This window comes from Rattus rattus, chromosome 9 (assembly GCF_011064425.1).
Source record: "Rattus rattus isolate New Zealand chromosome 9, Rrattus_CSIRO_v1, whole genome shotgun sequence".
In the NCBI taxonomy this organism is placed as follows: Eukaryota; Metazoa; Chordata; class Mammalia; order Rodentia; family Muridae; genus Rattus; species Rattus rattus.
The window spans coordinates 5,360,829-5,473,102 of NC_046162.1; the positions used below are offsets into that span (position 1 = coordinate 5,360,829).

The following is a 112,274-nucleotide window of genomic DNA, read 5'->3' on the forward strand; positions in this document are numbered from 1 at the left end:
CTGTTGGACTCTTTATGGCCTTTGGGTTTCTTAAAGGGCCTTCCCATTACAAAGGATACCAGCCTCATTTAATTTTCTTTCACTACTTCATTCATTGTTATCTGGAGCTTATATGTGTATGGAAAGGTTAGAATAGACTGTGGCCCCTTTTCTTGAAGCTACTTGATAATTTTCCTCCATCTTTTCCATGGTTAGGGAAAGGTAGCCTTCTTAGCAAATGGGCATCACTCAGCTGGTCTGATCCTGTGTATTTTTCTTAGACAGGGAATTCAGTTCATAGCCTCTTTGGAAATGGCTAGTATCCTATGACTGCCATTGGGGTCTCTTGTGATAAGATGTTAGACTGTCATCTCTAGTTCTGTTGGAAGAGCCTGAGCGACTTGTCAGAGGTTTGACACAGTTGATTTGGCCTTGCTTAGTCTGAAGTGTGAGGCCTAGAATGGGGAGAACCCATGAGAACCAAGCACTAGGGGAAGAAGTGACTGCTTTGCTTAGCTAATGCCCCGTCAAAGTTCCTTCTAGCAGACAGTGTATGGAAGAATCTGCCTATCAACCTGGGCTGGAACCTTTACCAGGCCAGAGTCACTCATAGTCTCCACTTGCCCCTCCCCATAGCCTGTGTTCTAGAAGACTCATGTGACTAGGAACTTGTATGCAGTATGATACAGTAGGAAAACTGCAGACTCGGACTGGAGAGATGGCTCAGAGGTTAAGAGCACTGACCGCTCTTCCAGAGGTCCTGAGTTCAAATCCCAGCAACCACATGGTGGCTCACAACCATCTGCAATGAGATCTGATGCCCTCTTCTGGTGTGTCTGAAGACAGCTACAGTGTACTTATATATACTAAATAAATAAGTAAATCCTGATAAACACAGGATGGAGGCCAGGACCTCACACATGTCAGACTTACTGCTGAACTACACTCCAGACCCTATGTACTCGTTTTTAAAATTTTTTTAAGTCACTAGGATAAAAAAAACGAGCTGGAGAGATGGCTCAGTTAAAAGCTTGTTCTTGGGGCTGGAGAGATGGCTTAGCAGTGAAGAGCACTGACTGCTCTTACAGAGGTCCTGAGTTCAATTCCCAGCAACCACATGGTGGCTCACAACCATCTGTAATGGGTCCAATACCCTCTTCTGGTGTGTCTGAAGACAGCTACAGGGTACTCACACATAAATAAATAAATCTTAAAAAAAAAAAACAAAAAAAAAAAAATTTTTAAAAAAGTGGGAAAAAAGAAAAAAACAAAGCAACGAAAAAAAAAAAAAAAAAAAAAAAAAAAAAAAAAAAAGCTCTTGTTCTTGCAGAGGACCCGGGTTTGATGCCCAGCACCAGCATGGCAGTTCACAACTCTCCCTAACTCTTTTCAATGCCCTTTTCTGACCCCTGAGGGCAGCCTGCATTCACATGGTATGCGGTCATATATACTTAAGCAAGCAAATTACTCAAGCACATAAAATAAGTCTAAAACTTTCTAAAGCAAAGTAAGCCCAGATTGGGTTATTTTCTTTGTATTCTTAGTCCCAACACAGTATCAGTTGACTGGTTTGTTTGAATTTTAGTTTTTACACAGAATCTCATTTATAAATTACATAACCCCTGGGGTTGGGGATTTGGCTCAGTGGTAGAGCGCTTGCCTAGGAAGCGCAAGGTCCTGGGTTCGGTCCCCAGCCCCGGAAAAAAAAAAAAAAAAATTACATAACCCCTGACTCCCTTCTAGAACTACTAGGGAGTTTTGTGTCTTGAGACAGTCTTACTACAAAGCTTAAGATGCCCTCCTAATCCCTGCCTCAGCAAACCACTGACCTTTCAGAAGCCTCCAGTTCATGAAGATGCTTTGAAAAGGAATGTTTTAAAATTTGATGGGATGTCAAGATAGCCTAGCAGGTACAGGCATTTGTCCCAAAGCCTAACAAAGTTTGATCTCTGTAACAAAGGAAGGATCAGAATCAACTGGCAAGCTGTCCTCTGACCTCCACATGTGGGTTATAAGACACCCTGAGTCTTTCCAAAGAAATCTGGTGTTCTGTTCATTATACCTTTACAGTGCCCCCTGACTCCCATGGGAGAAATGACAAGTTAACCATCTACTCTCTTGAGCCCTCCCACCCCCACCCTCACCCCCACCCCCATTCTCCGTAAAGTGCTGTATCTGCTCTGGGAGCCATTATCCTTTGTTTAGCTCAAGACCATCTGGGAGGAGAGACCTCTGAAGTGTCTTCCTGAAGAATCACACCTAGACCCTAAAGGTGCCCCCTGACAGAAGCCATTTAGCCTCAAAAGAGAACCAACACTAGCAGTAAGTTCAGTGGTGAGGCCCTTGGGCTTGGCCGGTCTCTGTCATTTTTTTCACTTTGGAGTGCCAGCCTGCAAAAGCCTAGTGTCCCTGTCTACCTGGCACAGACACTGTAGTAACCACAGACCGTTAATGTTGGAAGGGCGTGGGGACCGCTAAGGTTGCTTGCAATTTCCCTAAAGCAATGTCTTTATCTGTATAGAAGGGATTGAAATGACCAGTTCTACCTTGAGTTTGGCTTTTCCTGGTTCCCTTCTCACTGTGGTACCATGGTAAGAAGCAGCTACTGCCAGTTGCATTAATATTGCTCACAAACTTGTTAGCTGAGTCCCTGTTTGGGAATGAGGCTTTACAGTAACTGGGTTTCATGATTCCCAGTTTGACTTGCAGAGAAGGGTCTTGGGTGAGCCGAATCTTCATACATTGGTGGCATAACCAGGTTTAACTATGCTGTTGAGTAGCAGATCAATGGTATTGGGAACCCTCCAAGTCTCTGCTTGTCTTGAGGTCCTAGGTAAAATAGTAAGGCCTAGGGGCTGGGGAGGTGGCTCAGCACTGACTGCTCTTCCAGGGACCCTGAGTTCAATTCCCAGCAACCACATGGTGGCTCAGTGGAATCCAACGCCCTCTTCTGGTGTGTCTGAAGACAGCTACAGTGTACTCAGACATAAAATAATTCTTTTTAAAAAAATACAAAGGCCTAGGTAACTGTCACCTGGATAGCCTGCCATTATAAACTTTCTAATGCCAAGATTGATTACGTATTTGAAAATATGTACATTTATACTTTGAAAATAAGTACATTTAGTACTTCCTGCACCTGTGTATATGCTTTTATGGTATTTGCCTTTAGAAGCTGCCCCTGGGATGGACCCCAACTTAAGAGAGACACCTGCATCTATTTAAAATAAGACTTCCATTTTGAATAGGGGGTCTAGTAAAGTTTCCAAGACCTTCCTGGGAACTGACATCCTACTTGGCAGAAAGAAAGACGTGTACATGGGTAACTGACATCCTGGTTAACAAGACATGAATGTTAGACAAGTATATGACAAGTATATCCTGGTATATGACGAGAAGAATAGAATATTAGACGAGACAAGTCCCCTGCCACAGTTGAACACCCCAACCAATGGAAACAGGATAAATGTACAACAAAGACATGTTCCTAAGGAAATCCCCTATCCCTAAACCCTGATTGGTGGAATAACTTTAGAACAGATGTTTGTGGGTTTGGGGCTTAAAAACCCTGTAGGGTCTTAACTCAGGGTCATGGTTCAGTTCCTGAATCCTGACCATGGCCCTGGTTGACCAGTCTTGGGGTGTATGCTCAATAAACTATCCCTGTCTGACTAAGATTGGAGTTTGGGTTGTTTATGAGGCGGTTCCAAAACCCCCAACAATAAACCATCTGTGTTTCTTCAGCCTTCAGCCATGTTCCTCAGAGACTTGGGAGTGAGAGCTGTAGAAATTAACACTAAACAGCATTTTTGGCCAATTGAATTGCTAGCTTAAAATGTAAAGAGAAGGGGCTTGAGACCCCATACGAACAACAATGCCAAGCAACCAGAGCTTCCAGGGACTAAGCCACTACCCAAAGACTATACATGGACTGACCCTGGGCTCCAACTGCATAGGTAGCAATGAATAGCCTAGTAAGAGCACCAGTGGAAGGGGAAGCCCTTGGTCCTGCTAAGACTGAACCCCAGTGAACGGGATTGTTGGGGGGAGGGCAGTAATGGGGGGAGGATTGGGAGGGGAACACCCATATAGAAGGAGATGGGGAGGGGTTAGGGGGATGTTGGCATAGAAACTGAGAAAGGGAATAACATTTGAAATGTAGATAAGAAATACACAATTTGATAAAGATGGGGAAAAAATACAAAAATTAAGGAAAAGAAACTTTCTCCAAATAGCAAAAAAAAAAAAAAAAAAAAAGTTAAGAGAAGCTGGAAGCTGGAGCGATGGCTCAGTGGTTAAGAGCACTGACTGCTCTTCCAGAGGACCTGAGTTCAATTCCCAGAAACCACATGGTGACTCATAACCATCTGTAATGGGATTCAATGCCCTCTGCTGGTGTCTGAAGACAGCTACAGTGTACTCATATATATAAAATAAATCTTAAAAAAAAAAAAAGTAAAGAGAAATCTGGCTTGGTGGAACATGCCTGATCCCAGTATCTAACATATAGGTTCTGATGCAGGAATATCACAGGGCAGAGGCTAGCCTGGGCTACATAGTGGGACCCTGTATCAACAAAATAACCTCCCCAAACACAACCAAAACACAGCCAGCCACAAGTCCCATGGGCTCAGACCCCAGGCTGTGAGTACAGGCAGCTTTAACTGACCTTGAGTCTGAATCCTGATCCTAACTAACCTGTGAGGCAGGTGTTTGGATAAGTTTCTTAATTTCTCTGGGCCTTGGTTTTCTCTTTTATAAACAAAATAGCTCCACATAGTTGGCAGGGTTCAGAGCAAAAGTTGTGAGTCAATCATGAGCTCGCTTGAGGGCGACTGCATTGGGGGTTTGGGATCCTGGTGTGGCATGGAGCCTTTCTCAGGGAACACAGAGCCTGAGCTGGAACTGTGGCGTCCACTCCTGCAGTTCCAGTTAACCCATGCTGGGGCCGATCAGTCTGGGCTGCAGTCTCAAAGGAACATGGTTTCAAAGAAAAAAGAAAGAAGCAGCTTCCGTGTCCTTTAAGTCAACTTGCCTTGTTGCCATTGGCCAACCTGAGTCTTCTGGCATCCAGGCGTGCTCAGCCTGAAGAAATAAGTTTCATAGATACAAGAAACAAAGCTGTAAGAACAAGGTCCTGGGAATACAGGAGCGAGGTCTTGGTGGTCAGAGTGACCAGGCTTAATGGAAACCAGCCAAAACAAAACAACTGTTCTCTCTACCCCTCCCTGTAGATGTCATCCTGACCTTGCGGGACCACCCAGTTCCTTCCCGCTTCTGAGGAACTTTCCAACTTAGCCCTTTCCCAGTGATTCTCCAAGGCCAAGTGTAGGACTGGATGAGGAAAGTGACCGACTAGGCCAAGAACAGCCCCTTGAGCAGGCCAGCCAATACCTGACAAGATCCTTTGTCCTGTGTACCACCAATGAGAATGAGCCAGCTAACCCTGTTGCTGGTCTGCCCTCTGTAAAGAGTAAAAGTTGTGTGCTTTTTGAGTTCCGGGTTGCCTCTCCCTTCGAGGATGAGCAACCCCACATACATAGATCATTAAACCTCTTGCCATTGCAGCGCTCTCTTTGTCAAGTTGTGTTCTGTGGGTTGCTCTCCTGAGGTAAGGCCACTTGTCTTACAACAAGCCTAGAAATGATCCCAAGAATGGTGAGCCCTTGATGAAGAGGAAGAAAAGGCCTCTTTGTTTTAACGGCTGGGCTCTAGAGCCATCAGGTCTCTGTGAGCACAGCCTGCTAAAAAGCAGAAGAAAAGCAGAATGGCTGCTTGGGGCTGAAAGTGTAGCTCAGGTATAGACACCCACTTTGATAGCTGGGTAGGAAAAGAAGACACCTTATAATTCCAGCACTTGGGAATTGGAGGCAAGAGCCCTAGGTGAACTTCAACCATAAAGTAAGTTTGAAACCAGCTTGGGCTACATAAGACTCAGAATCAAAAAAATAAATTAAAAAATACTCAGGGCTGGAGAGATGGCTCAGCGGTTAAGAGCACTGGCTGCTCTTCCAGAGGTCCTGGGTTCAATTCCCAGCAACCACATGGTGGCTCACAACCATCTGTAATGGGATCTGATGTCCCCTTCTGCTGTGTCTGAAGACAGCTACAGTGTACTTATATAATAGATAGATAGATAGATATCTAGATAGATAGATAGATAGATAGATAGATAGATAGATAGATAAATCTTAAAATACTGAGTTTGAATGGAACACACCTTTAATCTTAGGTTCTCAGGAGGAGAACATCTGTGAGTCTGATGCCAGCCTGATCCTGAGTCGAATAAATAAAACAGACAGACAGACAGACATGTGCTTCAGTGCTCTACTTCACTGTGGCCATGTTAACTTTAATTAGTCATGCTCACTTCTGTGTCACAGGAGACTCCTGTGGCTTAACACGGATGAATACAACTTCTTGAGATGAAGATACTTCTCTTTATCTTTCCTTTTGTCTTTTTCTTTCTCTCTCACTTCCTCTCTTTCTTTCCTCCTTTTCTTTCTGTCTATGGATTTGTCCGTGCAGAAGATTGTGTACAGCTTAAATTCCTTGTAATTGAGTAGCTGTTATTGTGTAGAGGAGGAAAATGTTACAAAGTTTAGTAAGGTGGTAATTGTATGGCACTCTAGATGCTTGCAGACTTAGAGGTATAGGAATTGGGGCAGTTATGGGCTGAGAGGGGTCCAGGAACAGTCAGACCGTGGGAGCAGGGTCACTTTGTCAGGTTTCCGTAGCAGCCACCACTTGCTTCCCTTTACAAAGACAGAAGTGACCATCCTCCCAGAGCCTTTTTAGAATTCTTCTCACTTGGTTCTAGCCTAGAATTTCTTCCTTTCTGTTTATTCAAATCTATAAGCACTTGCCTGGCCCCTTTAGGGTACCTCCTCCAAACCTCTCTAATGTGTGTTCACACTACATGATAGGAAATTTAGTCAAGCCTTTCTCTGCCAGGCAGGGCCCGTTGGCCTTGAGTCCCTTCCCAGTCCCAGTCTGTTGCCAGACAGATCCACATCTTCCCCACCACTGGTGCAGGACATGGCCCTCTGCCCCACGATTCCTGAAGCTCCACTTACTCGGTCACCTGTGATGTCAAAATCATGGAAAAGGTCTCGGAGTTCCTGCTTTTTAATATTGAAGAGAAACCTGTAGTTTTGGAAATTGGTCACACCTATATTCAACTCCCCGTCCAAATCAAGCAGATCGAAAACAGGCCGGGAATGGCGGTACATAAAGTGATCTTCCAGATGGTTCTATTTTGAGAGAAATGTGTGAGAATATTGGTGCTACCTGTAGGGTGTTACATCAAGGTGTGTATGGTCACAAGGCATTTCCTAGAGAGCTCCGAGCAAAGGGCAAACTCCCAAACACGGGGAAAGGGCTGTATGAAGAGGGCCAAGGGCCAAGAGAAACTTGGAAGTGATCAATTGTGCTTAATTAACAACCCAAGCTGCCACCTTGCATCGTCTATCTCTCAAAGCCTTGACCTTGGTACTTGGGCAAGATCCCTGTGTTCAAGGAGCACAAGGTAGTGTCTCTTGGTGAGGTGAAACACGGAGAACACACCTCTTCCTTTTAGCATCAGCAGAAAAGTCTCTGAGTCAAAGGACCAGGGCAGGAGTGAGTGAGGTATTTGGGAATGCTTTGAAGCCTGTTGGAGGACAAGCAGGCCAAGAAAGGTGGGCAGGAACAACATTTTCCTTACAAGTTTATACAGGATGGGAGGGCTGAAGATGGTGGCCACTGCTTCGAGAAGCGGGTAAGGTGTCGGAAAGTGCAGGCAGATACTAGTCAGGAACTAAAACTGAATTTGTCATTTCTTTTTCCTTCCACCCATCTGTAGTGGTAAAAAGGCATCCCACTGTGCTTTCTCCTCAGTGTCTGGCTTTGTCAGAGGAGCAGGAAGCCCAGCCCCTTCTCACCTGCCCAGGCCAGCCCTGGTACTTGCCTGATGTGCCAGCAGTATGCAAACCAGCACGTAGAACTGGTCAAAACCGATCTCTCCTACAGCCGTCCAGTCTAGGAGGTCGAATATCATCTTGATCTGTGAGCTTCTCAGGTTAGTCACGTGGCGGAGGAAATGAAAGAACAACACATCTGGAGCAGAGGGGAACGAGTCGGAGTGTTTTAGCTTTTTTTTTTTTTTTTTTAAGTTCTTTTTTTCGGGGCTGGGGATCGAACCCAGGACCTTGCGCTTCCTAGGCAAGCGCTCTACCACTGAGCCAAATCCCCAACTCCGAGTCGGAGTGTTTTAGAACAGTCCCAAAATACTTAAAGCAGGAGCCACATAAGACGGCGGGTGTGCCGGGAGCTCCCTGTATACAGGAAGAACCTTCCCTAACGCCACAAGCCTTTAGTTGCCTTTGCTGTGGGAAAGCAGTGTGCCAAGTTCTGAAAGCTGGGTGACAGTTGACTTACATGCCCAGATATCATGGGACTGGTCAGTGCTTGGCTCCTGACCCCAGGCACAGATGGTGACTTTGCAGTCACCAATGACAGGCAGGGTGCTGATTAGTGACAGAGTGCTCTTTGGAAGAGGAGAGAAGGCATCATTCTTCCTTTGCTAAAGATGTCGACAAGGGGTTGGGGATTTAGCTCAGTGGTAGAGCGCTTGCCTAGCAAGCGCAAGGCCCTGGGTTCGGTCCCCAGCTCCGAAAAAAAAAGAAAAGAAAAGAAAAAAAAGATGTCAACAAATGGGCCAGAGAGATGGCTCTGCCAGGAAAGACACTTGTCATGCAAACCTGGAGACCAGAGCTTGATTCTCAGAACCCACATAAAAGTGGAAGGGAGAGAACAAACTCCCGAAAGTTGTCCTCTGACCTTCCAGTGCAAAGAGGTGCCACACCCATCATGCACATGCACATACAGACACAGACACAAGATAAGTGCTTAAGGATGCTAATGTTTACCTCAGCTTTTCCCGGGGTTCTTTGAATCCAAATAGGAAAATCTGAAAAGGTGGGACATGCTCTCCTATGAGTCCCTAGAGTTTCTGTGCTTACTCAGAGCAAAGGCTTCTGGGTATGGAGGGAGAGAGCCTTCCTGTGCTCTAAGCACTTTCGATTGCCACCTCTCAGCAAGCCCTGAGAACCTGATGAGGAAGGCTGTAGCACACCCAGTTGTAAGCCTGTCGAGCCACTCAGGGGTCAAACTACAGCCTCCACTTCAGGAAGTGTGAGATGGGCAGCGTCTGCGCTGCTCCCAGCTCTAGTGGGATGTGACTGCTGCCGTTGGTCTGTGTGTTTCAGTGGCAGAGCTGGGGCTCATCCATGAGTCAGCCTGGTGGGCTGTGCACTATTGAAATGAAGCAGCCTTTTCTGTGCATTAGTTAACACATATTCAAACAGATACATATCTGAGGAAAGTAACTTAAAGAACAGGATTTTTCCTTTCTTTTCTTTTCATTTGTTTTTGCTTTTTTTGTTGTTGTTGTTTTTGTTTTGTTTTGTTTTTGAGACAGTTTCTCTGTGTAGCCCTGGCTGTCCTGGAACTCACTCTGTAGACCATGCTGGCCTTGAACTCAGAGATCTGCCTGCCTCTGCCTCCTGAGAGCTGGGATTAAAGTCGTGTGCTGCCACTGCCCGGCTTCAGGATTTTCAAGTGTGACTTTCCGTGTGGTTTCTCCTCTATCCTTTCGTGTAGTTTTGCTTTGTTTCGTTGTTGATACAGAGTCTCATTGACAGCTGGCCTGGAGCTCACTAAGTGAAGCCTTGGTTGGCCTCAAAAGTGTAGCCATCCCGCCCATCTTCTCACCTCTTCATTACTAAAGCTATCTGGAGACCTGGGTGCCACAGCTCCTGACAAAAATCTCAGCACTCAAGAGGCTGAGGCAGAAGGATTGCCATTAGCACAAGCCCAGCTTGGCTTATAGAGTCAGACTCTGTCCTTTTTGTGGCCTCCATGGGTCCCAGGCACAAAAGTGGTATACAGATATACATGCGGCCAAACAGACACATAAAATACCTTTGAAAATATTTTAAAGAAAACAACAACACCACCAAAAATTACCTCTGGGCCCCACTGAGTATGTAAAATACGAACGTCCTCTCTGCCATTTGCTCAAGGCAGGCAGGAGCACGGTGAGTCTGTGGTCACAATGTCAGCTTTGGTCTGATGGCCACTTGGCCTTTCCTCCTGTGTGGCCCACTGGGTGTTAACACTCAAAGCAACATACGGTATACACACGGGTGGCAGGGTGCTCCTGGAGACGTGTCCTGGGGGGACCTTGTAGCCATGGAGCCAGTACTGCTTTGCAGTAAGATGACTCTGGTCACCCCAAACCCCAAGGCCTGGAGCTGCTCTCCCAGGAAGCAAAGCGTAAAGCTGTGTCCTCTCTCAGGTCACTGTCCCTAACCTTGGTAATCGGATAGCAGGTGTGGACCTCCTGGATATTGTGTCACTGGGGAATTATGTGGTTACTAGGGAGATGAGACTCTGTTGCACAAATGCCCTAAGGAGACAGCTCTCTGAGGGACAGCTTGGTGCCTGAAGTTGTCTTCTCTGGGAAGGAGCGGTCTCACATCTCATGCCAAGTGTACACACAGAGGAAAGCAGGCTCCACCTGTGGAACAAAAGTGTCTTCCATTCAGTGTTTCTTCCATTCTTGTCAGTGCTGGGGCCTGGGCCCAAGCTAAACCTGTCAACTGCTGAGGTTCAGCCGCTCCCCTGTTACTGACCGAATGGCTTCAAAAGCCTTCACGGAGGGAGGGCTTGGGTGTGGTACGCACACCTTTTAACCTTAACTCTCAGGAGGCAGAGGCAGGTGGATCTCTGTGAGTTCCAAGCTAGGCCAATAGGCCAGGCTACATAGTGAGACCTGCCTGTCTCAAAAAGAATCAATCAATCAATCAATCAATCAATCTCACAGGTGCTCTTGCTCATTCTTCACTGTGACATTTTCCTCTATGAGGTGACAGTGATGGTTGGATTGATCAAAAAAACAAACAAACAAACAAACAAAAACCCTTATTTAAATCGAGGCTCAAAAAGGACCAGGGTGTTTCAACCTGGCCTTCTGTTAGTGTATGGACTCAGAGCTGAGGGGGCAATATTTTTGGTAACTCCAATAGCAAAGAAGAATCTGGTTAAAAATCAGTGAGTCTCAGGTTGGGGATTTAGCTCAGTGGTAGAGCACTTGCCTAGCAAGCGCAAGGCCCTGGGTTCGGTCCCCAGCTCCGAAAAAAAGAAAAGAAAAAAAATCAGTGAGTCTCAAAAACAAACAAACAAATGACATGAATGTGGGAAGGAGGGGAATGTGAGGTGGGAAAGACACGAGAGAGTAGGATAAGAAATTGGGTCTGGAGATGACATGTTCATTGAATCACCAAGAAACTGTGGGTAGAGCCCAGCCTGACCCCACAGCCTGGGGTCCCATTCTCTGCACTGAACTGTCATCTGTCCCCTTCAGCAGTTTCTCTACAGGCTTCCTCCACAAGATGAAGTCAATGTTAAGGAGATCGTTCTGGGTTCTGTGTGAGGCGGGTGGGGGTGGGGTGGGGTGGGGTGGGGGCGGGGCTGGGGGACTGACCATTCAAGGTGTTCCTGTGGTGCACGTCTAGAAGGTGAAAGTATTCCATCAAAGCCTTCACGTTTCTCAACGACAGCAAACAGTAGATTTTGTCCATGTAAAGGTACCACAGAAAAGACCCCTGAGTCAGTTTCATGGCTGCAGCTTTCGGCCAGAGGCTCTGGCAACCTGACACGGAATGGAGAATTCCGTCTCAGAACTAGAATGTTGGACAGGGTCCCCAAGATGACCTGGCAGAACTGGAGGGGACAATAAGAGGGAATGAAATGGCTTTGTCACGGCTCTCCAGCTTCGCCGTGGGTCTTTCCTGACTTCTTGTGGCCTTTTTCTTTGACCCTAAAACAGCCATTCTAATTGCAGGCTGTTCAGACAGGAAGGGCCACCTGAGCCAAGTACCACAGCAGCTCAGGGAGCCCTGATAGATGGTGTGCCCAGTAGGAAATAAAATGGAGACTCATGTGGGTGGAAAGATCCTCAAACAAGTATACTAATAAAAAGCCAAAGAGAAAAAAATGCATGTTTGTATATATGTTTAAATTACACACACACACACACACACACACACACACACACACACACACACACACACACACATCAGTATATTTGTTCCCTATATAGGACTATATATGTATGTGGAGAGAGACTGTCTCAATATCAAAATCTTGGCTCACTGGTAACTCACTCTGTAGACCAGGCTGGCCTTGAACTCACAAAGATCTGCCTGCCTCTGCCTCCCAGGTACTGGGACTAAAGGCAGATGCATCTATGCTTGGCTCAAGAAGGAATTTTTACTTTTTTAAAAAGATTTATTTATTTATTATTTATATGAGCACACTGTAGCTGTCTTCAGACACACCAGAAGAGGGCACTGGATCCCATTACAGATGGTCGTGAGCCACCATGTGGTTGCTGGGATTTGAACTCAGGACCTCTGGGAAGAGCAGTCAGTGCTCTTAACCACCGAGCCATCTCTCCAGCCCCCTCATAAGCCATTTCATGTTTCAAACTTGTACGTTTCTTTTTCTTAGAGTTTGTGTCTTAAAACTTTCTTGGTGATGGTGTGAAGGTGTATACACAGGTATGTGCACTATGGCCCTGAGCCTTCTCCAGCCCACAACACTCTATTCATATACGGTTATCTGTCTGTATGCGTACATATTTGGATAGATGTATATGTATTTACGATGGACACATAGACGTGTGCATGCACAGTTCTAACTTTATAAATCATGGGACCCTCGGATGTTATCACGGATTGGTTAAAATCCCAGACAACACCCTGGATTTATGACTGGTGTGTGCTAAGGGTAGAGTAGTCTTGTCAGATGGATCCCTTCACCTTGGGGTCTATGCTAACTCCCAGTTTCAGAATTGAGCTGACTTGTAGGATACCCCCAGCAGTATCTACAGAGAGTTGCTTGATGTGGCAATATTTCCACATGTTTTTCGTTTGTTATTGGTTTACGGAATTTTATTTGTTGGTTCTTGAGACGGGGTCTTGTTTTGTCTCAGGCCGCCTACAGCTTTCTGTGTGGTTCAGGTTTTGCTGTCTGGATGCTGGGATTACAGGTGAGCACTGTTACGATTTCCTTTTAGGTTGTATGTGGGTGGGAGCGTTCATAAGGGGATGCAGACCCAAGGAAATAGGTGTATTTGTGTGACGTTTAGGCTCAGTGAAGAATGGAAAGTCATGTGTAGCAAAGTGTGGTGGGAGGTCAGAAAGGATTACGTCATGGTTGTAAGGGTCAGTTCGGTCCATTCTCAGCATCTCTGGGCCCTCACCTTCATTCAGGACAGGGAGGGACAAAGTGACTTATTTTGAGGTCAGATGCCATCATTTCCATGCAAAGACTCTGATGTGTGCTTGCATCAGCTTTATTCATAGTAACGTGGTGGATAAAACCCAACCCCGGCTCTCCCTCAATGGTTGACAGACAGTGTATTAGTGACTGTGGTATATCCATACAGTGGAATATGAGTGAGCCATGAGCACAGGCAACATGGTGAATCTCAGAACTGTGCTGAGTTAAAAGAAGCTAAATGCAAGCCACTGTGTGGTTTGTGACTGAGCGCTTGCCTCGCTCGAGCAAGGGTCTGTCTGGCTTTAATCTCCAGCGCTGGAAAGATAAATTTGAAAGAAGCAGGGATGAAGAGGCAACGGAGACGTCTCGCCTCTGACTGTGAGACAGCCCAGTCCTGGCAAAACTCCTTTAGCAGTGAACCTTAAGGGAGAGCATTCCTGGGATTGGGGAGTTAGCTTGTGTTGCCCTAGCAAGCACAAGGCCCTGGGTTGGTCCCCAGCTCCGAAAAAAAAAAAAAAAAAAAAAAAAAAAAGGAGAGCATTCCTGTTGGTATAAATGAAACCTCAAAGAACTTGATTCTTGTTCTTCTGAGACAGGGTTTCACTATGTAACTCTGGCTGGTCTAGAAGTTGATATACAGTCCAGGCTGGCTTTGAACTCAGAGAGAGCCTTTTGCCTCTGACTCCTGAATGTGGGGATTAAAGATGTGCATCACTGTGCCTGCCCTAAACAGATTTTTTTTTCCTTTAAATGTTACTGATGTTTTGCCTCCATGTATGTCTGTGCACTGCCCCCACGCAGTGCCTGGGAAGGTCAGAAGAGGGCGTCAGGTCACATGAAACTGGTGTGACAGATGACCATGCACAGCCACCCGGGTGCTGGGAATTGAATCTTCCTCTGGAAGAACAGCCATTGAGGAGACATCACTCCAGCACCTTAAGTTGATTTCTCTTTTTAATGAGTCACTGTTTCTCTGTGTAGCTCTAGCTGGCCTAGAACTAACTTGTAGACCAGGCTGGCCTCGAACTTGGAGATACACCTGTTGGGACTAAAGGTGAGCACCACCACCATTCAGCTAAATTGAATTTTTTTTTTTTAAGTTAAAAATTTTGGCTCTCCATGGGGCTGGAGTTCCTTCACAGAGCATGCTTCCTATGTACAAGAACCTGGGGTCAGCCGTCAGTAGCAGGGAAATACCATACTCATACGAACATAAAAGCAGCCCAGATCATATCAATATTCCACATACTTACTTGTTCAGCAGAAGATACCATGGGGAAGTTAACAGATGGATGAAAGGTTGGCAGAAACCATTTTCAATATCTAAACACAACAAGATAATATGTTTACAAAGTGAGATGGCTCAGGAGAGCCAGGGGGGCCTGAGTTAATCCTCAGGACCCACAGGGTGGGAGAGAGAACCAATTCCTGCAAGTGGCTCTCTGACCTCCGCATGTGAACGCATGCACTGGAAAACACACCCACATGAATGCGCGCGCGCACACACACACATATATATATATATACACACACACACACACAAATGCACACACAAATAAACAATAAAATTCCTAGACTCAAAAAGACAGGAAATCCAATTTTTTTAATGGACAAGGAAAGAACAGAACGGTAAGATGCTGTAGGGCCCCAATTTGACCTTTAATTCCCAGCATTCGGGAGGCAGAGGCAGGAGGAGTTCTGTGAGGCCAGCCTCAAGTAACAGGGCAGCCAGGGCTACATTGAGCAACCCCCTTTCAAACGAAACACCCCCAACCCTCCCATGTGCTCCAAATTCAACAAAACAAAAATGGCAGAGGACAGGGGCCAGCAACTCAAAGGAACTGAAAGGCTCTAATAAAACTGTGCGAACTCAGACTCATTTATTGAGATAAGCACAGCAAAAGCACTATTAATCGAACTTACTAATTTCTATTTTAAGTTGTTTCAGAAAGTAGTGTGGGGGAAGGGCACAGCCCTTCATTCACTAGATCGGTGTGAAGCCCTGTACCAGAGACAGTGGAGGAATAAAACCCTGATTTAACATGTTTCAAAGCAGCTTAGGTTCTGTTGAGCCTCTTTTTTACTCTCCAGTGTGGTTTCCTACATAAGTTACATCTCCGCCCCCGCTCCCTCTCCCCCTCCCCCCGGCCCGCCGCCCCAAACACCTTACAAAACAAAAGTAACTCGTGATTTGGGGCAAGTTTCCGGAGTTACAGAACTGTCCCTGTAGTTCTCCTCCGCTGCCACCACCCGACATTTTCATCACCCCTTTGAGTTTCCAGTAAGTCCCTGAAGCCAACCCTTAACCGGCTTCTCCACAGCGTTGCCTTTTCTGGACCGGTCATAAAAATGCAGTCATACCTCGTGCGGTCTTTGCGTCTGGCTTCTTTCACGTAACATGACATCTTTTAACGGACCTTTCCATTTTTATCCTTACTTTGTTTTCTTCTGGAGCTCCCGGGACTGGTTAGCTCATTCTGAGCCTCTGTCCACCCGGTAGAGCGGCAGACTTCAGCAGGTCCCACTCGACAAAGTGGCAGATGTACACTTTGGCTGGTCCGCAGGCTGACTCAACGAGAAAAGTGTTGCATGACACTTCCTTCTTTTAATTATAAAAATTCCCCGCACTTATTCAGTGGTGGAGACAATTGGAACTGGAGCAACCTTTATTGGGGCGCCCTTTGCACACACACCCCCTCTCCGCGCACCGCATTCACTCTCCATCCGGCTTTCCAAGTAAGAAACAGCCCTTGGCGCTAGCGCGCGGCTCAAGGGATATTTTCGAAGGAGAGCAACAACTTAAACGCTTTTTCGAGCTAAGTGTGAGACGCTCTTGTTCAGGAGGTGAGGGTCACCATCAAAGACTCAGTAGCTGCCCAACCCCTAGCACAGTCACTAGAACCCACGTTTTGATACCAGGGAAAGACGCTGTGCAATCTGCAGGACGCCCGCAGCTAAGGTAGAGGGATGAGGGTCTCTCCGCCAGGTTAGAGGAAGAAGTCTCCGAGATGACACCGGGTTTATCGCTAACGGTTTTTTTTTTCTTTTTAATTCGCAAAATAATTTGAAAGTTTTACTTAATAAGGAATATATTTGCTAACCCACCATGAAGCCTAATAGGTCCTAAAGGGACTCTTGTTTCTTGTCCAGAGTCCTGGCCGTTCGTGGCTGGCGGGGGCGGGGAACGCCCGGATTCGGGGACGCGTAGCCGCGGGGCTCTGCTTTCTGCGCGGCTCAGAGGCATCACGAGACCCGCGTAGGAAGTGTGGCGAAGGCCATCTGGGACTGAGTGAACTTTGGGGCAAAGAGCACGGAAGACCCGGGTGAACCCCGGGGAGAGGGGCGCGGGCGTCTCTCGCGGGAAGCTGGCGAGCCAGGCCGCCGAGGGCGCATTTTGTGCGCGGCTGCAGCAGCTCTACACCGACGGCCGTTGCGAGACACCAGCTGAACCCCGGGGGTTTGGGGTTCCGGGACGCGCAACGGGCCCAGGGGCCGGCCACTGGGCGGACTACAGTCTCCAGAGTGCCCCGCGGCGCGGGCGGAGCCGCGAGCTCCCGCAGCCAATTGAGGGGTCTCGGGGCGCCGCGGAGCAGGTGGAGCCGGCGGGGACAGGCGCGCTCGCGGGTGCCGGCGTCCTGCGGGCGGGTCCAGGAGGGGGCGGGGCGGGGCGGGCGGGCCGCGGTTCCGGCAGCTCCCCTGCCGCCACGGGCGCACTCGGCCGGTGCTGCGCTGGGGGAGGGTGGCTCTCCGAAGCCGCGCGTCCTGTCGTCGCGCTCCGGATCCACCATGGCTTTCGCCAATTTTCGCCGCATCTTGCGGTTATCCACCTTCGAGAAGAGAAAGTCCCGTGAATACGAGCATGTCCGCAGGGACCTGGACCCCAACGACGTATGGGAGATCGTGGGCGAGCTGGGAGACGGCGCCTTCGGCAAAGTCTACAAGGTGAGGGTCCCAATTGCTGAACCTGCCAGGTCCTGCGAGCCTCTGACCCCCCGCGCAGCTGCTTCTGAGCACTTCCTGTGTGCCCCGCACAGGACACAAAGGGACATTTGTAGGACTGAGGCATCCCAGGGGGGCTACCCCAGGCATCTCCCGGAACACGGTGATAGGGACACATCTAAGAGGGGCTACACCGACGTTGTGGGAATGTTCAGACTCTGGGCTGTGTCTGAGAGGGTTGGGAGTTGAGGACACTCTTGAAGATGAGCCTACGACCGACCGGTACTCACTACGGGAGGGCAGAGGGGCCCTGGAGTGAGGGAAGACAGGCTTGGTATTAGAGGGCTCAACGGAAAGCGAGGACAGGGTCCTGTGACTGCAGCTGCAGGGCACAGATTTGGCTTCTGGACGCCTGAGTCACCAGAGGCTCCCTGTCTGCAGTTACCTCTTCCCTGGAGGAAGACCGGCTGAGGATGAGTGGGTGGGGCAGAGAGATGATTCCTTATAGACACGTGTGCACGCGGACAGCTCCTGGGGTTTGGTCCTCTGAGCCAATTCTGAGTGCCTGGGTTGTTGTTCAAAGTACCTAACTCATCTTGACTCCACCCTTTCTCATTTCCTCCCTTTCCAGGAAAAAAGTCTTTCCTCCTCCCAACCCCCCAGCCCCCCAAAACCCCTTCCTCATGGAGTCTTGTTGCTCAGGCTGGTCTCCCAACTCAAGATCTGCTTGCCTCAATCTCTGGAGCAGCTTGGACTGTAGGCTTGGCTACTACAGCCTGGCATTCCCTAGTCCTTTTGGGAGACTCCCATAGTTCAGCTGCCTAACTGCCCTCCTAAACCATATGTCACTGTCCTTGGGGCTTCTGTAGTTGGAGGCCTCACTGACCCTTTCAGGATGTTGGACCCCAGAAAGGGCTTTTCCAGCTCCTCAAGTTGGGGCTTGCTCACTCTGACTTGAAGTCGGTATGCTAGAGTTGGTCTGCTTCTTGTCCCAGAAGTGCGCATCCTAGGAGAGAGGTGATAGCATCTTTGGGAAGCTCGTTAGAAACTGAGTCTCAGCTGGGCATGGTGGTGTACACCTTCAATCCCAGCAGAGGCAGGCAGGTCTGAGTCTGAGGCTAGCCTGGTCTACGGAGTGAGTTCCAGGACAGCCAGGGGCTACACGGGGAAACCCTGTCTCTGGATAACAAAAACAAAACAACAAAACAAACAAACAACAACAACAAAAAACCAGAAGCTAAGACTCAGGCCCTACTCAGCACTCAGATTGCAGTGCTCCAGGGCTTGGAGCAGTGGCAGTTTGAGGCCAGTCAGACCCTTGGAGACCTCCTCTCTCAGTTGCACTTCCTGTGGGAGGTCTGAGGAACCCCTGCTAGGGCAAAGTTCTCCATTGGGAGAGTCAAGCAGAGGTCACCTGCATTCCAACTGGATGGAACACTTTGGCTAAGGGGTTTGCCCACATTTGAGGGCAGGGGCCAGTCTCCCCTCTCATCCGTCCTCCAGGCCTTGCTCCTCTGCTGCATTCTCCTAGTGATGTCTGGAAATGGTCCGCAGCCTCTCAGCTCTCTCTGATGCTGCCTGCTCCTGCAAAAGTGTCCTGACCACTGTGAGGGCCTCTGGCCTGACTCACTGTCTCTAATGTTCAGCTGTTTGTCTGTGCATGCGCTTGTCTCTCTGTGTTCCTTTTTCTCTGTTAGGGACTTTGAATCACCTTCTTGTGAACTCTCAATTGTTACTTCAGATCCTTTCCCACCCTTTGCAAGTTTCCTGTAAAGCATTCTGCTAGGCTGCAGGACCTCATCTGTCTCTAGTTTGCCCGTTCGTCCCCAGGTGTCCTGTTCTGGCTTTCTATGGCTCATTTTTCTTTAAACTTGCACATAGAACTTTGCTTTCTAAAGGGTAAGCATCTCCGTAGTCGTTGCTGCTTGCTGGGTAAAATTCCTCTGTTCTCAGGTAGTTTTGAGGAAGGGAGCTCTCCAGTAACCCACTATTTTGCTGGTTCCCATTCCCCAAAGCATACAGACCCCTTTGAAGAGTGTCCCTAGTTCCCAAAACTGGAAAGTGGCTCTGAAGCAAGACCAGGGAAAGGGAGACCCCCGAGGATCACGTGACAGCTGATACTCTTGGATAGTTTGTCAGGGTCGGTGATGGGTTGCCCAAAGATGGACCCCTATAAAGGGACAGAGACACCTCTGTTGCTCAGTGCTGTGCCCTCTTGCATGCAACGCATTCCTCGGGTGTTTGTCACCTCAGTGCTCGCATCACCTGTGTAGAAATGTGACGTGTGGGGCGGCTTGGGGCGCAGGATGCTCAACGAGGATGACAGGTGACTGTCACTGTTGTGTGACTACTAGGAGATGCTTCCTCTTGTTATTCTAGAACACATTTGAACGTTTTGAAGTTTCCCACAGAGCGTCCTGTTAGGCTGACAGGAGCTCAATCTGTCTTCAGTTTGCCCTCTCTCTTGGTTAAGTATCTTTTCATTTTGGGATGAAGGGTTTTGTTTTGTTTGTTTTGCTTTGTTTTCTTAAGACAGGATTTTTCTGTGTGGTCTTGGCTATCCTGGAGCTCACTCTGTAGGGGAGGCTGGCCTTGAACTCAGAGATCTCTGCCTGCCTTTCCCTCCCAAGTGCTGGGATTAAAAGCATGTGCCATCACCACCTGGCAAGTTTTTGTTTGGTTTGGTTCTGTTTGGTATTCGTGTACCATAAGTGAGCAGGTACCCATGCACGTGTGTGCATGTGTGTGAAGGGTCGAGGCTGACATTGGGATTCTTCCTGATTCACTCCCCCCAGTATTTTTCTGAGACAGGGTCTGAGTCTGGAGCTCACAGATTGAGCCAGACTACCTGGTCAGAGAGCCCCCGGGATCTTCTTCCTGCCTCTGCCTCCATGGCTTTGGGATTACAGGTTTTGTATTGACACGCCTGGTATTGGGATCTGAACTCAGCTTGTGAGGCAAGCTCTTATCGTATCAATGGAGTCGTCTTCCCAGCCCCGAATTTTGTGCTGCTTTCTTCACATGGCTCTGGTAGCAATAGGTTAATACCACGCGTATGTGATCTCTGCCTAAACACTGTGGAGCCCTGGTCATCTAGGATTGTGTCAGTACACGCTATCCCTCCTGTGACGACAGAATCACCTGATGCGTTTGTCAGATGTCCCCCACTACTGAATGACATAAGTCTGTGTTATCACCTTGACCTCAGCATGTGTCATGCTGTTTTAGCCGAAGTTCATTCCTGCAGTCCTCAGGCCCTCCTGGAGGACTTCAGTAGGCTAAAACTAAGACCTCTCAAATCAAAGGCCATGACCTCTATCTGCCGTCTGGTTCATAGACCTGGATTCTCTGTGTGGTCCTGGCTGTCCTGGAACTCTGTAGAGGAGGCTGGCCTCGAACTCAGATATTCACCTGCCTCTGCCTCCTGAGTGCTGGGATTAGAGGTATGCACCCTGGACTCACCACCCCTGGTCCCCCCGCTCCCCTCTGCTTTCTGACAAGTCCTTCTTTGTCTGTCAGCCTCAGCCTGGAGAGAAGGGGACTGATTTAGTCCAGCCACCCTCACCCCATTGTTGTGTGATGGAAAATTGGTTCTGAAAGAAAATTATTTCTGGTTCATTGCTCGAATTCAAAATGAGGCTCATGGGTGACATGTTTTCAGAGGTCTTGTCATGAGCAATCGTCTTCTCTGAGGTGGGGCAGGGGGGAGAGGAAGTGTTTAGTCTCTACAGTGGAAAAGCACTGTCCCCAGCACAGCCTAGTGCAGAGGTGCTGGCCAGTCACCCGTTCCAGTGCTTGAGGGGCCACAGAGGATAAAATGAAACAGACCAGGCTGGTGGGAGGTGATGTCTTTGCCCTCTGGAGCTTGCTTAGGCTCTGTAAACTTTTTTAAAAGGTCAATTTGTAAAAGCAACATGGTGGTGGGGGAGGTGAAAGGACTAAAAAGAAAAAGTCTCCTTAAGTTGATAGGTTACTATGTTTATACTCCTCAGCGCTGAATCAGAGTCCTTTTGTAGACTAGGCAAACATCCTACCACAGGTCTTTCTCCCAGCCTGGGTTTTTGTGTCTGTTCTTGGTTCTTTTGAAAGAGGGTCTTTCTGCGTTCCTTAGGCTGACCTCAAGCATCTGGCCTTAGGCAGTCTTCCTTAGTCCCCTATGTGGCTGGTGAGCAGCCACGGGCCACTGGGCCTGGCTGGCTCTTTTTCTTTTTCTTTTTCTTTTTTTTTTTTCCCCAGAGCTGGGGACCGAACCCAGGGCTTTGCGCTTGCTAGGCAAGCGCTCTACCACTGAGCTAAATCCCCAACCCCGGCTCTTTTTCATTTTGTTTTTTAAACTACTAACAAATGAAGATTGATCAATAGTTTCACCCCTTTCATCTCAGCACTGGCAGGGAGGCAGGGCAGGAGCACTCAGGCAGGTGGATTTCTGAGGTCAGCCTGGTGGGTTTCACAACAGCCAGGACTACACAGAGAAACCCTGTCTTGAAAAAAGCCAAACTAACTAACCAAGTACATAAAATTAATTAATTAATTAATCAATTAATTAAATAGAATTGATTGATTCTCGTCCTGTCAGGGAGTATAGTTGTCGCTTTACGTATCCTGTAATGTAAGACACATCTTGAAGGAAAGTTATAGGTAGAGAATGGTGCAGGGAGGGTGGCCCGCTGTGTGTGCCTCTATGTGTTTGTGTCTTTGCAACTCCTTAGATTTGCTCTGACCAGTCGTCATCCACCATTTTTCTGCCTTATACGACGACATCAAGGTGACTTCAGCTCCCTGGCAACCAAACAGCACTTTCAAAGTTAGCACAGCGGCAGAGTTCACTAGAGGGTGATTTTGAAAATACAGTGAGATACATTTATGGATGGCCTTTTGCTGCTCTCTCTTGGCAGCAGCCAACCAGAGTCCTTGTGGGTCCCCAGAGAGTGAGGGGACTTTGGCAGCTGTGTCTAGATATCAGGTGCCCTCGGGTCTGGTGGCTTTGGAGGCCAGGCTCATAGTGCTGGAAGCCTCTATCCCTCCAGGCCAACCCCGCCCACCCCCAGTGTTGGAAAGCCAGGGTTTCCGCCTGGCTCCCCTGGGGCTACCCGAGGCCTCCTGTATCCCTCCTCCTCTTCTTCCTCCTCCTCTTTCTCCTCCCCTACTGGTCCCTTCTATTCCTACTCCGGAAAGGGATCTGCCCCTAGGCAGTAACCTTGTTTCCTCTCAGCCTAGTATTTTTAAACTCAAGTCCAAGCCATTGTGAGCAGTTCCTCACTCATCAGAAAGGCTCCCGATGTCCCTCGAGGGCACCTGGCAAGGGTCTGCTTCTGCTCACTCGCCGGCATCGCAGCTGGCTTTGGTCAGCTCCTGACACACTGGACACTTTCCAGCAATCTCAAAGTAGGCGTGGGTAGGAATGGGTGTGGCTAGATGGAGGAGGGCTAATGCTCACCCCATCTCTTGAGGTCACCTAGATGGGGAAGAAAAGCCCAGGGCCATCCTCTGCGGGGTACCCTAGGGCAGCTGCTATGGAGGACAGTAGGATCTGTGTTCCACTGTGACCCCATTTATTTCTTAAGCCAGTGGCTTCCTCTTAGCTGAGGCAATGTCTCTGAGGAGGTGTCCACAGTGCAGGAGAAGCGTCCACAGAGAAGAGTGAGTGGCTTTACCCCTGGTCCCTTCCCTGGCAGAGCCAGGACTATTTATGATTGTTGACACTCTGGGTGGTGCTTCTGAGAAGGTCTTGGCTTGCCACTGTCACTTATCTGGGACAAGGCGGAAAGACTTGCAGCTCAACTGTGGCACCTGGGCTTCGAGCCTGGGCACCGTTGATTGACATGGGTGTCATGTTCCCGCCTCAGAGGGAACAAGCAACCCTGGGACCAAATGTGAACGCTGGTGCCCAGGACACAGACCCAGGTTTTTCCGTGCTCACCCATGGAAGCGGTCACATGAGATTTTTATTAGTCACAGAGCAAAATGAGTTATAATGAATGTATTGGTGGGGACATGGGTAGGTGGGTCGCAACCACGTGGGGAAACTCTGCTGTAGTCTTCAGATGCTTTTGAGACGTGTCTGGCTTTGGGGTTGGTGCAATCTGGCAGTCAGCTGAGAACACATTTTAAAGTCTCGGAAGTTGCAGGGATGTTTAGGTTAGACACAGGGATGAACTGTGGAGAGTTCTCAAAGGGACTGAAAATGGCCCAAGATAATTTGTCTTTTGTCTGGCAACATTTTAATTCTCCCTAATCTTCCAGTTTAGCCCTTTGGCCTTGCAGAATTGTTAACACAGACACAGCCTGCCCCTCCCTCCCGCTCCCCCCATCCCCTCTCCTGGAATTTCAATTTACAGTTGTGGACCTGCCTTATGCCTTGTAGATATTCTCAACATACCGGTTTGTGTCCAGTCTCCTCCAGATGTCAGAACTCCCGCCGCCGCCGCCACCACCACCAGCATCACCAAAGCTGTGGCTGCCAAGACTGACCTGAACATTGTCACATGCTCTGGGGCATGAGGGGGAGGCAGAGTCCTCCAGTTAAATAGATGAGCATATCTGTAATATAGTTCATCTGGCTGTTCAGCACAAATGCAGATAACAAAAAAAAATGTTTCTCAGCCAGGGTTGGATGTGGAAGCCACAGATTTCACATGTGTTACATGAGAAACCTTGGTGTCAGAGGTGAGAGTTCAAACCTTGGCTGCCCCACTTCACAACGGTGTGATGGGGGAGGTGGGTGAGTGGTTTGCCTCTGAGCTTCAGTTTTCTCATGTGTGAGTGGAACTGAGAAGCTAGCCCTCCTCAGAGCTGTCGTGAGAGTTAGGCTGCACCACAGAGCAGTGTGGGTATGGTGGGTGGGGGGCGTTTGAGCAGCTGCGTGGAGGACAGCAGTCTTCAACAGTCGCCGACAACTGGGGGCTGCCTGTCAGGAGAGCTTGAACAGGGGACCACAGAGCCGTAGAGTGGGAAGCTGACTGTGGGTTGGGCAGCCAGATGGTAATGAGAAGGCAGAGAATGAGTCTGGTCTGATGAGTGGGTAGACATGTAGAACCAGGTTTGGCCACAGCTGGCTTTTGAGCTTGGTGACCTGAGGTTGGGTTTGTGTGACCTTCCCTGGCCTAAATCTGATGCTACTTGACCTCTGCATTTGAAACCAGGAAATTGCTCATAGAAGACCAGTGGCGGGTCTCCTCTGGAAGCATCCTCATTGACTGATAGCTTTTAGTGTTCCTGCTGGGCCGCATCTGTAGGAGCAGGGGAGCCTGGCTGCTGTCCCCAGAATGACCCACAGACCACAGGAGCCACACAGGGGTATTTGAAACAGTGACTGGGTAGTACAATGGTCATTTTAGCGTCTGACAAACATCGGCAGAGAGATGTTCGGTTTTCTTCTGAAGTCCCTACATGAGGCAAACTTGGGTCTGTACAGACCCACATGATTTCTGGTGCTCAGCCCTGCACCTCTGGCCCACTGTGTCCCCCCTGTCTTCCCAGTGGCCAGTGGGTTTGAGCATTTGAAGTAGGTATTCCGGAGTGCTGTCACGGCAAGGCTACGTCTGATAGTCCCTTGGTCTGCATGGCTGTATACTGTAGCTCTATAAAATGTGTACAGTTGTGATCACAGTGCTGGAGGCTGGGAAGGCCAGGATAAATAAAGGCTCTTAAAGATTTGGTGTTTGGCAAACCTCCTCCCGGTGCGCTCATGTGGTGGAGGGGCGAGCCAGTGCCCTCAAGTCTACTTCTCCTATCAAGTCTCTGATCCTATTTACAAAGGCCTGCCCTTTAATCTAGTCACCGGGTCAAAGGCCCAGACTTTTAATGCTGTCATCCTAGAGTCAGGATTTCCATATATGGATTTCTGAGGGGGACGTAGAACATTCAGGTCATAGTGGGAACTCAGTCAAGAGGGCCCTGAGTGACAAACTAGGGAGTTAAATGTGGCAGTTTTGGCCTCAGATAATGTCCTTTCTGTCATCAGCCTCCAAATCAGAAGGATTTGGGAGAAAAGGGACAAGGTCATGACCAGAAAGGGGCAGTGACTTATCTGAGGACACAGCCAGCTCTCCTATGACCCAACTGTGGGAGCTTATGAAGAATGAAGGCTGAGTCAGACTGGCCAGTGGATGGAGACTGGAGCAGCCTGCTGGGATAGAGGAATGAGGTGTGGTTGGGGCCTAGGTCAGAGTCTGGAACTGGCAAATGCCTAGTGCAGGGGCCACCAGTTTACAAAGGAGATGTGGGCTGAGGGAGAGTGAGAGGGGGGTCTTGGGTGGGAGTGGGACTTTTGCCAGGGATTGAGGCTGGATGGAGAGTACCTGACTCTGCTGGTCCTGGGTTGCATGAGGCAGAGAAAGTGGACTGCCTCTGCCTGATTTTCATTCACTGCAAAGGCTGCAGGAATGATGTAACTAGACAGGGTCCTTGAAGGATGTGACAGCCTGTGATCAGTCACTAGCATCCGGGACACTGAGAGCTCAAGTGTTAGCTCATTGAATAGTTCTTGACCGTTTTTCACGTTTCAAGCCTTGCAGGTCTCCTCTGGAGGATTCACTATTAGTTAATGTCCGCCATTTTTTCTTCTTCTCTTATCCTCCAGAGAGGCAGGGGATAGTCGATCCCCTCACTCTATACCTGGTAGGGCAGAGGCCCAGAGATGGCCAGGGACTTTTTTAGAGTCACAGTCTTTCCATGGCAGGACTGAGACTTAATGCAGGTCTTTCTGGCCCGGGCTCGGCACCTTTTTCCCTGCAGATAACAGAAGGAAAGCCACAGGTCATGTTAGGCAGAGGAGGTTGCTCTCCTGTGCTAGTGGCTCATTGGCCTTGTGGGTTCTGTGTCTAGAAACATGACCTTCTTTCTGAGCCTTCTTCAAGTGGATGTTGATGGTGGCCTCCCTGCAGAGGAAGTGGTAATGGGCAGGGCTGCAGAGGAAGTGGCTGGGGGCCTCCAGAGGGCAGAAGATGAAGAAGGTTCTTGTCACCCTCCTGGGCCCTAGTGGGTGGGTGGGGTAGCTGGGAGGCAGGACCTGTCATGGGGAGATACACCCCAAGGGGCCTCCTGCCTTCCCCCCTTAGACACCTCCCACTCGTGTCCCTTCCCTTTTCGCTTCTGCTTTCCCAAGTCGCAGGGTTGTTGTTGTTTTTTTTTTTTTCTTCCTTCCTCCATAGCTTACTGATTCTTTTGTGTAAACCAGCATGGTTCTTATCAGAGTCAGAATTAAGAGGGAGGGGAAGAGCTGGGGCTTTGAGCCTCGATCAGACTGGTAACTAGAGGGTTAACTCTGCCAGGCCTGACAGAGGAGGTGTCTGGTGGAAGAAATGGGGGACTCTCCAGCCCCTAAAAAGTGCTGAAGGAAGGCAGTGCTTTGCACAATGACCCTTGCAGGGGGTGCCCCTGTTATGCCACAGCCTTGGATTCTCTGGCAACCAGCTACCCCCATGCTCTGTTTTAACTCACTCAGAGCGGCTGCCCCTGCTTACCCTCCTCACCTCAGTCAGCGCTCTCCCCTTCACAGGACCACACGCACATGCTCACTGTACAGGGCTCCCTGTGTTCCTTTGCCCTCTCCTGCGGATGTAACAGAATAGGTTGTGCTGGAGAGAGGGCTGTTAACTGGATAGGAAGCAGTTGAGTAGAAGGAATGGCTTCTTTGTTTTTGCTGATGTTGTTTTGTTTCTTGTTTGTTTGGTTTTGTTTTTTTAGAGATAGGGTTTCTCAGTGTAGTCCTGACTGTCCTGGAACTTGCTCTGTAGACCAGGCCTGCACCCTGGGTTCAAAGGCACAGAGATCTGCCTGTCTCTGCCTCCTGAGATCAAAGGTGTGCGCTACCACCGACCTGGTAAAGAAAAATGACTCGTAATGGCTGAAGCTCAGCAGGCTGGGCACAGTAGCTACTGTTACTAGTATATTTCAGAACCGTTAGTAAAGACGCTTTAGATGTCACACACACACACACACACACACACACACACACACACATACACACACCACACACCCACACACACACATACACACACACACACACACACACACACACACACACTCACACACACATATACACACACATACACATACATACACATTCACACACACACATACACACACTCACACACACACATACACACACACTCATACACACACACTCGCACACACTCACACACACACTACACACACACTACACACACATACACACACACACTCGCTCACGCTCACACGCACACACACACTCTCTTCCACACACTGTTCAGATATAACAGCTATGAATGAACAAGTGCCACACAGTGGATTCAGGACTCAGCTCTTAGCTTTTCCCTACTGTGTTTGTGACCCTGGATAAGCCACCTCACCCTCGGCCTGTGTTTAAGTTGATTGTTATTATTTAAAACATTTAAAATCGTATTTACTTTTTATGTGTGTGAGTGTTTTGCCTGCCTGCACGAATGTGCATCATCTGTGTACCTGTTGGATCCCCCGGAACTGGGCTTATGAGAGACTGTGGAGCACCAAGGGGGGCTGGGAACTGAACCCAGGGCTTCTGCAAGAGCAACGAATGCTCTTCATCACGGAAAAGTCTCTCCAGTCTTTGTGTTTTTATTATTTTTTAAATTGTGTGCATGTATGTGTGTGTGTGTGTGTGTGTGTGTGTGTGTGTGTGTGTGTGATATGTGTATGTGCACATAGATATGTGCACATGAGTGCAGGTGCCTCTGGAGGCCAGGATACTGCATCCCCTGGCGCTGGAGTTACCTGTGGGTGCTGAGAACTACCCTGCCATCCTGCAAGGGCAGCACATGCTCTTAACCCTTGCGCTGTCTTCACAGCCCTTCCGCCTCAGTGTTCTGAGCTGTGAACTATGAATCAGAGCAGGCCTTGGCTCTGTTTGTGGCCTGATGGGCTGGCCCACGGTGCAGAGAAAGCCCAGCACTGAGAAAACCAGGTAGACAACTGTTGTTGCTAGGTCCTGAGTCTGGGGCTAACTTCAGATGATGATGGATACTTGGGGAGTGACAGACACGTTCCCCGGATGTCCCTAATTGCTTGTGCTGAGGCCGCTCTGGCTAGATGCCTGGGGGTGGTTCCTAGGGTCAGCCTGTGTTTACTGCTCTATGGTATGAAGATAAACATGATTTGTTGGAGATAAGGAAGGCCACCCTGGGTCTGGCTTGTGCATGAGGCCTAAGCTTCCATCCTCAGTACACCAAACAACCCAAACCAGAAGGCCACCTTGGGGGTGCCAAGGCCCCCAACTGTGACTGCCCCATGGTATGGGGTTTAGGGTGGCACCCTGGATATCAGAGAGGCAGCTAGCTAGACTGTCCTGGAAGGAGGAAGCAGTGTTGGGTTTTGCTTGTTTCTGTTTTCCTTTCTGGAAAGCACTGCCTGGTCTGGCAGCCCAAACCCATACCTGGCCTTTTAAGGTGGGTGCCACTGTCCAGGCTGGTACGCTTATGACATGGTGGCCCCTCTGTACTGGCGTACCTCCATGTTTGTCCTCAGGAGTCTTCCTACCTTTGTTCTGATTCTTTGGCTCTTTTTGAAGGATTCCAGGGCCCCCCCTTAACCTTCAAAGGCAACAGGAAATCCAAGGGCGCCAAGGACATGGCTGGGGGCCACTGTTAGTGAGGAGCCTAGAGGCCTAGGTGCCAGCATTGGCCTAGTTCTGAGTCTGGTCTAGCTAGCAGCCGCTGGAGAGAGGATGGGAGTGGTTTGTGCTCCGAGGCCATTGGTGACTTAACACATACAGCATAGAGGACTTGATCTCAGATGAGAGGGAGGGATGGTGCTTACCTGTGCTTGGGGGCCTGGGAGCTTTCCTCAACAGAGAGGATGCCTGATGGGTGTAGAGAGAGGCTATATAGGAGAACTAGCTTGTAATGCTTTAGTGGGGCTATGGTGGAGGTGCATTCATGTGTGTGCATGTACACGAGCGTGTGTGTGTGTGTGTGTGTGTGTGTGTGTGTGTGTGTGTGCGCGCGCGTGCGTGCTCTAGGTTTAAAGGTGTATATGCATCCTAGTTTTGCTGTATTTGCTTGCTGCTTGCGCGGTGTGGGGAGTACAGGCAGCATCCCACTTGGCTGTACATTTTAAAGTAGTCATACAGATTTTTGGTTTGTCTGTCTGTGTCTGTTTATTTATTTATTTTTGGCAAAGTTTAACTTTTTAGTCCTTGGCTGTCCTGAAACTTTCTATGTATACCTGACTGGCTTTGAACTCAGAGATCCACCTACCTCTCTGCCTTCCGGGTTCCAGACTTAAAGGTGCGCGCTGCCACACTAGCTCAGCAGAGGCCTTTTGAACGTTGCTAACACACAGCAGTGATCAGTGGATGAAGTGACTGTCACGCAGACCCCGGGATTGTCACATACTTCGCATGTGTTGAGCGGTCTCCCTGAACCCTATGAATATATAAATTTATATATAAAATATATAAATATATTTATATATATTATATTATATATAAATATATATTTTAATTATTATATTTATATATATTATATATATAAAATATATAAATATATATTTTAAATTAGAATGTGAAGACATTCAAATGTAGAGACATTAGAGCGCACTATTTAATCCTTTTTTTGTTAATCAGCTGGGCCTGTTCTAAGTGCTGTTCTCAAGTTCCCTCAGCAGACAGACCGTCTCGGACAGGAGTCCTCAGTGTAGAAAGGTAGGCAGACAGGAACGCAGTCACCTGCAGTCACCAGTCACACAGTGGAGAGTGCCAGCCTGGGCTGGCTGTGCTGCCCGTGGAGGCATGTGGAAAGCCAATCATACAGAACGCAGAAAGCAGTGTCTGAGATTCTTTTGATTTTTCTTTTTTTGTGCTATTCTAGTATTACGATTTTTTTTTCTGTGAACTTGTGTTATTTTTAGAATAATAAAAAAACAACACGGAAAGTTTGTACTGTGGGTTAAAAAAACTAAAACAAAATAAAAAGACAACAGCAGCTGGGAAGTGGTGGCACATGCCTTTAATCCCAGCACACCGGAGGCAGAGAGGTTGGTGGATCTCTGTGAGTTCGAAACCAGCCTGGTCTAGAGAGTGAGTTCCAGGACAGCCAGAGCTGCATGGAGAGATACCCTGTCTTGAAAAACCAAACCAAACCAAATCAAGTCAACAGTGATTTACTTGCTGTCTATAACTCTGAGATGGGAAACTGAGATGGGCCAAAGGATCCCTAAGTTGTAGGGATTAAGGGATGCTATTATAAACTGCAGTACCCCCTCCCCCCGTGTTCTCTCTGAGGGCAAGAAGCAGCCTGTCAAAGCTGGAGCTTTGCCTCCCAGGATGCAGAGCCAGCTCATGGCCACCTTCCTCTCCATTCCCAATGATATCTTGGGGCTGGACTCCTCACCGTGTTTGAAAAGCTGGGACCCAAAGGTTCCCACATGCCTGGCCAAGTCGGACCGGTTGCCAGGCTCCTCGGCCAAGGCCACGACTCCGTATCTTTGAGGCCGATCCTGTTTGGGTTTGGTCCCAAGCCAAAAGGGCTTGGAGGCTTAGCATTTTCTGGCTGGCCCGGGATGGCCCAGCAGGCATCTCCTCCTGGGAGTGCTGAATGCACGTCTGTGGGTCTGTGGGTCTGTCACTTCTCCGCTTTTGTGCCACAGAGTCTTTGCTGTCCTCAAGTGTCACTTCTGAAACTTGGCTGGCTCGTTTGTCAGCAAGTCAAAGCTTCACTGGGAAGTGGCTCTCTCTGCTTGGCAGGACTCGTTAGCTGTGTATGTCCTGGCCCAGCCAGGGCCTTTGGCTCCTGTCAGGCAAACAGGTGGCATCTTCCAGAACTAGAACAGGACCCCTGGAGAGCCCAGAGGAAACGGACTCTTGTAACTTCCCAGTCTTCTCCTGTTCTGTAGGAGTGCCGACTGGGCCTTCCTCCTCCTCTGTGTCTACCCATCCGCTGTCTGCCCATCCCTCCTGCTGGCCACCAGCTACTCTCCTATTGCTACGAAGAGACCCATCTTTCCGAGGCCACTTGTAGAAGAAAGAATGTATCCGAGGCTTACAGTTCCAGAGGGTTAAAGCCAGTGACCATCATGGTGGGGAGCATGGCAACCATGACGCAAGCAATCAGGTGCAGGAGCAATGGTTGAGAGCTCACAACCTGATCAACAAGCGTGAGGCAGGGATAGAAGGAGCGCCAACCGGGGATGGCATGGGCTTTTGAAATCTCAACGCCCACCCCTGTGACACACCTCTTCCAACACGGCCACATGTTGAATCCTTCCTGAACAGCTGCATCAGCTGAGGACCAGGCATTCAAAGCCTATAGGGGCCGTTCTCACTCAAAGCACCACACCACTCATTTGCATCCATCCCCTCATGCCCCCATCCTCCTCCCACCCAACCATCCATCTCCCCACCCACCACCCATTCCCCCCACAGACCCATCCATCCCCCCACCCACTCGCTCATCCATCTTCCCACCCAACCATTCATCCTCCCACCCATCCATCCTCTCACTCCTCCATCCTCCCTCCCACCCACCCACCTATCCATCCATCCATCCTCCGTCATGTCTGTCTTTAAGGCTTTTCTTCCCTGTTCTCCCCACCCCAATCCCCGGCCATTCTGTGCCAGGCTCTATAGGGGTGTAGGCTGAGAGGAATCAGACATGGGCTTGGCCTTTCATAGCTCACAGCCAGCTCAGATCTGAGTTGCACGTGACCGTAGCACCAGCAGCCTGTGTGGAAGGGCTCACAAGGGCTCGGGCGGGGGCCAGGGAGCACAGGCTGTGCCTAGCCAGCTTTAGGAAGCCGCTCAGTGCTGTGCATGTAGATAGTGGAGCGAGAGGTGGTCAGGGAGGGCTGGGACCCAGTGCTTTTGGTCTGGAGACCCGAGGTGATTGGCTTAAGGCAAAGAAAGACCTGGGCTATGAGCCAGACTTGCCTGAGTTCAAGTCCTGACGGTTGCTTTCTGGCGTGTGACCTGGGACAGGTCTCTTCTCTCTCTGGGCCTTCTTTTTCTTTTCCACAGAAGGAGGTGATGTACATCTCCATTCCTTCTGAGCCTGTGCTGGGTCGAGGCCAGTGCTCAGTGTCCTGCCTCCAGAATGCCTGCTGGAAGTCTTTCTTACCCTGCCTCCTCCTGCGTGCTGGCCTTACCAGCCTTTGATTTCCAACTCCTGCACACCAGGCTCTGAGTCTGTTGCCCCCAGTCCCCTTCTTGAATGGATATTGGTCTTTGCCTCTCAATAACCAGTTCTTCTGTGGCCTGGTTCCCCCCCAGAGCTGATTCCCACTCCCTATTCCCTGAACGAAAGCCCCCCTATGATTGGTGACATTCCTTACCATTCCCTACGACACAGATTGAGACCCGCTGCTTCCAGGGTCCTGAACCTCTTTTGATGCATGCCCAGCACAGCTGTCAACATCCAGAGACAGGAAAGTAGAAACCTTTAACTTTGCCTGCTCCAGACTTCAGCTGTTGGCCGGCACGTGGACACTCATGGACAAGTCAGCTGGAACTGTTTCCTCACACCTGAGCCGTAGCCAGGTTGCTAGGAGACCTCGACAACAGCTGTGTGTCTAGGGGCAGGAGTATCTGTACAACCCTCATGCCTCCCTCTCAGTCTCTCTCTCTCTCTCTCTCTCTCTCTCTCTCTCTCTCTCTCTCAATCTCTCAATCTCTCTCAACCCCCCCCCCTCTCTCTCTCTCACATATTTCTCTGTGTATCCTGGAACTTGCTCTGTAGACCAGGCTAACTCACAAGAACTCAGAGATCTACCTGCCTCTGCCTCCCAAGTCCTGTGACTAAAGGTGTGTGTCACCACTGCCTAGCTTCAACTCCTTTTTCAGTTTCTGGAAGACAGACAGACAGACAAACAAACAAACAAAACTCTTCTGGAGCCTGGGACTTTGAAGATTCTCTCCTCTGAGGACATGTTCTACTACAGAGGGCTAGGGGTTAATGCCTGAGTGTGGTATCCGCTGGAACGTTCTGCAGGCGTGAGGGTGCTTTGTGTGTCTGCTGTGTTCAGTACACCAGCCACCTCTTCTTGGTCAGGAAGCATTTGCCACATGGCAGTGCCACCAGCTGAGGTACTCAGGTTTCACTTCATTATATTCTCATTCATTTATGCCTCCCTGGGTAGCTAGCAGCAGCCATCTGGACGGCGGGGCTCGGGCTGCCTGCCTCTGCCAGCCTGTAAGAACTTGTAAGGCCAGGTCTGGGGAAGTACTCACCTTCTGTCCAGGAGACTCCTTTACACTCCCTACCCTCACTGGGACTCATGTGCGTAATCGCCAGCTGGCATCCGTGAAAGGCACTTGTCTTCCGTGGCCTGTCCTCAGCTCCTCTCTGTCTGTAGGAATGCTCTCTTCCCCAAGGGTAATTTCTTTATCCTGTTTTGTTAGGATTACAGTTTAGCTGGTTTCCCTTGTCGCTAGACCGTCCACTTGCAGTGTTAAAGGGTTGTTAATGTCCCATTCAAGCAATTCAGCCATCTCGAGTTAAGCATTTAGGCCACTCCTTCCTCATTTCAGTAGTTATGGGCTGTAAGCTTGATCCTGTACCTTTCTTTTGTTGTCTTTCTTGAATTATTTCTTGGCTCTGAAGTCCCAGAAATGAGGGCTAATAGGCTTAAAAGGTATTTCAAACCTGTCTCAAAAAACCAAACCAAAACAAACCCAGAACCGCTCTGGCCAGTTGTTTCCTTTGGAAGACTGAAGCCGTTTAAATTCTCCCCTGCAATGAGGGCCTCTATTTTACCACCTCGTCCCAGTGTCTGGTCACTATTGCTGTTTTTGTTAACTTATTAAGTGCACAGCAATCTGTTCCTTTTCCTCTCTTTTCCTTTTTAAGAGAGTCTTTTGACAGGATAGCTCTGTGGTTCCGGCTTGCCTGTAGTCGTACTTTCAGAGTCGGTCCCCAGATCTCAAGTTATTTTTCCTGGGCATCTTGTGAATGTCCCTCTGTGGTCAGTGTGGGACTGGAGACGGCCCTATGTGTGGCCAGTGCTAAAACACTTCCATACATGCCTGCTCTCTGTGGGAGCATCCCCAGATGGGAGACTCATTTCCTTTTTGGTAGCAAATGACACGAGTCCCCCAGGGAGTTTATTGCCCTGCATAACCAGTAAGAGACCAGTAGCGCTACTGGGGGCAACTGGCCCCAAATGCTCTGTGGTCCTCAGCACTCTGGGTCCCCCCCTCCCATGGGCATTGCTTCTATCTTGTCTTCACTCTCTGGCTGACTGAAGAAGAGACAAGATGGACTGCCCTGCACAAGGGTGGAGCTCGGTGGTAGGATGCTCGCCAGCGTGCGTGAGGCCTTGGTTTCAAGCCACAGCACCACTAAACGGTAACAGCAACCACAACTCAGGGCTGGGGAGATGGCTCAGTGTGATCACTCGCTGTGTAACCTTGAGGACCAGAGTTCGGATACACAGCACTGCCGTCAAAGCCAGTAATCCCAGTCCATGGGAGCTGGCGCCAGGCAGTCTCCTGGGGCAGACTGGCCAGAACCGTGAGCGATGTAGAAAGACACCCAACTTCAGATCTTCACATGCATGCATAAAAAACACGTGTCCACATACATGTGAACACACGCACACACACCATACATGCCAAAACAAAAAACAAAAAACCCAAACCCATCTTAGACTTGTTAAAATGCAGGACTAGGGATATAATTCAGTGGTAGAGCCCTTGCTGAGTGTGCATGAGCCTTAGATCTAAGCCCTAGCACACCAGCACAGGAGCCGGGGAGGTGGAGGTGGGACCCACAGTTCCCCACCCTTCCAGTCCGCCAGTTTAGCCACCCGAGAGAAAGCCACTTTTCTGGTAACTTCAGGGAAATGGAAAAAACCCTCCAAACAGACAAGAAAGCATTCAGGGACAGTTTGCCCACCTTGGCTCACATGTCCAAGTAGCTGAACCAGCAGCTCTGACAAGGTTGGCTGTGACCTGTGGCTCTGACTGGTTGGGCCTGCATGTGTACCTGGACCAGGGTGGGAATCAGCCCCTCTGGATCTCGGACTGAGAAAGAGACACAGTAGAGTTTTATAAGTACAGTGCAGAATGGTGTGCTCCAGGATTCATTTCCAGACAGCTGCAGAGGCTACGAGGCCCTAGACTTCTGCACCCCGTTCTCCTTCAGTCGTAGTGCTCAGGCTTGGGTCTCCGCTTTTTTTTTTTTTTTTTTTTTTGGACTCTGTTTCTCCATCTGGAGAATGGGAATCAGGAACTTAGAGTTTAAGAACTGTGGCTGAAGGCCTTGCTGAAGGGAGAGGACCAAGTGGTCAGCTGGCCATCAAAAAAGGGACGTGTCTGGGGCCTGTCCCAGGTCTCAGTAATCCCCCAGCTTCAGAACTGGCTTGCTGAACCCCTGGGATAGGGCAGGGTTCCTGGCAGGGCTGGGTGAGTGGCCCCACCTCCTCTAGGCAGGGCCCCAGGCTGTCACAACAGGGAGGATTGTTCCCACCGAGTGTCTGGGCCAGAAAACACAAGTGGCCACTGTCTCTGCTTTCAAGGGTGTGGGCTCTGAGGTTAGAGACCGCCAGCGAACAGCAGGACTGGGGATCCCCCTCGTCCCCCGCCTTCCTTGCCATGAGCTGGTGGAGATGGATTTTTGAAACCTTAATGTTGTATGGTCATGGGAGTTCTGCCTGCTCACTTCTGCCTGCACCTCATTTGTTCAGACCCTCACCCCCTTTCTCCAGGGTCTCCCCGTAGCACACAGAGAGCTTGGGCATAGTACTCCACCCTGTAACTGTACAGAGGGAATCCCGAGGCCCAGACAGGATTTGTGCTGACTGAATAGACAACTCTGGGAAGCAGTTAAGTTTCAAGGACTTTGAAACCCCAGGGGCCCAAGTCCTGTTCATTAGAGCTGGACGGCCCTGGACGGTGATTTCCACCCCTCTCAACATATGGCTTCTCTTCATATGGAGACGGGTTCTCACTCTGTTAGCCAGGCTGGGCTTGAGCTCCTAGGGTCAAGTGATGCTCCTGCCTCTGCCTTCCAAGGAGTTGGTTCAACAGCCACACACCTGACTGTCCATCTGGCTATCTTCTCGTACAGAAAGCAGAAGCCGGGGACAGGCGGCAAGCGATCAAGCAACGGCCCTAGAAAGCATAGTGTTCTCTTTGAACCCTAGCTCCAGGTCAAGACCACACGGCTCTAGACTCCATACTCCCCTCTCCAGGCCTCAGTCTGGGGAGTAGGCATGTGGCCAGTGCTTGTCTCAGTGTCTGTGGGAGGCTCAGTGCCTGCGGCTGTCAAGGCCCCTTGGTGCGAGCGGTTGGTTCTGGCTGTGCTCGTCATTAGTCTTTACCTCACGGCCGTTGAACCTTCTGGATGTGATTTGGTGCTCTGAGCAGTCAGGCTCGGGACAGGTCTGGCCTTCAAAGCTCGCACTCCTATCTGAATCTCAGCTTCCTCTGTTGACTGAGAATGGTGTTTGCCTTCCTGGTCTGGGCGGCACTGGTCAGCACTGGCTGGTTGTGTGTGTGTGTGTGTGTGTGTGTGTGTGTGTGTGTGTGTGTGTGTTCATCCACTGTTGCAACATCCTCTGCTGCCTTTTGGGATTGGATTGCTGTCTCAGCCAGGATCTTAAGGAATTTGGTTTTGGCAAGCCACTGCATGGCCCCTCCCTGGGCCATGGCACTGGGCACCGTCTGAGGAGTCCTGGTGTTGATACTGGCTCCTTGCTGGAGGCCCGGCCCTTTGGTCAATGTTGCTCTTACAGCGTAAGGCAAAGCGGGTTCTGTGTGCTCCTGGAAAACAGTGGTTGTTCCTCCACATTTACAGGAAAATATCTTTTTTGAGGGAGCTCTGGAAAAGGTGTCATGCAGCCTCGGCAGCCACAGTAGTGATGAATAGATGGCCTTTGCCTAGTTCATGGTGGCTGAGAAGGTGCTGTGGTCACCTGACCCTCCATCTGCCACCCCCAAAGGCCCACCCTTCCTCTCTGCCTCTCCAAAGGAAGTGAGGAGACTTTAGCTGCTTATCTCGTGTGTGTGTGTGTGTGTGTGTGTGTGTGTGTGTGTGTGTGAACTCACTCTGTAGTCTAGTCTCCAACTCAGGGATCTACCTGCCTCTGCCCCCCCTGGTGCTGGGATTAAAGGCATACGGCAATAACACTCACCACATCTCTAAATAATTCTTAATCTGTTCTGAACAAGCACTGAAAATCGAGTTGAGGGGAAAAGAACCCCCTAACCCCACACACAACTTGCTGATCAGAGCTCCTGGGCTGTGTTCTGTACTCCGAGAAGAACTTTGGCAGGGGAGGACTGGTCACCACTGAGTGCAGGCTTCGCAGGACTGACAGCAGCACTCGCTGTGGAGGGTGGTTGAGATGGTAATTGACCTAACACACTAAGAAGTATCAACAGAGGGAGGGGAGCAGACTCTGTCTGCCATAAACAGGAGCTGTCCTCATCCCTGCAGGGCGTTTGGAGCTCTTAGCAGCTTTGATGGAAGACTTGAGCTGAGAACAGACAGGAAAATGCTGGTTGTAGGCTTTACACCATTTCCTTCTTGAAGGCCGCCACGCCCATCATAAGCAGCCACCTGGTCCCTCTCAGCAGGATAGGTGACCTCTCCATGCAGATGTACACCTCTCCATGCAGATCTTTAATTCCTGAGGCCAGGTAGCTGTCTGAGTGCGTGGTCATCCTAAATGGACATTGCCTGAGGCATTGCAAAGTCATCCGTTTGTAGAGGCTTCTCCACGCTGGGGATTGGATGGACCTGTAGAGTGTGGAACAGCGGTTCCCAACCTGTGGGTCATGACCCTTTCACAGGGGTTGTCCAAGACCATGGGAAAACACAGACATTTCATTTATGATTCAGATCACCAGCAAATTTACAGTTATGGAGTAACAGTGAGGTAATTTTACGTTGGGGTCACCATGACATGTTAACTGTGTTAACGGTTGGCGGCGTTAGGAAGGTTGAGGATAGGTAGTCTGGAGACCGTAGAGAAGCTGCGACGGTAGGTGACGACCCAGGTGCAGATCCCAGGCGTGTGTCTCCTCTCTGAACTTGGACTTGCTTATTAGTCTTGGGCTGCAGAACTTGACTGCTGACTTGATCCTGTGAGGGCACACGCGCTGTCACTCAGGGGCTGCAGAGGCACAGAAAGGGCTGTCCTGCTGTGTGTACAGTTGTCACGAGAGGTCACAGTGGGCGTGAGGCCCCACCCCCGAGGAAGGCAGAGGTGGAGGATCCACCAGCCCTGTGCTCGGTGACAAGCAGCTGCTGGCTTCTAGGGCCCCGTCCACACTGTGAACTCTGCCCTTGTGAGCACTGAAGTGGAGAGGTCGAAGGTCGTAGCAGCATCTTTGGCAGCTTGGGCGATACTGAGGGAGTTGTGAGTCTCGTGTCCGGTTTCTGGGGTCCCCTTGTGCGGTGGAGTGGTGGCAGGCCTCCGCTATTCACACGCTTATGCCTCTCTTTTGGGGAATTTAAGTCCACAAGTCTTGGAGTCTTCACTACTGTCCGTTTCAAGGTTTGTTATTTTATTTTATTTATTTTATTTTAAGACACTGTCTCACTATGTAGTCCTGGCTGGCCTGAGCTCACAGCGTAAGCCCACCTGGCTTCCAGTTTGCAGAGATCCTCCTGCCTCTGCATCCTGAGTACTGAGATAGGTTTGTGGCCTGGGTCACCATGCCCGACCCAAGGTTTTTTTTATTTGTTTTTAAATCATCTCCAATAAATTCTGGATCCACTAGGCGGCCACCCCAACTCCACACGGCCCCTGGTAGACTCTGAGTTTCTGTCTCTGTCACCGACGGTTCGGTGGAATCATACAGATTTAGGTTTCGGGCCTGGCTTTTCTCATTTAGATTAGAGACCAGCGTTTATAAAGCTCGTTTGTCACTGTTTCGGCGTTTTGAGGTGGAACAACAGCCATTGCATGTGTGTGTCAGCCTCTTTGGTGTCCCTTAGGTGGGTCCCACCCATGGTTGCGGCATGCACAAGCCAGAATCCCTGCGTTGGGCTCCCTTGGCTCTGGTGGGACCGCAGCTTCTGCGTTGGCTGCTGGAGAAGGGAACTCTGGTGGTGGCCATCCAGTGCCCTGTTCCACTCCCAAACCCTCAGCCGCTCCTGTTAAGTCTGTCTCTTGACCAAGTCATCCTAGCTGGCAAAAGTTTTCACTGCCTTTTTCATCAGATAAGAAGCAGTGTTCTGGGCTGGAGAGGTGGCTCAGTGGTTAAGAACACTAGCTGCTCTTCCAGAGGTCCTGAGTTCAATACCCAGCACCCACACGGCAGCTCACAACTGTCTGTAACTCCAGTTCCAGAGGATCTGGCACCTTCACCCAGACATACATGCAGATAAAAGTAAATAAATGCACATAAAAGTAAATAAATTTTAAAGAAGAAGAGGTGTTCTGCCTAGGTGACATGTGGCCAGGAGGCAGTTTTACTATGATACATGCCTGCTACACACACACATGTACACGCACACGCACATGCACAACAAGAACATTAAGTGGTTCAGGCTGACAGTGCTCATGAGTCCTCATTTTAGGCTTTTCCTGGCCAGCTGTCAGGAAGTGTTTTCCTCAGAGTTTTTATTTTTCTTTTCGTTTTCATATTATAAATATTTAATTTTTACGTATGTGCATGTCTGCTTTGGCCCAGTCTTGTATTTACGGTATGGTTATATCTTACTTCCTTATTAGACACATAGAATGTTCTCTCTGGTGACACCACGTGTGCCCCGGCCATTGTTGGGAGTGTCTGTGTCCCCTCGGATGTCCGCCTCTGTGTTCACACTTGCGTGGGGGCCTGGGAAGCCTCCCAGGTGTCTCCTGCCCGACCTGCCTTGTAACCCTCCTGTCTCACCTTTGCAGGCCAAAAACAAGGAGACCGGCGCCCTGGCGGCAGCCAAAGTCATTGAGACTAAGAGTGAGGAGGAACTGGAGGACTACATCGTGGAGATCGAGATCCTTGCCACCTGCGACCACCCATATATCGTGAAGCTCCTGGGGGCCTACTACTATGATGGAAAACTATGGGTAAGAGCATCTGCTGTGTGGGCCAGGGTTGCAGCAGGGAGAAGGTGAAGTGGGCTGCTCTGAGTCCTTGGCCTCTCTTCCCACCCCCACCCCCACTTCCCACACAGCAAAGTGCTGTGGCGTCTGACCCGAGAAGGCTGGGCACGTCTGTAGCCATGTGCGAGTGGAGGAGTGTGTTCCTAGTGAGAAGTCTAGAACAGTACGAGGGGTATTGGTGCTCAAAATTTCTGATCTCAGACTGTCAGTTGTGCGGACTTAGGGAGGTTCCCCTGGTAAAGCCGTTGTGTGTGGTTGAGGTCTGACATCCTCTCAAGCCTGAACGTGCCACCCCATGAAGAATTCTCACCTCGTGGTGTCTTGGACATGGAGCACTCCAAGGTTAAGCGAGTCAATTCTGGATGGGTGCCCAGAGGCCTGGCATGGACAGGGCAGCGCTTGAGTGCTGATCTGGTGTCGTTTGCAGGAGTCACAGATCTCCTGGCTTCTGTGCTCTCTCACCCTGAGCCCTGGGCTCCTGCAGGGGCCATGGGACCCCACTGCCTTCATGGGCTGAGGTTGCCCTGCAGTTACCCCTGTCACCAGCCTGTCTCATCTGACACTTCTCAGCTGACAAAACCCAGATGCCTCAGAGTGGGCATCTTGGAGAACTTGTGTTTTGCCGACTTTCTTTCTGTCTTTCTGTCTCTGTCTGTCTGTCTGTCTGTCTCTCTCTCTCTCCCTCGTGTGTGTGTGTATGTGTCTGTGTGTATGTGTGTGTGTGTGTCTGTGTGTGTGTTTCCAATGGTGAGGACTGAATCCAGGGCCTTGTTTATGCTAGCCAAGTACTCTACCATGGAGCTACATTCCAGCCTGATAGACTATATATAGAGACTACATACATACATGACATACCCACACATATGTAAATAAACCCCTCCCAACTCTAAGCACCCAGGAAGCAAAGTGATGTGCGTGCAGGAAATATCTCAAGTAAACTCTGGGTACAGCTAGCACTGCCAGAATCCTGCAGATGTTCGGAGTCATGGCTAAGGGACCTCAGGCCCTCAGGCACCTCTGCCCTCACTGGGGCTGTGTGAGCCCAGGTCTTGCCACTGTTGGTGGGAGGGGTGGTTCAGAAACGTGCATTGATCAGAAAGGTGTGGGACACTGGGAACTTGCTATTGACTTGAGGTGGTTCGTCATTTTTCATGCCTGGTGGGAAGCAAGAGTCTTAGCTTTTAATGGTGGAGTGCCTGACTTACTTTTGCTAAGTGGAGAAAGAGATCTTGCTGCTTAGGAAAAGAGAAAGTTCACAAGGTCCCGTGATTTCTCACATCCCAGGCAGGGATGGAGCGGGGAAGAGGAAGTCTGGCCCAGGGACGGGGAGTCAGTCCTCTCAGCTGGTGTTAGAGTAGTACCCATAGCCATAGGGTGCCTGAGGAGGGACTTTAAAACACAAGACATTTAGCTGGCACATAGCTTTGGAGGTTCAGGGCCATGGTGACAGGGTTGGCTGGGCTCTCTGCATGGACTCGGGTCTGTTGGAATCCAGAGAGCTTTGTTGTTCACATGATGATGCCCGGAGCCAGAGAGCTCCTCAGGTCCCAGTAAGAACCTCAACACTCCTCAGTCCCTTCAGCAGGCAGTCTCTGTGACTTCATGACGAGTCCCCACTCTGCCAACATCACTACAGGGGGTAACAGGCTTCCAGTGCCTGAACTCTTGGGGGACTGAGGTAGTTATTGGAGAAAAGCACAAAGTGAAAACTCCTCGATGTTTTTTGTTAGAGGACCCACTGGTGACATTCAAAGAGTATTTTTTAGATAGTTCATGCATAGTTTTAAAGTAGGCCAGCCTGCCTTGGCGTCTTTGCCGTTTTAGTTGAGGGCTGGTTTCGTCCTGTCATAGCATCCTCTATATCCAGAAGAGCGGCACTCTCCTGTGGCCCTGGGAAGGCATCGCAGTGGTTTTCCCTTCTTGCTTGGGAATCTTTGTGAGAATTTTTTTAGATTTTTCAATGTCTGTTTCCAAACTGGCATCACAGAGCTATTTCCTGTGTGAGCTGAAGTCTCCTGGCCTGCTCATTTGTTTACCATCATTTCATCAGTCTCTCCTTCTACCGCCTGTCCACCTGCACCGCACCCACTCCTCCCCCTCCCCACCATCACTGCACTCACCCCTCCCCCTCCCCACCACCACTGCACCAGCCCCTCCCCACCATCACTGTACCAGCCCCTCCCCTCCCCACCATCATTGCACCAGCCCCTCCCCTCCCCACCACCACTGCACCAGTCCCTCCCCTCCCCACCACCACTGCACCAGCCCCTCCCCCTCCCCCCCATCACTGTACCAGCCCCTCCCCCTCCCCACCATCACTGTACCAGCCCCTCCCCTCCCCCACCATCACTGTACCAGCCCCTCCCCTCCTCACCACCACTGCACCAGTCCCCCCCCTCACCACCACCACTGCACCAGCCCCTCCCCCTCCCCACCACCACTGCACCAGCCTCTCTCCCTCCTCACCACCACTGCACCAGTCCCTCCCCCTCACCACCACCACTGCATCTGCCCCTCCCCCTCCACCACTACCACTGCATTTGCCCCTTTACCCTCATCATCACTGCATCCATCCCTCCCCTCCTCACCATCACCGCCCATACCCCTCCCATATCCACCATCTACACATTGGTGCAGACATCAGGTAGGCAATTACAGTGAACTGGGGAAATCTCCTCTAGGCCTCAGATGTTGTCTGACAACATTCTTAGCTTTGGGTTCATGGAAGCTGGGGACCTGTTTACGTGTTCCAAAAGGATACCATCCAAAAGGTTGCATAGTAGTCACAGGATATTAGGTCACACGCACAGGTGAGCGATGAATGGCTCTTTAAGAAGGCCAAGATAACCTAAGGCAGTTTGGCTCTGGAGCTGCAAAATTCAAACTACTCCCCATTCATTGACGTTAAAGTCAGCAGGTCAGCTTTTGTTGAACAAGCAGTGCAGGTGTGGCTTCCTTTGAGGACTTCCTAGGGTCAAAGCGGCTCTTGGACTGGGTCAACCCCTGGGGAGAGGTGCAGCTGGCACAATAATTGGAGGCCATCTTGGGCAAGGCCTGGATGCCAAAGTGAAGACTTTGTAGCTGCCCTTAACAGAGGTCAGCAACCTCAGCATCTCCTGGGATACTCATATCAGCGATGGGGCCCACCTGGTCCTCCCAGATCATAAGCTGCCCAGCAGCCGATAGCTTTAAGAACCTTCTAGGTGAGTCATGATGGTTTAAGTTTGAAAACATCTATTTTGGGCCTTGGCAACTCAGTTACATTTTGCTTAGGGGAAGTACATTCTGTGCTGTATTAAAAAAAAAAAAAAAAAAAAGGTCAGATTTGGGGCCAAGAGGTAAAGCCTTGAGTCTGGTCAGTTCAGACCCCACCCAGTGCCTGAGGATGTGGCATGGGACGTGGACCAGCTTCAGGGGGAAGGAGCACCTGAACTGTGTCTTGCAGGATGCACAGGAGTTGGAAAGGTTGGAAAGTTTGGCTAAGTCCAGGCTGTGTGGAAGTGAGGAGCCATGGGCTGCTGAAATTGAAGGCTGGAGGCCACACTGGCTGTTTTCTGTGGGGTGGCTTGAGGCCCAGGCTTCCTGCGTGCTCCCAGGAGCCATGACGCCCATGTACGTGTGTAACAGAGCTAGTCAAGGCTGCTCCTGGGGATAGGGGTTAAGGAGCTGACCGCTAGCCAAGCGCCTGCCTGCACCCCACACAGGCAGGAGGGACCTTCCACCAAGCCATGTAACTCCGCTACCTGCCGTCTTGCATCCCACAAAGTGAGGTGACTTTCCCCCAGAATTGACAATCATAGCAAAATCTTTCTAGAGGACTCCCATCTCCACTTCTGCTTTCAAATATGAAATGGTACGAGTGGTTGGGAAGTCCCCTCTCATGCCTTGGAGGGCTGCAGCCCCGTGAGAGCCGTGGGCACTCTGTTTCTGGTGGTATCACCAGTTCTGATAGCTGTGTTTGAAGGGCCAAAAGGCAGGTGGTGTTGGGGAGAGCCCGCCTTAGGTAAGAATGTGTGCACAAGAGGTCATCTTGACCTATGACCAATGGAGAAGTTATTATTGAGACATCATACTTTTTTATTCTGTCTTTACAAATCCCGTGTGTGTCCTGCCCTTACAGCCATAAGGGTTTTTTTGTTTGTTTGTTTGTTTGTTTGTTTGTTTGTTTGAGACAGGGTTTCTCTGTATGGCCTTGGATGTCCTACAACTTGTTCTGTAGCCCAGGCTGGCCTCCAGCTCACAGAGAACCATGTGCCTCTGTCTCCGGAGTATTGGGATTAAAGGCCCGTACCACCATTGCCTGGGTATTACAGCACTTTTTTAAAAATGACTTTTTTTTTTCTTATTTTATGCGTACTGGCATTTTGCCTGCATGTATGTCTGTGTGAGGGTGTTGGATCCCCTGGACATGGAATTACAGACAGTTGGGAGTTGCCTTGTGGGTGCTGGGAATTGAACCTGGGTCCTCTGGAAGAACAGTCAGTGCTCTTAACCATGGAACCACCTCTCCAGCCCCATTTACAGCACAGTTTTTAAAACTTAAACACACCTGAACTTTTACTGGAAGCTGTTTATCTAGTCAGGTGTTACGAAATTCCCATAAGATTCACATCCCCAAGTGTCCTTGCATTCTCCCGTGTGCTCAGTGGCTGAGCTGAGTGGATTTGAGCATTTAGCTTAGCTCAGAGTACAATGGCTGACAGTCAGTTTCCTCCCTGAGTGGCTACTGTATTGACAGGCCTCCCAGTTCATCTACCCTGGGCTGACCCCATGTAGCCTTGGCCTCGTGATTGTCCCATGTCACTTCACCCCTAACCGAGATGGCAGTCTGTGAGGAACTAGGTCTCTTCCAACATGCCCAGAATACTGGGAAGGAAACTGTGTTTTAGGATGCCCACAGAGGCTCTCAGAAGGGAAGACTCTGGCTTCTAACTAATGCCCACTCCTGTTGTGTAAATGTTCCCACTACAGGTCAGTATCAGGGGCTAACACAATCTGGCAAGTCCCTGGTCTCCCTGAGCTCAGAGTCTGTGAGCAGAAGCACACTCCAGACACAGGCGTGTGTGGGGAAACCAGAGCAAGTGGGAAGCCAACTTTAGCAAATCTAGTGGAGAAGTGCTGCAGCCAGCCCTTCTGGGGTGGGGTCAGGAGCCGGGGCCTGGCATAGAACCGGAGGGATCCTCCCTCGGGCGAGGGGCTGGGACATTTAGACTGATCCCAGGAAGGCTAGATGGAGGCAGACCTCTGCAAATTTGGTGGCAAAACTGAAGCAGAAGGAAGTTCAAAGGCGCTGAGGCAGGAGCTGGAGAGGCAGGTAGCTGGGGTCTAGCAGAGACTGAAATGAAATGGGACTAAGCTATCCACAAGCGCCTGGGAATTCAGCTGTGACCCGGGCAGCCTTGTGGCAGGAAGGACAGTTACTAAGTAGGCAGCCCCATTCATTCCACAGTACACAACTGCGTCATCATGGAGGCCAGAGGTCAATATTGTGTATCTTCCTGAAGCAAGACTTTTGAGGTGACTTTTTTGCACGGAATCTGAATTTCATTGATACAATTGGGCTAACCTCTGAGCTACAGGGGTCACACACACACACACACACACACACACACACACACACACACACCCGACCCCACCCCAGGTTTTTCTGAGTGCCAGCATGCCCTTAAGCTTGCAAGACAGACACCTTAATCTTTCCAGTACAAATGCCTGCAACTTAAAAAAAAAAAAAGATATCTCATGTTTTAGACACTAAATACACTTATTTAAAAAGAAGAGAGTGTGGTGGCACACATCTATAATCCCGGCACTTGGGAGGCAGAGGCAGTAGGTCTTTGTGAGTTCGAGGCCACAGAGATCCACTACAGAGAGAGTTAGCCAGGGATACACAGAAAAACCCTCTCTCGACACCCCCCCTAAAAAAAAAAAGAAGCTGCATCAGCATCTCAAGTGGAAACTGCATCTGTTGCCGTAGAAACAAAACAAAGATGGTCCCTTGTGGCCGGGTGCTTTGCCCTTATGAAGCCTTGGTCTGAGTCCTGCCTCAGGAAGGTCCCCTGGGAGGACAAGCAAACACTGAGGAAGGAAGGACCCTGTGAAGTCAGTGCAAGGTGACATTTCCACCCATGTGGGCTGGTCTTTGTGGAAAGGACGTTAGGCCAGATCAAGCAAGCCGCACCAGATCTGTAGAGCTTCTCTCTTTCTGTGGGACGGTGAAGGACCAGAGTGACCTGCCGGTGTCACCGTGGGGTGGACAGACAGAGCTCGAGCATGGTACTGTCTACCAACCTGGAGCCCACTTCTCAGTGCTCATTATAGATGGACGCTGCGGAGTCCCCTCATGATGAAGCTTCCACAGACATCACATGTGTGGGTGCCTTCCCACAGCATTGGGACTATTGGGAGCACATGAGCCTTGCTGGGCTGTCCTGATTATGTCATCCCTCACCTCTGTCCAGCAGTCCTGGGACACCTTCCATCTACGGTACAGCACCCCATGTTGCCTCTAGTGTCTCTGGACAGATGACCCTGGCCGAGAGCCAGCAGTCCTCCTACCCACGGTCCATTGCTGCTGTGGTAGGGACAACACCTCTTTGTGGTAGCCTCAGGCTATGTGGGCCATAGACACCTGTAGCTTGGCCTCGGGCCTGAGATGTGCTCTAGATTAGCCACCGACCTCAGGACCCCTCTGTGTGCTCTGGTTCTAAAGCTGAGGCTGTTTCTACACAGATTCTTGTAGGGTGGAACGGGGAGGAAACGAAATATTTTTCATCCCACATTTTTTTTTCATCAAAGCCAAGGTGCATAAAGATGACTAAAAGAACACATTTCCAGACGAGGATGTCAGGAGCCATTTCCTCCCACGGGACTTGTTCCTCGGGCCTGTATGCACGGGAGGCCTGCCTCAGGGAGTCCCAACTGGGCTGTGGGTAGCCCCATGGGCTTTCTGAGCATGTTAGGTGTCCACATGTTGGAGATGCGTGTGTGTGTGTGTGTGTGTGTGTGTGTATCTGCACGCTGTTCAGAGTCACTAGTAGAGGACTTCAGATGTTCTAAACACGGAATGGTAACTGTCTGGTAACTGTCTGAAGTGTGGTGACCTAGAATATCTTAGTGTAGCCCCCAAGATGAAGTGAAGTAAGTCAACTAAAGAGAAAGATGTTCGATATGACCCAAGGCATGCTGGGTAGGAATCAGGAGAGCCGGTACTCAGGCCTATTTACAAACACCCCCTACTCTAACTCCCCTTGCCCCTAACTCCTAGCCTCAATGACCTGGTAAGGAGTGACTCCCCTTCCCCTGCCCACCACCTCCAGATGAACTCTCAGAGCAGCTGGGGCTACCCCTTTGAGCCTACCCCTTTTCTTACTGAATGAGCCTGTCCCTCCTATTACTATAAATCAGGGTTTTTTTTTCCTTAGTTTTCTCTATGGAGCTTGGGATCTGTTTTTTAAGACAGGGTCTCACTATGTAGCCCTGAATGACCTGGAACTCACTCTGTAGACCAGGTTGGCCTTGAACTCACACAGATCCACCTGCCTCTACCTCTTGAGGGCCAAGGTTAAAGGTGTGTGTCACCACCACCCGGCTCTCTTATTGTAATTCTTAATTCTGGATCCCTAGTCATCTGAATGGCACGGGTAGTCCTTCTCAGGGGTGTATGGCCCTGGGCATGGGCTCTGAGGGTTCCCTGATAGTCGCTAACTTCTGCTTACCACTCAGGTCTGTCTAAACACACACACACACACACACACACACACACACACACACACACACTGTGCCAGCCCCATTTTATACAGGGGACCCAAGAGGCTCTGGGAGGGTGCTATGGTTTGGATTAGGATTTGTCCCCTGAGGACTCACATGCTGGGATTTCATCCGAAGGGAAACACTGCAAAAGACTGGAGAAGCTCAAACGGGCGAGGCACAGCGAAAGATGAGTGGGGCCCTTGTGCACCTTGCCGTTGCCCCTGCTTTCTAGAAGGATTATGTTGACTTTGGAGTGTGTAACTTCCCACTAGAAGAGTGAGCCTAGCTGTCCCACCTCTCTGAATTAGCATGAACCTTCCCAAGGCAGCACCTCATTACTTGGCTCTAGCCCTCCCCTCCCAGCAGATCTGCCCTTAGTCCACCAGGGTTCCTGGTGGCCCTGACAAGGACTCATAATTACAGCCCAAAGCAGGAAGCCAGGCAGTTGATTCTGCTCTCTTGTGTTTTGGGGCTTCCCCTTTTTGCTAGCCACTCCCCTACTGCCCTCTCAGGAGGACTCAACAAGGGTTGTCCCAGAGACAACCCTTACCCTGTGACTCTTGTGACCTCTGCCCCATTGTAAAACTGCTTGTGCGGTTAGGCATTCCATACGCCAGTCTCATGGGATTGACGCTCACCCCCCCTGGAGCAGGAGGGGCTGTTATTCATTCAGCGGTCATTCGTTCATACACAGACTCAGCCACAGCATGCCAGGGAGTTTTAGATGTTGGGACACAGGCTTGGAGCTGTCCCAGTTTCTCAAGTGTCCTGTGAAGATGCCACTCGGGTGTTACTAGCTGTATCTGTGTTTGGTACATTTACCAAATCCTAGTCCCATGGGTCACCTATGTGACTGTGACCTGGAGGCAGGCTCTGCAGTTCCCCAACCTTGATGGATGAAGTCGCAGTTTCTGAGATGAGCTAGTGGCAGACTGGCACGCTCCACCCGGAGGCCCGGGCATAGCCTGGCCAAGGAGATGTTTAGGCTCCATGAGAACTGCTGTGGGAGGGACGGTAACCCTGGGGATGTGGAAAGGCTGTGTCCTCTCCTTGTTCACTGGTGGGACATAGGACCTGACACTGTCTACCTCTCTGGCTCTGTGAGCTGGTAAGTGTTATCTCTTTGTTACACCCACTGTCCAATCTCACCATCCAATCTCTGGTTCCAACCCTGCCTGCCTCTCAGGGACTCAGTGCTACGAAGCTTTCAGTAAGTTATGTGGTAGGGAATACCAGCTCCGAGGAGGAGCCTCCATGATGTGGCTCATGTCCTATGTGCCCTGTCTAAAGGGTTCCAAGTCCTCATCCTGAGTCCCTGGTGGCCATGGCTGGAAACAACCCTGATTTATTCCTTTCTGGGCTCAGTACTGTTCCTGGCTAGTCTTATGAGATTGGTAGCTAGCCCGCCAGCCAGCCAGCCTGAGTCTTCCCTCTCAAAAAGGGGTGTCTTTGATTCTCTCTAGAGAGCCTGAGCTGAGCTCTGACTTAACATTTCCTGCACAGTGGCCAGGAATGCAGCTCAGGGGACTCTGAGCCTGAAGCCCGGACCTCGAGCCTCTGGGATAGACAGCCTAGGAGTGGAGTCACCTCAGTCCCATCTGAGTGATGCCTTGGGGCCTGGGCAAGCACCTTTGGGTATGGACATGGGGTGGGAGTGGTTGAGGGCAGAGCGGCAATCCCAGAACTGCCACCTCCACCCCTGCATGCATTCAAGAACCCAGGTTACTGCCTGTGACTCAGGCCTCATTCCAAAGCTGCCGGGGACCGGGGAAAGCTGGATTCCTGACCCAGGCTTGCTGCAAGGTAGTGGGCGGAACTGGCTCTGAGGAACAAGGCTGGTCCTAGGAGGCATCATGGGTGTGGGCGCCCCACTCAATGGCCGAGTTGTTTGGCTGATACTCAGAGGTGGGGAGGTTCTGGGACTCCACCTACAGGGGCAGGCAGCTGACGAACTAGGCCGGGTTTATGTTGACTCTTGCTTTTTTTTTTTTTTGAAGGCTGCCTTCATGGCTTCCTCTTTCAGGCTTTGGGTGACTAACCAGAAGCTTCTGTCTTCTGCCCTGTGTTAGAGAGCTTGGAGGCCCCCAGCTCTTGACCTGGGGACGAGCAGCAATCACTATCCCTGCTTCCTCAGAGAAATGAATCCAGAGCAGAAAGGTGGCCGGCCGCAGGGTTCCGCCATCCCTAGGCATGGCCAAACTTGAGTTTATTCCTTCTTCTTCAGTTCTGTGCTGAATAGCCTTGGGGTAGCCCCTTACCCTGTCAAGCCTCTGCATTCTCATCTGTACGGTAGGCTGCTTGTGGCTTAAGGGATGTTTACAGAATGCTTGCTTAGCACAGCCCCGGGTCAGTGAATCTGCCCTAATTTCTGAGCATCTCAAAGCCATTCAGCAAACACTTGTGAGTTACGTGCAGCTAGAGTCCTCAGTGCCTGTGGGGTTCAACGTCACCGGTACCGAGCACACAGAGACCTCTCTCCTTGTCAGTGTTGCCTAAATGATACAAGAGAGCAAGCATTCGCCTAGCATTCCTACTGAGTTAGCCTCTGTTGCTCTTCTAGAATCTTCTGGACATGTGGGAGGATGTGTGGGTTCTGGGTGGACACGATGCTGTTCAGTCAGGGACTCTGGCATTGGTAGATGTCTATCTGTCGGGCCCTGGCCAGATTCCCAGACTGATGGACAACTGTATGAGGCCTAGACTTTGACCACCAACCTTTCGCAAACACAAACTGCTTACTCTGTGAAAAGGTGATTACAGTCACACCAAGACCTAAAATGTTGATGCCACAAAAGGTCATACAGATTTTGAGAACCTCATTTTCCAGATGGGGAGACAGAGGCCCAGGTAGGGAAAGGGATAGGGTAGCCTGTGATGGGAACAGTGGCCCTTTGTGGGGCCGTGCTCAGGAGTCTCACATGTCTGGGTCACCTGAGTTCCTGCTCCTGGTCAGTATATGGTAGTGACCTCAGGAAAGGCCAGGCGTGGAGAACTGAGGCTAGAGTCCTGAAGGTCAGTGGGGTGGTGGCTCACCTCTGGACTGCGTGTGACTCAGTTGTCTCTGGGGGGGATGGTTAGGGTTCTGGCATTGCCTGGTGGAGCTGTCTGGGGGCTGTAAAAGTTAATGTCTAAGCCCTGGGGTGGCCATGCTTATCTGGGCTGGGACATCCTGGCCCCTTATCTCCGGGTGAGCAGCCTGCTTAGTCCATGTGTGAAATGGAAGGGCCCAAGGGTTAGAGCCAGGAGACCGAGGGGCCATTCTCACTGACCCAGGGGCCTGCCTGTGACTCAAGCTTCCTGTGGCTTCCTCTGTGAGAGGGGATGGGGATGGGTGCTCTCCACACTCTCACAGAACCCCCCTCACCCAATCCTGGTTCTAGCTCTACCACTCTCTATTGCCTGGCCTGACTCTGACACTCAGGTCCCCGTGTCTAAGTGGGAATAAAATATCACCTAATCCCCATCGCACCCCGTGGCGTTCATCAGCACGTACCCACCGCATATCGGGCATGTGTTCTGGGTCCATGAGCACCACCCCCGACTGAGGTGCCAGCATCTTTCAGAGTTTCTCCTGGAGAGCAAGTGTGACGGTCCATGCCGAGACTTTGCTTGGGGGGTGGCATCCGAGAAGCACTCCGGCTGTGTTAGGTGTCATGGAAGGGAAAACTGACTAGCCAGCCTGGATGCTGGGATGGAGCGACATCTCCCGTGGAAGGCCTGCACACTTGGAACTGGCTGCTACCACTTAGCTGAACACGTCTCCGGGGTCAGCATTGAGGTGGGAAACAGGAGCAAGGTGGAGACATGAGGGCTTCCATTTCTGGGTCCCTCAGGCCTACACAGTTACTAGCTTGGTTCTTCACGTGCACAGTTGGCTCATGGGCAACAGAGAAGATGCTGTCTTGGAAAGCAGGGTGTCTTTTCAGAGTGACCTCTGGGTGCTAGGATATTGTGCCAGTGATGAGATTGCCCCCAGAATGCCCATGGCAGTGAGGCAGGGATGACTCCTCACTGCTCTGTTTCTGTTCTGTCACAGGGCCTGAAACGGTGCCTGATACAGGGCCCCAATGGGATGAATCTCCATTCCACTCACAAATGGTCAGAGCAGTGGAGCCCAGAGGCTCAGGAGCCTGGCCACAAGACAGCTGCTTAGTCTAGGCCAAGGCGTTGTAGTCCACAGTGGTCTCCAGGTTCCTTGGCTTTCAGCCCAGGAAGGAAGCCAGTGACTTCAGGCTGCTGTCACATCCTCCATCAGGTGACCCCAAGCAAGGTCCCCAAGGAAACAGGGAATCTCCTAGATACTGAGGAAGGAGACCAGCTGTGCTAGGGACAAGCCTCCAGCCAGAAGGGTTAGGGACAGCAAGGGTGGGCCCCCCACCTGCATCCCTGTGTGGGGAGGCCCACCTTTGTTTTGTTTGGCTTCACTTTCTTGGTATATATGTAAGTGTGCATTTATGCTTTATGAAGGTCAAAGGTCAACCTCAGGTATCTTCCTTGACCCTGCCCCTGACTCACACACCTCAGCTTTTGAAGTCTTTCCTGAACAGGGAGCTCACTGCATCTTCTAGACTGATTAGACAGCAAGCCCTGGGATCCTCCTGCTCCTTCTCCCCAGTGCTGGGGTCCTGGCTGTTGGTCACTCTATTCACTTTTTATATGGGTTCTGTGGATCTGAAGCTCAGTTCCCACCCCATTGCTTGCACAGCAGACACTTTACTGACTGAACCATCTCTCCAGCCCGCCTTGGTGTTGTCGCTATTGTTGTTTTTAAACATTCGTTTGTTTGTCTGTTTCCTGGAGGAAGAGGCATCACGTGAGACCCGCCCCCGTAACAAAATTTTAAGTGTAGAATGCATTATCATTGATTAGTATTACACTGTGGACAACAGGCTCCAGAGCTGACTGGGCTTGAGGAAGTGGGGCGTTGAGCCCACTGATTAGCAGCACTCTCTCCAAGGCTGCTCTGGGGTCTGTGTTTGTCGGTGCCTGGTCCCTGGCAGTCCCGGGTCCCTGTCATAAATGTGTCTCCAATCTTTCTGCTTCTGACGTCTCTCCCTCAGGGTAGCATCCTGAGGGCTCGTGCTTGTCCTCTGTCACCCTGCAGACTTTTTCCTCTTTGGAAGCCAGCAGTTTTGGTGGCTGGCACACTCCATGTGTGTCACCACCCGTCACGGATGCATGGCTTGCATCCACACCTTGTCTTTTATGAACTGTGCGTGAGTGAGCATGGGAGTGCCGACAGCTCTTTGCAGCCCTGGTTCTAATCCTTTTGGATAAATACCCAGATGTCGGGTAGCTGGATCCTGTGTTCCGTTTTGGATTTCTTGAGAAACCCTAGGATGGCCTTGAACTCACAATCTAACTGCCTCTGCCTCCTGAATTCCAGCCACCACACAACTCCATGCTGTGTTCTGTAGCAGCCTTGCCACTTTGTGTACCTGCTGGCAGTGAGCCAAGGCTTCCTTTGTGTCCCCTGGACAGCACCTGGTGGCACTTTGTCTGACGACAGCAGTCTGACAAGGTTCTCCCAGTGTTTATGACATGTTTGCTGGTACACTTGTTTGTCTCTGGAGGCACGTCCGTTTCATCCTAGCCGCTCTTGGTTGGGATCCTGGAGTTTCCTTTGTAATCTGGGAATGAGCCCGTTAGGAAGTGGTGGTGACTGGCAGGTGTGTCCCTGGGCTACAGGCTGCTCGCTGTGTCCTCTGTTCCACAGAAGCATTTGCGTTGGACAGGCCTGCTTGCTTCTGGTCACAGGGCCCACGTATTATCTGATGTCATATCTACCAAGTCACTGCCAAGAGCAGCGTCATGAAACTGTCCCTGCTGGATTCTCTCGGGCCTTTTACAGTCTGCACTATGTCCGGCCTTTCGTCCGCCTTGCATTTATGTTTGTGTGAAGTAAGAGTCTGGCTTCTTTCCCATCCTGCGAGTGTCTGGCTTTATAAACTCCATTTGTTGAGCAAACTGTGCGCCCCAACTCTGACACCTTTGCTGAAAGACACTGGAAGGGAGGTTCCTTCAGCCCGTCTTCGTGTTTGTTTTGTGCCATTACTAGACTGCATTTGGACCAGTTTTGTAGCTTTGCAATGTGTTTGTTTTTTTTTTTTTTTTTTTTTTCGAGCTGGGACGAACCCAGGGCCTTGCATGCATGCTAGGCAAGCGCTCACCATTGAGCTAAATCCCCAACTCCTGCAATGTGTTTTAAAAGCATAAGACTTCTGGATCCCCAGCCTTTTAGTGGAGATCAAGTTCAGAAAGTGTAAGACCTTTTCCAAAGGTTGCTGGGGGCTCCTTGACAATTCCTGTGAATTTGAGGCTGAGTTTTTTCGTTTTTATAAAAGCTATTGCTGGGATTTGGTGGAGATTTCCGATCCTGTGTTGGCATTGGGTGGTGAGCCTATAGACAGCACTGGGTGGTGAGCCTGTGTTGGCACTGGGTGGTGAGGATGTAGACAGCACTGGGTGGTGAGGATGTAGACAGCTCTGAGTGTTGAGCCTGTGTTGGCACTGGGTGGTGAGCCTGTGTTGGCACTGGGTGGTGAGCCTGTGTTGGCACTGGGTGGTGAGCCTGTAGATGGCACTGGGTGGTGAGGATGTAGATGGCACTGGGTGGTGAGCCTGTGTTGGCACTGGGTGGTGAGCCTGTAGATGGCACTGGGTGGTGAGCTTGTGTTGGCACTGGGTGGTGAGCCTGTGTTGGCACTGGGTGGTGAGCCTGTGTTGGCACTGGGTGGTGAGCCTGTAGATGGCACTGGGTGGTGAGCCTGTGTTGGCACTGGGTGGTGAGCCTGTAGATGGCACTGGGTGGTGAGCCTGTGTTGGCACTGAGTGGTGAGCCTGTGTTGGCACTGGGTGGTGAGCCTGTGTTGGCACTGGGTGGTGAGCCTGTGTTGGCACTGGGTGGTGAGCCTGTGTTAGCAATGGGTGGTGGTAACGTCTCATCAAGTTTAGGTTCCTGTTAGTAAACCTGGATGCCTTTCCATGTCTCTGTGTCATCTTCCCTTTCTTTTAGCAACATTCTGTGGTTTTCACATGATTTTTATACCCTACATCTTTGAGTTTTCAGCTGTGAATTTTGTGGTGCTGACTCAGCATTCCCCTCCTTCCTGTTCCCCCTTTGGCCTCCAGCACAGGGTCATGTGTGGCCCCCCACCACAGGGTCACTCTGAATTGACATCCTTGATGAAGACATGTTCTGCACCATGCACATCAAATGTCTCTCACAAAGCTGTCCGATCTTACGAGAACCTTTGGTGCATCATTGAATCAACTCTGTGTTATTCCTCCCTGCAGTTCATTAATATGATACAGTACATTAATAGTTGTGTGTTTAAGTTGAACCATCCTTGCATTCCTAGGGTAAATCCTGCTTGGCTAAGGTTTTGTTTGTTTTTGTTTTTGCTAGATCTTGTTAAGTTTGATCTGTGGTGGTATATTTGTACATAACCTACTGTCTCATAAACCCCAACACTGCAGATGCTGGGTTGTTACGACGTATTAGTTAGGGAACCATGATAAGAAAAATGACCATGGGGCTGGAGAGATGGCTCAGAGGTTAAGCACACTGGCTGCTCCTCCAGAGGTCCTGAGTTCAATTCCCAGCAACTGCAGGGTGGCTCACAACCATCTGTAGTGAGATCTGGTGCCATCTTGTGGTGTGTGGGCATATATGTAGGCAGAACACTACATACATAGTAAATCTAAAAAAAAAGAAAGCACAGGGCGTGGCAGTGCACACCTTTAGTTCCAGCACTCAGGAAGCAGGGGCAGTTGGATCTCTGAGTTTCAGGCCAGCCTGGTCTACAAAGCCAGTCCAGGACAACCAGAGTCTGTTACACAGAGAAACCCTGTCTTGAAAAACAAACAATCAAAAAGAAAAGAAAAATGACATTACAGACATGGTTTTTCCTCATATTTTCAACCCAAAGCTTGGCCGACTCCACGAATGCCAGCCAGTAGATTAGGGGCAAACTTTATTTGTTACTGTTGATTTCTCTTTTCTAATTAAACCCCACGCAGCTGTGTGAAAGCCCAGAGGAACTGATAATCCAAGCCCCTGCAACCCAGTGCTGACAAGTTGAAGGGTGATCCCTAAATTCCTAAAGGCTAAAAAGCCAAGTAAGGCGTGAGACCAGAGCTGGAGCCTTAGCTCTAGTCTGGGCCTGACCTCACGCTGAGCTTCCCAGCAGCCAAAGCAAACTACAGATAAAGGGGAAGCATAGGAGGGAGTCCACAGTTCCATAAGTGGAGAAGAGGAAGGAAATCAGACTCTCAGAGCACCCTGCTTCCCAGGGCTGACCTCAGAAGGCTGAGTGTGTGTGGAACCTTGTGTACCAGTGTTGTGCAAGGGGTGTTGCAGTTGAAGGCACAGGGCCCGCCTAGGCCTGGCCACTTCTCACACCAGCTTGTGATAATCGTGAGGGTGTGCCAATAGCTGGTGGTTCTGGGAGAACCCATGTTTATGGGCAGCCATTGTCCCCAGGGACACTTGCCGATTTCGTTCACTAGAGATGCCACGGAAGTAGATCAGAAGTGCGCCAGCCAGGGGTTGCTTTAGTGTTCCTGGTGATGTTGGGGGCAGAGCTCAGCGCCATTTTGCAGTTGAGGAAATGGACTGGGGGAGGTTCCCAGTGTCACCATCTCTTAAGTGGAATATCAGAAGGGACCGCTACCTTTTCTTTTTGGATGGTACCTGGTAGCTGAGAGGCGTGTCTGGCCCTGTTGTGTGCACCGCAGGGCCGACCCCTTCAATCCTTGAGATAAATCTAGAAGTGGACCGTTGCCTGTGTTACTGGGACTGGCTAGTGGCTTCCGGCTTCTGGGGGTGTTGGGAGTCGGCCTGACTGCTGGCAGACGTTGCCTAGGAAGAAGAAAGAGGATGGCGTCCTGGTTTTGTTTCCTGTTGCTGCTGTGGTAACGGCCTGGCAAAAGCAACTCAGAGGAGACGGGTTTATTTCAGCTCACGGCTCCAGGTTCCACTTCAAGGTTGTAGGGAAGCTAAAGCAGCAGGGAGTCGAAGCAGCCGGTCACGCCTACGGTCAGGAGCAGAGGAAGGGCACATGCATGCTTGTGCTCTGCTTGCCTTTCCCACTGTCCTCCGGGGCAGGGACCAGACCAACAGGATGGTGCCGCCCACGGTGAGCAGTCAAGACAGTCCTCCACAGGCCGCCTGATCGCCCTAGTCCCTCACTGAGACCCTTTTCCATGTGATTCCAATGTGATTGTGTCAAGCCAACCAGGATCTCAAAAACAAAGGGCCGAGCTAGGTGGCACTCGCCTTTAATCCTGCTACCCGGGAGGCTGAGGCAGACTGATCTATCTTTGTGAGTGCGAGGCCAGCCTGGGCTACTTAGTGAGTTCCAAGTCAGCCAGAGGTACATAGTGAGACCCTGTCTGAAAACAATAAAAGAGACCCCAAGCTCCATAGATACGTCAGGGTAGCAGCGTATATTGGCTGAGCCCCAACCTGGACGGTCAACGTGATGTTCCTGAGAGGGGTAAGGTGTGCCATTCACCTGACTTATCACTTATGGTCCCTTGGGGATGACTAGGGCTTGTGTATTTCCCTCGGCCGTGCTCTATGGCTGATTTCACAGTGACTGACAGGAGCGCCTGGGTGTCTTGATGCTGGGTAGGATTGCAGGCTGGGTGCTGTGAGGTGCTGAGAAGTCCGCCTGCAGCTCTCTGATGCCTAGGAGGACAGCGAGTGGTGGGTGGGTGGGTGGTTGATGCTGGGTTTTCTTCCCTGCTATACGGGTTCTACAAATGAATACTTCCTTGAGAGGTTATTGTCAGATTGGAGAGAAGCCTCAGAGATGCTGAGGTCGGTTTGCCGCTGATGAACAGGCAGAATGACTGACGTAGCTGTCTCAGAGGCAAATCCTCCCTTCCTGTGGGCAGTGGTGTGCAAGCAGACAAGTGCCCTTTCTCCATGGCAACTTTCTTATGGCATGGCCTGTGGTGGGGCTGGCAGGTCAGGACTGTCCACTCCTCCTAAAACCTGGTAGCTCTCTTGTTGCTGGCCCAGATCACAGCCCCACTGGGCATCTAGATCTGCTTACTGTTCGATGCAGCCTGGCCCTATTTACCTTCTGTGGTTCCCAGCGTGACTTCTCTCTCCATACAACAGTTGTGGACCAGAACCACAGCAGTCCCTTTTAGAGTTGAGGTGGGTCCAGATGGCCGAAGGCACCCCAAGGAGATGTGGGCCAGGGTGTGGGACCAGCTGTGGCTGCCTCTAAAGCTCTTTGCATTTTATCTTCATCTTTATATTACCCAGAAGCCTCTGGAATGTTGGCTCACAGTCTGTGGGTCGTGCCCCTTTGGGGTTTGAAAGACCCTTTCACAAGGGTGTCACCTAAGACCATTGGAAAACACAGATATTTGCATTAAAATTTATAACAAAAGTTACAGTTATGAAGTAGCAATAATATTATGGTTGGGGGTCATCACAACATGAGTCGCAGCATTAGAACAGTTGAGAACCACCACTCTAGAAGGAATGACTAGGGGCCCATCGTATAGCCCTGCAGTGTCTTCTCCCTTTGTGTTGGAGAGTTAGTGTATGGCTGAATGTGTCCTTCCTGTTTAGAGAGTCCTAGCTTCATTGTCAGCCCATGGTGCTGACTCTGCCCCTACTGAGTTGTATCGTGGGAGTGGAGCTGGAAACTGGGAGGGGGCTCTAGAGTAGTCATGATGTTGGTGTCTCAGCTCGGGGCAGATGACAAAGATCTGCTTAGAGTGCCCTGGGAGGAGCAGGGATGAGGGTGCTCCAGGAGGAGTGGGATGACAGTGCTTCAGGAGGAGCAGGGATGAGAGTGCTCCAGGAGGAGCAGGATGAGGATGCTCCAGGAGGAGCAGGGATGAGGGTGCTCCAGGAGGAGCAGGATGAGGATGCTCCAGGAGGAGCAGGGATGAGGGTGCTCCAGGAGGAGCAGGGGATGAGAGTGCTCCAGGAGGAGCAGGATGAGGGTGCCCCAGGAGGAGCAGGGATGAGGGTGCCCCAGGAGGAGCAGGGATGAGAGTGCTCCAGGAGGAGCAGGGATGAGAGTGCCTCAGGAGGAGCAGGGATGAGGGTGCTCCAGGAGGAGCAGGGATGAGGGTGCTTCAGGAGAAGCAGGGATGAGAGTGCTCCAGGAGGAGTGGGATAAGGGTGCTCCAGGAGGAGCAGGATGAGGATGCTCCAGGAGGAGCAGGATGAGGGTGATCCAGGAGGAGCAGGATGAGGGTGATCCAGGAGGAGCAGGATGAGGATGGACCAGGAAGAAACCATCTGTATTGTTCTCTGGTTCCCTGTACTAGCTGCTGCTGGTTTTCTTCAGATCTATGACCTGTTAGGTGTGTGCTTAGGTCTCTGTGTTGACTGGCTGGCTGGCTGGACAAATATCAGAAAACCTGCTCTCCAGTCTGCATGCCCTTGATAGGACACACTTTCTGGGCCTCTGGCTGTTTTTCTGAGCTTAGCTCACCCACCCCCCTCCCCAGCCCACCCCACTCGCCTGTTAATCTGAAGGCCTGAGTCAGCTGCAGCAGGGCTCTGGCAGGTGGCGTTAGCATAGGGTTCTGTGAGGTATGGCCTCCCTGGATTTGGTAAGGAGATTGTGTGAGGCCCTGCGACTTAGAGCCTAGGGTACAGGGTTGACTCTGGGCAGGCTGGAGGGATGTGTGTGGCACTGGGCCTGGCTGTAGAAGCCATGACTGAAGCTTGAGGGTGGCGAGTTGGTTTCTTTCTTTTCTGGAATGATGAAGTGCCCATGGCATCTTTCGTGGGTGTCAGAGGCTCTGTGGATTTGCGAATGGTACGGAGGAAGTGGGCAGATGGACACGCCCCCAGCAGGAAGGGTGGTTGGAGCCCGCACTGAAGTGCATGGCATGGCCCTGGCTCATTGTTCTGGTTTGTGTTTCCTACAGATCATGATTGAGTTCTGCCCTGGGGGAGCAGTGGATGCCATCATGCTGGGTAAGTTTCCCTTCGGCTGCTGGGGAGGCGGGACTTCCCCCTGAGCTCCGCATTACGCTTCCTGCGGGCTCTGACTGGTCCCTTTGTGGTGGTTTGAGTATGCATGCCCTGTGGGAAGTGGCACGATTAGGAGGCGTGGCCTTCTTAGAATAGGTGTGGCCTTGTCGGAGGAAGTGTATCACCGTGGGGGTGGAGCTTTGAGGGCTCCTAGTACTCAAGCTCCGCCCAGTGCAGGAGAGACCCTCCTCCCGGATGCCTTTAGATCAAGATGTAGAACTCTCAGCTCCTTCTCCAGCACCATGCCTGCCTGGATGCTGCCACGCTTCCCATGATGATGATAATGGACTGAACCTGTGAAACTGTAAGCCAGCCCCAGTGAAATGTTTGCCTTTATAAGAGTTGCCTTAGTCGTGGCTTCTCTTCACAGCAGTGGAAACCCTAATTAAGACACCCTCCCTGGCTCTTTGTGGGATGTGGAGAGAACACTGGCCTCTTTCACTGGAAGACTGGCACCTTCTGTTCAAGATACCGTGTGTCTTTATATCGACCACTCCCCCTTTTGAGCCCTCTTGACCATGATGCCCTCCCCATGGCACTGAGTGAGACATCAAAGTGTCTTATCTTAGCCTGTTACTGCCGCTCTCACAGAACACCTGCAGCTGGGTGAGTTACAAAGAACAGATTAGATTTGGCTCACGGTTCCGAGGCTGGGAAGTCCAAAAGCAAGACACACTGAAGGCAGAAGGAAGCTCTTGAGGGAGAGAAACAGACAAAAGGCATCACCAGGAGCCCACCTCTGTGAGAACAAACGAGCCCCCACAACAGCTTTAGCCTGTTAGGGAAGAGGTGATGATCTCGCAGCACCTCCACACTGGGGCTTTCAGGGACTCGTGCGTGACAGCATCCACCCATTCTGTAAACTCTCAGTGTGGGGTGTGTGTGTGTGTGTGTGTGTGTGGGGTGTGTGTGTGTGTGGAGAGGGCCTGCTATGTCTTGATGTCCTTGGCAAAGATTCATTGATATCAATGCTAAGAAAATATTGTGTCTTAGTCTTTTCCTACTGGTCCCCACAAAATACCCGAGGCTGGGTACTTTTAAAGAAGAAAGGCTTTTAAAGCTTTGTTTTGGAAGCTGCGAGTTCACCATGGGGTGGCTTCTAAGGGCCGTGTGATGGCTGGTGTTACAATGGGATTGAGCATGCAGAAAGACATGAAGAATAAGGCAGGAAGTCAGAGAGCTTAGTGGGGTAGCCTTGCTCGTTCTCCTGGTCTGTCTGTCTGTCTGTCTGTCTGCCTGTCAAGACATGGTCTCACTATGTAACTGGCCAGGACCTCACTAGGTTGGCTTTGGCCTCACAGAGATCCTCCTGCCCTCTGCCTTGGGAGCCCTAGGATTGTAACGTGTGTACCTCCGTGGCCAGTGTCCTACTCTTTTTATAACTTTTGGCTCCTGCAAGAACTGACACCAGGCTTATTTCTTCCGAGGGTGGGGCTCTTTATCTAATCATCTAGACTTAGCTCCCTCACCTGCACACTCCCACACTAGACACCAGAATGTGAACCACTTGGGGGACAACCTCTAGCCTTACCCAAAGCCAGAACGATTTGTGATCAGTGCCTGCCCAGGATGTATCTCATTAATCTTTGGTTATAGATCTGGAAAGACTATCTGTTTATTCTTGTGCATGTGTGTGCACAGGCAGGTGGAGCGGTGGGTGTGTGCGTGTGTGCTGGCCTCTTAACTCCGTGGAGCTGAGGAAGACCTTGAACCTCTTAACTCCCTATGGAGCTGAGGAAGACCTCGGATGCTCCTGGTTCCACCTTCCAATCTGGAACTACATTTGTGTACCACATCTCCAGCCCCTAGAGGGATGCTTTTAAGAGCAAACTCCCAATTGCATGCCTGGCTACCCAGATGCACTTCATATTGGATTTCATATTAAATTTCCAGTTGCATGCAGCCACCACAGAAAAGACATACAGTGCTGTTCCATCATACCGTGTCTTCCGCATAGCCTTTCCCTTTTCGAGAATGGTTTTCCTGTCCCCCACCAGCTCGGGTCTACGAATCTTGACCTCAGAGGAGGGCTATGTCTCCAAACAAATGCTCTATGGTTGCGGAGACTCTCCAGACAGCATCTACAAGGCTCTGGGTGAGCTGGTGGCTCTCTGGTCCACCGCTACGTTTCCTGATACCACTGCCAAGCCTTTGTTTCTGCTGGCTCTGTGACCTGGGCTGCCTGTGCTCTGAGGTCAAGCACTCTGTGCCTCTGCAACTCATTCATTCAGATGGGATTGCTGTGTGTCCTGGCCTGTCTGTGCACATCCCTTCCCTGTCCCCACCCGGTCCCCACCTGGTCCTAAGCACCACTCTGCTGTGACCCTAACCCATTAGAAGCACTCATTGTGTTGTAGCTTGAGTGTGTCCTTCAAAAGCTCATATGCTGCAAACTTAACCCTCAGATTCACCCTCAAACAGAGTTTGCAGGTGGGTCTCTGGGGGAAAATTAGAGTTAGATAAGGTCGTGAGGCAGCCCCATGGTGACATCAGTGACCCACTAGCACACTTGCTATCTCACCACGTGCACACAGCACAAGGACCTTTGTGGGTGATGCCATGCTGTTGAGACTTCTAGACTATAAAACCAGAACCCTTTCTGTGTCAGTTACCACAGCAAAATGGACCAAGGCGCCCCAAATCCTCCCACAGGTGCCCTGCATTTCAGTGGGCCATTTGTGAACTCTGAAGCCTTGAATCTCTAAAGCGACCTTCAGCAAGTAGTCCTCTGAGCCTTGGTGGCCACATCTGTGTGCCAGGGCGAACAGCTCTGTCGGCCCTGTGGTTGTATTGTGGGGACAGAGTTGGTCTGTATGCCCACAGGGCTCTGCAGATGCTCCCTAACGCTGGCCTAGAGAAGGTCTGGTGCAGATCTGGCAAGAGCCTGGTGCTGACACTGTGTAGGGTCAGGTGTCAACCAGGAAATGGTTTGGTGCTGGCCCCTCGAGGGCTATTCAGTGACGACAGCGTTCCTCTTTTCCAGAGCTGGATCGAGGCCTCACTGAGCCCCAGATTCAGGTCGTTTGCCGCCAGATGTTGGAGGCTCTCAACTTCCTGCACGGCAAGAGAATCATCCACCGTGACCTGAAAGCTGGCAACGTGCTTATGACCCTGGAGGGGGACATCAGGCTGGGTAAGAAGGGCTCGAGGGACAAACACTGTCTGAGTTCAGGTGTCCTGGCTGACGGTGCCACCTGGCCAGTGCAGCTCAAGGGGGCAGGACTTGGGCCTGTAAGTGAGTGTGGGGTCCTCACACACACAGCCACCCCTACCAAGGTACCAACAGTTCTCCCTGAGTCCTTGGACCACAAGCTACTCTAGTGCTTTTCAACCAGCGTCAGGGGACATTTGGCAGCATGGAGACACCTGGGGGTGAAGGTGTCGCTTGAATCTTGTGAGTAGAGGCCAGGGGTGCTGACCAGCATCATGTGGAATACACAACAGCCATGATGCCAGAGCCTGATTCGAGTGAGCTTCCAGTTTGACAGACTCCAATGGGAGAGATCTGTACCCAAGCGCTTTTACCCACTGAGCCATCTTGCTGTCCCCTTCTACCCCCGAATTTTTTTCAATACACAATTGATGGAACCCACAGATAAACCCATGAGTGTGATCAAAGGTAGACTGAGCATCAAAATTGATTTTTTTTAATCTCCTTTTTCTTTGTATTCTTTGTAAGATTCTAGCTAGTCACCACATGTGTTCTCTCCTGCTGTTTCCCACTGTCATTCTCCAGAGGTGTGGCTCTGAGAGCCTCTCATCTTTCTTTCTGCACCATTAAGTAACATGCCTGTAATTCTGCCATTTGATGGGCAGCACATGCGTATGTCATACAACCCACATGTGTATATCATACAATCCACATGTGTATATCATACAGCCCACATATGCATATCATACAATCTACATGTGTATATCATACAAACCACATATGCATATCATACAACTCACATATGCATATCATACAACCAACGTGCATATATCATACAATCCATATGTGTATATCATACAACCCACAGGCGTATGTCATACAATCCATATGTGTATATCATACAACCCACATGCATATGTCATACAACCCACATATGCATATCATACAACCCACATGCGTATATCATACAATCCACATGTGTATATCATACCATCCACAAGCACAGGAGGGGTTAAGGGAGAGAGCTGGAAGGACCTCCGGCTTCTTTATGTGGACACGTCCACCACATTGGTCCCCAGTGCCCCTCAGTGTTGAGTGTGCTGGGCTCAGGGAGCAGGAGGGTGGAGAGAGCTCATGCAGCAGGGGACGGCACCCTGGTTCCCACTCACTTGATAGCATTCAGCTCCACTGCCCAGTAATGTCTGATACCAGTTCACTGCAGCGTTCGCCACGCCCCTCCAACATAGAAGTGTTGGCCTTTTTACTTCCTCCAGTGGGCGCCTTGGTTTTAGGGACATGGGAGAAGCTGTAACCATAGAACCTCCATGAGAACTGCAGGGGTGACGTGAGGGTGGAGGCAGAAAGGGCACAGTCAGTCAGAGGAGTCCAGAGAGGGCTCAGAGAGGACTAGGGCCAGCTCTCCCTAACTCATGCCCACAGGGCCAGATCTGCTGTGCTGTCCAAGTGAGGTGCAGGGCCTGCTCTCCTGTGCTGCTGATGGCAAGGGGGTGAGACCAGCTCCCCTGTTCTCATGACCTAGTAGCAAGCTCCCCCGACTGCAGCGGATGGCGAGAGTGAGGGGCAAAGGGAATCACCACTCCCACAGAGGCCACCTGATGTAGAGCCGGGTCTTGTTTTCTCAACTGAAGTTGACTTCCTTTCTGGCTTGTATGAAGTTGTCATAAAACCGGCCTCTCCGCCCCTCCCCCTCCCCCAGAGCAAGGTTGATAATGTTTTGGACTGACATGAATAACAATCGGAAACCACTAAACTAAAAGCTGAATTGCAGTTATGCCGTACAGCCGCAGCTGCACTGTGGGCCAGTGTTGAATACTTGGGCGCTCACGTCAGCCTCAAAGGTCACCGACTGCATTTTGCAGAGGAGGACTTTGTAGCCCATAGAGGTTAATTCTTTCACCCAGTATCACACAGCTAGCAAGAGGAGCAACTGGGGTTCAGACCAAAATCATCTGGCTGCAGAGCTGATGTGCAAGCCACTCCACTCTTGTAGACGCCTGGAGGCTCGTAGTAAACAAACCCCACCTCCTGTGTGTCCAGTCAGGGAATGCTCATCTCTTAGAACCAAAGTGGGGAGAAGAGGCAGCTAGGAGTATGTGGTTGGTTAGAGCCACACAGAGCACTGCTTGGCCTCCCTAACCTCTGCCTTTCTAGAGAACCCCAGTCTCAAAAAGATTCTGATAAGATCAAGTTCTACATTTCCTTACGTGGACCCGTAAGATATACTAGAAACCATTGGAGGCCGCGCTGTCAGTAATGCCAGCGAAGGCCTCTGATTGGCTCAGCCTGGCTCAGCGTGCTGTGATTGGCCCAGCTTGTAGATCGCTGGCATGGAGGGAGGAGCTGGGGCTCGGTGCGGAAGTCCTCCTTCCTTTTTGTGTTAGTGGGCAGGAGGTGGGCAAGATGGCCTTTTCAGAGGAAGAGAGGATTAGGCCAGAGAAACAAGTCATTGTTCTTAGCCTGTGACTAAGGGGGTGGGGGGTGGGGCGCAGGAAGCCAGCTCAGAAGACTGCTTTTGTAGTTGAGGTTTGGGGTGATGTAGGGAGAAGAGAAGCAATCAATCGATCGATCAATCAATCAACAGATGCAGCGATAAGAAGCTGAAGATAGCGGGGAGCCCCTGAGCAAACAGGCTCTGCTAATAGGATATATATAGTTACCCCAAATCTACAGAAAATACAATAGAAAGCTTGTCTGGGTAAGGGTGGTCCTTCCAGTTTCATGACTGGATTACAAGGACTTGAGGAAACTGAGGCCCGAGGAGTGGAGCGGTGTGATCATCACGTTAGCATCCTGTCCCCTCCCTGCCTGCTGCTGTTGCGGCTGTGACACCCTCAGGGAGGGCAGATCATCCTGTAATTAGGAGAAGCCTCTTGCTAGCGAGTCCAGCTGAGCCACTGGCTGCTGCTACCCTATCAGGGATCCCCAGGAAGGTGGCCCCTGGGAGCCCTGGGGAGGGCTGGAACCTCTACTCCTCTCCTCCCACCCTGGTCCAGCAGGTCACAGCCCTTTCTAGACCTGCTTTCCTGTGGACCCATGAGGGGCCTGGCTACTGTTGTATGGCGTTTGGATGGGTTCCAGGTGACTGAGCGGGGTTGTTATGGGGGCACCCACATCCCTACCCAGCACCCAATCCTCTTCATACTCCCTGGCTTCTGGGGGGAAGCTGTTGTGTCTTGTGCCTGTGTTGATCACCTGGGGGCACAGGAACAGAACTTGCCGTGTATCTTCAAACATTTCAACTTAGGTTTGTGTGGGGGATGCTTTTAATCCTCCAGAAAAGATTTTTATACATGTATAAAATGTACTTTGAGTGTCTGGGAGCAGTTCTACTTGTCTTTACTCCCAGACAGAGTTAGAGGCTAGCTTGGTCTACATAGAAAGTTAGAGGCCAACCAGGGCCGTGTAGTGAGGTTTCTAAGAAAGAGATGGGGCGGGGCCAGGGTAGAGTTTGTGTGCATGAACTTCAAGGTATTCATTGGTAGTGAAGTCAGAAAGATGCATGTGTGAATCCAGGGAAAAGTAGTATTTTGTTGAGTTTTATTTTTGTGTGGTGCTGGGACTCAAGCCCAGAGCATGCTGGGTAGAGGAAAGTACTTTCAGTCAACTGTAGCCCTTGCTACTAGACTCTCTTTCTAAATGTGTGTATATTTTTTATTTTTAATGGAAACACAAGAAGTATGCACATTTATGGGGTGCAGGGTGACGTGATCAGACCTTGCGGCTGTTGTGGCCATGCCCTTGGCCGCTTGCTGTTTCTTAGAAGAACATTTAAAATGGGTTTGATTTCGAGGCAGTCAGTCATTGTTCCCGCCTTAAAACAAAGGCTTTACCTTGCACCCACCCTCATCCCTCCTGGTCCTCCCAGCTCCCCCAACTCCAGCCTACTCATCTATCCATCCTAGCTCCCTGTCTCCCCTCCCCGCTCCCCCCACTCACCCCTTCTCCCTCCCCACCTCCCTCACCCTACTTCTGGAAGATTCTCAGATAAGTTGCAGATTTTTGTCTTTCTGTGCTCGTCTGCCTTTTAAAATCGAACCTTATCTGCCTGTTTCCCCACATCCGTGAGTGCTGCTCACGGCCACCGTTATTTCATACACATGCAAAACAGGTTACCTGTTAGCTCTGGGCTGGGTATTAAGTGTGTCAGATCATGTTGCCAGCCAGCCAGCCACTCCAGGAGTGTGCCAGCTTCTGGCTCCTGGAGCCTCCTCTGGGAGTTGCTGGGCCGTGGGGTCTCACTTAGCTCACACTTTCCTCAGCCCCTCCTTTCTACTCCCAGCACGTATACCTCTCAGCAGATTGCAAAGTCTTCCTTTACCACATCCTGTGTTTTACATAAGAGAGAGAGGGAAAGAGAGAAAAGTAAACCCCAATAGCATTGCTGGAGGTGTTTCTGTTTTCTAAACCGCGAAAACGGTGCACTCCATCGAAAATGGTTTAAAGAATAAAATCGTGCAAAGGAAAAAGAATAAATAGACCAAGGGCCTCTGTGCCTGTCCCCACCAAAACCCCACACCTGGGGAGCTGACCACTGAGCTTTTGGGTGCAGCTGAGTTTGGGTACATGCAGTATGCAGAGGTTGGATTTTAAATGCGGCTGGGATGATGCTACATGTGCTTTCTGTCTCGGAGTGTTACTTCTGGTTAGGTCTGACACACTTGTTCCTTTTTTAGGGCTGCATGCTATTTCGTAGCCAAGGAGAAGCATAGCTTAACCATCTGCCTCTGAGCTCCAGCAGTGAGTTCAGTGGCTTCCAGTTTGACATTCTTCTGAATGCTGCTTCCGGAAGCCTCTGTCTGTTTTCTAGATCTGTTTGTAGACATCTGCAGCCAGGACCAGGGTTACTGCTGACAGCATACAGTGGGGCAGCTGCTGCCTGCCTATCCTGGTGGCCTGAGTTTGATCCCCAGGGCCTACATGGTGGAAAGGAGAGAACCGACTTCTGCAAGTTTGTCCTCTGACCTCCACATGCAGAATATGATACTTGCCCCCTCCCCAGTAAGATAAAAATAATAAAATGTAATAGAGAATGTGGGGCAGGAGAGATGGCTCAGCGGTTAAGAACAAACATTTACTAGTCTTGCAGAAGTCTGATTGAATTCTCAGTTCCCACTTAGTGGCTCCCACATGCCTGTAACTCTAGTCCCAGTGGGTCCCCTTCTCACTCCATAGGCACCGGGCATGCAGGGTACTCAAACATACATGCAGGAAATCACTCATAAATAAAATAAAACAAAAGGGCAAGTATCCAGTAGTCCTTGCTTATCCATAGCGACACAGTCCACGGCCCACAGCGGGTACCTGACAGTACTGGTGGTTCAGAGCCCTCTACATAGTATCCATACATACTAGTGGCAAAGTTTAGTTTCTAAGCTAGGCACATAAGAGATTAGCAACATTTGGTGGTAAAATAGAACTATAGCAATATACTATAGTGGGTGTTATTTAAGATTTATGACTTACTTCTAGAACATCCCATGGAATAATTCCAGACTGGAGCTGACAGCAAATAACCAAAACTAGGGAAAGCCAAGCCATGAGGTGGGGCTGGGCTGTGTGAGCAAAGACTTTTCAGCAAAGTCTCTATGCTCTCTTAACTGTGGCTGTGCTCCCTAACCTGTATTCCCTTAGCTGTGACTGTGCTCCCTTAGATGTGACTGTGCTCCCTTAGCTCTGACTGTGCTCCCTTAGCTGAGACTGTGCTCCCTTAGCTCTGACTGTGCTCCCTTAGCTCTGACTGTGCTCCCTTAGCTGAGACTGTGCTCCCTTAGCTCTGACTGTGCTCCCTTAGCTGAGACTGTGCACCCTTAGCTGTGACTGTGCTCCCTTAACTCTGACTGTGCTCCCTTAGCTGAGACTGTGCTCCCTTAGCTGAGACTGTGCTCCCTTAGATGTGACTCTGAGAACATTCCCTCAACTAACTGGTTGGGTTTCTTGCTCCAGGAGTGTTGTCCGGGCTAGAGCTGTGGGTCGAGCAAAAGGTGTTTCAACAGAAGTCCCAGTCTATAAGGGAGAGTCCCTTGAGCCCACTGCCCTGTTTCTAACTTATTCTGAAGTAGAGAAACGGAATCATACTTTTATGAGAAGAGGTTGGTAAAGATGCCTTGAGATGGCTGCCCACCCTCGCAGAGGATGCTCTCATGAGCTCTAACACAGGTTACCCCAGTGAACGTCCACGGAATGCCTGAGGTCCTGGGCTGCTGGGAGGAGCCACCCCACCCTCCACACTGGGAAGAAGTAACAGCTCCCCTAAAAGTTCACTTGGTGCCTGCTTCCGGGGTGGCCCTGGGACCAGTTATCATTGTGGAAGTTGGTGGTTTCCCATTTCCCCTTTCCTTTTACAGAAGGTATAGCAAAGCCAGGGGGGTGGGGTGGGGGTGGGATGGCCAACATCTGGAAGAGTCACCCTAAGATCTCAGCCAGCATTTTCCCAGGAGACAGGAATAGTGTCCTGCCCATGGTGTTTGTGGGGAATCGGGCTCCCAGGTATCCTGGCTGACCTAGCAGGAAGGAAAGCCTAACCCTCATTCTTACCAGGAGCCCTTGAGGTGCCACCCTCCAAGTAGGCTTGGGGGATCCCCTGTGTCTGAACCTCACCTTTAGCAGTTCTGGTCCTGCCCCCTCTCTCGGGTCAAAACACACACACACAAACACACACACACACACACACACACACACACACACACACACACACACACGAACGTACGAGCGTGCGCCCAAGAACCTATGTGTGACCAATCTTCAACTCTCCGGCCTAGAGAGGCTGCTTCATGGCCACTCCCAGGAGAGGCTTGTTCACCACAGTCTCTTGAGGCCTTAGGTTCTCAGGGTGAGCCTGCTCTTGGGAGTAGCAAGGTGCTCCTGTATGGAGACTCATGATGACCTAAGCTGAAAGTGGAGCCATTTTGTAAATGTAAATTTGATCCTCGGGACAACCCCTAAATGAGCTCTAAAGGACCAAGGGTCAGCATCCCTGTGTCACAGAGGGGAAAGCATCACTGGGTGTCTCAGTGCTTGTGGCTCTCCCCCTAGCTTATTCCACCCTGACCCCCAACTATCCTCTGTGTCGTTAGCTTCCTGTGCCCGGACGGACGCACAGCTCTTGCCATGACCCTTGATTGCTTGGAGCGCCCCCTAGACTTTTAGGGAGCTCCATCCAGGACAAACTGGGGGTTGTGGATTTAGTGATGAAAAGGATGTCAGGACCGACCCACGTCCTCAGTGGAGTCTGATTTTATAAAGATAGTTTGGAGTGGAATCAGCATGCAAGGTGAGAGAAAGAAGATGCACAGGAGAGGAAGTTGGGCCGTAGGGACGGCTCCTTCCATTGGTAAAGGCCCTTGCTGCCACGCCTAGCACCCCAAGCTTCATTCCTGGAAATCACATGGTGGAAAAAGAGAACTGGCTCCCATGAGTTGTCCTCTGACCTCTGTATGTGCAAGCCGTAGGTAGCATAGGCATCGTGTCTTAGCTCAGTACTGAACAAGCAAGAAAGGGGGTGACCACCATGTCGAGTTGTAAAGACAGAGCAGGAAGCAATCGGGTGTGACCCCCCAGGCCCCCAGCTCCTCACTTGATTAGCTCAGCTGTGAGATTCTGTGCTCAGGGACTGCGTGAAGACCCACACCTTCCTCGAGAGGGAAGGGGAAGCAGGTCATGTGCACAGAAGGGGGTCTGTGGTGCACATGAATAATTTAAAAGTGCCCTACAGACTTCCCTGCAGTCAGTCTCCAGGGAGGCGTTCTTCTTCAATTGAGGTCCCCCTTTCTGAGATGACTCTAGCTTGTGTCAAGTTGACATGAGACTAGCCGGCCAGCACGTGTAGGTGGCTCTGGCCGTGCCTCGGATGGGACTGGAACCTGACCAGGTGAAACTAGGAGCCACCAAAAAGAAAGAAAAAGACAGAGCCAAGCGATTACATATAATACCTTTAAAAATGTTTGTTTTTAAATGACAGTAATATAATTCTGTTTACAACAGTGTGAGTATTTGAACAGCACACTGATGGGTGTCACTGTTTGTACTTGGTGTTATTTCACAGATTCATAGTTGGATTCAAAAGTGCCTGGCCTTTTTTTTTTTTTTTTTTTTTTAAGACAGGGTCTCACAAAAAAAAAAAAAAAAAAAAAAAAAAAAAAAAAATCCCCAAGTCTGGTTGCCTCATCCCTGAGTCCAGCAAGTGCATTCCGGAGTCCACACCTAGGACTTCACCCCAAGGGTGTGGGTGGAGGAGAATCCCTCAGCGGTGATTTTATCTGAGGTTTTTGTGTTGCAGCTGATTTCGGAGTGTCTGCCAAGAATCTGAAAACTCTGCAAAAGCGAGATTCCTTCATAGGAACGCCTTACTGGTGAGTCTCGGGGCCTCTGAGCAGCTGATTAGCAGGCTAGCCTAGCAAGCCCAGCACCCCGCGGTTACCTCTGGGTGGATTGCGTGGTGCCCGTTCAGAGCCCCTGAATCAGCCATTCAAAGTGTGTGCGTGCGTCCAGCGTCTGCTTCTCTCCTGGGTACTCCAGTGCCTAGCACAAGTGACTTAGCTTCCCCACGCCTCACCCATAAACTGGGGTCCCAGTGGAAAGCACCCCACTAATAAACTAAACCGAGTCCCTGAAAAGGCGCTTCGGCTCCTGGTTCGTCTAACGCACGTACTGAGTTTGGGTGCTGTCTCTGGGTGAGGACGTGAGAGCCATGCAAATTCACCTCCTGTCCTTGTGAGGAATCTCCTCTCTCGCCAGAACTATAACTTAAAATAAAAACACCTAAGAAGAGACAGCTCTCTGGCAGAGGAAGACACCTGAAGGAGCTCTGGCCCCGGCCTGCACCCTCCCACGCATGCAGGGCATCCAGGCAACACCCCAAGCCCAAGCTCTCACTCAATTTCACACCTGATTACTTTGTGTTCTGTTTTTACAACTGGCCACGGTGTCAGCCCCTTCCTCGCTTGCTTACTACTCTTAACTCTTTCTCTCCCACCCCTCCCGTTATTCCTCTCTCTTCTCTCCCACCCCCCTTTCTCTCTGTGCTGTCCTGTACTGTCTACCCCCACTGTCCTACCTTGTTGTTTTATTGCTGGAACCTTCCCCCTTCTGCCCTCACCCGCCTGCCCCTTCCCCAGGACTCTGTTCTGGATTGCTGCTGCCATCTTGTGGCAGGCTCCAGGAACTGCAGCGGGCCGAGACCCTTGAGGAAGACAATGGGATGCCAGTAATTCAAATCATGGCTTCAAATACTGCCAACCTCCAGTGTGGTGCTGGTGGTGTCCGAGACCCCGAGGCTACAAGCAGCACCCGCAGGGGCCCAATTCTTAGCCCTTATTGTTCCTTGGTTGGCTCAGGATGGCCCCTGAGGTGGTGCTGTGTGAAACCATGAAGGACGCCCCCTATGACTACAAGGCTGACATCTGGTCCCTGGGCATCACGCTGATCGAGATGGCACAGATTGAGCCCCCACACCATGAGCTCAACCCCATGCGGGTCCTGCTCAAGATCGCCAAGTCGGACCCTCCCACCCTGCTCACACCCTCCAAGTGGTAAGGAGGGTCTGTGTAATTATGGAGGGTCTGAAGCCACTCCAAAGTCAGGTGGATGTCGGAGGTGGGGGCGGGGCATCTCCAGGCCTTTGCGAACTGCCTGCCTGAACTATACAAAACAGCACAAAACATTAGGTGTGAGAGCAAGACCAGTTAGCCAGGGGGAGATTCTGTTATGTCCCGGGACATAGGGAACTGGAACAGAGCCCAGGCAGCCACACGGCTCGGGGATGGGGACTTGGGTTCAGATTCTGACACTGCCATGCTCGTTCCCTAGCTAATCTATGTTCCTCTTAGACGTCTATGTCCTGGGCAGTCATGTGCATTATAAGAAGGATGTCCTGGGGACCCTGTCTTGGAACACCCAACCCTGGGCACAGAGTGCCCGGGCTATGGCTCACTCCTCACTTACGCCTGTCCCCCAGGTCCACGGAGTTCCGAGACTTTCTGAAGGTAGCCTTGGATAAGAACCCAGAAACTCGGCCCACAGCTGCGCAGCTGCTGCAGGTGAGTGTGGATTTGTTACATTGTTCCTCAAAGGCACCTGGTGAGGCTAAAACAACAAGCAGTGGAATGCTTAGCTTGGCCTGAGGTACTGCGCCCAAGGAGTGCTCCCCGTGTCCAGTGTATTATTAGATGTGGTGGTTCACACCTCTAAGTCCGAGCAGAGGCAGGAGAACCACTGCAAGCCCCAGACCTGGTCTACAGAGCAAGTTCCAGGGCAGCCAGAGCTACATAGAGGAGCAGACCCTTTCTCAAAAAGAAAATGAAACAAAACAGAAGTGTGCCTATCCGCTGGGAGATCCTGACTTTCCTTTCATACTTCTGGTTCAAAATCAAATGTGCCTCCTCAAGGCCCACTTCCAGCATGGTGTGTTTGCTTGAGGGATGGGGCTGCCGTTGCTGTCAGATGCAAAGGCCCCAAGCCACTCGGGACCAGTTGCTTCCTGTAAATGGCACCTCCCATGCTGGGGCATCCGTCCTGCCTGACATTGTCAGGGCAGAGACCAGCTGTCGCCTGGAGCCTTGGCAGGAGCTAGGAATTCCACTTCCTAGCTGAAGCAGTGCCTGCCAGGGGATTCTCAGCGTGCAGCAGAAGAGCACAGAGCAGAGGGGAGAGTAGCAGAGGGAAGACGCTCTGCCTCAGTTTACCCAGATGCCCTCAGACCTGCTGGGGCCTCTCCAGTACCTGTTAAAGTGCAGGGTGGGAGGGATACAGTGTTCTGCTAGACCTGAGGACACTGGGCTCAAAGGAGAAGTCCCTGCCCGAGGTCACCTGGTTGGAATGTCAGCACTGGGGCAGCTCTTGTCTGTTACTCCTAGGGTGCTGCTACTCCCTGTCCTTTTGTGTCCCTTGTGGCTAAGCCACCCAAGCTCCCCAGGACTGATGGCTCAGTCTTTCATCTGCACAAATGTCCCTGACTAGTGTCCTGCAGCAGTTGGTGACCTGGATCTGAAATTAGGGTTGTGAGGAGTTCCCTCCGAGCCTCCGTTTCTCCCTTGGTCACATAGCTGGCAGTGATGACTAATGTCCTCATTCTAGTGACTTGGCTCTGAAGTCTGTGCTCTTGGCCACTCTGGGGAGCTGCTTCTAATGAGTGGAGGGGAAAAAAAGTCTAAAGAAGGGGTGGAGAATTGGTTCCGTGGTTAAGAGCACTGGCCACTGGTCCAGAGGACCCAGGTTCAGTTCCCAGCGCTCACATAGCAGCTCACAACTGTCTGTAACTCCAGTCCTGTAGGATCCTGCATATGCATGGTGAACAGACACCCATGCAGGCAAAACGCCTGTGCACATAGAATAAAAGTAAAGTTTTTTTGGTTTTTTTTGTGTGTTTTTTGTTTCGTTTTGTTTTTTAATTAAAAAACAAAACGAAACAAAAAAAGACAGAAACAAAGAGAAAGGGTGCAGGCAGCAGGTGAGGGGAGCATACTTTGATCTGAGCATTGCCCCCTAGTGGCTTCTCGGTGCATAGAGAGAAAATAAGCTCACTCGGACGGGACATCTGTTTCAGTGACAGCAGAGATCCTGGCCAGAGAGAGGTGCCAGTTGGCAAACGATAAGCTGCCTCCTCCATGCTGGCAGCTTGGAGCCATCAACCGAGCTGGCTCTGAGCAGCTATCCTTCTTCCTGGAGGGGTAGACAGTGAGGCCAGCTCTGATCTGCTCTTGTGCAGGATCCGTCATGAATGCCTGGGTAGCCTGCCTGGTGCAGCATGGGGAGTGTTTGCCCGGTGTTTGGCCGTTCTGGGAGGTGCCTGGATCCAGCTCTCTGAGGGGCCTCAGCATTTGAGTCAGGCAGAAAGGTTTTTCTACAGCCCTGACTAGAGGTGGTGGGCTGATGCTGCACCCTTCCCATTCCTTGTCTCTCGGAGCTTAAACACAAATCAAGGCCAGTCAGCCACCTGCCCTGGGCCCCTTGCAGGGAGCTGCCCTGCTTAACTGGACCCCTGTGAAAGGCTGCGTTCCCTCCCCGCTTCCTCCCAGGGACCTGGGGCTCCAGGCAGGCAAAGCAGATGGTTCTCTTCAAGAGCTACTAATTTGGTCAATATGTACAGCGCCCTGGTGAAAGCCTTGTACTCTGAGCAGGCTGGGCCCACGCTGCTGGTTCTTGCCCCGTCTGCCTTAGCTCCCTCGTAGAGGTGTCCTGTGGTGTCCTGCATGGGTCGCGTGTTCCGGACTCCAGGATAGTGATTGTGATGATGGGGTTGTGGTGGTGGTGATGGTAGTAGTGATGCCATTTTGAACACCCACTATATAGCATGTAGAACAGCCAAACTTTTATCCCTACTCCTCAGCACGTAGAACAGCCAAACTTTTATCCCTACTCCTCAGACAAGCAAACTAAGGCACAGAGAGGGTCTCTTGACTTGCTCAGGTGGGCAGTGAGGGCTGGATTTTATCCCAGGTGGCTTGGCTCCCATCACCTAGTCAGCACACTTAACCCTGCACGTCCTGGTGACCCATTGGTTAGTTCTGTGGAAAGCCCACTTGGGACCACCGGAAATGTGTAGCAGCCACAGTGACGAGGTCCTGGGTAGCAGAGCTGAGAGTAACCTGGGAATGAATGAATGAATGAATGAATGAATGAATGAATGAATGACTTTCCATTGCCTGAGGCTGTGCATGCTGCCCAGGCTCCCTCCTGGCTCCCTTTGCCTGAGTACCAGGCACAGGCTCCAGTCTCCAGACCCAAGCCTAGCTCAGGGTCTTCAGAGGCCGTACCTTTACCTAAAACTCTGTACTTGGAGTTTTCCCTAACTTTGCCCACACATCTCCTGGGTCCCAGCTTGAATGTGACACCTCCCCTCTCAGGAAGGCCCCAGCGAGACTCTGAAATGTCCACCAGCCTCCAGTCGGTCAGTCTGTGGTGGGCCTTCTGACTCCCCTTGGTGAAAGGCCTGACCTGGCCTGGCACATGAGGTCACGTCCCAGAGTCGCTGTGTACCTACCTATGCAGGAAAATTCAGTTCTTCACAGCTCCACTAGATTAGATGAACTGAGGTCAGGCTGGTGCAAGAAAACATGAACACAGCTCTTTAAAGATGTGGCATATGTAGCTTCAGGGGGAATGGGTAGGGAGTGGCCTGCTGCCTGTCTGCCGGTGCCGGGGCCTGAACTCAGAACCTCACACACGTTAGACAAGCACTCTACTCCTGCTCTACACCCAGACACAAAGGAAACTTTTATTTAATTTTGTTTTCCGTGTGTATTAGTCAGGGCACGCATGCGCCATGGCATAGGGTGGAGATGGGAGGAGAGCTTGTGGGAGTCAGTTCCCTCCTTCCATCATGTGGGACACGAGGCTCAAACCCAGGTCTTTACGCTTGCCTGTAGATGCCTTTACCTACTGAGCTGTCTCACCAGCCCCAGGAACATTTAAACATACAAACAGAAAGGAATAACTCCTCATGGATTCTTCCAGGTCTGAGTATGGTTTTTTTTAACATTTTACTTTGTGTCCGTGGGTGTTTGGCCCGCATGTAGGTCTGTGTGCATGTGTACAGCACCCATGGAGGCCACAGGAGGGTGCCAGCTCCCCTGGGTCTGGAGTTTCAGATGGTTGTGAGCCACCATGTGGTTGCTGGGAATTGACCCTGGGTCCTCTGGAAGAGAAGTCAGTGCTTATGACTGCTGGGCCACCTCTCCAGCCCCGAGTATGTTCTTAAGGTGTCAGAGATGTCGTTTTTAGTTATTGATAGAATGCTCCAACATTTTGGTTGACACTATTCGTCCCAAAATAAGATTTCTGATGACAGCGGTGGGTTTTGGCAGAGCAAATTCCAACCCAGTGATGCCCCTAAACCCCCAGCATTCCTTCCCCTCTGCCCCTCATGACAAAGGGGGCTGACAGGACATACTTGCATCCTCGCTCTCCAGGGCACTTTAGGCTGACCAAACATCCCCAGACCTTTTGCTTTGGGGTTTTATAAGGTCTATAAAAAGCACGCCCTCGGGGTTGGGGATTTAGCTCAGGGGTAGGGCGCTTGCCTAGGAAGCGCAAGGCCCTGGGTTCGATCCCCAGCTCCGAAAAAAAGAACCGGAAAAAAAAAAAAAAAAAAAAAAAGCACGCCCTCTTAAAGAGTGCCATTTGTGTAAAAGCCTAGAGAAGAGTTCGGTCACTGTCAGGAAACTCTACATCACCTTTCTCAAAACCAAATAGATATTTCTGCCCGTGTCCCCAGCACCGAGGAGCATGTGACCTTGCAGTGACCTCTGCTCAGTGCAGTGGATGGATCCTCACAGCTGCCGCAGAAAAGAACTCTGGATGCTGGAGCAACGTTGGGGGTGTAGTTTGTGTAGGTGGATACTAGCCTCGCGTGCTCCATTGGGCGCAAGCCCTGGCATTGCATAAACTTGCTATATCGGTGCCTGCCTGTGATCCTAGCACCAGAGGGGTAGAGGCTCAGAGTATGAGACCAGCTTCCTGGGCTACATGAAAACCTATCCTAAAAGAAAAAAAATCAAGATAAGTCATAATAAAGCTTACTGATTAAGCAGGAAGAGGATGTCTGCCTAGACAGAGTTATGGGACTGTAAGAGGCACATTACTTGAGACCCCCAGCGGTAGCCGCACGTACAATTTGAAGCAAGTTAACTCCATATCCACAGAATTCTGTCTTGAAGAGAATTCGTAGGTACATGGTGTGGAAGAATATCTTAGTTACTCTTCCATTGTAGGGATAAGACACCATGACCAAAGCAACTTATGTAAGAGCGGGTTTCTTGGGGGCTTACAGTTTCAGAGGGTTCGGGTTCATAACCATCCATTAGGGAAGCATGGCAGTGGTCTGAGTTCAATTCCCAGCACCTACATGGTGGCTCAGCCAACCATCTATAACTGTAGTCTCATAGGATCTGATGCTCTCTTCTGGTGTGCAAGCATACGTACAGACAAAACACTCAGATACATAAAGTACAAAAATAAATAAATTAAAAAAAAAGAAAGAAACGTAACTCCAAAGCTTCAGTGACACACCTCCTCCAGTGAGGCCACACCCCCTAATCCTTCCCAAACAGTTCCACCAACAGGGGACCAAGTATTCAAACGTGAGCCAATGGGGGCCATTCTCACTCAGAGCGCCACATTCTACTCCCCGGCCTCCATAGGCTCATGGCCATATCAGAACACAAACCACATTTAGACTGTATATTAGTCAGGGTTCTCTAAAGCAACAGAATTGGATGGAATGAAGCAGCTGAATGGGGGGAGGGCTAGCATGGGTTAAAAAGAAAGTAAACACACAGATGACATCGTCCCAAGAAAGAACGTGGGCTGGCCTCGGACTTTGCAAGGCACTTTCACATGAACTGCCTCATTGCATCTTCATGATTTCCCTTGGCTTCAGCATGATTGTCTGTCTGTCCTTCGGAGATGGTTCAGAGAGCAGGAGTGGCATGCTCAGGGTCACACAGCTTGAGTCGCAGAGTCGGGTGTTTCCCTCTACATGCAGGGCTTCTGAGTTCCCCTTCCAACTCCAAGTCCACGTGTTGTCTTGGGACCAGAGTTGGTCCTCGTTGCTCCAGGATGAAGTCCTGCAGCCATTCCAGCCCCACAAGTGGCTCGAGATGGCTCTAACACAGCTGTCTCTTCTCCTCAGCATCCCTTCGTCAGCACAGTCACCAGTAATAAGGCCCTTCGGGAGCTGGTGGCCGAGGCGAAGGCCGAGGTGATGGAGGAGATCGAGGACGGCAGGGAGGACGGCAGGGAGGACGGCAGGGAGGACGGCAGGGAGGACGGAGAAGAGGAGGATGGAGACGAGAAGGATGCCGTGAGTGCTGTTCCGGTAAGCCTGAGAAACATGGGGCTGAGGAGGGTGGGCCCCAGCCGCCCCTGGGGGTGAGACTGGTGAAGGATTCCTTTCTTCCTCTTGGGGCCAACTGGCTGGGAGCCCCAAACTCCCCAGGGTGCCCAGGGCGAGGCTGAGCAAACTTTAGCCAGATCCAGGTTCTGGAGCATGCAGACCTGGACTTGTCCAAGGTCCTGGTCTCTCAGTTCAATCCTGGGTTCTTAGGGGGATTGCTCTCCCTATAGAGAGTCCCCAGTAAACATGGACTGAGTTGTCACAGAGCTGAAACCCTCCACCCCCCATGTATAGCCTTCGCTGGCCTGGAACTCACTATGTAGACCAGGCTGACCTTGAACTCTGAGGCCTTCGTGCCTCTGCCTCCTGAGCACCGAGATTAAGGGTAGGTGTGTACTCCTGTGCCTGGCTCATTAAATTTCTAACTTAACATTTTTAACTTAGAATTAGGCTTCATTGTAAACATTTAAAATAAAAATCTAGGGCTGGAGAGATGACTCAGCGGTTAAGAGCACTGACTGCTCTTCCAGAGGTCCTGAGTTCAATTCCCAGCAACCACATGGTGGCTCACAACCATCTGTAATGGTATCTGATGCCCGCTTCTGGTGTGTCTGAAGACAGCGACAGTGTACTCACATGCATAAAATAAATAAATTTAAAAAAATAAAAATCTAGTTTTGGTTGTCACTCAGACAGAAGAGGTCATGGGTCCCCACCCCACACTGCGTTGTAACCCCCGTAGCCTTCTTTCCACCTTCCTGCCACAAATGGACATTTGTTTATTTGTTTATGTAAAGGCTTTATTTGTTTATTTTATGTGAGTACACTGTCACTGTCTTCAGACACACCCAAAGAAGGCTTTGGATCCCATTACAGATGGTTGTGAGCCACCATGTGGTTGCTGGGAATTGAACTCAGGACCTCTGGAAGAGCAGTCAGTGCTCTCAACCACTGAGCCATCTCTCCAGCTCCAGACGTTTTGTTTTTGATCCATAGGTATCGGTATTGGGTTTCATCATAGCAAAGTTTCCAGAACTCTCCACCCCACAAAAAGGAAAATACAACGGGCAGGCAGCTTGAAAACAGCCCAAGGTAGATTGATTGGCACTCTATGTAATTTTTTAATGTGACCTAGTTGCCAACTAGAAATCAACGGATATCATGTGAAAATTCAGATTACTGAAATGGCCGTGTGGCTCAGTTGGTAGAATGCTGGCCCAACATGCCCAATACCCTGGTCAATCTCAGCACCCTATAATACTGGCGTGGTGGTACACACCTGTGATCCCAGCACTCAGGAGCTAGAGATAGGAGGGACAGAAGTTCATGGTCATTCTTGGCTACACAGCAGGTCAGAAGGCAGCCTGAACTACCTGAGACCCTGTCTCATAAAACAACAAGAGAAAATCAGACTGCCAGTATGTGTCGAAATTGCGAGAGCTGGCCTTGAGTGAGAAAGGGGAATTCCTCCGCACTGTGACAATTGTCTGGGCCTCTCTACAGCTGGCTGTAGTCTGTTTTCCTCATGAGACAGGAGAAGCTACTGGGTGAAATTACAACTAGAGAGAGGAGCGGAGTCTTTGTCCTGGTGGTAGCCTGTTTTAGAAAGGCTATGGGGTGTGGTGGAGACTAGGCTCAGTGGTCCCTGCTCTGCTCTGCTGCTGGCCTGTCACCTCTGGGGCCAAACCACCACTGTGGAGCCCCAGCAACTCAGCCTTGACTCTTTTCTAGCCCCTAGTCAACCACACTCAGGACTCCTCCGCCAATGGAACTCAGCCAAGCCTCAACTCTGACAAGCTTCTCCAGGATTCTTCCACCCCACTGCCTCCCAGCCAGCCTCAGGAGCCTGTGAACGGGCCCTGTAACCAACCCTCAGGGGATGGATCCCCCCAGAACACCAGCCCTGCAGATGAGGTCTCCAAGAGTGACAATGGCTTAAAGGTACCTGTTCCCCTCCGGAAGTCCCGGCCACTGTCCGTGGATGCCAGAATTCAGGTGACTGAAGAGAAACAAATCACTGACCAGGCTGAGAACCCCAGTTCTGCAGCCAGCAAACCCCCGAAGGTCAACCAGAGCCGACCTAACAGCAGCGCCCTGGAGACTTTGGGTGTCGAGACTCTGGCCAATGGTGGCCTGGAGCTCCCCGGCTCTGTAACTCCAAACCATTCTAAGAGGGCGTCGGACTGTAGCAACCTGTCTACCTCAGAGAGCATGGACTACAGCACCTCCTTGTCTGCTGACCTGTCATTGAACAAAGAGACAGGCTCATTGTCTCTCAAGGTAATGTCACCTGTCACCCTGGGGACCAGGGCAGCCATGTTGATCAGTGGGCCATGCTCAGGTTCCTTTCCCAAAAGCAGGCAGAAGCCAAAAAAGGCAATTGTATTTGATTTGTGCATTTGTGAGAGGGGCTAGGAATGCACCAGACCTTGTGACATGTTTAGCAGTACGTGCACATGCACGCACACACATGCACGCACACACATGCACGCACACATATATAACAGCCTCTTATTTTAAATGCTTCATGAGTTTGGCTCTTTAAGATTTTGGCTCACCTCATAGCTTAGCACCCCACATTGAGTCAGTGTAAGACAGTACTGTTACACAGTTAGTTTGGGTTCAGATTTTAAAGTTTGGTTAATAAAACTGGGGGAAGAACATTCTATGAGTGGAGGTTCGCTGGCTCAGGGCCAGCTCTGTGATTCAGTGAGGGTACCATCACTCTCCTCTCTGGCCTCCTGACTGTCAATGGGTGACAATAAGTGCTGTAGCCACCTTGTGTAAGGTGCTTTAAACAGAATCGAAAGGCTGCTTCCACCCAGTTTCCCAATGGGCAGCGGAGACTCAAAGAAGTTGGCAGCTGGCACAAGGCTGTGTGGGTGAAGGCATGGCGGCAGTCACATCTGGCCTTGTGTGCCTTTAGCCCTCTCCTCGTCCAGCAGCTAGGAGGCCAACCTCCTTCCTTGTCTGCCTCCAGCAGTTCTCCTAAACTTACTGTTCGCCACCTGAACCCCCAAACAAGGCTGATATAGGGGATCTGGCGGGGGGAGAGTGGCCCTGCACAATTCTCTATTACCTTCCAAGATTTACTCAATATAAAACACACGGTAGAAAGTCACACATCGGTTAAGTGCAAGCCAGGACGGTGGGAACGGCCAACAGCCCCACAGTAGCAGCTGGAGCAGAGAGAAGCTCCATCAAGCAGGAGCATCCGAGGAAGCTTCTCGTTTTGTTTCTTCAGAACTGACACAAGAGTCATGAACTGTTGTTTCCCAACTGTGGCCAGTGGCTTTTACACAGAAGTGTCATCTTATTTAGGGCAGCCAGGGCCTTGTACTTCTTAGGTTGGAGATATGAACCAATGGTAGAATGCTTGTGTTACATACATGAAACGACCTGGGTTCAGTGTTCAGTCCCTAGAACCATTTAAAAGGAAAAGGCAGTAAGTGTCCGGAGCCCAGGTGAGGTAAGCTGGGCAGAAGCATACCGAGCAAGGAGCCAAATCAGCCTCTGGCATGGAAGGGGCTGGAAGGCCCTTAGACTATGTTGCAGAGGCAGGGTTAGGTTCTAGTAGGAAAAGTCTTTAGAGTTGGCAGAAAATTTAGTCAGTGGGCAGGACAGAGGCCATTAGAAAACCAGTACCAGCCCCTCTCTAAATCCTCGACTAGTTAGAACCAAACACTTCCAACGGGCACCATATGCCATACCGCCATGACAGCTTGGAGAGTGGCAGGTAGGTCTCTCCAAGCAGCCATTGTAGACTAATTATTCAGAGAGAGGTGATTAAGGGGAATGGCCCGGAAGGCTCCAGACAAGCACGGCTGCCCACCGGCTCCAGCCAGGTCAGCTGAGGCCAGCAAATCCAATAGGGATTGTGGCCTGTGATCGTGACTGGCAGAAGTAAATCCGTGGTATGAGCTGGGGCTGCTGTGTGCTCTGTGTGCTCCTCGGTAAATCTTCATGGCCAGCTGGGAGGCTAGTTGTTTTAATGCTCCATGGACAGTGGAGAAAGTTGAGCTTCAGGCAAGAGGACTTAGTTAGGGTTTTACTGCTGTCAACAGACACCATGACCAAGGCAACTCTTATTAGGACAATATTTAATTGGGGCTGGCTTACAGGTTCAGAAGTTCAGTCCATTGTCATCAGAGTGGGAACATGGCAGCGTCCAGGCAGGCATGGTGCAGGAGGAGCTGAGAGTTCTGCATCTTCATCCAAAGGCTGCTAGTGGGAGCCTTACTCCCAAACAGCTAGGACCAGAGTATTAAAGCCCACACCCACAAGGCCACACCTCCCAACATGCCACTCCCTGGGCCCAGCATATGCAAGCCATCACATGAGACAAGGGTCTTTCCCTGGGTTACAAAGGCAGCAGTGGCCAGTGTAGGTGAGCGTAGTTCTTCATTATGGCTAAGAGTTGGTTCCTTTCTCTGTATGGCTGTGCCCAACATACCTGGGTTTTGCAAGAAGACCTTAGTGAGGTAAAAGCTTTGAGAGATATCTGAAGCCTCATCCTAGCAGAAGGAAAGTGTCCTAAGGCCAGACGCCTAGGCCTTGTTTGGAACACTTGGGGAAGGGGGACAGTGGATGATCACCTCCTTCCTGAGCCCAGGCTGTGCACCTCACCCTACCTGAGTTTGGGCACGTTCTCCTTGCCAGGGCTCAAAACTGCACAACAAGACCCTGAAGAGGACCCGCCGGTTTGTGGTGGATGGTGTGGAGGTGAGCATCACCACCTCCAAGATCATCAGCGAAGACGAGAAGAAAGACGAGGAGATGAGGTTTCTCAGGCAAGTCTAGGGAGGCCCCAGTGTGGGAACAGCTGTGGCTCCTGAGAGTGAGTGCCAGGCATTGGCCTTGGGGGTGGGACAGCTGTCTGTCCATGGTGTGGAATAGGGGGGCTGAGGCAAAAGGAGAGTGGTTTTGAGACCCTTTCTCTGCATTCATGTACTCACATGTCCATTTGTCTGTCACTGTCCATCTCATTCGTCCACATGTCCAGTGACCCATCTACTCAGTCTCTATCTGTGAAGCCGTGTCTCTCTCCTCTGCCTAATCCCTGTCCCTGCACCCATCCATCCCTTGGCCTTCTCGTCTGTCCACGCATTCTTCCAGCTACCTGCCTACCCACCCATCTAGAGACCACCTGACTACTCATCTAGTTCTTTCTTCTAATTTATTTGTCCATCCATCCATCCACCCATGTACTTATCTGTCTACTCACTTGTTCACCCAGTTATCCATCTGTCCATCCACCTACCCATCTGTACTAATGTCTAATATAGTAATGTATTAATGTACCCATCTGTCTAATTGTATGTTTAATCCGTCTATCTGCCCGTTTCTTCAGTTGTCATTTATCCATCCATCCATCCACCCAATTAGCCACTCATGCGTCCTCTATCAGGTGGGACAGATTGAAATCCAGATACGTGAAGCTATTTATAGCTTTTATACCTGTGGGTCACATTTATACCTATAGGTCCCAAACACAATACACAGGCTGTCTTAGTTAGGATTTTACTGCTCTGAATAGACACCATGACCAAGGTTGAGTCTTATAAAGAACAACGTTTAGGGTTGGGGATTTAGCTCAGTGGTAGAGTGCTTGCCTAGGAAGCGCATAAGGCCCTGGGTTGGGTCCCCAGCTCAAAAAAAAAAAGAAAAAAAAAAAAAAAAGAACAACGTTTAACTGGGGCTGGCTTACAGGTTCAGAGGTTCAGTCCATTATCATCAAGACAGGAGCATGGCAGCATCCAGGCAGGCATGGTGCAGGCGGAGCTGAGAGATATACATCTTCACCTGAAGGCTGCTAGTGGTAGACTGACTTCCAAACAGCTAGGCTGAGGGTGTTAGGGCCACGCCCACAGTGACACACCCACTCCAACAAGGCCACACCTTCTAATAGTGCCACTCCCTGGGCCAAGCGTATACAAACAATCCCACAGGCTAATTCTTGGTTGTGCTGCACACCGTGAAGGATCCACAGGGTGATACAGTAGTAAGTGCCTGAGATGGGCAAAGATTGTTCTCAGGGACCTCCTCATCACCACCCTGAGCTGAGCTTGTGGGATGACGTGAAGACCCCAGAGCTGGGGGCATGCTGAGGGAACCCCAGGACCTTAGAGACCAGGACTTCAGTATGGAATGCCAGGCAAGAAGGAGAGTGGGGTTGTGGTCTGCATGGGGGCAGGACCTGGGCTTTGTATGCTGCGAGGGAAGGGTGGAGGATTCCAGGCACACCAGAAGGGGAAGTAGCACATAGTGACAGGCCCTGATGTCCCTCCCATCTGGACGGTCTATCTGGTCACTGTATTGGTCTTGGCTGCAGAACGGTAAAACTGACTTGGGACGTGAGGGGCTGTCCAACGCCATCAGCCTTGGGCTCGGGCTGGGCTGGGGCAGTGGCCAGGAGGGAGCAGGGACAGGATTCAGTGTACATCTCAGAGGCAGACCCATGAGCAGGGGAGGGAGTGGCAGAGAAGGAAGGTATAAGGCGAAGCCACGTGCCTGAAACAGCCTCACACTCCAGTTGTCTCTAACAGTCCTCCCGGGGGGGGGACCCTGTGAGGAAACTGTCAGATAAGCTGTGCGCCTCGGGACTCTCATTGACAAGCGAGCTTCTGCCTGAGTTTTCAGTGTGCATCGAGGCTTCCCGGACTGCTGGTCACGGACATGAGGATGCTCAGAGCGCCCAGAGACCAGGGCTTTGCAGACGTCATCATCGCTTTGGAGGAAACGTCCAGCACTTCAGAATAGAAATAGTTTAGGATGTTCTAGGGATTTCCTCCGTCTTAGCCAGGGGAATGAAATTTAATTATAAATGACACTGTTAAAAACACACTTTAAAAAAAAAATCACATTAAAAAAAAAAGTTAAAAAAAAATCCTCATTCAATCTAGAAGTGAAATTGGGGTGCCTAACGGCTTTGAGGTATTGCCAGTGTCTTCCAAAATGGTCTAATTTACATCAGTACCACGCAGAGTGTGGATTCTTCTAATATACTTGTCCACGTTGGTTGCCTTTTATATTCTTTTATATTTGCGTTTCGAATTGGACAGGCAAGTTTCTCCTTGTTTCCGAACTTGTTTGCTTTATGCCTGTTAGTAGTGCGGACAGACCACTTTTCGGGGTGGCGGTTAGTTCCTTCCTCCTCGCTGGTCTCCGAGCATTCTTTATCTGTGGAGGACGCTCACCTTCTCGTCAGCGAATATCAACCGAAGCCCGACCCCGTCTCTGCCCGCATCAGTGGGATTCTACTCCACAATCCATCCTTCCACGGCCCAGACTGCGGGTGCTGTGGTCTTAGGGGCCACCCCTTTCTCACTGGGGAACGTCGTGTCTGTCCATCCACAGGCGCCAGGAACTCCGAGAGCTTCGGCTCCTGCAGAAAGAAGAACATAGGAACCAGACACAGCTGAGCACCAAGCACGAGCTGCAGCTGGAGCAGATGCACAAACGATTTGAACAAGAAATCAACGTGAGTGAGAGGAGACGGGCCCGGGGGCTTCTGGCCTGCATGTTTTCTTCAGGTGGTAGGGGTGTGTAGAAGGGTGGTTAGTGACCCTGAGTCACGCAGAGGGAATCCCCTCTGCGGAGTGCCATGCCGCAGGAAACGGACTCAGAGAGGTTAAGTAGCTCGCCCCGGGACACACAGCAAAGGGTGGCTGGGCTGGGGGACTGAAGCCTGGGTCTAGTAGACTCCGAGGTATGAAGTGGCTTCATTACCTCTGAGTCTGTGCCCCTTCCAGGCCAAGAAGAAATTCTATGACGTGGAGCTAGAGAACCTGGAGCGGCAGCAGAAGCAGCAGGTGGAGAAGATGGAGCAGGACCACAGCGTGCGCCGCAGAGAGGAGGCCAAGCGGATCCGCCTGGAGCAGGATCGAGACTACGCCAGGTTCCAAGAGCAGCTCAAGCAGATGAAGAAGGAGGTGGTGAAGGGTTGTGGGGCGGAGTGGGGCGGGGGTGGGGTTGGGGGGTAGGGCCTCTCTGCTCTAAGGATTGGCCTCTGTCTTAGTTGGGATCCTATTGTGGCAAAACAATGACTGGAAGCAGTTTGGGAAGGAGAGGGTTTATTTCAGCCTACAGTTCCACTGCACTGCCCATCAAGTGGGGAGTGGGGGATGGGCAGGGCAGGAACCTGGAGGCAGGAGCTGACATAGAAGCCTCGGGGGGTCCTGTTTACTAGTTTGCTCAGCTCCTTACTTACAGAAGCCAGGACCACCAGCCCAGGGGTAGAACCACCCACCGTAAGCTGGGCGCCCAGTCATCCATCAAGAAAGTGCTTCTCAGGCTTGTCCACCGGCTGATCTGGTGGGAGCATTCTCTCAGTTCAGGGTCCTGCTCCCCAAGGGACTCTAGCTCCTGTCAAGTTGACATAAAAGTAGCCAGCACAGCCTCCCCTCTTGTCTTAGTTAGGGTTTACTGCAGTGACCAGATACCATGACCAAGGCAAGTCTTATAAAGGACAATATTTAATTGGAGCTGGCTTACAGGTTCAGAGGTTCAGTCTGTTATCATAAAGGTAGGAGCATGGCAGCATCCAGGCAGGCATAGTGCAGACAGAGCTGAGAGTTCTACATCTTCTTCTGAAGGCTGAAGTGGAAGACTGACTTCAAGACAGCTAGGCTGAGGCTGTTAAGGCTATGCCCACAGTGACACACCCACTCCAACAGGGCCACACCTCCCAACAGGGCCACTCCCTGGGCCAAGCATATACAAACCGTGACACAGGCTAATTCCTGGTTGTGCTGCACACCATGAAGTATCCACAGGGTGACACAGTAGTGAGTGCCTGAGCTGGTCATGTTGACGAAATTATGTATTGACGTCTCTCAGAGTCTGTCCCTGTCCTGAAGCTGAGTTTATTAAATGATTCAGAGGTCCTGCACCATATCCCTGCAAGGAACCCTGGGGACTTCTTAGTTAAGACCCAGATTATTTTTCTGGTTGGGAAAATGGGTGCCAAGCCAGTCAGTAACTTCACTGCGCTGGAATGCAGCTCAGGGGCTGTCAGGCGGAACTTGCTCTCGGGCCTGCCTTGCCTGCCAGAAACCAGTGCTGGATGTAAATGGTCCCGGGAGTCCCTGGCCCGCCTCTTTGCCAAGTGGCCTCACAGGGCTCGGCCTTCCTTCTTCTTCTGCCTCTTCCCTCAATCATGTTTCTAGTGTCATCCATGCCTTTGACAGAAAACTCAGACCCTGTGCTCGACGGCTGCTTTTAACCTTCTGTCCCACAAACCAAAGCAATCAGCCTGTAAAAGTACAGCCGCAAGTCTAGCTCGTAAGCTGTGTGGTAGCACTGTCACAGTCACGGAGACAGGACTGGATGCCACACCTGATACACAGACGAACTAGTCCTTGAGGAATTTTATGTAAGTCTGTGTTTCTGAGTCAGGAGTCTTCCGTCCCCAGCTCTCTGGGACACTGACAATGTCGTAGCTGGGGGATAGTTTGTTGATCTCGGAGCCAGGGGCACTGGCTCTAAATGGATGGGACAGTCCCTCCTCACTCTCAAGTCCCCAGAGTCGGTAACACTGTAGACAGGAAATGCACCTAGAACAGAGAGGCCAGAAATCTTGGGACCAGACTCAGCTGCAAAACCCAAGACCATTTTATAAAAACCTAGGAGGGGGCTGGAGAGATGCCTCAGCGGTTAAGAGCACTGATTGTTCTTCCAGAGGTCATGAGTTCAATTCCCAGCAGCCACATGGTGGCTCGCAACCATCTGTAAATGCATGCCCTCTTCTGGGGTGTCAGCAATAGCATGCTTATATACATAAAATAAATATATAAATCTTTAAAAATTATAAGAAGATAAAAATAAAAACCTAGGGAATGGAAGAGAGGGTGAGGCAGGCTAAACTTCTGGGGAGTCAGAGGGGAAGCACAGGTCAGTGACATCACACAGATCTCTGAATCCGTCCTGTCTCTACAGCGACCGACCGAGGGTGGTCCACTTGCTTGGCTTTCCCAACCCCTGGCCTCATCAACTTCACTGTTTTTCCTTATCCACCCTGATGGTGTTGTGTGACGTCTCACCGTGACTTCTAAGTTTGCACGAGTCCCTTCATTTGCTCCCCTACCACCGTGTGTCAGTCTTTTAGAGGTTTACAGTGGTTTTGTATATCCCCGGTGAGAACATCTTGAGTTCAGTTTCTGTGAGGGATAAGGTGTGGTCAGGTTCGGCGTTTGCTTTGGGATGCATATCCCGGCATCGTGGGTTGGAAATACCCACCTCCCTCTGCTAAGTTTTCTTTGTGGAAAAGAAGCCGACTGTGTGAGTGGATCTGGTTTGGTGCACTTAGGGTCTCCTTGCCATATGGGTTCTTCTGTCTGCGTCTGTGAACCCAGGCTCTGGTAAACCTCGGCATCGAGTGGTGCGAGTCCTGAGTCTTTGGCCGTTTTGCCTCTTCAGACACTGTCGTGTCACTTCGCCAGACCTGTAAAGAAGCCTCACCAGGACTTTGGGTCAGTTTGGGTGGAATGGTCATCTGAGCAACACTGAGCCCCCAGCGTCAGGCAGTTTATATGCATATATTTTCTTCGATAACTTTTGCTAGTGATTTTTAATTCTTAGTAATTAAGAATTACACTTACGTCTTTTGGGTACGGTACTTTTGTAAGATACTTTAAGATTATCAATTTAGGGGACTGGAAAGAGGGCTCAGCAGTTAAGGGTACTTAACTGTACCTTCAGAGGACTGGGTTCAGTTCCCAGCATCCAAGTGGCAGTTCACAATTGTCTGTAACTCCAGGTCGGGGATGGGGGGGTCTGCTAACTCCCTCTTCTGCCCTTTGTCGTCCCAGGGCACAAATATACATGCAAGAAAAACACCCATAAACATAAAATAAAAAGTATCAGTCAATTTAGCTAATTACTAGAGGATAGAGCTATATTGCTGTTCGTGCAGGGGTCTTGTATGTAGCCTTTGATTTTTTTTTTTTTTTCCAGAGCTGAGGACCGAACCCAGGGCCTTGCGCTTGCTAGGCAAGCACTCTACCACTGAGCTAAATCCCCAACCCTTTTTTTTTTTTTTTTTAAAGATTTATTTATTTAATGGAAGTACACTGTCGCTGTCTTCAGACACACCAGAAGAGGGCATCAGATCTCATTACAGATGGTTGTGAGCCACCATGTGGTTGCTGGGATTTGAACTCAGGACCTCTGGAAGAGCAGTCAGTGCTCTTAACCACTGAGCCATCTCTCCAGCCCAATCCCCAACCCTTATGTAGCCTTACTGTCTTATTCTAGGTGGGTTTTGTTTGTTTGTTTGTTTTGTTTTGTTTTTTGGTAGGTTCCTTGAGGTTTTCTGTATATACTGAAACAGTTTCATTTCCTCTTTTCAGTTGATGTACCTCTTACTGCTTTATAGTGCTGGCTCAGGTCCAGCGAGAGGTTGGCTAGAAATAGTAGAAATAGTTCTTCCTTGTTTGCAGTCTCGAGAGGAACACATTCAGTATTTCCTCATTAAGTCTGATGCTAGCACCAGAGCACTAATTTGATTCTGATTTTTTTTTTTTTTTTTGAGACAGGGTTTCTTTTTTTTTTTTTTTTTTTTTTTTCTTTTTCGGAGCTGGGGACCGAACCCAGGACCTTGCGCTTGCTAGGCAAGCGCTTTACCACTGAGCTAAATCCCCAACCCGAGACAGGGTTTCTCTGTGTAATAGCCCAGGCTGCCCTGGACTCTATTTGTAGACCTGGCTGGATTTGAACTCACAGAGATCCACCTGCTTCTGCCTCACAAGGGCTGGGATTAAAGGTTGCACCACCATACCCAGCTTTCTTTTTAAAGACAGGATCTATCTTACTAAGTATCTGGCCAGCAAAGAACAGGCTAGGTAGACCAGGCTAGCTCTGAGCTCAGAGTTCTGCCTGAGTCTTCCGTTAAAGACCCTGCTGGCTTTGTTGGTAGCTGTGGTGATGGTGGTCATTGGTTTGGTTTTGTTGTTGTTTTGTTTTGTTTTGTTTTTCAAAACAGTTTTTGTTTTGTTTTGTTTTGTTTTTTGTCTCTGTAGACCTCAAACTGACAGAGATCTCTCCAGAGTGTTGGGATTAAAGGCGTGTGCCACCACTGCCTGGTTCAAATTCTTTTCTAATAATACTCTGCGACTTCCTCTTTGACTCATAGGCTGTTTGCTGTGGAGTTTTAAAAAGTTTATAAGATTCTTTTTATGGTTGAGAACTGTTAGTAAATGTTCCATGCATGTGCCGGCTGGAGGGTAGCATAAATGTCAGCTTGACAGCGTCCTTCATGTCTCCTGGAGACTTTTTCCTCAGTATTGAGAAAGGCATGTTAATGCTTTTAACTATAAGGGCGAGTTTGCCTGTTGCTCATGTGTGCGTGTGTGTGTGTCCATGTTTGTGTGTGTCCATGTGTATGTGGGTGCACGTGTGTTTGCAGATGGTTCTGAGGTTGACTTTTGAGTATTGGGCCTTGGAGCCATCTACCCTGTTTTCTGAGACTGAGTCTCTCTCTGGGACCTGGGGCTCACAAACTGGGCTGGCTAGCCTGGGTGGCCAGTGGCCCTAGGGATTCCCACCTTGTAGGATTACAAGCTTGTATCAGTGCACCTTGCTTTTCATGTAGCTCCTAGGGATCAGACTCAGGTCTTCAGGCCTGCATGGGGAAGTGCTCTCCCATCTGTGCTGACTCCCTGGCCTCCCGAGTACTCCTTACAGCTATATAGTTTTGGTTTTTGTCTTAGTTAGGTTTTTTTTTTTTTTTTTTTTTTTTTTTTTTTTTTTTTTTTTTGGGGGTGGGGACCGAACCCAGGGCCTTGCGCTTCCTAGGTAAGCGCTCTACCACTGAGCTAAATCCCCAGCCCATTAGTTAGGGTTTTATTGCTGTGAACAGACACCATGATCAATGCAAGTTTTATAAAGGACAACACTTAATTGGGGCTGGCTTACAGGTTCAGAGGTTCAGTCCTTTATCAGCAAGGCGGGAGTATCGCAGCATCCAGGCAGGCATGGTGCAGGAGGAGCTGAGTTCTACATCTTCACCCAAAGGAAGCCAGGAGCAGACTGTGCATCCTCAAGCAGCTAGGAGGAGGGTTCCAATCAACCCCCACAGTGACACACTTCCTCCAACAAGGCCACACCTTCTAATGGTGCCACTCCCTGGGCCAAGCATATGCAAACCATCACAGTTTTGTATATTTTGAAGTTATTTTGCTATCCAAAATTGGCATGTTTTGGTTGGGCAGTGGTAGCAACATGCCTTTAATCCCAGCACTCAGGAAGCAGAGGCAGGTGGATCTCTATGAGTTTGACGTTAGCCTGGTCTACAGAGCAAGTTTCAGGACAGCCAGGGCCACACAGAGAAACAGTTTTTGGAGAAACAAAGATCTTACCAATTAGATCTAAAATTATTGTGTTGTGTGTTCTTTTATGTGAGGGTTTGAGTGTAGGAAAGTTTGCGGATGGGATGTGTTTCCACCAAGATATCTAGCAGATATCTGGGGCACCTGAGGTATAGACCCAGCGGGGTAAAAGACGCCATATTTTTCATTTTTATATTTTTACAACAACATATAGATAGATAGATAGATAGATAGATAGATAGATAGATAGATATAGATAGATAGAGATAAAGATAGATAGACAGACAACAGAGATAGGTAGATAGGTAGATAGATAGGTAGATATAGATAGATATAGATAGATAGATAGATAGATAGATAGATAGATAGATAGATAGATAGATATCCCTACACACAGAGACACATACACAAATACATATAATTGAAAAAATAAAGTAAGTCTTTGAAAACATTTTTTTATCCTTCTAACTTGTTGAGTGACATTGGTCTCTTGTTGACTATATATAGTTGAACTGTTTTCCAAAATGCAGCCTGCTGGTCTCTGTTACTTTAGTTGGGGTGTTTCTGCCGTTTACATTTAAGGGACTGTTTCCTGCTTGTTCCTCTGGTCTTTGTTCCTGTACTTTCCCTTTCCTTGCCTATTGTTTGGAGAACTTGACTGTTTTTACTACCCCACTTTAATTCATTACTTGGTTTAAACATTTGCCCGTTGGTGTATTGTGCTCAGTAGTTTCTCTCAGCATGCAGTGTAGTATGCACACTGTCATTCAGAGTCCACTCAGAAAGTATACTGTAACACCACACTGAAGTCACAGAGGTCTTGCAGTGCCATACATTTCTTTTCGTTTCCGTGGGTACACGACTGGTTTAAGACAGGACTTGCCTTCTGTGGGTGGAGCCTTTCGGAAGTGCTCTTGGTTTGTCCTGGTGATGCTCAATGCAGGTCTGACCCTGAGGCTTCTGAGAGCTCGTTCCTAGAAGGGATTTCCATTTTCTTATATTCTTCTTGTGACATCGATCCACGTCCTCTGGCCTGCCTAGGACCCATTTCCTGATTCTCTGGCCAGAAACATGAGGTTCCTTGGGAAGTTTGCACTGCCTTTTCTGTTACTCCACTGTGCACGTCTAGGGGCAGTGCAATCCTAGGAAAGGGTTAAGAGAGCTGCTCCTTCCTTGTGTGGGTATCATCTTGGGCAGACACCATTCCCCCTGAGGTCTGTATCTCCCAGGAGGAGAAACCAGCTTCTCCCAGCAACTTAGCGATGGGCACTGCAAGAGTCACATGTTTCTTCCAAGCAGTCCCTGTAGCCAGGGCTGTGGAATGCTCTGCTGCCCCCAGCCCCCACTGGAGCCTGGAGGGGGTCCGCCTGCACCTTAGGGACTGTAGCATTTCAGCGGAGTGGCAGGGATCCCGCAGAAGCAGAAACACTTAGGAACTGCAGCCGATACTGACCCGAGACCTTGGTATTGACAGCTTCTCTGTGCAATTGATATTTCATGAGTTGAGAGGCCCAGGTCTGACAGTGCAGTCAGAGAAGGAAAAGCCATGGTACCAGCTGTCCTCCGCCATGTCTGCTGCAGGTGAAGAACGAGGTTGAGAAACTGCCCCGGCAGCAGCGGAAGGAGAGCATGAAGCAGAAGATGGAGGAACACGCACAGAAGAAACAACTGCTGGTGAGTCTCCAGCCTCCGCGGCACTCTGCCACAACAACCCAAATGGCAGCCAGCCCCTCGCCTGCCCAGGCCTGCTGCTTGAATATCTGCCTCCTGTTCTAAATGCCTAAATCGAGCCCACCACTCACTGGCCCCTGTGATCCCCTCCCTGAGTACCCTTGCTCCCCCAGAGTGAGCCCTGTCATGTCTGGCCGCTGCAGCCTGCACCCTAGTCCTGCCTGCCTCGCTACAAGATTGTTTGTCACAGCTCCTGTCAGCCCAGATCGGTCACTGGCCTGCCTTGGTGTCTAAAGACAGCAAAATCTTGATCTCTCAGAGCTGGTTCTATTCTTATGTCCTAAGGAGTAACTTAACCTGTGTCCTGTTGGGGGGCTAGAACCTTTGTCATTCCTGACCCATCCTTTCCCTCCCTACACACAACGCATACATGCCCCAACACATAACATACAACACACATATACATACATACATACATACATGCTAAACACACACTACAGATATACACTACACCAGACATATACACAATACACATGACACATGACCCCCCATATATAACACACTATACACACATGCTCTGACATATAACATACAACATCCATTCATACTAAACACACACTACAGACACACACACACACTTCCATCCACCCATATTTCTCTAATCTTTGTGCCTGTGCATCTGTTGGTGTTGCTGGATCCCACCATGGTTGCAGCTCCCCCAGCTTCATAGCTGGTCTCTCTCCTCCCTGCTTCCCCACACTTCTTTTCTCTCGGAGTCAGCAGGTACTGTGGATATGAAATCCAACTCTGGCTCAGTCACCCTTTCTTCCCTCAGCTCTGGACCTGGAAACCCTCCTTCGCTCTCATTTTGTTGTAAGCTGAGGACCAGCTCCTCACTGTGCCTGCTGCTGCCTGGCCTGTTCCCCCGCCCCGCCCCCAGCTTGACCTTCGCCCTCAGTCCAGCTCTCTGCCCACCCTGCTAGAATGCCCCTGTTTTCCTCACTGCGGGGTCTTTGCACATGCTGCCTCCTCAGCCCTGGGTGCAGGCAGTCAAAGCCTGAGTTTACCAGATGCTTGACATACAATCTGTCTGGTGTCTGTGGTATCTTGGGGTAGGAGTCATTTGGTTTTCCATTTGCAGAAGAAGTCACAGCTCAGAAAGGTGGTGCTGCAGAGTTGATGGCAGCAGGGCAAGGCCTCGTCCTTGATCTGACTCCAGAGTTCCCATCCTTTTGGGCTACCTCACAACTTGTCTCTTTCCTCAGGGTGAGGTTGGCTATTGGTAGATGAAACAGGTTTTTCATGTTCAGGAGCACAGAAGGATGATCATACCCATGATCATACCCAAGAGTGACTGCGATTTTCAACACAGTAAGAAGAGGGCCTTTAATATTTTACCACAAAGGAATAAGTATCTGCGGCGACAGGTGTATGAATTCCTCCAGGCTCATCAGTACATACGCACACATGTACTGAAATTGTGCCCTGCACCTGTTACTGTGAGCAGCTAACTTTTTTAAAACCCAGGGCTGGGGGCTGCAGAGATGGCTCGGTGGTTTACAGCATTGTCTGCTCTTTGCAGATCTGGGTTTGGTTCCCAGCAACCATGTTTTGCTGTTCACAGCCACCTATAACTCTGTTTCCAGGAGATCCAGTGCCCTCTTTTGGCCTCTACACACACACACACACACACACACACACACACACACACACACACACACACACACATACCAGCCAACACTCTCACACACAGAAGAAACAGTTGAAATAAACAGACCAAGACTGGTGATCTAGACAGATGGGCTCTCATCTTCACAGAGAGAGAGAGAGACAGAGACAGACAGAGAAATTGAGAAAGACACACAAAGAGACTGAGACAGAGACAGGCAGAGACAGACACAGAGACACAGAGAGAGGCAGAGGCAGAGAGAGACAGTCAGAGACAGACAGGCAGAGAGAGACACAGAGAGAAACTGAAACAGAGAGACAGAGACAGAGAGACAGACAGACACAGAGAGAGACAGAGAGAGACAAAGACACGGAGAGACAAAGAGACACAGAGAGTGCTGTCTCTCATCTGTATAAAGCCTCCTCATCCCTTCCATTCCCACAGGACCGAGACTTTGTAGCCAAGCAGAAGGAAGACCTGGAGCTGGCCATGAAGAAGCTCACGGCAGAAAACAGGCGTGAGATCTGTGACAAGGAACGCGATTGCCTTAACAAGAAGCAGGAGCTCCTCCGAGGTGGGGCCCAGAGTCACCCTGAATGGGGGAACTAGAGGCACCCTCCCCCTCCCCCAAGAAGTCAGGAGTGAGGCAGGGGTACCAGTTACACAATATGCAGAAGCTACCATGGTATGCAGAAGCTGCATCTTGCGTGACCACCGCCTGCCCCACCGTGTACTAGTTTTCACACCTAACCTCCTGCTGTCCTCCCCTTCTCCTTATAAAACCGCCCCTCCCATGATCCTAATGTAAGATCCTATGATCATAATATCCTATTAGGAAACTGCCGTGCTTCTTGGTCTGATGGTGCTACTATGTGTTCCACAGTCCAAACGGTTTAGAAGCAGCAGAAAGGGCAGCGAAGCCCAAGGTCGAGACTCCGCTAGATTCAGTGTCTGCTGGGGACCTGCTTCCTCCCAGGTCATCTCCACACAGGCTCTCCATCAGAACCCCTCTCATTTGCCCATCCAAAAAGGAGTGTTCTGTAGATATTCTCAGTTTCTACAGCTCAGCTCAGCCCAGCCAGTGCGGTCTATTGAAGTAGCCCAGGCACCATTCCTCTGAGCCCAGCAGGCTGGTTCTCGGTCCCAGTGGAGACCTGGGGGAGGGGAGTGGGTGGATGACTTGTTCTGTCTCAGGCCTTGTGCACTCCTCACTGTGTGGGTGGCGTGTCCTCCACAGACCGCGAGGCAGCCCTGTGGGAGATGGAGGAGCACCACTTACAGGAGAGACATCAGCTGGTGAAGCAGCAGCTTAAGGACCAGTACTTCCTGCAGCGGCATGACCTGCTGCGCAAGCACGAGAAGGTGAGGCGGGGCGGGATGCAGGACGGCTTGATGGCGGTAACCAAGAAAGGCTGCTGCAGCCACAGTGAGAGCCTGAGACCTTCCCCAGGTGCCCCGTTTGAGGAGCAGGAATCAAGGAAACTATGTGAGGGACGAAGATGGGGGCAGGCAGCTCCCTCACTCACCCTAACACCTCAGTGCTTGGCTCTCTTAGCCAGTCCTTGGCTACTTGAAACTGCTCCACTCACCCCCAAGGAAAAAGAAATCAGAAAGAAGATGCTGCTTCGGGGTTGAGGATTTAGCTCAGTGGTAGAGCACTTGCCTAGCAAGCGCAAGGCCCTGGGTTCGGTCCCCAGCTCTGAAAAAAAAAAAAAAAAAAAAAAAAAAAGAAGATGCTGCTTTTTGACCTGTTAGGGGTTCTATCCCCCCTAACTTGAAAGTACCATATTGTAATTGCTCTTCAGCCCTGCAGGCCTCCTAGCTTAGTAACACAGGTCTGAAGTAGCCTATCATAGGGTATCTCCTCTCAGGAGCATGCGGCCAACCAGAGCTGTGGCTCCCTACCACTGTCCAGTATCCAGACAATTGCACTAGATTTTGTTCAGCCAGGAAAAGATCCACATTCAAAGTATCGGTTCACCTGAATCACGCTGTTTTCATAGCACTGCAAAGTCAGAAAGCTGAGGGTCAAACCGTCAGAAGTCAGAGACACTGTGATGTTAAGAGAACAAAAAAACATCACTGTGGAAGTGACTTTCTTTTTTTTTTTTTCGGAGCTGGGGACTGAACCCAGGGCCTTGCGCTTGCTAGGCAAGCGCTCTACCACTGAGCTAAATCCCCAACCCCCTGCAGAAGTGACTTGATGGATAAGGGGGCTTGCCACCAAGCCTGATGACCTGAGTTCAATTCCCCAAGCCCTCATAGCAGAAAAAGAGAACTGATTCCCACTATGTGTCTTCTGAGTGTCACCCTCATGCTTAACGTCCACCCCACCAATAAAATAAACACATGTAAAAAGAAAGAATTTAGAGAACAGATAATGTCGTTGAGCTGTAGAAGTGAGCTAACAGCTTTTCCGCGCTGGCACCCGGGGCTCCTGGGCTGAGCATGACGGCCTTTGGCTCCTGAACACCCTCCCTGCCTAGAGCTCCCCTCACCTCTGCTTGGTGTCCCTCCAGGAGCGGGAGCAGATGCAGCGCTACAACCAGCGTATGATGGAGCAGCTGAAGGTCAGACAGCAGCAGGAGAAGGCGCGGCTACCCAAGATCCAGAGGAGTGACGGCAAGACCCGCATGGCCATGTACAAGAAGAGCCTGCACATCAATGGTGCGGGCAGTGCCTCCGAGCAGCGGGAGAAGATCAAGCAGGTGGGGACCGCGTCTGGTGGGCTGTGGGCAGGGAGCGTGGAGGAGTTTGGTAAGGACTGGCTCAGACAGCATGGGAGCATGCCAAGTATTAGATAGAGCCCGGTGTGTGAGTCAGTCATGGCCTGGAAGCTTCAACAGCCCAGGAGGAAGCCCCATTGACGGACAGATGTTTATTCAATAGAGCTTGTCATGCACTGGTTCCCTTCATGACCCCATGCTTTTACGTGCATGATGTTCTGTGTTCTCATCCACCATGACCCTCCTTTGATGTCTCCTGTGTGACATAGACCCCTGTGATTTCTGGCACGTGTCATCTCACCCTATCAGGTGACACAGCAGGGTGACACCTATCAGTACGAGGGCAGAGGCTGGGTCTCCACACTCGGGGCAAGTTTCAGTAGCGAGAGCATAACCTGAGGTGGGCTGGGCTCAGAAGGGATGGGCCTTGCCCGCTCAGGCTGAGCTAGGCCAAGTTCCCCCCACCCCACCCCACCCCACTCCCACCAGCCATCTGCCCACAGTAGCATCCTCTTTCTGCAGTTCTCCCAGCAGGAAGAGAAGAGGCAGAAGGCGGAGAGGCTGCAGCAGCAGCAGAAACACGAGAACCAGATGCGAGACATGGTGGCGCAGTGCGAGAGCAACATGAACGAGCTGCAGCAGCTGCAGGTACGCAGCCCCGTGCCTCAGTTTCCCCAAGGCAGTCAGGGCTCAAAGGCCAAGGGCTCCCCGGCAAGGTGACATCCGAGTCGGTGAAGCCCTGGTGAGCGGATTCTAGCCTGCTATGCTACTCTCAGGCTGTTACACTGGACAGCCTCCTAGCCGCACTTTTTCTCTCTCTGAAATAGCCGTAGGGTGGAGGTGATGTCTCCCGTTTGGCAGGACTGGCATGTGGATTTGGGAGGAGGGTGGTGGAGCTGAGTGTCCTTAGTTTGGCCCCACGCATTAGGGCTATGAACGAGCAGAAGGTGTTTGTCCATCAGAAGCTGACAGTGGTAGCATCCACCTAGACTTGGGTAGCCCAGCACCTGAGGGCCCAGTTCCAGGAACTTCTGCCTGGCACTCCTTTGTGGTGGAGTGAGGAGTTGTGCTTGACAGATGCTGCCAACTGCAGCCTCTGTGAACTTCAGGAGGTTGCCCAGGCCGTTGGGCCCATGGGGCAGTTTGTGGATAGGCAGGGAGACTCACAAAGAATGGCCGCCAACACTGGCGGCTGCCTGGCAGGGACCGGTTCGGGTGGGTTTTAGCCAAGCATTCCCATTCCTCGCTTGTGACATCATTATGTGACTACTGACTGAGCGGTCCGCCGAGTGGCACACACGGTCACAGGACACAGTGCTCTGAGCATTTGTGATTAGATCAATTTATAAACTCTCAGAAGTTTCCAGCTTGAGGCCCAAAATAAAACCCCTCAGAAGGGCTCTCCTTCCCCAGCCTGTAGGGCTTCTTTTTAGCAAATAAAGGCCTTGTGCTTGCCTTAAAAGTTCCTGTGTCAGGACTTGGTCGTGCAGGGAGTCAACAGGGACCTCACTCCTGTCTATCACATAGACCTCAGGTAAAATTTAGAAGGCTAAAGATTTACCTCGGAGTGTGTAGCTGAGACGGGGAGATCCCTCAGCCCTGTTCCTCACTAGGAACCTCTCCTGAGGAAATGACACGAGGCAAGAGATATCACATATAAGTTACATATATTGTGTGGCATGTAATTAGACACGATGCACAATTATACATACATATAATATTCCTATGTATGATCATGCGTAGGTAAGTAATTACACACAGATTTAGTCTGCTTGGGCTGCCATAGAAAACCCCGGATGCAGAGCACACACCTGTGGTCAGTAGGAGGATAGCTCAGGACCAGGCTGCGGTTTACTGATTTATGTATGGGATGTCTGTGTATGTGTGTGAGTTTGGGCACGCCCCGGCGCATGCGTGCAGTTTGAGGACAACTTTTGGGAGCCAGTTCCATTGTCCTTTCACAGCGGGTTCTGGGGACTGAACCAGGTTGTCAGGCTTTGCCCACTGAGCCCTCTCACCAGCCCAAAACTTTCCAAAAAGCCCAGGCAACTCAAACAATGTCAAAAGCACACAGAAGGGCAGGCGGGATGCCTGGTGATTTCTTACACAGTGCTCACCCAGGCCTAACAGTCTAAGCGTGTTCCCCCGGACCCACGCAAAGGGGAACAGAGAGAACTGACTCCACACAGTTGTCCCTTGGCCTCCACCATGGCACGCGTGCTCACACATGCACACTGTTACCGTTCTGGAATAGTCCTCCAGGCATGGCTTGGTGCAAGTGTATGTATTACCCACACTCAGAGTTGTGGATAACGAGCCCACGGTGGCCGCGCCCTCAGGGATGCAGTGGATCTGCTTCCCCCGGCTTCCGCCTCCTCACTCCTCCTCTGCCTATTCCAGAATGAAAAATGTCATCTGTTAGTGGAGCATGAAACCCAGAAGCTGAAGGCCCTGGACGAGAGCCATAACCAGAGCCTTAAGGAATGGCGAGACAAGCTTCGGCCACGCAAAAAGGTACTGCATGGGGCTGGTGGGTACCATATCAGGGGTACCTGTCTGGGACATCTGAGGCCTCCCTATTTTTGGACTCTTGCCTCATGGCACCCCTAAAATTGGTCTGTTTCTGAGAAACAGAACCTGTCTGCCTGTCGTGCTGAGTGCAGCCATCTTTTCGAACCCCCGGGAATGCAGGGTGCTCCATATGCACCTGAGGCAGAGGACCTGCCATGAGCAGCAGTCGGTCACGCTGCCAGGCCTGGCAGCCCCCAGTGATGGGGAGTTTCAGGAAGTCATCCTGTGAGGTCAAAGGCCAGCGCCAGCAAGTTCACTTTCTGAATTGGTTTCCTGATGTGTAAATCGCTGTGCGTGGGCTAGGGTGGAGCTCAGGCAGAGCCCCTGCCCAGCATGTTTGATACTCTGGGGTCTGCCCCAGTACCAAAGCAAACAGACAGTCATGCACTCAGCAGTTTAAGCCACACTCCTCATCAGATGCTAATGGAATAGGGCTCCAAAGTCAGGGGTCTCTCCAGGGCATCTTCAGGGTCTCACAAGACCTGAGCCAGGCTGCGGTGGGCTCTTGGCTGTGGCTCTGAGGAAGGAACCCCTCCTGGATGGCTGAGGTTTTTACAGACTCCTCACTGCAGAGGCACTGTGCCCAGGCACTGGGTGCTCTCAGCACCTTGCCTTCTCAGGATGGGCTGCCCCCTCAAACTGTGAGCCGAAATGGAACCTTCTGCCTTCAGCTGCTTTTCTCAGGTATTTGGTTGTGGCAGGGAGAGGGTAACCAACGCAGCAAATATCACAGGCCTCACCACGGTCGTGGTTCGATAAGATTGAAGGGCCATCTAAAAGTCATTAACCCACAGGTTTCTTGTTTTGTCTTTGCGAGACAGGACTTCTCTGTGGAGCCCTGGCTGTTCTGGAACTAGTTCCATAGACCAGGCTGGCCAGGAACTCAGGAATCCCCATGTCTCTGCCTCCTGAGTACTGAGATTAAAGGTGTGCGTCACCCCTGCCTGGCCCAGCATAGTCATTCTTAGACTCTGAGGAGAATTATCCTTGTTACCCTTGACCTTGTGGCCCATGACCTTGTGCCTACGAGGCCTTATGTCCTTAGGATTTTTTAGCCACTGTGTACCCAGACAGGAGGCAGGCCATGGCCTGCTGGGATTTCTAACACTAAGCCCACAGGTACTCAGTGTTCCAGTTGGCTCTGGCATCAGGGAGTGAACGTGCACCTGCCTGTCTGACTCTGGGCAGCTGTTTCCTGCGCACATCCTAAGGTTCTGGAAATGAGCAGTCATCTCTCCTAGCAGCTTCCTGTGACCTCAGATGGTTTCTTGGGCTCCTGGAAGCACCATAGGCCAGTGCTCGGAGAGTTGGCCCTGCACCCTGCCTGTGGGACTGCCTCAGGGCAGGATTCTGTCACAGCTGGCAGGAGGGCCCAGAGGTGCCGGTCCTTTGTGCTCTCGCATTACACCCAGCAGCCTTGAGCTCTGTCTCCCTCTTATATCATGTCCTGTGGAGTATTTTTAGAGCTCAGACGGCTTCCTTTTAAGCAAGTGCAGACTTCCTGATTTGCTGGGGTCACTGTGAGGACAGAATGGGACCTCGGCATAGTCCGCTCTCCCTCTTCCTGGCCCTCCTCACCTTGCAGAGTTAGACTGTAAAATGCAGACATGTTATCTACTATAGGCTGCTGTTAGCACATTGTTGCCAGCCGGCTAAGTCTGCCCCATGTGTTAATAAGTTTGTTTAGAAAGAAGCTCACTCATTTACCTTCTCTGTGGCTGGTTTGTTTCGGGACAGCAGCCGCATACTGCAGTAGGAACTCTGGCCTGCATAGCGTAGCGTCTTCCCTATAGGACAGGGAAGCCGCTGCCCCATGAAATCTCAACACAGTCACATAACCAAGGCCAGCACAATGACAACACCATTGACCTTCCAACAGGGGTGGGGGAGAGATCTCTCCCACGGCCTCACTCTAGATGAAGAGTTAGAGGTAATTAGATGGCTGCTGAGAGACGAATTCCTCCTCTCCAGGGATGGGCCCCCAGAGAGGCTGTCTAACCCCAAGCAGTCCTCTCTAACACTGCATGCATCTGAGCAACAGTAAGTGGACTCAGTGGGTGGTATCCATGCCTATATGAGTATCATCTGTATATATCCAGGATAACTAAAGAAGCCGTGGGTTTGAGAGGAGGTGGAGGAGGACACCTGGGGAAATGGAAGAAATGAGGTAGATACAGTTAGTACTCATGTATAACGTTCTCCCCCCCCAAAAAAAAAAATATATATATATATATATATCAAAAGTTTAAGTTTACTACGTGGTACACAGCGGGAGACAGGCTGCTGCCTGTGGCTCTTGGAGGCTCTGGAGGAATGCTTGTGGTAGGCAAGGGACAGCGGGACTTGAGTCACAGGCTTCTGTCCCTGCTCAGCACCACATGCCGAGCATCCCTTCAGCAGACACTGGGAACCAGAGTGCTTTGGGTTTCAGGTCCTTCTCCAAGTTTGGGATATCTGCATATGTATGATGCGATGTCTCGCTCCGGGTAAGGCCACGTTAGTTCCTTCTCTTGTCTTGCTGTGCAGCCCCAGACGGAAAGGCTTATTTTGGCTACGCTGATGTTTGAGGTGCTGATCACACCATAGAAGCAGTTAGCAGGAGGCAGGGCTGTTATAACTCTCAGGTCCCCTCCCCATGACCCTATCTACCTTCACCAGCCACACCTTCCACCCGGCCAGCTCGGGGGCTGAGTATTCAGGCACTTGGGCCTCTGCTGGGGTGCCACACTCACAACCGCCAAGTCTGGACAGACTCGGTTGTGTCTCCCAGGTTCTTACATGCAGCTAGAAGGTATTTTTGGCGTACCCACCTTCTGATTGCCACCCAACCTGTGAGGTCAGAAATGTTGTCTTTCACTAGGATACTGAACTAGCACTTCAGAGTTCAGATTTTAGGATATCTTGAACTTTAGGAGTGGGGGCGCTTAGCTATTCCTAGCTTTGAAATTGGGCGATGTACTCAACTACCCTGTGTCTAAACCACAGCAGAACTGTGACACCTCCAGCAGGGTCACTGGACCCCAGAGGTCACACACTGGACCCCTGGGTGCTCACACACTGGACCCCAGAGGTCACACACTGGACCCCTGGGGGCTCACACACTGGACCCCAGAGGTCACACACTGGACCTCTGGGGGCTCACACACTGGTCTCCTGAGCAATGTGGTTTACATATGTAGCAATGAGCCAGTATAGTAATTTTCAGGGCTTTAGGGTGCTTTTTGAAACAGGGTTTCTCTGGGTAGCCCTGGCTGCCCTGGGACCCTCTCTGTAGACCAGGCTGCCGTTAAACTCACAAATCCACCAGCCTCTGTGTCCCAAGCAAAGGTATGCGCTCTGCCACCACCACTCAGCCAGGTCTTGTTCATTTACCTGCCAGCCCTTAAGTGGAGATTTGACATAAATCCAAATCCAGTCTCCCCTCCCACGTGGCGCCTGATCGCGTGAGGGCCCGTGCTCCAGGCTCTTCCGCTTCCTTTTTGAGCTGGCACTCCTGTTCCAGTGCCCTTAGGAAGCCTCTCTGGATCTTGTTTGTCTGGATAAACAAGCCCAAGGGAAGCCCCTGTACGGCTGCCAGCTGGAAAGCCGTCCCCCCTCATTACCTGAGGAGCTCAGTCCCCACGTATCAGGATCAGACCCTCAGAGGGACAGGCACACGTCTTCCCAGCAGGTGGCGAGTGTCCTGACAGGGGGTGAGCATGTTGTCACCCAGCCATCTCTGACTTTCTTGCTGTTAGATTCCCCTACTCCCACCCGCCAACCACCCCCCGCCTGCTTTTCTTTATGCGGCTCATTTCCCATCAGGGGAAACCTGCCTGTGCCCCTTACCCCTTAACAAGCCGTTCCTCAGGGTTTGCCCTGGGCCTGTGAGCAGTTCAGGAACGTGTGTGGCAGGTGGAAGGGGTACTTACTTCAGGGAGAGGAAGGAGAGACCTGGGTGGGAGCTGTCCCGAGAAGGACATGCTGTTCTGTGATTAGAACCATTGCCATCCCACGGAATACCATCTGCTCTCTCTTTCCCCAGGCCCTGGAAGAGGATTTGAACCAGAAGAAGCGGGAACAGGAAATGTTCTTCAGACTAAGTGAGGAGGCAGAGACCAGACCCACCACACCCAACAGAGCCAGCAAGTTCTTCCCCTACAGCTCTGGGGATGCTTCCTAACACACACATGCCTGGGCTGTGGTGGGCAGTACAGCCACCAGGGCCACCAACCCTCTACGAACAAGTGACTCAGGACCTCTTCCTCTTGCTTCTGTGCCAGCTCCAACTACTCAGCACCCCAGTTGTCCACAGCACCACCCCAGTGCTTCTGATGGATGACCTCATCCCAACTCAGATTCCCATCACCTAGAAGTGACCTGGGCTGTTGGGGTCCGGGACCGAGCGGGATGGGCATACCCCTCCTGTCTGCCAAAACACCAACTCTACTGTCTGTGGGCACAAGCGCTACTGCTGACATCACCACGAACTCATCCTTATTGTGATCCTTGTGGTTTTTTTCTTCTCCTTCAGGAATTCCTCACAGTGTTGGAAAACATCCCTCAGAGCCATTTCGCTTCTCAGCAGCTAGCTGTCAGGGGTGTCCCCATTCCCCTGCTTCGCACAGCTGACTTTGTGCTCGATGAGACGCTGTGTATGTGGGGGTAGGGAGTGGGGAAAGGGAGGCCAGAAATATTCATTCTGCTGGTTTCTGACATTTTATGCCATCTCATTTTCCCTCTCCCTGTCACACACACACACACACACACACACACACACACACACACACACACACACACAAACACACAACTCGGCCCTCCTGAGCCTGATCATAGGACACGGAGCACGTCAGGTGGAGCAGCTGGTGGGGGCATGCTGAGTGCTGGCCCCAAAGCCCAGAGAAGGCACAGGCTGTACTGCAGCCTGCCTGCCACTCATTTGGCTGCACACAGGATCCTGTGTTCAGGGGTAAACTCCCCTCCACACTTGTCTTCTGCTGCCTAGCGCATGCCAATCTCGCCCTTGCCCAGTTGTCGGCAAGTACTGGGGAAGGCTCCTGACCTTTGACCTTTGCCCCAGTCCTGCACTGGAGTCCCACTGTACATTTCCACTAAGCCAGACAGTCCTTCGGACTTCTCTGTTCAGGAAGAGATGCTTCCCATCCCTGGGAACATGCCGAGCTCAGGAAAATGCCAAGCCTCATGCCTGGGCCTTTGGGTTGCTCAGGTAGCCTCCCAAGATGCTGCGCCCCATAGGCTACCATGCCCAGAAAAGCAGCTGGTTCACCCAGCCTGCGTTCGCTGATAGCGCCTCAGGGCTCGGTTAAAGCACAGGTAAAAGGCTGGCTGCTTTGGATACCCTCCTTTTAGACAGCATCACCCCAGGGATTAGGATGGGATGGGTGGGGGCGGGGGACCTCAGCAGTATTTCCCCATCACTGCCCCATGCTGAGACAACCTTCTAGGACGTTTCCTCAGATGCTGACTGGGTGCTTGGGAGGGGAGTGGGCTAGTAAAACAAAATAGGAAAACAGGTCTTGGGACTCCCAGATCTTGTGTGCAGTAAGGAAGCTCACAGAGCCCTAGGAAGACGATAGTTCTCAGGGTAGCGAGCGTCAGCTTGCTTTCAGGCCGCGCACTGAGGAGTCTCGAGGAACAGTTGACTTCTTTCTTACTGGTGCATGGGGGCTGGGAAACACGAGTTGTCAGAGTGCAGCTGCAGGACTCAGAGATGGGAAGTGGGCAAGGCCACGCCCTGCAGGGCTCTACCATTGTTTACAATGTACTTGGCTGCATTTGGGGGTGGGGGGAACTTGACAGTGGCTATTAGGCAAAATGCCGGTTTTGTGGTTCAGGTAACAGTCTTTGACCACTCCCTGACGTCATTCATACTGTCCTCCTCCTTGTTGCTTCCACACTTGGTCCCACCTGAGCTCTGGTACCTCTGCTGTGCCTTTTTTGAGTGGGGTCTAGCCTTGTCTTCCAGCCTCATAATTTAACCTAAGTGCAATGCCTGCCACCGACAAAGGCCCGTGAAGTATTCCTCATGTCCTGTGCTAACGTTTTCTGTATAGGAACAAGCAGAAATGTCTTTAGCACTGCGGATATAACTAACTTATATTTCCCTTCACGAAGGATAGAAGTAATGGGTGTGTCATTTCCAACGGTCATGTATAATTTTGTAAACTGTTCTCTGCAAACAAAAAAATGTAAATATGCTTCTAATAAAATAATAAGGTAATTTGTCGTTCCTTCTGGTTGGGAAGGGAAAAAACAGGCGTGCTTCCCATGTTTGCTCAGCAAGGAAGGGTTTACCCTCTGAATATGTAGGAGCCTCCTCCATCAGACAGCAGGTCAGACCTCGGCGTTCCTGATATAACCCCAAAGAGAGAGGAAAGAGGCCATATTCTCTCTGGCCATTCATTATCATTCTGATTAAAAGGCAAACGTTGGTTAACAAACACCCCCAGGTTCGTATGTTAACGGACTGGATTTTTTCCATAACTCTGATAAGGAAGTGGAACGGAACCAGCGTCAGGCTAATCTCAGGACATGGCTGAGGATACCTGCGGAATTCAACCCTCCGGTTGAACTCTCCCACTGATGATGCCGACACACCTCTCTCCAGCTGGCACTGCTTGCCATCAATGCTGTATTTTAAAAGAGTTTTTCAGGACAGACTTAACTTGGTGCTCAAGTGCCCTCACATGCGCAAGGGTCTGGGCTCCATCACTGATTCTAGGGGGAGAAATAGAAATATAGTCTGCATTTGCCTGTGCCTCTCAATAACACTGCTTGTGCTCTTACCCTGGGATCCTCAGAATTCAGGGCATCTCCCCATTTGGTTGTCAAAAGATGTGGTCTTTAGTTTTCCTGCTTGAAATCGAGCGTTTCCCTTCTTGGCAGAGGTGGCAACAATCCTGAGGATGTTTCCTGGGGAAACCATGGGCGTTCTACCCTGCACCGTTTTTTCCTCATTTTTGCAGCATAGTGCATTTCTAGGTCCAGTTTACTGTGTCTGTCCGTGTGCCTTGTTACTTGTGTCATTTATTAACCGTGTAGCTACAGTTTTTCTAAGCCATTGATACCTGTTTAACCTGACGGTCAGTCTCATTTGAAATGAACATTACGTCATTGTCGCACGTTTTAAAATATTACTTTGAGAAGGACTTCGAATTCATTGTGGAATAGCAAAGGACTTCATAGCACAGAAAATAAACAGCAAAAACAAAACGAAACAACCAGTCTGCTTCTGCTTAGCATGGAGCTGCTGCTGCCCTGGAAATCTTGTGACCAGCAGAGGGCAGGCCATGGCCATGGTGCTGCATGGTTTCTGGACTTGGACTGTTGGTGTGGACACAGCATTGACTGCTGATTGCTTCCTGTCTGGTGGACGTAAATGAGCAGGCAGCTGGCATGCTTGCTATTAAAAGCCAGAAAAGTGAGTTTCCAAGAATTCAGGAGACTGGCAACCCCCCAGGGCATTTGGAGATGTGGATGACTTGGGAAATGAAGTCATCCTATGTTAATTGACCCCTCTCAAAGCCAACAGCGGTGGAACGCGTGATTCCTGGATGCTGTCTTCAGCATGCTCACCCTAATGGAGACATAGACTTGGGAAAACAGCATCAGTTCAGACAGACGCTGCCTGGGAGAATCAGGAAATACTCCCTAGGAGAGCCACCCTGTCTTGGAGGGTAAACAGGTCTATTCCAGAATGGCATGCACTAAAGATGTCTGGATGTGGCTTATCAACAAAAGGCTAGAGAGAGGTTGGGCCAAACAAGAATACCAGGCCAAGACAGCTAGCTATCCCCTAAGAGCCGCGGGAACAATGGGGAAGAAGACGCTGAGAAGGACTGAGGAGTCATTGTACGGGTCCACGGAGCATTGAGATTTTAGAAGGAAAGGAAGGATTGTGAGATCTTGAGGTGATTAGCAAGACTTTTTAGCAGAGTCTGCATTCAGAGGCACCACATACTTCTGTGGTACCTGAGGTGTCTATTTAGTCTGGCTAACAAGGACATCTAGCAACCATCAAAACGGAGCTTCTCTGCCCAGTGGTGGCAGAAAGGTTCAGACTAGTTCTAGCACTGAGGACAACTACAGAGTCTAGGCCAGAGGCTGAAGCGACGGCAGCTGCCGCTCTTTCAGAGGACCTGAGTCCAGTTCCCAGCACCCACATCGAGCAGCACACAGCTGCCTGTAGCTCCAGGTCTAGGGGGTCCAAAGCCCTTTTCTGGCCTCTGTGGGCACTCAAACACGTGTCCATCTGAACATTCATAAATGACAAAATTAACATTGGAAAAGAGGTAAAGAAGCAGGGCGGTGGCAGCACAAACCTTTAATCCCAGCACTAGGCAGGCAGAGGCGGGCGGATCTCTGAGTTCCAGACCAGCCTGCTCTACAGAAAGTTTTAGGACAGTTAGGGCTACACAGAGAAACCCTAAATGAAAACGAAAACAACTAAAATGAGAGAGAGAGAGAGAGAGAGAGAGAGAGAGAGAGAGAGAGAGAGAGAACTGGGTGAATGGGAAATTCTACTCGAAGGCATATGCAGGTCACACAACAGGGAAGGGCTGCCTGGCCAGGATCCAATGGGGAAAGGGGTCTGCATGAAGGGATTGGGTGGTTCACCCTGCCTGAGTTCCCAAGCCTAGACAAAGCAACAGAGCTGAGTTTTTGACAGGTCTTCAGGGCTGCAAGTGCAAAGAGAGGAACCCAGGCCCTGCCAAAATGCCCGGCGGAAGGGACCCCTGTGAAGCCATTTCTTGAACTCAGACTGCAGAAAAATCAGAAGTGGTGAAGGTTTGGGCTGGAGTTCCATGGTTAAGTCCATCGAAGTGGGGGGAGGGGTTGGAAAAGAATAGGGGGAGAGGAGATGGGGAGAAACAAGGAGAAGAGATAGGAGTAGAAGGTAGGGAGGAGAAAGAAACAGCCCAATAGGGGGTCTCAGTACTGGAATGGCCTGACTTTCACAAACTTGGTTTGCTCGACCAGTTTTGAGGCAACACGAGATGACTTGAGGTTTTCAGCAGGTAGCTGAAACCCAAGGATTTTAGAAGAACCAAGTACCATAAGCCACAAGAGCGAGCTGGGTGCCAGGTTTTAACCTTTATATTTGAAACTTTTCCTCATCCAGATCAAGCTTGAATCACACTGAGAAGCATGGAGCAGGAAGGAAAAACATAGGCTGGGGTCGGAGCCCAACCGTAGGATGCTGTCCTGTTCTGTGTGAGGAAGCTGTGTGAGGTGGGGCACTGTCCAGGCATGTGTGAGGCCCTGAGTTCTGTCCACCTCTACCACCCCCCCCCTTTTAAAGTAAAGTATGGCTGGACAATACTTAACTAAACCCATGGCTCGGATCTCGCTGTAGTCACTGGGCAGAACAGACTGTCAGTCTGCCCGATGCCATGTGACTGTCCCACCTGTGTGGAAACACAGCAGAACAAACATATGGCCTTCCCTTTGTAGTGAGGAACCTCGGAGGAGGCCATGTTTTAAGACGGTGAAGAACAAGACAGTGGCTCCTCCAACAGTTCCCCCCGAGACTTAGAACATTAAGCCCTGATCAAATGATCGAAGGACGAGCTTCAGGCTGTGGTGGTGTTGGGGCTACTGATTACCACAGCGGACCCAGCCCATCAGGATAACAGTCTCCCTGCTCACTAGGCTGCATCTCCCCCCACCCCACCCCCATCCCCCGAGATGAGAGAGGCAGCCAAGGAGGAAATGGAAGAAGGCGTGTGGTGGATGCTGTGGGCGCTCCTCTAGGCTCCCCCCTCCTGGACAGGAGATAGAACCCAGAGCCTTAGGCAGAAGCCCTATTGCTGAGCTTCTCCACGGCAGTCCAGATCCCCTTTTGTGGTTTGCTCTACCCATGTTTGTGGCTTTTGTCTTAGCAGTCCACAGCAGTCCCTGCAAAGGGCTGCTTCGGGGACTACCAAGGAGCTTTGTCCACAGACACCGAAAGGTAAAACTGCCTGGGAACAAACATCCGCCCACCCTGAAATGGGTCTTAGGCAGGCACCCAGTGGAGTGGGAGTATGAAAGGCCTGCTCCCTCACAACAAGTCGGAACAAACCCCAAGGCGTGGTTGACAGTCTTAAGCTCCCCGTGGGATCAAGCTGTAGCTCTCCCGCTCCCACCTCCCACCCCTTGCTCTTCCTACCCCTCCCTCTCTGGCTTCTGTTCAGTTTCCAGTCTCCCTCCAGAGGGTTTCCTTAACAGAGCACCTGCACTCAGTTCCCCAAGGACTACTTAGGACCTGTGGAGCTGGTATCTCTAAGAAACGGTGAGGTTTTGGAATCGGGGCACAGTGGCCCGACAGGGCAGGACTCTCAGTGATGGTAAGTGGGATCTCGGCACACCCAAATGCTCTAACAGGAATACGGCATACATGCCCTCTGGTAAATTAGAGTGGGTCATCCCGGCTTGCGCCCCAGAAGCAGTGATAAGGAAGACTACAGAGTTAATTCCTTGTCGCGGGATAGTTGCCGGTTTTATTTTTATTTTTTATTTTTTGGAAGAGTTAAAACACAGGCTCAGGTCAGACGCTCGTCACTTTAAGGCAAGATGTGGCCGTGTAAAGCCTTCCTCCGCAGCTTCCGGAAAAAAAAAAAAAAAAAAAAAAAAAACTGTTGGCTGGGGATTTAGCTCAGTGGTAGAGCGCTTACCTAGGAAGCGCAAGGCCCTGGGTTGGTCCCCAGCTCCAAAAAAAAAAAAAAAAAGAACCAAAAAAAAAAAAAAAAGAAGACTGTCATCGGCCTAGTAATTAAAGAGTTGACCTCAGTTCGTCATGGAGATGTTCACACTCGTGCTTATCACAGCACCTTTCACGACAGTGAAGAACTGGAGCTGACGTAAATGCCCATCAACAGGTGGATAGGGAAAGAGGGGGTCTAGATACACACTGGAATACCAATCAGCCCTGAGAGAGGAAGGACTCCCTCTACATAGGTGGGGATGGTGAGACGGGCACCCAAAGGGAAATCCTGCAAATTCTCTTATTGGTGGGATCTCCAGCAGACCTGGGGTTTCAGCGGTAGGGGAAGAAGAAATGGCAAGATGATGACCAAAGAATACAAAATCCTAAGGAGGGAGAAACATCACCTCTTCTCTCCAGTCTTTTTGCACAGCCTGCTGGAGGGCCAGCCAGGGCTGGAGTGTGTTCAGCTAGCAGCTCTTCGGGGGAATCTGTGTTCCAGGACTGTGATCACTCATATTTGGGTCCAGAATAACCTGTTTCTTATTCCCTTTGAAAGGAGAGCTGGGGGTTGGGGGTTTAGCTCAGTGGTAGGGCATTTACATAGC

At 50.7% G+C, this 112,274-nt stretch overlaps 2 protein-coding genes across 2 annotated transcripts; one reads left to right on the forward strand and one right to left on the reverse strand.

Moving 5' to 3' along the window:
- Nucleotides 1-6,316: 6,316 nt before the first annotated feature.
- Nucleotides 6,317-11,642, reverse strand: Efcab9 (EF-hand calcium binding domain 9). Its single transcript, XM_032913997.1, has 4 exons — nucleotides 11,507-11,642; nucleotides 7,928-8,076; nucleotides 7,056-7,232; nucleotides 6,317-6,545 (listed from the first exon to the last, which is right to left on the reverse strand). The coding sequence occupies exons 1-4, from the start codon at nucleotides 11,640-11,642 to the stop codon at nucleotides 6,357-6,359; spliced, it is 651 nt and encodes a 216-aa protein (XP_032769888.1). The 3' UTR covers nucleotides 6,317-6,356.
- A 5,356-nt stretch (nucleotides 11,643-16,998) lies between these two features.
- Stk10 (serine/threonine kinase 10) lies at nucleotides 16,999-105,452 on the forward strand. Its single transcript, XM_032912813.1, has 19 exons — nucleotides 16,999-17,250; nucleotides 40,051-40,215; nucleotides 59,914-59,962; nucleotides 63,003-63,152; nucleotides 71,467-71,539; nucleotides 72,524-72,718; nucleotides 73,144-73,225; nucleotides 78,817-79,002; nucleotides 80,752-81,300; nucleotides 83,680-83,810; nucleotides 86,377-86,500; nucleotides 86,772-86,951; nucleotides 93,927-94,019; nucleotides 96,130-96,259; nucleotides 96,923-97,047; nucleotides 98,205-98,393; nucleotides 98,934-99,059; nucleotides 100,812-100,925; nucleotides 105,007-105,452. Exons 1-19 carry the CDS (start codon nucleotides 17,095-17,097, stop codon nucleotides 105,142-105,144), a joined length of 2,955 nt encoding a protein of 984 aa, XP_032768704.1. The 5' UTR covers nucleotides 16,999-17,094; the 3' UTR covers nucleotides 105,145-105,452.
- Nucleotides 105,453-112,274: the final 6,822 nt, after the last annotated feature.

Excerpts from the sequence above, each read along its gene's own strand:
- Stk10 (XM_032912813.1), top strand. The coding sequence starts at position 17,095 with ATGGCTTTCGCCAATTTTCGCCGCATCTTGCGGTTATCCACCTTCGAG. Across the intron at positions 72,719-73,143 it reads CTGCTCACACCCTCCAAGTG|GTCCACGGAGTTCCGAGACT; the intron begins GTAAGGAGGGTC and ends CCTGTCCCCCAG. Across the intron at positions 81,301-83,679 it reads CAGGCTCATTGTCTCTCAAG|GGCTCAAAACTGCACAACAA; the intron begins GTAATGTCACCT and ends TCTCCTTGCCAG.
- Efcab9 (XM_032913997.1), bottom strand. The coding sequence starts at position 11,642 with ATGAAACTGACTCAGGGGTCTTTTCTGTGGTACCTTTACATGGACAAA. Across the intron at positions 8,077-11,506 it reads CCACAGGAACACCTTGAATG|ATGTGTTGTTCTTTCATTTC; the intron begins GTCAGTCCCCCA and ends CCTCTGCTCCAG. Across the intron at positions 6,546-7,055 it reads TTGACATCACAGGTGACCGA|CTACTCAATTACAAGGAATT; the intron begins GTAAGTGGAGCT and ends ACACAATAACAG.